Source organism: Podarcis raffonei, chromosome 9 (assembly GCF_027172205.1).
Source record: "Podarcis raffonei isolate rPodRaf1 chromosome 9, rPodRaf1.pri, whole genome shotgun sequence".
Taxonomy (NCBI): domain Eukaryota; kingdom Metazoa; phylum Chordata; class Lepidosauria; order Squamata; family Lacertidae; genus Podarcis; species Podarcis raffonei.
The window spans coordinates 3,854,459-3,998,637 of NC_070610.1; the positions used below are offsets into that span (position 1 = coordinate 3,854,459).

At 42.6% G+C, this 144,179-nt stretch overlaps 1 protein-coding gene and 1 long non-coding RNA gene across 8 annotated transcripts; one reads left to right on the forward strand and one right to left on the reverse strand.

Annotated features, from left to right (window-relative positions):
* Positions 1 to 42,772: 42,772 nt before the first annotated feature.
* On the reverse strand, positions 42,773 to 119,999 carry RAB28 (RAB28, member RAS oncogene family). Of its 7 annotated transcripts, none has more exons than XM_053402346.1 (8): positions 119,594 to 119,953; positions 109,854 to 109,950; positions 103,244 to 103,332; positions 99,054 to 99,183; positions 74,755 to 74,858; positions 69,372 to 69,449; positions 43,752 to 43,851; positions 42,773 to 42,890 (listed from the first exon to the last, which is right to left on the reverse strand). In XM_053402346.1, the coding sequence occupies exons 1-7, from the start codon at positions 119,666 to 119,668 to the stop codon at positions 43,798 to 43,800; spliced, it is 627 nt and encodes a 208-aa protein (XP_053258321.1). In that variant the 5' UTR covers positions 119,669 to 119,953; the 3' UTR covers positions 42,773 to 42,890; positions 43,752 to 43,797. The 7 variants fall into 7 exon arrangements, with proteins under 7 accessions (XP_053258321.1, XP_053258318.1, XP_053258317.1 ...); XM_053402343.1 differs by lacking the exons at positions 42,773 to 42,890; positions 43,752 to 43,851 and adding exons at positions 60,698 to 60,736; positions 60,843 to 60,923 and having other exon boundaries at positions 119,594 to 119,957; XM_053402344.1 differs by lacking the exons at positions 42,773 to 42,890; positions 43,752 to 43,851 and adding exons at positions 64,537 to 64,642; positions 66,149 to 66,249.
* LOC128420654 (uncharacterized) lies at positions 66,218 to 73,935 on the forward strand. The gene is made up of 2 exons (XR_008332073.1): positions 66,218 to 66,736; positions 72,355 to 73,935. It is a non-coding gene; the product is annotated as an uncharacterized LOC128420654 (long non-coding RNA).
* Positions 120,000 to 144,179: the final 24,180 nt, after the last annotated feature.

The following is a 144,179-nucleotide window of genomic DNA, read 5'->3' on the forward strand; positions in this document are numbered from 1 at the left end:
TCAATAATCAATCTTGACCTTTCCTCAGGGGAACCATTATACCATTTTCTTTGTGGTTAAATTCTAGTGGTCCATCTTATTCAACACACAAATGGCTCTTAGAAAGGGAACTTTATAGAGCAGTGTTCTGGTGTTAAATATCTGGGGAGCCACTTTCATTAACTCATTTCTTTGAAATCTGTCTACCCTTAGAGTGTCATTCTCAAGACACCCTGAAAGAGACTCTATGTTTTTATAGATCCATGGGGTGGCAGCAGTGTTTAAAATCTAGGTGGCCAAAGCCATATCCTAAGCAGTTTATGGTAGAAGTTGAAGTGTGCTATGGAAATTCTCTAGAATCTGATTCTGAGATAGTTGCAACAGTGCAACCCTCTTAGGGCAGGGAATGGCCTGTGCTGTGTTAAGACTAGAATTTGTAAGGCCAAATTTAGAAAAATGTCGCCTCCCTATGCTGCAGTATCAGACGTCGGAACAGGTGGCAGAAGTTGCAAGCGCTACTGTAGCATTGTGCATTTAAAGGGGATCAGAAGCAGGTGGAAGCAGCAGGCTTGGCATAACTGATTTGCAATCACATATATATATATATGCATGCAGGTTTGATGATGTTGTGGCTGCAGCCATTGCAATACGGCTGGGTTGATGCTTCTGCTGTGTTTTTTCTGGAATGGTGTTTTTATTGGGTTGTGTTGCTTGCTGCCCTGAACAATAAGAAGCAGGGTAGGGTACAAATATTTAAAATACAAGAGACTCACGACTTATGCTGGCCTTACATTCCAGGGATAGCCAAAATTGGGTAGAGTCCAAACACATTGGGTTCTATGGTGGGCGCAATTGCCAAAGTTTTCCCTCTGAATTCCCACTCAACCCCTGCCCCCCCCCAAAAAAAATTAAGGTTAGATTGTGTCAAGATAAATTATAGAACAAAAATTGAGAAAGTTGGAAAGGATTTGCTGAAATAGCTAATTGAACTAGAATACAAAAAAGGGAGGTGTGAGGAGGTCGATGAAACAAGTAAATGAAAGATAAAGATATGGAAATATTGGATGTGCTTTTAATTGTTTTTGTTCTTCTTTTTGTTTTGCTGTATTGTTTTTTGTTTTTGTGTGTGTGTTTTTCTATGTATTGTAAGATATTGATTTGTTTTGTTTAATTTTTCATTTTTTCTCTCTTCTTTTTTCTGTAACCTTTAAACCTTTAATAAATATTATTTTAAAAAAAGAAAAAGAAAACTGACTCCTTTTTGGAAATAAATCATGGTCAAGGCCCATAAGTTTAATTAAAACTTTACTTGCAGAACTTTCTTCAAAACAAAACAAAAACATCAAACGATACATCCAGACAGCTGCATAAGACATGTGCCAGTACAAGGCATAGGCTCAGCATCTTACAAAAAATGAAATAATCCAAATCGACCTATAAGCAAAGGTCTGCCTCTCCTCACAGCCTTGCATTCAAGTCTGCATCCTGCCTTAGGCCGTTTACCTGGAGAGCTTCATTTACACAATCCTTACAATACTAGTCAACTCACTTCAAAATGGTGATTTGCAATTCAATACATCACATGTGATCAAATGTTAAACACTCACATTACTTCGCAGTAAACAACAATAGTTAATTATCAACTCAGTTATATCTCAGAGAGCCCTTTTTGCTCTTAATTTAGCTTCAATGGAAACTTCAAGTTAAACCCTTTCACCAATACACATCGCCATTGCCACGTCAACGTCAATTAAACCCATTATACTCATCAAGCTGTGGTTTCTTTCTATCTTTCTTTTGCAGCAGTTCTCTCACTGATTTGGCCTGCTGGCAGCAGGCAACGTTAAAAAATAAAAAAATAAAAAATCCAGTTCATTTTCTCAGTAGTTTTGCTATTGGGGCAAACCACTCGGAAAGTATGAGGTTTTATTCTTATTTTGTTTATTTTTACTGAGCAATTAAGGAAAAGACTGAGTGTCTACTTTTCCTTTATTGGTGTATTAAAATAGTAAAAGTAAATAATCATAAGGAGGAGGAGGAGAATTTTTAGAATGAAATCAAATCACTTTCCTATCCCTATACCCCATCCCCAGTGGCCTATGATAACTCGTCTCAAATATCAAGAAGCACACTGACCTGAGAGTAAACTCAGTTGAGCACAAGTGGGATTTATGCATCTAAAACATGCAGTAATCACGCCAGATTAAGACTGGTTGAAGCCTTGTGCTGTACTTATGGTGGGAGGTGGGGCAGCCCAGTGGGGGGGGTGGCCCTACACCATACAAGGATGAATCATTCTTATGAAAGAAACCACATTTTGAAACCTATGAATAATATAAGCACTAAGTCCCCTTTTGCGACCATTTCATATCTTCTACAACATATTCACAACAGCCATGTGAGGTAAGTTAAGATGAGAGTTGTTGGCTGCCACAAGGCAGGAAGTGAGCAAAAACCATGATGAGTCAAGTGAGTTTGAAATGTGAAACTTCATATTCTCATACTATTTTTTTGTAGTCTGCAAACCCTAATGCTACAATAAACTTCTAAGTATTTAAGGCAGCAACACATTTGTTTAATAGTACCTTATTTCCTGTGTCCTTTTTGGGAGAATGGGGGCCCTATTTTGGAAAATGCACCAGGACCTCCAGTCACCTTAACATGGTCTTACTCAAAGAAAGCCAATGTGAAGCTTTAGCTCACTCAACTCCCAAGGAACTGGACACTTTTCTCAGAGCCAATTGCTGCCAAGAGGCTTTGTCACTGCTGCTACCAGCTCTGCAAAAAGAAAATAATGATAATGATAATAATAATAATAATAATAATAATAATAATAATAAATTTTATTTATATCCCGCCCTCCCCAGCCGAAGCCGGGCTCAGGGCGGCTAACAACAATAAAACAGTACAAAAGTACAACACAAACAACACTCTAAAATCATTCATTATAAAATGAAAAATGAAAAATCCTTTAGCAAATAAAATAGAAAAATGATGGTGATGAAAACAATACGACTCAACCAGTGGCTTGTGTCTCCATATTTCAGGCAGAGTTGGGGTTTTTTTCTTTTGTTAAAATGCTACTTAATTTCCCCATTACATAAGTCACTTTTACTTGCTGTTTCAAAGACTAAATTCAAAACAGATGGAAAACAGGGACTGTAATACAAATTACTTTTGCAGAATTCAATAATGATTTTCACTGGAGACAACAGGCATCTAAAACAAATGGAGTCCCTACTTAATCTGTATCAACTATGGACCTGCCGAGTCTCTGCTTCTTGAGAGTTCTTTTTTTTTGTTTCCCAGGTGCCTAATAGATTTGTCTAACAAGTCCACAGACCTTTTCAGGACAAAATCCCCATATCTTTCAATGGAAAATATTGAATGCACATGCAAGGGCAGCATGTTTAATGGGAAACAAGCAAGCTGTTTTGTTTTGTTTTTTACAGAAAAGGTAAGAAAACTTTTGTCATTTCTAATAGGTTGTTAAATATATCCTTCACAGGTATGTCATAAGCCCATGTGTGGCTGCATAAATATCAGTCTGTAAACTATCCGTTGGGCATCCCTTGATCTTAAGCAGAAGGCATGTTGGCCTTTTTACTCTAGGCCAGGAGCAGCCAAAAACATACCCTCCAACTTTCCCCATGAAGCCAGGGACATGGTGGTGCCCATCAGATGCTGCTGAACTTTAATCATCCCTGATCATCAACCAAGCAGACCATTGCTGGTGGCAAGTGTCTCCCAATACCATCTGGAGTGGCTATCCCTGGTCTAGGCTGCCCTGAGCTATAACTGAGTTGATAATTAACTATTGTTGTTTTCTGCTAGCTTACATGTGAGTGTTTAACATTAGATCACATGTGATGTATTGAACTGCAAGTCACTTGTCTCCCCACTCCTATATGTAAGAAGTCTAAGCACAGAAGATCCATCCTTCTTTGAAAGATTTACTGCTTAATGGAAATGTTTGGTAATTCATTCCTTGAATAAAGTGTGTTTGATTATACACAATATTTTAGAATAGCAGAAAACTGATTATGACACATTTGACAGAGTCCAATGCTGATCTACATATGTATTTCTCACTACTCGGTTGCTCTGCACTTAACAACTGGCAGCCAAATATGTGAATCCATACATGGGGAAAACACCATGTTTGAGATGACATGGGCTGATGATACGCAAAGTATTAATTTAAACCATGGGCTGGCCCAATAGATTTTGCAGCCTGAAGCACAGGACAAGGTGCTCTTCCCTCCCCTTTCCATGAACAGAAGTCAAGAGAAGTGGAACCTTATTTAAACACTGGTGATGGGATAGCATTCTCCACAACACCCGATGCAGCTGGCTAGTTTGGGGACCCCATTGCATGTAGCATATATTGGAGGTCAGTGCTGACCTCCAGTAGCAGGAAATGTTTGGACAATAGAGGAGATAACCAATAGATTGCCACCATTGCCCCCAGCATCTCCTGCCCCACTTTGCCTAATGGCAGGATCTTTATTGGCTCAGTCACATACAGGGAGTTTAACAGTTCAGCCATTGGCTGCCTAGTTAGTCTGTATTTTATTGCTATGTTTTATTGTCACTGTTGTATATTGGTTTTAACCTGTTTTATTTTGGTCTCTCCCATGGATTCAATCAGTTGACAGCTTCGTTTACTTGTGAATAAAAAAGTAGGCATAAACATTAACCAAACATTGAAAAATAACAGCCTAATGATCCTAGGTATTCTATTCAAAGGCCTATCAAACACTTCTTCCATTTTGGTCATGTTTCACTTCTCTGGTTTTCTTGGCTATCTGAAATCCTTCTTAACCAAAATGTTTAAAGGAGCTGAGGAGCAATGCTTTCCAATTTCTCTGAGGGTCTCTTTGTCTTTTGTTTGGAAAAAAGGACTCTGGTACAATGCAGATAGCAGGAGTATGATGTCATTGGGGAAGCATATGCTTATTTTTAAAGATTCTGCAGGGATTCCTTGGCATATGTAGAACCGCTCAGACTGAAGCTCACGTCCTACTCAGCTGAGTCCTTGTGAGCCATAAAACAGGTTTCACTTGTCTCTCGTGTTATTAGTAAGTCTATGTATCAGTGAGATCAGAAAACTCTTATGCATTCTCTTTTTAAACATGTCCCAATAAGAAGTCTGTTATATTTCTGCTAGTGGGAGCATATTAGGTTACCTTTCAAGTTATTGCCAGTTGGGAGTGCCTTCACTGAAAGGGGAACTGAGGTTTTGCTTCAGGCTAGAACTTAGCCATAATCATGTTGTTTTAAGAATCTCATTTAGACTTTCTGTAAATCCAAAGTGTTGAGTTAGCCACGCTCTGTTTATTTGTAGAATATTTTCTGACACCTTGTTACACAATTAATCTACAACCTCCTTGACGACCTTGCTCCTAAGAATGGAGGCCAGCCGTGCACGGCCCATGCCGCCACCTGTAGAATAATGCATTTCTTTCACTTAGGTCCTCCTTCCTCTTCACTGTATTGTGTTTGCTGGTTTTTGTCCTAGACTCAGTGAATAAAAGGAACAATGGCAATCGAAAAGTCCAAAGACACTCTGATGTCTTTGAAAATATTTGAACAGGGCCAACACACCCTTCCTTCACCTTTGTTACACTAAAGATGCTTGGCTTCTTTGTCTCTTCTCCCTATGAGTTCCCTTCCAGACCCTTTCACACTTTCATAGGAATCCTATGACCCTCATCTAACTTGTCAACATCCTGTCAGGAGTGGCCTGAAGGTATGGGTGGCCAGACCAGAAACTAGAGAGGGCGGATTCCAATCAAGTCACTCTATAGTCTGGAACGCAAGGAGGGTTCTGCTCCATTAACCTGGCAAGAACAGAAACCCACGACCTTTTATTTATACCAGCTCTGTCAAATCCAATTGTGTCATACTACCTGGCAATTACAGAGGCCGGGGTGGATGTCTGTGGCCCTGACCCTGCATGCAGCTGTATGCCAGATTTCACATGGCCCTTGCCCTAATTTTATATTGGTCACAAGGAGGAGAAAATGGCGTAGCCAAAAGAGAGAAGGAAAGGAAGTAGCCTCACCCACCTTTGGTTCTGGAACCACCAACGGTTGGCTCTTCCCCTATTCTCTTTTGACTCAAGCACATTGCACTCCCACTATGCCCAAAAGGATACATAGCCCTCACAGGGAAAAAAGCTTGCCCAACCCTCACATAGACTGATGTTGTCAAGTCAAGCAGAGCCCATAAATTTCCTATGGATTGAACGCAGGGCTTTCGATGAGAACTTGCAGTGATGAAAGTTATCAGGGCCAGCCTGCTCATAAGGCGAGGGGAGGCAGCTGCCTCAGGTGGCAGATTTGGCCTCTAAGGAGCACAGTGCCACCTCCAAGCCTGCCTGCCACTGCTGTGTCAGCCAGCCACAGCCTCCTCCATGGCCCACCACTGCCCAGCTCCAGAGGGACTGCAGCAGAAGAGGCAGTGGTAGAGGAGGATTTGGGGGGCAGCATTCTGTATTGCCCTGAAGCAGAATGTCCTGGGTCGACCCTGAGGTTATACTATATTATAGCTTCCAGAAAGATGGAAACAATGCTTCTGTTGCTATATATAAAATGACATTGTTTTTGTTTTCTTTGGAAGAAAACAGAATTATGAAGTTTTATGTGTTTCTGGACGAGGTAGCTGCAAAACTTGATTTGAGTAAATAAGCTCATTTTGTAACACTAACACTGCAGCTACCATTTTCCAAACTGGTGAGCATGCATTTGTAGATATGTGGTAACACTTGAGCAAGAGAAGGTGGAAAGCGCCTTTTGTGGCGAAACACTTTTACTTTTTTACATACTTAAATGAGAATGAAAATCAGAAGTAGGAATGGAGGGGAAGTCAGATTCAGTATGCATTTAGAGCTAAATCTATTAAATTTGCAATTTCCAAAACACTTTGCAAAATGAAGCACAGCTATCCTCTGAAATTTTCACATTTTGGGGTTTTTTCAATGCAGTTCTCCAACTGAACAATGTTTATAAAAATACTTATATTTGGGGAAATAATTTGCAACAATGTGCACGTTGATCAAAGCTGCACATTAAAAATGTGTTCGTGTACTATCCACACTCTGACCAGATGCTTTCAGCATTTTCAATGTATCATTTCATAGGTCGTTTGTGCCTCTCCGAATTGTACCAGGAAATACTCCAGCCCTGCCATTTGTGATTGGTTCCAGTCTTGCCCATAGCATCATTTCCAGTGAAAATGTATGTCATTTTCTGCTTAAATGTTTCACAATTCAGGTCCAAGCTTGATTGAAAGGTGATGAAAAGAAATAAAGTGTATTTTTATCCCAAGTCCATGTTAAACCCACAGCTCAGTTAGGCTTTTGATGCTGACCATTGGCATGAACTTTGGCAGCGCTGCTATATCTGTATCATTGTAATATGCTGGACACCACCATGCTGAGGTTACGAGTCGTCTCAGCCCTGCTACAGAACCCTTGAACTTCCTGTTTATCACCACTTCTGTACATTGCTCCAGCAACAAGCTCATTGACTATATACCACTTGCCATCACTTGGCAAGTCAACCCAAAGTGATTCAGCACCTAATTAGTTTGGGGCTAGTTGTTGTCAGTTCAGTTTATGAGTTGAAGATGTCTGGAACTCAACCATTTGGGTAGGAATAAATGTTTCAAGATTTATATATTTCAATTCAATGTACCAGTGTTGGATGCTTTGTGACGCATCTCAGATTTCTTGACTTAAAGTTCTAAGCAGCTGCCAAAGACAATGTGCATATCTTGTGAGGGGGACACTGATTACTGCTTGACCAACATTTTTTTTAAGAGCTCATATGCAACATTATAATTTGAGATACCGTTTTCTAAATTAAAGTATTTTAGATGTTGATCAGTCAGTGGAGGCTGGTCCACTAGGGATCCTGGTGCACAGCTCTCCCAAGGAGAACATCAAGCAATTTTGAGAAATCCTCTCCCCCAAACTCAAAGACAACAGACATTGTATACTTCTATTAACTCAGAGACTTTGGAGGTGTTTCTGTCAAAGCGTCTCCTCCTCCCAGAAGGTAGGTGTTGTGAGCGGGAACCATTCCCGCGTCGGCAGGGGGGCGAATTTGGCCCCCTGCATCATCTCCTGGCTGCTGCGCCGCCCCCAGCTGACCAGCCAATAGGGTTGGCCTGGGGGCGGGGGACTGAGCAATGGGAGCTCACCCCGTCGCAGGGATTTGAACCGCCGACCTTCTGATCAGCAAGTCCTAGACTCTGTGGTTTAACCCACAGCGCCACCCGTGTCCCGAGGGGTAGGTTTTTCGCCTACCTTGTAGCAAATCATCAAAACTTTTCTGGTATTGGTGGTTAGGCATTGGAATATGTGTTGTGTGTTGGTGGGCGGGGTGTGGCCATCACCTACCCATGTTGGGTATTCAGTTAAAGGAGTCTGGGGGTTGTGGATCCTGTCCGATGCCCTGCTGGTGGCTAGGGCCATGGCACGACCCCTGGTGATGTCATGGGGGAGCTTCCAGTTGTATTTGCATCAACAAGCTCCTCCCACTGGTTGTTAACATTCAAATGACCCCCTGTTGCACAGGGTGGGGTCATATATAGGTTGTTTGATCCAATGCCTAAGCCAATACCACTCACATGCTATAACCAATGACGTTGTGGCCTTTTTTAGCCCATTAGCCTAAAATACATGTGTCCTTGTGTCTTATTCACCACTACACGGGTTCGGGTCCTCGACTCACAATATTCTGTTCTCTGGCTAAGCAGGTTTCTGCATTACTCAGACAGTCCAAATCCAAAAGTATACCTATGGCAGAGAGCTCCTTGCCATGTCTCTCTGGGCAGAAAAACCATGTGAAAATAGAGTACTAGGGCTGCCAGTTTTTCAGCCCCTGGTATGAAGGTTTGATCTCAGCCAGGCAATCCTCTCCTTGATCTTGTTCCAAGCATACTGATTTAAAACTTGAAAATTCAATGTGTGAAAGGACATATTTTTAAAATATATTAAAATCTAAAAATTCAGTGTGTGGTGGCCTGAACACTGTGATTGATAGCTCACTTGTAATCCCTGAATTGACAATGCAGTTTGGGCCTACATACATTCCATTTGTTTGTGTGTACACAGACCCTAGTCATATAGGTCCTAGGGTGTTGGGGGCTGGAAGCACAATCCTGCTCCCTCAACTCTTGTAGGGAGAAGATTGGGGACTATCTTATGTAACCCTGGTGTCTCTCTTCCACAGCCTAAACAGAAGTAGTAAAGGGGTTGAATAAAATAAAACTAGAAGATAGCACAGATGGCGGCAGCTATGATTTCACATCAGAGTCTCAAGGACAGCCACAGCAGAGCAATGTTGATTATAATGACTTTGCAGTGTACTTTTAAAATAGCTTAAGTTATGTTTGTGCTCTGGCATTGTAAGCATAGAACTGGTTCCTTCCCTGACAATCTGGACTGGGTTTTCCCTTTTTTGCTGTCTCTCCTCACTTCCACCCCACTGACTCCCCCCCCCCCTCGCCCACCGCCTAGACCAGGCGCAAGGGCTTCTCTGAACAGTAGAAAAGCTTTTCTTTTCCTGTCTGGTCTCCTTGAGGCCCTCCCTTTAACCTGCTGGGTTCATACAGGAAACATAAAAGTTACTGAGGCCTCACTGACCTTGTCAAGGCCACGTGTGGGAAATTTTTTTTTATAAAAAAAGGTTCAAGTTGCTTAAAATTATAGCAATTACCCCCCCCCAAAAAAAGAAAGTGTATCAGAAAAGAAAAAAACATTTCTACCACCTGTCAAGTTTTCCCAATTGTTGTGTTCATCTGCCAGCCTAAAAAAGTCTTTTAGAAAAATAAAAAGGGTCTCCTTGGTGATGCCTGGACTCCAGATGTTGTTTGGCTTGTTGTGGCACTTGGTATAATTAACTCAGGCCTAATATGCATCAGTCAGGAGCCATTGACCTTTGCAGATGATGGTGAGGAGGGGAAACTTTGATACTCTAGGATTTTTGAAGAGAAAATGTCAAAGGTTTGAGTGTTCTGACAGGAAATTAGCTCTTGTGTGTCTAATTGCCAGCGTTTTTTAGCTTATCTAAGTAAATAATGAAATTGCAATACTTCAGCTGCGATGTCTAATCCTTGGCTCACATTTCAAGTTTTCCCAGCGCGTGCATTGTGAAAGGTTTGATAGTTTCTAAAGGGGCAACTGTCAAAAGTCAAAAAGCTCAATTCACTTGCCAGCCAATGTCGGAATGGATTGCGAAAAAGGGGGAAATAAGCAATGAAGGAATATTTGCTAAAACGTAATACTGATGGGGATGCTCTCTGTGTGTGCTGTTGCTGAAACTCAGGGTGGAAAGCCCTTAAATGTAAATAGAAGAAACATTAACAAACCGTGGAACCTGAATATCTGCTGAAATGTTTTTTTGAAGGGGGAATAGACAAAATTATCAAAATATAGTGTGATTGAGCAGCTGGGCTGCAAGAACTCAGGGTATGCAAAGCATAACTCCAGTGCTTTCTGCAGGCCTTGCCACATTGTAGGAACCAAATAAATTACTACAAATAGCAGTTTCAGCTTTGAAATAATTTCTTACAATAGGTCTGTCCTAAAATAAGAAGAATAAGGTTTTCTTGGCAATTAGTTTTACAGATCATGGACTAAGTAGTCAAGGCAAAAGATAAAAGATAAAATATAAAGGGACTCAAGACACTACTTTTAAAAATACACATTTCAGCAATGGTTTTAATTGTTATCATGTTACCTTTGTGGATGCTTTATTCTTACTTTCTTCAAAAGCATCTGCTTTGGCAATTGTTACAGCATGAACTGGATTTGCTGGTGTACAGAAATCACACGGTGTTTTCACTATGCCCTTTGAAGAGGCAGAGCTATTGTTTCCCTTCAAGCACACCAGATATTCACCTAGATTCGCGATGAGATCTTGGGCATCAAAGCTATGGAAAAGCTATGACAAACAAACAGTTTGGAAAATGAAGGAGGATAATCTTACACTGGTTCATCTGCCGTGTTCTCTACCAGCAAAGGAAGATCAAATGGGTTTAAAGAGAAATAATGGAAATAAATATCCTTCTGTGCCAAAGCTTAAAGATTTCCAGCTTTTTTAAAAGTTTCAAAGGGTGCTTTCAGAAGTGTGTTTATTGTGGAATTGGTGCTTTTCATGCCTGCAAATGTTTTGTAGTGTCTGTTCCCCTTCCCAACTGCCTTTTAATCCAAATTTACCCTTTCTAGGGCAAATCCTATAAGTGACAAGTGATCAGGTCTAAACCACTGAGCCTCTTGGGCTTGCCGATTGGAAGGTTGGCAGTTCGAATCTGCCACATGACCCAGAAAGCTGCCTGTGGACAAACACCGGCTCCCTTGGCCTGAAAGCAAGATGAGCGCCACAACCCCATAGTCACCTTTGACTGGACTTAACCATCCAGGGATCCTTTACCCTTTATTTTACCCTATAAGTGAAAACAAAAACCCTTTTAATGAACTGTTTGCAAATTAAGCCACTATATAGAAACATCTAAAAAAGAAATGATGACTGTATCCACTAAGCAAGCAGCATTGAATGAATGCAAACTTTCATGATATTTCATTTGGCTCTTGGTATGCTTGGGTAAATCATGAGAATGCAAAACCTGCAGTGTCCAGAATGTCATTCACATTAGATTCAGATTCAGTTTCCTTGTTTCTAGTCATTGAATCATTACAAAACTAAATTTAACAATGCAAATGTTATTACAAGGTAGCAGAAACAGAAATTAACTTGGGCACAACTACAGTGATCAAACATAGAATGCTGAATTTTCTTGGCAAACTACTCCTTGCCCCCCAAAATGGCAGATTATTACTCTTGGTATTAAAATGGCTAAAAATAAATAAAATCTAAGCTATGCAAATCTAAATAAAATTATGTAAAACCAGAATAAACTTAAAATTCTGAGTTTCCCTGGCAAGACACAGCATTCTCTTTTGCCTTCTTTTCTGCATGAAACACATCTGTGTTTAGCATAAACAGCTATTTCCCTGGTATAAAAATTAGTACCATGTTGAACAATGAACATTTACATAATTTTACATGGGGGGGGGGTATAAAATTATGGACTGTAATCCTATAACCATTTACTTTGCCATAAATCCCCTTGAACTCAATGTAGCTTACTTCTGAGTAGATATGTATAGGATTTTGCAATTTGAAGCAATGATTAAAAAATATATGCAGAGTATAATTGAAGGCAGAGTATTAATTTTTATTCCTTCACTTTAGCAACATTATGCTCCCTGCAGAAAACTTTTACAGCTTATATAGGGTATTAATTGCAGCCAGTCCTATAAGTATGCTAGCCTGCTTCTGCTATCAATAACAACTCCTAAAGGGGAATCATGGCTGGTTTTTAGATTTTGTTATTGAAACACAGTGAGCAATATTTGCCATGGTGAATTTTCCACCCCTGACTGTTAATGTCTATTACAGTATACACTGTAATAGCTGTAAAAATTTACCACCCTCTGTGTTATAAACCACCAGAACATGGAGCCTAATGTAATTTCCTATGGTAATTTCCTGTGGTTTGATTCATCAAAAGGATAAGATAGATGTGTGCCTTTTTCCAGTTAGAAGATTAATAAGCAGCATTCAACTGCAACATTTTAGGCTAGCTGCTTAAGTTCTATTTACTGATTACACAGAGTTCTAAATAAATATCACTCTAAACATCACATTGCATTATAAATCTGCTGTGTGTATGAGCTCATCATTAACATCGCTCCATTTATAAGAGCATAGGACTGTTTTTCTTCACATTGCCAGTTTAATTCATAGAACCCAGACAAGGGATCATTTTAGAGATAATTGGCAGTCAGGACTAATACTGACCACCATTTAGCCACGTTGCGTCAGAGTAGTAGCTAAGATCAGTTAGCAGATGCAGGATATATCTTTGGATAAAGGGAGCACTGCTTACCATGGGTGCCTTGGAAAAGCTAAGCAGAAGGGTGGTATATTTCTTCCACGAAGGCACAAAAAAGTACATCAGGAAACAGAAAATGCAGAATTCAACATCTAGAGAATCTCAGCTTTCATTTTATGAGAAAACAAGTTTCTAGCCTTTATGGCTGCAGAAATGCCTTGAAAGTGTGTGTGGCGAATACATTCTAAAATCTTAGGTGCCATACAGATGGTTGAATAAGATTTCCAGCTTGGGGAGGTGGGGTTCCTCATCCCACCCAATATTCACAAAACTAGAATATTGTGGGAAATGAAAACAATTTGCAAATGCAGAACAAGAGCTATAACCTTAAGGTCTGCAGATTGCATAATTTCATTTTACTTGTTGCAGACCTTGACTTTCCCAAGCACAGAATTTTAATTTAGTGGACATAGCCTGTTGATAGCTCCTTCTTTCTCACTTTTTTTGCTACATGGAAGGATGAGGCATCCAGAAGAATTAAACAGAATCGCACGGGGCAAATGGGAAGAAAGAAGAATTAACAGCTGCAGTGATGCCTGGAACGTACAAGTGAATCTGCCCACAGCCCAGCGGTCAGGATGGCCTTGTGAATATTCAGATGCTCAGATTGGGTTCATACATGGACTTCAGCATGTATGGTGAAGAATGAATACAAAACAGGGCAAACTCCTTTAAGATATAAAGAGTTCCTAGATGACTTTTTCTTTTTCGCATGTGCAAGTTTCTTTGATGGAGAATTGTTTTTTATGTGCACATTCATTTTGAACACTCAACACTTTGTCAGTTTGCTGCACAAGTAATCCTTTAAAAGGGCAAGAATATCATGAAGCTGGGGAAAGATTCAGCTGCCTGCTGAGAAACATACAGGGGGGAGAGGGAAGGTCATAAGGACTGAGGCTATAAATCTCGGAAAGTTATTGTTGAACCAATGTAGAATTTCTCTGTGTTTTGCGTTAAGTTTAACATGGCAGACAGTTCTTGTGTGGCGGCAGGACCTAAACCAAAGTTTGCTTTTCTTCTCAATCTTCCTTGAAATCACAGAGGTTCAGGCAGAACTGCCTGCTTCCTTCAGGTATAAGGGGGATTTCTTAATGCTGCTTTGTGATATAAACATCCCTTACTAATGCCAGGCATTATTGTCCATAAGATTTGCATGAAAGTGCACAGGCATCAAACCCAATAGCTCTGAAGAAAAAGAACCTGTCTTCTAGGTCAGGCTGTTCCGAAGAAGTAAGTCCTGTGCTTACCCTGAAGGATGCCTGCAGAGGGGTTTCCAAACCACCTCTGTTTTAGTCTGGGGCATCCCTTCAGCTGTGGAATTCCCTCCCCACAGAAGTGCAACCAGCACACACATTGGATAGATTTTGTCCTATGTTAAATATGCACCCTTTACCCTTGCCCATGGCATCGGAGAGATGTATATTTTAGGACCCACCCTATTGTTCTGATTGTAAATTTTTAAAGTTGATTTTAACATTGCATTTTTACATTCTTGTAACCAGCCCTGGGACCTTATGGTGAAGGATAGGGAATAATAATAGCAGCATGGTTGTCTGTGATATTTTCATAGAATTGTAGAGTTGTAAGGGACCTGAGGTTCATCTAGTCCAACCCCTTTCCAATTCAGAAAAAGGATTACTGGTAAAGAAATATTTGAAATAGTTCACCTCTGTGGCCATGGTTGCGATTATGGTCTTTACATTTTATATGGTTTAAATTTGCTTTAAATGTTGCGAGCAGCCATGAGAAAATATTGTGATTTGAATGGAAGCCAAACAAACAAACAAATAAATAGTTGGTCATGCAGCCTTCTTGGAAGGGCCTGGTATGTTTTCTTGTGTAGTTAGCAAGACACATTTCTCCAAGAGATAAGTTGAGAGCAGGGGAACATAGGAAGCTGCCTTATGCTGTGCCATTAATTCATCTAGATCAGTATTGATTTTCACTATGGCCATGGAAGGAATTCTCCAAGGTTTCATACACAGAACACCCAAACCCTACCTCGAGGTGCTGGGGACTGCGTGTGTGTGTGTGTGTGTGTGTGTGTGTGTGAGAGAGAGAGAGAGAGAGAGAGAGAGAGAGAGAGAGAGATCTCAAACTCCTTCTTGCCATCTTGTTACCCAAACAGAAGTGATCCAAGAGAGAAAAGGAAGGAGCAAAGAGGAAAACTTCTTTAAAATGTGCCTGATTCATTAAAGACCTTGCAAAGACCTCGACACCAAACTGGGAGAGGCAGCTAATGCCACGAAAGAGAGAATGAGGATTCAGTATGACTCTTGGAGTCCCTTTTAACTCTACAGTTCTATTATTCTATTTTTCTAGTAATACATGTGAAAAGGATCTAGGGGTCATAGCAGACCACAAGATGAACATAGGTCAACAGTGTGAGACAGCAGCAAAAATAAGTAATAATATTCTAGGCTGCATCAACAGAAATATGGAGTCCAGATAAAGAGAAGCAATAGTATCACTCTATTCTGCCTTGGTCAAACAATACCCGGAATACTGCGTCCAGTTCTGCGCACCACAATTTAAGAGATATATGACAAGCTGGAACACGTGCAGAGGAGGGCAACCAGGATGATCAAAGGTCTGGAAACCAAGCCTCATGGGGAATGGTTGATGGAGCGGAGTATGTTTAGCCTTGAAAAGAGGAGACTGAGAGGAGACATGACAGCCATCTTCAAATAGTATCTAAAGGGCTGTTATGTGGAAGATGGAGAAAGCTTGTTTTCTACTGCTCCCGGGACTAGGATTCATACTAATCGTTTCAAGTTACAAGACAGGAGATTCCGACTAACCATCTTACTTCTGATAGTAAGAGCTGTTTGACAGTGGGATAGACTCCCTTGGGAGGCTGTGGACGCTCCTTCCTTGGAGGTTTTTAAGCAGAGGTTGGGTGGCCATCTGTCATGGGTGCTTTAGCTGAGAGTCCTGCATTGCCGGGGTGTGTGGATTAGATTACCCTTGGGGTCCCTTCCAACACTATGATTCTATGGGATGTTTAATTGATTAAGCATTGCAGTTCTACTTTCTTTATTGAACTTTGTATTGTTTTTATCTGCTTCAAGAATTCTAGCGCAAGTGGGATGAAATGTTTCTCCCCTGCAGTCCACCACACAAACCCAAAATCAGTTCCATAGGGTTGAGGGACCCTCTTGAGAAGATTTTGGAGGCAGAGTAGTAGGTGCAGGGGGAAGAGAAGAAACAAAAGTGCTGATTGACCAGAAGATCTCCACTGGTGCTGTTTTGGATGCAACCCTTCGTCTGGGAAGCTGGGTATAGATTTAATAAATGGAACATGCACACAATCCCATCCCCTCAACAGGTAAGAGTTACTTACTCGTTGCATGGATATGCACTGAAGATTAATGATGCACTTGTGGCAGTGAAAGATGGCTTTTCTTTCACATCTGGTTCAAATAATTTCTCCACCTTGAAGCATTCGACCTGTGCAGCATCACAGCTGGTGGAGAGCCCAAGTCTGCGGAGTAACAAATTTGCAGCCTCTAAGAAGATACGATTACATCTCAGTCATTTGACATGATGAAGGATTTAAGTCCTCATGTGGGAATTCCTTTTTTTTTTAAAAGAGACGCTATAAACATTAAGGAAATATTAAAGATGTTATCCATGGGCAATAAAGCCATGTGCCAAGCCTAGAAAGGATAAACCAAACCTTCAGCTGGGCTAAAGTAGTAGCAACTCTATGCATGTTTATTCTGACGTGTTCCTCCGTGGGATCAGTTGAGTTTCTTCCAAGTAAGCAGGTTTAGGATTGCAGCCTTAATTTCTCATCAAAGTTTGTTCCAATGCCTCTAGACAGGTTAACAGTATGTGATTAAAAATTTAAACCACATATAAAAGGCTTAACTGTTATATAAAGTAAATTAGAGTAGCTTAATCCTGGTTGCTCAATGCCAAAGACTGGTTTTTAACTGGGAGGGTAGTTAGCTATGCAAGTGGCCTTTTCTGTTCTCATGCTTTATGTGGGCTAGGTAGGATTTTCCCCTGAAATATATTTCCAAATGAGTATTTTAGTTTTTGTTTATTGCTTTTTATATAACTGTTCTTAACGGCTTTCTTATTTCCATATATATTGTGTTAGTACTTTGAGACACCATAGTGGAAAATTGTGGGTAATATTAAAAGCAATAATAATGTTTGAAATTAAAACAATTTCCCACTCCTGAAATATATCCAGACTTTGACAAACCTTATTGGATAACATACCATCATCAATGTACATGGCATTTTACACAATAATATTAAAACAGGTGAGATCCCTTCAAAAATATAAACTTTTCATTTAGATATAGGGGGATTCCAGGCGGAGGGGGAGATTACGGTAAGGGTGGTTGAATCTTAAAATTTTGGTTTCAGTTTCTCATCCCCCTCCCCCACCCACATTCAGTTCTCCACATTTCCACATCAGTATGTGACATTTTAAAAGTCCTCATGAAAATTCATCACCATTTCAGTGGCAATTTCTCCTCATATACACATATGTGCAGGCAATTTTTGTCTAATATACACAATTTTGCAAAACAGTTTTCCCTGATATAGTACATTTTTTGTATACTGTTTTTGCTAATATATGCATTTCCCTGTACAATTTACTCTAGGACATACATCTTTGGACACATTACTTGATCAAAGAACAACACTGCAAAATTCAGAGAAATGTGAATTTCAAAGGATGGCTGTCGTTTGGTTCTTGTTCTTGTGCATCTTTGGAAAGTGCAGATTGGGTAGGTTTGCCTTTACATGTGAACTGTATCAAATTTCTCCCCCATGCCTAAAAGAATAATAGGGAAGAATATCACAGTTATACCACATTAAATTAAAATAATAATAGCAGCAGAGACAGAACAGAAACAAAGGCATCTTAGGATCACAGAATTGTAGAGTTGGAATGGTCTGCCAGAATCATCTGGTCCCTGCAATGCAGGAATCTTTTGCCCAATCTTTTACTTGAACCCACAGCCCTGAGATTAAGGATCTCATGCTCTGCAAACTGAGCTCTCCTTGAACTTAAGAGAAAGAAGACAATATTTCAATTGATCTTTCTGCCAAAGGCATGTCTACAACAAAAAGTCTTCTCTATATGTGGAAGCTCCAACCACAATTTAGAATCCTGGTCACCTACATGTGTCAAGAAGGCTCCCTGCTGCAGACGTCATTGTCAACATGACATCAGTTGGAGGAGGGGCAGAGCTAAAGACACAGCCCCCAAAGCTCTGGTTTCAACACATTTGCCTTCTGCACATGAGGAACACATGAAGAGGTGTTAGATGTGAAAAGGAAGCAGGCTCAGCAAGCCTCCTAAGAGTACCACAGTCTGGGCGTTTCAGCAGAGGAGGTCCAACTTGTGTACCCCACCAATTGCACCTCTTTGGGGGGTGAAATATGGAGCAAAATATACCTTTTGCCTGTCTTCCATGCTGCCACTATTGTGGGAGGGGATTTATTGGCTACCCTACCTCCTACCCACTCCCCATTATGATGGGCTGGGAGTGGGAAAGAGCTCACCCTTATTTTAAATGGTTGCCCTGGGATGTTAGAATGAATAATAATAATAATAATAATAATAATAATAATAATAATAATACATTTATTCAGTCTATTTTCTTCTACAGGTGTGATGAATCCCAGATGGGAGCAATGGCTTTTTATGTACCCCATGTAATAGGAGCACGTTAAATCCCTGTTTCTTGGTCATATTAGGGTATGGCCAGAAGCCGTGTGTGTGTGTGTGTATTCAGAAGTTTTCAATTATCCTGTAATATCTCAGAAATGTCTGGAAGTAAAATTCCAACTAGCATGTCAAGAATTGGAAGCCTCAGTTGGCACTTCTGAAATTATTCATAGTGAAATTTTGAATACATCCAAACTCCACCAGTTCACAGTAGAGTTGAGACATTATGCCAAAGTCTGGCAGAGTGTGAAGAGCTCAGCAAACATATGGCTGCACTGGAGGAAGTCTAAGCAGTAATGACCAGAGTGATGTGGTTCAACAAGGTCACACACTCAACCAGCATAGACGGCTGTTTTTCTAATCTCAGAGAGGTTACAAATTCCAACCAACGCAGCTGATGTTATGGGAAGTGTAAGTGTGAAATTAAAATGGTTTCCATGTTGCCTCCTTTTCAGAATGGCCCTGCTCAGCGTGAGGGGATTCTACAGCTACAGATCACATCATTAGGTCTCTGTGAACAAGAACACCAAGTTTTCACAAATTAGTCTTGCTCGTCTCACAATTGTGGTCCAAAAAAATTGCATATTTTTCAGAGGCAGACCTGGGTGTGACTCTGCTTTTTGCAACTAGTGGCGATAAAATACTGGCAGCGTTTCTCTCTTAGGGCTAGCAGATGAGACTGATCTGTGAGCCAGTTTTGCCTCTGTCTTCAGATCACTAGGGGGGCTTAGGCAAATCACTATCTCTCAGCCTCAGGCCGGAATCTGTAACTCTAATAATAGTGACCTACCTTCTGGGTTGTTACAGAGATTACGGGGATAATGCTTTGAACACTCCAAGGTATTATTAGAACAAACATTTCTGTAAGTGGTTTCCATCCCCAGAAAAAAACATGTCACAATTATTTACTGAATAATTGCAGCATGAATTGTTTTGTTAATGATTATATTTTGCTGTTCTTAATCCTGAACTTCTGGGCACTTCAGTTTGGATTGGTCTACTTGGGGGATAGTTGGAGTAGGAGGCAAAATTCTTTCCTACATATTCTTGTTTTAGCTTCTCAATAAATTAAATTGGTGGTTTTGAAGTTTTTTCTGCCTACTTGCTACTCTATGTCTCTAAACAGAGCTTCCATGGTCTTTTCTGATACAACCCATCTTAGTGTTTATAAGGTGGTAGAAGTCGTGGAACTTATCAGCCAGCTTGCCAAGGTCAGCGTATGAGTATAGCCCCGCTTTATTAGACTTTGGAAGAGTTCCCATTTGGAGGTACGTTTTCAAATGCATAAACCTCATTTGGTAAAATACCACAACCTTCTAGCAACTTCTAAAGCAAAAAAAGGGGGGGCCCTGCCTTCACCTCATTCATCAACATAAATCTAACTTGGATCACCATTTATGCCTCCTCCCTCGGCAGTTGAGCCGACACTCAGAGGTAATTGCTAAATTTCTTGTCTCAGGGGAGCCCTTCACAGGGACGGCTACTGTACCAGCTCAGTGAGAGGCATTCCTATCTTATTGGGCATTTGCCAGTAAAAAAAGAGACTCTCTCTATAAAAGCCACAGAGTTTTAAAAATAATGACGACAATAAATAATTCCAAGGAGCCCCTCAGCTTCCTTTTTTACTCTCAGTCTGGAGAAGAAAGTTTGACCACAGCCAACACAAGCCACATTTTGACAAAGGGATGATGACACAGTCGTGCCTCTCAGCAGGATGTCACGCTTGTACCTCAGATGGGTGGGATGCGATTTGGTGGTGTTGTTTTAGAATACAGAATCTTAAAAAAAAAACACAACCCACCTTTTCCATGAAGCTTTTGCTTTTTCACAAACACATGCACACTGGTCTTCATTCCCAACTGAAAAGGACCCTAAGGCTGCAATCCTGTTTACCCTGCTTACTTGGGAGAACAAGCCGCTTGGAACTCCATGGTGTTTGTTTCAGATTAAAGTTAAACATGTGTAGGTTTGCATTGTCTGTAAGTATATATAACTGCAGCCACTCACATTTATACTTTTTTACCATTCAGTAGACCCTGATGTTGGGAAAGATGGAGGGCACAAGGAGAAGGGGACGGCAGAGGACGAGATGGTGGGAAAGTATTCTCGAAGCTGCGAACATGAGTCTGACCAAACTGCGGGAGGCAGTGGAAGACAGGAGTGCCTGGCGTGCTCTGGTTCATGGGGTCACGAAGAGTCGGACATGACTAAACAACAACTATTTCTCTTTTTTTAAAAAAAAATAATTTTTATTAAGTTTCATATTACCAAATTAAACACATCAAACCAATTAATCCAAATTATAACAATACATATCATATAATCCAATTGTTGTCCAAATTGTAAATTCTTTTTGTGGGGGGTACCCATGCTTCTCGATCGGCAGGAGTCCAATCCTCAACTGTTTTCTGCTGCTTTCATATTAAGAATGATATTTCCAGTCCCCTCTACTCAATCCTTGTCGTTACACATTTTCCTTTTCCTTCACCTCCGAATTGCTCCGCAAGAAGGTTGAAAAAAAAACAGTCTTATTTGTAGTTCTGTGTGGATGGATCCAAACTACAAGAAAGAAGATTCCACCTAAACATTAGGAAGAACTTCCTGACAGTAAGAGCTGTTTGACAGTGGACTTTGCTGCCAAGGAGTGTGGTGGAGTCTCCTTCTTTGGAAGTCTTTAAGCAGAGGCTTGACAACCATATGTCAGGAGTGCTCTGATGGTGTTTCCTGCTTGGCAGGGGGTTGGACTCGATGGCCCTTGTGGTCTCTTCCAACTCTATGATTCTATGATTCTAAGACCAAACCTCCTGAAACACAGGTCTCGTATCCAATCTCCATTCTAACTGCGTCACAAAGAGAGCCCTTCTTCATCCAAATCCTTTACAGAGTAAAACCTTTAAAATTTTTATAATTCCCACACAGTTCATTTTTAGTCCCATTTGCCAATTAGTTGCTGTGACAGATCTTCTGGAGGGGGGGTTATTAGTTAATCACATAAAGGTAAAGGTAAAGGTACCCCTGCCCGTACGGGCCAGTCTTGCCAGACTCTAGGGTTGTGCGCTCATCTCACTCTATAGGCCGGGAGCCAGCGCTGTCCGCAGACACTTCCGGGTCACGTGGCCAGCGTGACAAGCTGCATCTGGCAAGCCAGCGCAGCACACGGAACGCCGTTTACCTTCCCGCTGGTAAGCGGTCCCTATTTATCTACTTGCACCCGAAGGTGCTTTCGAACTGCTAGGTTGGCAGGCGCTGGGACCGAACAACGGGAGCGCACCCCGCCGCGGGGATTCGAACCGCCGACCTTTCGATCGGCAAGTCCTAGGCACTGAGGCTTTAACCCACAGCGCCACTCGCGTCCCAGTTAATCACATAGAGCAAAAAAAAAAAGATAAAAAGTCATTCCCCCCCCTTTCAGTTCCGTTGCACTCCATTCCACATACCAGCTTGTCTGTAGTTTGATGTAGTCTTCCGTCTCAGTCTTCTTCATTTCAGTGGTAAAATTGTTAGCAGATAAAAGCCTCCTGCCTCTCTTGAAGCATGTGCATTATCTTTCGCCAATTTTTTCTTTTAAGTAACACAACTAGTTTCGCTCCTGGAAGTAGCTTCGGAGGAGTTCCGAGACCCGCCGAGGGTTGTGCACCCAGTGCCTCACCCCCTCCTTCTTCCGAACTTGGGGGTGATTTATGGCAACAGAGGGTGAAAACTGCATCTCTCCCGGTTGCATTACTACCAGGTCTATGAAATGTTTAAAAAAGATTGTAAAATGTGCGGATACGGAGAAAAAGAATCAAAATTTCAATTTGAGGTATTGAATAATGAGTATAAAAAAATGTCAAAAATGTACAAAATGTTGCTGGAGTGGTATACAAAAGATGAAGAGGTTAAATCGGTGATGATACATTGGGCCAGAGATTTTGGCTATAATATACAATATGATGATTGGTCAAAATTATGGAATGAAAGACTAAAATTTACGGCATGTACTGCGTTAAAGGAAAATGTAATGAAAATGGTATATAGATGATCTATAACGCCAGTAAAACTAGCTAAAATGTATAAAACATGTAACAAGTGTTGGAAATGTAAAGAAAAAGAAGGGACATTCTACCATATGTGGTGGGAGTGCAAAAAGGTGAAAGGCTTCTGGGAAATAATATATAATGAATTGAAAAAGATGTTGAAATATACATTTATTAAGAAACCGGAGGCCTTTCTATTGGGATTGGTAGGAAATGAAATAAATAAGAAAGACTGTAAACTTTTCCAATACGCAGTAACAGCAGCGAGAATACTTTTGGCCCAGAAGTGGAAACAGGAAGAAATACCAAAGGTGGAAGAATGGAGAATGAAATTGACTGATTACGCAGAATTGGACAAACTAACAGGGAAGATCCGATACCAACGAGACCAAAAGTTCATCGAGGACTGGGGAAGATTCACAGATTATCTGAAAAGCATATGTGACGAACAGATAACACTTGTTGGTTTTCAAGAGACTCTGTAAAGAATTGAGGAATATTGTTAAAAAGAGAGTAAGAAGAGGGAAGGAGATATTTAAAGGCAATACTAAGTTAAGAAATGCGTTAATAATATAAATGTTAACGAAAGATTGGCAGAGGAACTGAGGGAAGTCAAAAAATAGATGAATATGTGATAAAATGTGAGTTGATTTCTTGACTTTAAGAAAGCCAACTTCATAAAACTTAGGGAAGTGCTGGGTGAGATCCCATGGACAGTAATACTAAAAGGAAAGGGAGTTCATGATGGCTGGGAGTTTGTTAAGAGGGAGATAGTAAAAGCACAACTTCAGGCAATACCAATGAGACGGAAACATGGAAGGTGCCTAAAGAAGCCAGGGTGGCTATCTAAAGAACTTTTAACTGAGTTAAGATTAAAAAAGGATGTGTACAAAAAATGGAAAAGGGGGGAAACCACCAAAGAGGAATTCAAACAAATAGCCAGCACGTGTAGACACAAAGTCAGAAAAGCTAAAGCACAGAATGAACTCAGGCTTGCTAGAGAGGTTAAAAGCAACAAAAAAGGCTTTTATGGGTATGTTCGTAGCAAAAGGAAGAACAAAGAAGCAGTGGGGTCACTCAGAGGAGAAGATGGTGAAATGCAAACAGGGGACACAGAAAGGGCTGAACTCCTCAATGCCTTCTTTGCCTCAGTCTTCTCCGATAAAGAAAACAATGCCCGACCTGAAGAATTTGGAGCAAATGATTCAGCAGAGGAAACACAGCCCAGAATAACTAAGGAGATAGTACAAGAATATTTGGCTAGTTTAGATGTATTCAAGTCTCCAGGGCCAGATGAACTGCATCCAAGAGTATTAAAAGAACTGGCAGGTGTGATCTCAGAACCACTGGCAGTCATCTTTGAGAATTCCTGGAGAACAGGCGAAGTCCCGGCAGACTGGAGGAGGGCAAATGTTGTCCCTATTTTCAAAAAGGGGAAAAGAGAGGACCCAAATAATTACCGCCCAGTCAGTCTGACATCAATACCAGGGAAGATTCTGGAGCAGATCATTAAGCAAACAGTCTGTGAGCACCTAGAAAGGAATGCTGTGATCACCAATAGTCAGCATGGATTTCTGAAAAATAAGTCATGTCAGACTAACCTGATCTCGTTTTTTGACAGAATTACAAGCCTGGTAGATGAAGGAAACGCAGTGGATGTAGCCTACCTTAATTTCAGCAAGGCATTTGACAAGGTGCCCCATGATATTCTTGTAAAGAAGCTGGTAAAATGCGGTCTTGACTATGCTACAACTCAGTGGATTTGTAACTGGCTGACTGACCAAACCCAAAGGGTGCTCATCAATGGTTCCTCTTCATCCTGGAGAAGAGTGACTAGCGGGGTGCCACAGGGTTCTGTCTTGGGCCCGGTCTTATTCAACATCTTTATCAACGACTTGGATGATGGACTCAAGGGCATCCTGATCAAATTTGCAGATGACACCAAACTGGGAGGGGTGGCTAACACCCCAGAGGACAGGAACACACTTCAAAATGACCTTGACAGATTAGAGAACTGGGCCAAAACAAATAAGATGAATTTTAACAGGGAGAAATGTAAAGTATTGCACTTGGGCAAAAAAAATGAGAGGCACAAATACAAGATGGGTGACACCTGGCTTGAGAGCAGTACATGTGAAAAGGATCTAGGAGTCTTGGTTGACCACAAACTTGACATGAGCCAACAGTGTGACGCGGCAGCTAAAAAAGCCAATGCAATTCTAGGCTGCATCAATAGGAGTATAGCATCTAGATCAAGGGAAGTAATAGTGCCACTGTATTCTGCTCTGGTCAGACCTCACCTGGAGTACTGTGTCCAGTTCTGGGCACCACAGTTCAAGAAGGACACTGACAAACTGGAACGTGTCCAGAGGAGGGCAACCAAAATGGTCAAAGGCCTGGAAACGATGCCTTATGAGGAACGGCTAAGGGAGCTGGGCATGTTTAGCCTGGAGAAAAGGAGGTTAAGGGGTGATATGATAGCCATGTTCAAATATATAAAAAGATGTCACATAGAGGAGGGAGAAAGGTTGTTTTCTGCTGCTCCAGAGAAGCAGACACGGAGCAATGGATCCAAACTGCAGGAAAGAAGATTCCACCTAAACATTAGGAAGAACTTCCTGACAGTAAGAGCTGTTCGACAGTGGAATTTGCTGCCAAGGAGTGTGGTGGAGTCTCCTTCTTTGGAGGTCTTTAAGCAGAGGCTTGACAACCATATGTCAGGAGTGCTCTGATGGTGTTTCCTGCTTGGCAGGGGGTTGGACTCGATGGCCCTTCTGGTCTCTTCCAACTCTATGATTCTATGATTGTATGATTGTATGATTGTATAAAAATTGATTTTGGAAAATGAATAAAAAATATTTTTAAAAAAAGAAAAGAAAACTGCATCTCTCCCCCCTGGAGAGATGTTAGGGAGACTGATTTACTCCCCATAATCAGCCTCTAATTACCTCGTGTGAGCTGGATAGATGTTAATATCCGCCATCTTCCAAGGCGCCCCTAGCGGCCCCCTCTATTTCTCTTGTCTTTCTAGTCTTCCCCCCTCCCATTGTCAAACCCAAGGTTGCCAGCATCTTGGGGGTTTTTTTGCCTAAGCTGTAAAGTATTCTAATGGAAAGTACCAAGTGAAGAGTCGACCATCTTGATCACTTGATAATCAGCACTGATAATTGACCAGTGTTCCCAGAGCTTTCTAGGGAAACTTCCTCAGCTGGTACAAATGAAGCCCTAATGCTGATCCGGGTTAACCAGGTTAACCATACTTTTTAAATTATTATTGAAACTTTTTGACATAAGATACAATCAATTTTGACCATTCTTGTTTCTACACATGACTAACCTTGTTTGCTCCTCAGTTATTGTAGCACACGTGATATACCAACCACATTCACATCATTTGATTCCCATGAAAACTAGATGCAGCTGAACTAAAATGTTAATTTCACAAGTGTTGCCTCTTAGGGCTAGTTCACACAAGCTTGTGCACTGCTTTAAATCTCAGCGAGCACTAAGCAAACACTACCTCTCAAATTTGCTGCCCCATTTGAAGGTGGGAAATGATGGGGAGCTTTCTGTTGTTTTTCGGGGACAGCAAATAATTTAAGGAGTCTTGGCGGGAGCCTGCCACTGGTGGCCAGCAGTGTCTCTTCATTTCAATTAATGCTTTTGCCACCGCAGTTGGCTGCTGCATTTTCAAATTCTCCAGCATAGCATCATTCCAGTGCATTCTGCACAGGGGATGTCAAGGAGATTAAGAACTGCAGAACTTTTAGAAGACATCTGAAGGTAGCCCTGTATCAGGAAGTTTTTTATGTTTGACATTATTTTTTATATTTTGCTGGAGGCTGCCCATAGTAGCTGGGGATAAGTAATAAAAATATTATTATTACTTATTTAACTAAGAGAAAAGTTATAAACTAAGCGCACAAACAAGATGTAGCGTGTGCACCATCTTTCATGTTTTACTGGAAAACTTTAGGTCACTGTTAACTAGTAGGCAGGGCCTTGGGGGGAAATTCCCCCTTGAGTCTGACTTATTTCAGCACTGCCACTACAGAGTGACTGTGTCATCATAATTTCACCATGGCAACCAGCTGCTTCATTTCCACTTATTTGAAAGGCAGGTCATTGAGTTATTTATTTATTTATTTATTTATATGATATTTATTAAGTTTTCCATTTTAATAATCCAATAAGAACCACATTAAAACATTCCAAATTACAATACAATAAAAAAGCCAAATATAAATGCCAAATTATATATCTTTGGGTGGCTTCCCATGGTCTGAATTTCATGGAGTGCTAATCATCTAATATCACATTGCATTTATTAATTAGTCAATAAACCATTCTGATGTTAATCCTTCACTTAATTTTCATTTATGTTTACAACCACTGGTCTGTTCAAACTTTTGTCTTCATAGTTCTTGTGAAATATTTTCCCCTATTGTCCACATTCAGCAATTCCATTTTTGATTTCTGCCAACAGGAGCCATAATATGCCACAGTCCCAGACAAAAAGACACCATTAGCTCCGGGCAGCCATCCAGCATTCCCCTCCGTAGTCTCAGACCATCTCCCAACATGCTGGTACCTCTGCAAAAACAAAGTAGCTCCAGTCCAGAATTTTTTCCTTCCTTCCACAGAGGAGATAGCAGCAGTGTTCTTTTAAACCCACTTGCATATTTCAAACCGTTGCCTTTTGGGGGAGGTATACCAGTTAAAACTGCAAAAACATATGTATGAAAAGGAAAAAGGCTCACCTCCCCCTGGGGCTATACAATTAATCCATCAATTAATTCAACGAGTGGGTCAGTCCTTTGTACTGTTGTTTCTGCTCCTTGGCAATCTTTAGTTTCGTTTTCTATGCATGGAGATATTTTAACTGTGTCACAGCCCACCATTAATCCCAGGCAGATATCCAGAACTCTGTCTTGGTCTCCTTCCAGCTGTTAATGAGATGATGCCTCCACACCAAAACAATAGCTACATCAGGACTTCTTTTCATCTTTCCCCTAATTGCCAGAATCATAGTCAAAATTTCATGCAGTCCATTACGTAATTAAGATAGCGTCCACTTACATATTTCAAGCCTTTGTGTTTTGATCCCAACAAAAGTCTTTCCCCAGATCAAATCCTTCTCAGTGGCTGATTAAATTAGCAAGTTATTTTATCTCTGCTGGTTCAGAGCATGCCTGTTAGTTAAGTCCGAATTTTTATCTTAAAAATCAGGTGTCCTTTGCTCATGGTGCTGGCTTTGGAGAGTTACCACAACCATGCGGCTTACACCCAGCACCCCCTGCCCCCTTCTGGATGGGCAGCAGGTATCAGATGATCTGCAGGTGGAGTGCTCCCCCCAACCCTGGGGGGGTTCGGAGGATAATTATTCCCATATTATCCTCAATTACCAGCACGGAAGGGCTCCAGTGTAATTGGCTTTTGTTTTCCTTTAGGTCTCAGTTATTTGAGAGCTATAGATCACAAAATGGTGAAAGAACATTTTGTGAAAGCCAGTAATAATAATAATAATAATAATAATAATAATAATAATAATAATAATTTATTCTTTATATCCCACCCATCTGAAGTGCTCAGTTTTAGGTTTTTATTTCTGTGGATTCAAGCAAGGCTTAATTCTTCTCTGGACTGCATTGAAAGCTTTTGGAGAGGAGAGTGAAGCATAATAGAATGCACCCAAGAGTCATCTAGTCCAACCCCAAATGCTGTGATCACACAGCCCAGGCCTTCCAAAGCTGAAGCTTATTATTCCTCCCACCAAATGGCCATTATTATTATTATTATTATTATTATTATTATTATTACTATTAGCCCATTTTCCGTAGATCTCAGGGATGGGGCTGATGGGAGTTGGAGTCCCAACAATCTCTGCTGGGCACCAGGCTCCCCATCCCTGGCCTATAGGATAACCAGCATCATAACCCTAGTTCAGTATTTTGTACCATACCTTGTCCTGGTCATTGGGTCCCAGCTTGTTCCAAGGCTCTGGGTTGCTCTTTTTGTCCCAGCCAGGCAGAGAAACCTGACAAGCGGCAGGCAGCAACATCTTTGTAAGAAGAAAAACATACAGCATAAAGCGTAACGCTCTAGCCAACTGTTGCACATGGTTCTCACCAAATTTAACGATCATGGCCTCCTCAGTCCCACCAGAAGAGCACACTTCTTTTATAATGTGGGATGTAAAAAAAGTCCACCGTACCACAAGTATTTGTAAAAGCCCTTTAAAGCCAGTGAGTGCATAGTTACATAAATGCAAGGGCAGCTTCTCACTGCCTTGCACCAGAGACAGCGGCACGTTTGTGAGGCAGTGCTGGACAGAACCCGATGCTGGCAACCCAATCCTACACTTTCTCCATGACAGGATCCTGCTAGACTTTGTGCTTTCCGCACACACAGTTCATTGGCTTTACTCTCTTCCCACATACCCTTTTAGCTATGCTGTACCGCTCATTGCAATGACTCGGATACAACTTGGCTGAGGAATAGCAATGCTTATATGGTTGGTTTTCTTACTCTAAAGCTAAAAAGCTGATGCTCATGTTTTCCTGTGGTTTTATAATTTGTTGGAAGCTGCCCAGAGTGGCTGGGGCAATCTAGTCAGATTGGAGGCATTTATTATTATTATTATTATTATTATTATTATTATTATTATTATTATTATTCTACCTCTGCAGCACAGCAGGCCGTATTTTATTCAGGTGGTGCTTTAGGATGGCAACATTTAAGAAATGGTGAAAGCTCTGCCCCCAAGGAGCTTGGAAGGGTGCTCACCAGCCTGGCCCAGCCAGGCCACCAATCCCTGCCACTGGGTCCCCAGACGCTCTTCAGTGGCAGCGTCGCTTGTGAAAAGAAGCCAAGCTCACTGCCATCCTCTCAGGCCACGGATCCCTGTGGTTAATTCTGAGTTGTGTAAAGTGGTGGGCAGCTGCCACGGATGGGAGTCCAGCTGAGGTCCCTTTCAAAAGCTCTGCCTCACATCCATCAGTGAAGGACACCCAGGGGCCACTGGGAGGCGGTGAGCACGTGACGTGGTTTTGTGGGGATGGCAATTGTCAGCACCATGCCAAGGGCTGATCCCTGCCCTGAGGGGTGGCACTTACCTGACATCAGGGTTGAGAAGAGCAAGGCACATGGTGACAGGCCTGCACCAGTCCTTCCGATTCCAATAAAGACAAAGAGAGGAATCAGCTGTGATAAACAGAATGTTTCAAGATCAAAAGCTGAAGTTGAAAACCAGAATAAGTTGCCACTGCATGTTTGAACCGAAAGGGAATTTGCCAGACCCCAAAGTGGGTAACCTGACATCCTTAAATGAAAGGATGAGGATATGAAAGGGAAGGAAAAGGAGAGAGTGATGTGCAATGGGAAAAAGTTGTCACTGGTAGGGGCACATATTCAAAACCACCTCCATCCATGTTTTTTGCCCAAAATACGGTGGTACCTAGAATCATAGAATCATAGAGTTGGAAGAGACCACAAGGGCCATCGAGTCCAACCCCCTGCCAAGCAGGAAACACCATCAGAGCACCTCAGGTTACATACGCTTCAGGTTACATACGCTTCAGGTTACAGACTCTGCTAACCCAGAAATAGTACCTCGGGTTAAGAACTTTGCTTCAGGATGAGAAAAGAAATAATGCTCCGGTGGCGCAGCGGCAGCAGGAGGCCCCATTAGCTAAAGTGGTGCTTCAGATTAAGAACAGTTTCAGGTTAAGAACGGACCTCCAGAATGAATTAAGTACTTAACCCGAGGTACCACTGTACTGTGGCCCCATCAGGATGACCTCCTATGACACAGTGTGGATGGGAGAGGTCAACTACGAATGACACCTTCACACAAATAAGCAACTTCCTTGGGCAGACAACCTGCCTCTTCCGTCTGCTCCCAGGTTGCAAACTAATGCTTTTCAAGTCTCCCACTGCAATTTTTATTTATGAGAGAATTTCTAACCTGCCTTTCTTCTGCTCCTTTCCCTGCAAGGGTTCAGGTGAGTGCAAAATGCCTTGGGGCGCAGAAGGCTTTTGGGGTGGAGAGGATGCAATGCCCGTGGGTCCAGGTTTTCTGTGAGGATTGTGTGCACTGAATTCTTTAAAATCTTTGTATCTGTACCATAGAGATAGCAAACTGCGATGGCTTTTAACCTTTACTCTTTTTTAATCTATTCCAATTAGCCTTTTCAAGGCCCTGCTGTTATAGTTGGGAGTTCTTCTTTATAAAGTATTCCAGGAGGCAATCTCGCAACACAGCTTGATAGCCCCTTCTGACCTTGGATTATATGAATCTGTGTTTATGTTTATACTTTGCAGAAAACTCAAGAACAGGTCTCTCCTCCCTAGCCAGTGTGGCATGGAGTAATGACTGTGAGAGCGATAAGAGGAAATGATGAATGATAAGCAAGATGAGTAGGTGATGGGGTAAGTGGCGAGTGTTTGTCTTTCTTGTATAATGTATAGCCCAACACTAAGTGACCATGCAGCTGCCATGCTGAGAAAATTTTGCATGGACCTGCAGTTACATCGGGAGGAAAGAGACGGAATGGAAAGCATAAGCAAGCAAGTAGTTTGAGACGCTGGACTTAATGATCTTTAGTAAGGGTGGCAACAATTTTCACAATAACTGAGCTTGCACCAGAGCTGAGCCTTGTTCACTTCCTTTGCAAGCCTTTGTGCAAGTGTCCGTGGTAATTAGCAGCACAAAGTTAGCAGCGGCTTATGGAACCAGATCGTTATGACAGTGCAACCCATTTCAATGTTGCATTGCTGAAATGTATATTCCCTTGAACTCTGCTGAACTGAGGTGATGACAGGAGCCATTGTTATCCTTCCAGCGATCACTATTAATTAGTCATCTTGTCTCTCATGCATAATTCATCAGACATGAATATCACGTTCTTCACTTATTTTTCATCCATAAGAAGGAGCAAATTTCTCCATCAAGCAGAAGCTGGACATTCAAAGGAGAGACACCGTTTATGTCTTTACATAAAATGTAAATCTTGTGTTTCAGAAAATACTTTTGAGGTTTCTTTTGTGCAATTAGATTTGTTTAAAGAGAAAACGGAATTCTTCATAAAGGTCAAGAGTTACTGTATCATATGTTCTTAGAAATGCCTACTTTAATTGCAGTTTAATGGTTTTCGTTTCTCTCTTATGTCTTTTGGGGAGGGTCTGGCAGTGACTAACAGTTGGCATTTTCATCTGTTCTTAAAAATCCCTGGCAGTAGTTGGTTTTTTGGTTGGGACAGGTGAGTGGAGAACACAGAGAGAGCAGTCAGTGTCGTGTAGCCTTCTGTACCAAATACATCAGCAAAAGAAATGAATCCAGGTATCTCTTACCTTGAAAGATGGAGAGCTGCTGCCAGTCAGTGTGGAGTGTAAAGCTAAGTAGACTAAGGGTCTAATTCAGTATAAAGCAGCTTCCTTGATTCCTGGGAAAGGTGCAGAGCTGGTGAAGAGTTGAGCAGCAGTACAAACACACACACCGTTCAATCATTCAACATCCACCCAAGCACCCAAATCTCTCTCTCTCTGTGTGTGTGTGTGTGTGTGTGTGTGTGTGTGTATTTCTCACTCTCTCTCACACACACAAACATGCACACACAGTACAATGTATGGATTTATGAATATAAACCATACCCAGTCCCATTGGTCACCATTCTCTCTTTCTTTTGAGAAAGTCATATATACAGACAAACACAGACACAGCTCACCATGCGGTACAATATGCTATTGCCAGAATGTTTTCGCTGTTAATAAAACAAATATCATTTATGTACGTTATTGGGGTAGCCACAAATCCATTCATAACCATATCTGCTCAGCAATAGGTCCTATTCAGAAGTTTTCAGTTTCTATTCAGCCTCCTTCATGCTTAAAACAAGAGTAGATGTGGAAATTAAATAGACTGAATTGAATCAGGGAAATTTATCTTATTTAAATAGGAAATGCGTTTTGCTACTGATGCTACCAAATGAAAGGTCTTTTGTGAGGTGGGCTGGAAAGAGCCTACATTTTGTCCTATCCGGTAGAAGAAATATTCAGCTTTTAAGTCTGCCCATCAATTAGCACAAGCATTCTGAAAATAGATGGGATGGTGGCAATTAGTCTCTTGGTGGATGTTCACTTCATGGAAAACTTGTGTGTTTGAAAATAATCCAAGCTAGTTAGATGATCTAAATATATCTAAATTTCCAAGGCTTCTACTATTGGAGAGTCACAAATGTGTGACTTAATATACACTGAATTTAATTTTATTGTAAAATAACAACAACAACTACAACAACTACAACTTATTATTATTTATACCCCCGCCCATCCAGCTGGGTTTCCCTAGTGACTCAGAATTATGCAACAAACAAATACTACTAGCAGAAATAAGATAATTATTTTCAGTTCACCAAAGCTTAGGAAATTATGAATATTTTCCGAGAGCAAATAAGAGCAGGGTAATAAGCAAAGTTATTGTTTATTAACTGGGCTCACGAAGAGTTGGACACGCCTAAATGACTAAACAACAACAATTGTTGACTTAGTCCACATTGCTTAACAATTTTGGGTCTAGTAGACCTTACCTGAGTTACATTGATTGATATTTTTGTTGCATATATTTCAACAATCCCAAAGTTTGAGAGTCAGTGGCACAGACATCGTAAAAGTGTGGTAATCTGTTGTGGAACCACCCCACTGAAGATCATAACAGTGGTTACCCGGACCTCGTTGGTGGCTGTGAAGGGGCCCCCATGACAGTTCAAGCTTCAGGACTCAAAAATGTAGGTCTGCCACTGTCCAGGGGTGATGTCCATTCACTGCATTGGCAGCACTAGTGACCTCTCCGAGGCACAGGCCTGGGCAGTGTGTGTGGAGGTCCTGCGCTGCACAGGCAACAACACCTCTCTCTCAGCCTCAATTTATGGTCCAAAGGAAAGCAGGCTTCTGGAGTTGCCAGAAGGAAGCATAAAGATGCCATCCAACCATTTTAGGGACTGGATTTGCGTAGGGTTTACTCCTGAGCCTTTTCTTCTCCGAAGATATCCTGCAAGGCAGTGTAGGTTTAGGACCAGAGTCTTTTAATTCCTGTATGGGCTCCCTTTCCAAGTTGAGAAGCCTCATCTGCACCTAAATCCATCACTAATGCACGATTACTGTGTCCAGAACACGTTGCAGAATACAGTCACATTAAAACACCAGTCTGGAGAAGCCCTTAAAATGCATTCCTAATCATTCTTTGGGAACTGGCTTTGGCGTCTCTTACATTTGAAAAGCCTTACTGGGATTGGTTTCACTCAAGAACTCCCACATTGGAGCTCCCTAGTGAACCAAATGACGTCAGTGCAGGTCAGGTGATCGGCAGTGATTTTCAAACCTGCTTGGATTGCCTAAGCTCCAGTTTCCAACTAAGAGTCCAGTGTAGTAAGCAATCCCTGCTGAAGACAGTGCTATAAGGGGGGGGGTCACCTGATGTCGTGGTGATGTTTGACAGGTGATCAGCCCCATCCATCTTTCAAAGTGGTGCACCAGGATGCGTGACCTCAGGATCCAGACCCCTGCTTTGCCCTACTTCAGTCCCCCCTCCAATATTCACTTAAATGATAGGATGGCTCTTACCTTATAGTTAAGTGTTAGTCTCATGTAGACTGAATAACGTAAGGAGATGTTATATAATTTTAGGGTGCAGTCATGGAGAGAGGCCATAGAGTGGCAACAGGATCCCTTGCAGCTGCCACTGCTGCTGCCACCGCTCAGGACAAGTGCCAGATCATCCACCTGCCCAAGCTTGCCATCGGCAGCACAGATAGGGGAAAGAGGGACCTTCTGGGATCAACTCAGAAACCAGGATGGCTTTCGTAATTCCGTGACTGTCCCAGGAAAATCAGAACACTTGGAGGGTATGATCTACTCACAAGTAATCCCAATAAATTCAATGAGACTTACTCCTGGATATATGGGTACAGAATTGTAGCATGAATGATCTAAACACACCTGACTCAGGGATAAAGGGGACTTATTCTACTCCAGTGAAAGGCAGCTGAAAGGAGGCGAGAAAAAATGGATCCTGTGGAGAGGCAGCAGGCAGCCTCCTTCCTCTGCAGAGAGATCCTTTGGGCCTATGTAGCCTTTAATTGTTTCATTTTGCAGTTCTTTCATAGCACAATGTTTAGAAATTACTCCTCTAATCTCACCTCATTTCCTGCACCACATTAATGGCCAAGGCCTAACTCAAAAAGTCAAAGAAAGGGTCAACAAGATTACCCTTATATTTTCACACTGGCCTCTCCTCTCCTGTCTGTTACTGATCGACTTCGTTTGGCACAGCCTGGGCTTCACAGAGCTCTGCTGGCAATGGCTCACTAGGCTCCTCTGTTCCATCTGTCTGCAAATAAACAGAAGTCAATCTATGGGGTCTATTTTGAAGAGATAATTCTCTCAGGACCAGTTCTCCTCAGACGGCGGTCAGTGAAGCCAGCCTGAATTTCAAAATTGTTCATGCAGTACTTATAGCTAGCTAAGCTGCTGTGAAAGAACCAGTCATAGGTTTGGAGGACTCCAGGGACAGGTTATTAGAAGACAGGGGGCATCATGAGCTGCATGATAATTAGAAGAGTTTGCAAAGTACTAATGGTTTTATGATGGAACAGTGAAAAGGAGGGGAAAGCAGAGGAAATCTTTTAACAGAATATAGACTTCTGCTTCTTCTGCCAGCCAATGGAAGGTTTACAGTGTTGGAGAAGGAAATAACGTTTGAGTTAAATGAGCAATGAGACCAATCCCGCTTGCAACCCTGGCCTCACTACATACAAAGTGAGCAAGCCCTCTTTGTGGTAAGATTTCTGGGGATGTTCATAGGAGTTGGATGAATTCTGAATCCTGAGCTGAAGTGGGGTGCGTGGGAAATTGTTTTGACTTGTCACAAGCAAAGCAGGTTGTGCATGAGGTAGCACAAGTCTAAGTGGGGAGCCCTAAAGTGCATTGACCCAGACTTCCCAAAAATGCTACGCACCTTCTGAAAGTAATGGCTTTAAGCTTACCTCACAAACCACATGGAATAACACCAAGATGGGAGACAGTGAACACTAGACTGGGAAGAGACTGGAGGAGGAGTTCTGTTGTGACTAACAGATCAAACTTTTAATTAGAGGGAATGAATTTACTCCCAAAGTGAATCCCTTTTAGTTCTTCCCATACCGATATAAACTATAAAGATGCCTAGCATAAAAGCCTCTGGATTTAATTGTCTTTAGCTCAATGTTTTTTCCCAGGGGCACCAATTTTCAGACCAATTACTCACAAAATGCTAGATTGGGATAGGTAAAAACAGAACCAAGCTGTAATGGCTGACATTGTATCAAAACCACAGCAGCCATCCTTCTGAAATTTGGCCAGATTCATGCCCTCAAGAAAGGGTGAAGTTACGGATGTTTCCTTGGGGGGTGGGAATAAAAATGTAAAGGTACTCAACGCAAAATCCTCTGGACTTATTTGCCTGTAGTTCAGTTGGCTTTATCCACTCTGGAAAGGCTGGGATGTCTGCAAATTCCATTCACTTCTTCCCAAATAACAAAATTAAACAAAATCCGAAATAGTGAATGAGGGGAATGAAACTGATGCAGATGAACCTTGAGGCAAATCAACCAGCCTACATACTGCCTTGGACCAAATGGGTAGCCTGGCTCATGCATCCCAGATGCCTCCAGTCCTGCTCTCTGGTGTTTCCCATACTGTTACTGATTAATTATAACCTTACTCGGAGTGTATATTTATTACTTTTTACTATGGGTTATTCATAATTAAGGATATTGATGGTAATGTATGTTTGATTTAATAATAATGCTCCATGTCCCCCTGGTGTTCTAGGTGGCAATGAGGGCAGGGCTTTCTCAGTCAACGTGCCTGAGATGAGGTTGAGCTTGCCTACTTGCTTGCTTTCTGAACCTTTAGTATTTCCAAAAACTCTAGGTGGTAGCATATCTCGCTTGGTTATTCACTTGTGAGTGGAACTAAGGTTCCTCCCTGCCTGAAAACACTCACATAATGCCAATGCAGTTAGTGATTTGATATAGATGATCAGTGAAGCAGGGTGGAGATGGCCCTGAATATTGAGCTGGTAGATGATGAGTTGCTGCACTGGTGTGAGAAAAATGCAAAAGTGAGCTGAAGCCGTGCACACTGTGAAGATGAATACAGGTATATGATACATATGGTTCACTACAGTCCCAGACACTTCAATATTCGCCAGCCCAACACAGAAGGCACTCAGATATAGATATAGGCCTCTTCAGAGGCCTAGGAATGATACAGACAAACCAGGGATGAAATGCAGATTTTATCTACAGATATAAGGTACATTTCAATACATTGATCTCCAGCGCAACCGAATTCAACATTGAACATAAGTGCAAGATGAAAATTGATTCTGCTTCCAAGGTGCCAATGAAGATGCCTTCCTTATTCCTATATATATATATATATATATATATTGTCAGGGAACTGCCATCTGAGACGCAGGAGGTGAAAGGGCTCACGGAGGGTGAGAGAGACCATTCAGCTGAGGAGGGGACCAGCAGGGGGAGAAGTGGAGTTCCAAGGGAAAGTGAGTCGGAGGGAGGGCTCAGAGACACTTCAAGCGAAAACAGTGGGGAGGTTTCAGGACCTCCTGTAGGGACACCCACTCCTCGCCGGAAACTGTCACGCCGAGAGTCCAGAAGACGCGTTTCCGTTAAGGAGCTTTTATGCTGGAAGAAGTTCCGTAAACACCCACTGTCCGATTCAACGAGCGACTGATGGAGCCATGCTTAAGGAGCTCCGTCAGAGACAGAGGTTTGTGGACTTAGCCAAACTCTGAGGGACTAGGATTTTACGCACAAGCAGCTCACCATCCCATCACAGCAATCGGACAGTCCCTGAAAGCAGCTTGTGCAAAGAGGCATCATGAGCAACCCAGCCGGAGCCGGGGGAGCAGGAGGAGCTGGAGAGGGTCCAAGCCTGGAAGAAAGGTACAGGGTGTTGGAGCTCCAGCTAGCGCTGCAAACGGCGAGGCTAGAGGAAAGGAGGGCGCAGGATGCAGATAAGACAAAAGGCGCCCCACTAGCAAGAAAGATGCCAGGATTGGTGCAGAAGTTTGGGGGGGACCCCAGGAACTATCAAGCCTTTAGGACAGAGATGCAGTATGCTCTCGAGCTGCAGTTTAACGACTTTCCCGACGAGGCTTCGCGAGTGGCGTTTGTGATTGGCCATCTCGAAGGAGGGGCGAGAGACTGGGTTAGACCCCTGATGGCAGGGAATAGTGAAATGCTGAAGGACACAAGGAAGTTTTTTCGCGCCATGGATTTGATGTTTTCCAGCGAGATTGAACAGGGACTGGTGCGCAGACAATTGATGGCTTGCAAACAGGGGAGCCGATCGGTTCGTGAGTACTGGACTGAGTTTACAATGTTGATACATAAATTGGGATGGGACCTATCGGCGGAACCCATTCAAATGCTCTTTGAAGAAGGGCTTTCTTCGGCGGTGAAAGACGAACTTTCCCGGGCGCCCAGGGCGGAGTCTATGGACCAGCTGACCAAATCAGCGCTGACCATTGGAGCGCGCCAGGAGGCAAGAGCCTTGGAGAAGCGGGAGGGGAAAGGAGAGCGTTGGAGGGATTTCCGCATTCCAGAGATTCCAGAGCCAAGTTTCCCGCCAGGAGAGCCGATGGAAGTTGGAACAGCGCGCGCGCGCGCAGTTTCAAATCCCAGTGAAGGGAGGAAGAAGGAGGGAAAGAGCGCCAAGAAATGTTATCTCTGCCAGCAGCCAGGTCACTTTGCCAGAGTCTGCCCGCAAAGAAAGGAATGGCAAGGGATGGCGGGAGCTGTTGGGGGGAAGGAGGAGGGAGTCCAGGAGCCAGTAAAAGCCAACGCCTGGCTGCCACCATCGGGGCACTGCAGCCAGGCCAAGGAGCAGTAAAAGTGCCCACTCCGGAACCTCCAAGACCAGCCCTAGTAATAGAGGTGTTGCTAGAGCTGGCAAACGGATACCCACTAAAGACAAAGGCGCTGTTGGACTCAGGCAGCTCCTGTAATTTTATGAGCAAGGAGTTTGCAGCTGAACACCAGATACAGACACTCCCTTTAAGCAACCCCCTGCAGGTGACCACGATCGATGGGAGGGAGCTGTTGGGAGGAGAAGTTAGTCTACAGACCGTCCCAATGGTTATGAGGGTGGCCAGGCACACCGAAAGGATAGCGTTCAATGTGGCCACCCTGGGAGGGGCTCCCGTCATTTTGGGAATGAGCTGGCTAGCGTTGCATGACCCGCTAGTGGGCTGGCATCAGAGAGTGGTCTCCTTTGGGTCAGCACATTGCCTGGAACATTGCAGAGAGGGAAAGGTGCCGGAAGGGGCAAAAGCCTTTCTAGCAGGGACGGAAGTGGCAGACAAAGGGAAGGTGCCCAAACAATACGCTGATCTGAGCAAGGTCTTCAGCGAAAGGGAAGCAGATAAACTACCACCGCATAGAGACTTTGACTGCCAAATTAACCTGGTCCCTGGGGCCCAGCTCCCCGTGGGCAAGCTGTACGCCATGTCAGACAGGGAAATGCAGGAGTTAAGGGAGTTTATTGATAAAAACCTGAAGAGGGGCTTCATCAGAGAGTCCAGAGCGGTGGGGGGGAGCCCAGTGTTTTTTGTGGACAAAAAAAAACACGGATAAACCCAGGCTTGTAGTGGATTACAGGCGGTTAAATGCCGTGTCAGAACCAGTGACTTTCCCCATGCCCAGGATTGATGACATTTTGACCAGGGTGAGGAAGGGAAAGATATTCACGAAATTGGACCTGAGAGGGGCATACAACCTGATACGAATAAAGAAAGGGGATGAATGGAAAACCACCATGTTCACCCCTTTGGGGGCTTTTGAATATCTCATTATGCCATTCGGATTACAATCAGGCTCCGCCTGTTTTCAATCGCTCATGAACCATGTCCTGGGACCTTTGCTCTACAAGAATTGCGTGGCCTTCCTCGATGACGTGCTGATATATTCAGAGAATGAGGAGCAGCATGTAAAGGATGTCAGGGAAGTGCTGAGCCAGCTGCAAGCAAACCAGCTGTGGGTGAAATTGGAGAAGTGTCAGTTTCACACCAAGGAGGTGGAATTCCTGGGGTACCGCTTATCAGACAAGGGATTAGCCATGGATCCAGGCAAGGTCCAGGCGGTGCTGGAATGGAAGACACCGAAAACGAAAAAGGATGTGCAAAGGTTCTTAGGGTTTGGGAACTTTTACCGTAAATTCATCAAGAACTTTGCCCACTTAACGGCACCCATCACGGACTGTCTAAGCAGCAAGAAGAAATTCGTTTGGACGGCGGAGGCGGAGCAAGCATTTGAGGAATTGAAAAGGGCATTCGCTTCGGAAGAACAGCTCCTGCATGTGGATTTACAAAAACCCATGAGAGTGGAAACTGATGCCTCAGACCGGGCGGTGGGGGCGGTGCTGCTTCAGCCAGGGAGCAATAAGTCGGAATGGAGACCGTGTGCCTTCTTTTCGCGTAAGCTGAACAAATCCGAGAGGAACTACACCGTATATGACCGAGAACTACTCGCCATTCACGAAGCGTTCCGGAGATGGAGACACTTACTAATTGGTGCACAGCATAAGGTGCAAGTGTGTACGGACCACAAGAATTTGGAGTATTGGAGAACGGCACGAGTGCTCAACCAACGACAAGTGAGATGGGCCCAGGAGTTCTCCAAATTCCATTTTGAAATCTGCTATGTGCCAGGTCCAGAAAACATCAGAGCGGACGCTCTCTCTCGCAAACCTGAATATTTGGAGGGGGAGGGAGCGCCTGAAGAGAGACATATTATCCCAGAGGACCACTGGGAGTGTGGGGTGGCCTGGGTGGGGCAAAGAGAACTGGTAGAGGGAACGGTAAATGATGAATACGCCCAGGATAAGCTCAGAGGTTTAAGGAGAGAGGGAGAAGACCCCGGAGGTTTTGAAGAAAGAAACGGGGCATTGTATTACAAAGGGGCTCTATATATACCCGAAGGGGAATTGAGGGGGAGAGTACTCAAACAGCTGCACGACAATCCCACAGCGGGGCATTTTGGGCAACACAAGACCATGTGGTTGGTGACCAGGGAGTTTTGGTGGCCCAAGGTGAGGGAGGATGTACGGGAGTATGTGAGAAGGTGTGACCAATGCCAGAGAGCCAAAGGAGAAAGGCGGGCACCAGCGGGGTTATTAGAACCGTTACCCACACCAGAACGACCGTGGGAGGCGGTATCGATAGATTTTATGACTGATCTGCCTAAATCCCAGGGGAAAACCGCCATACTAGTCGTAGTAGACCTGTTAACTAAGATGGGTCACTTTGTAGCTTGCTCACATGCAGTCACGGCGGAAGAGACAGCGAAATTGTTTGTAGAACATATTTTTAGGCTGCATGGCGCCCCCTTGAGGGTGGTCTCCGACAGAGGGAAACAGTTCACGTCCAGATTCTGGAGGAAACTTATGAGCTTGTTGCACGTAGAGGTCAACTTTTCGACTGCCAGGCACCCTGAGACCAATGGGCAGGCGGAGAGAGCAAACGGTATCCTCCAACAATACCTGAGGTGTTATGTCAATGACAGAGAGAACGATTGGGTCGAAAAGTTGGCGCTAGCGGAATTTGCTTACAATAATGCAGAGAATGTGTCCACCGGGATGAGCCCCTTTTTGGCTAATTATGGGTACCACCCCAGGGCGTTTCCAGGGGGAGGAGGGGAGAGATGGAGTGTCCCGGCCGCTGAACATTTTGTAGAAGAAATGGAAGCGATCCATCGTCAACTCCAACTCAACTTAGAAAGGGCCAAAGAAGAATATAAGAGGCAGGCAGACAAGAGCAGAAGGGAAGGTGAAACCATTAGGGTGGGGAGTCAGGTCTGGCTATCAACCCAAGGGTTGCCGTTCAAGGGGGGTTGCAAGAAATTGAGACCCAAAAGATTGGGACCATTTGAGGTCATCCAACAGGTCAACCCAGTGGCGTTCAGACTCCGGTTACCGAACCACATGAAACTGCACCCAGTATTCCACAGGTCATTACTGTCACCATATAGGGGGGAAGGTGAAGGGGTATCCACACGGGGGCCAGCCATAGAAGAAAGGGAAAGCAGCAACCATGTGGCGGAAATCATCGACTCCAGGTGGAAGGGTAATCAGGTGGAGTATTTGGTCGCGTGGGAAGGGGAACCGGAGTCGGAAAACACCTGGGTGACGGCAGAGGAGGTCCGTGACGAGATCTTGATCGAAACGTTCCACCAAAGGTTCCCCAGGAAACCTCAGCCAATAGCGAGGTTCCGGAGGGAGTACTTTGGCACCACCGACGATGAGGAGGAACTGGAAGGATTCAGGGAATCGGAGTTGGAAGGAGGAACAGACTCCGATGAGGAGGAGTACTTGGAAACCGGTAACAGCAAGAGGTGGAGGGAAGTGTTCGAAACTTCAGAAGATGAGGGAGGTTCATTCAGGGGTTTTGTTCCCTCGCCTCCCGCAGAGGAGGGGAGGGAAGGGGGTGAAGGGGGCCCTGGAGGGGAGGTGGATGTCAGGGAACTGCCATCTGAGACGCAGGAGGTGAAAGGGCTCACGGAGGGTGAGAGAGACCATTCAGCTGAGGAGGGGACCAGCAGGGGGAGAAGTGGAGTTCCAAGGGAAAGTGAGTCGGAGGGAGGGCTCAGAGACACTTCGAGCGAAAATAGTGGGGAGGTTTCAGGACCTCCTGTAGGGACACCCACTCCTCGCCGGAAACTGTCACGCCGAGAGTCCAGAAGACGCGTTTCCGTTAAGGAGCTTTTATGCTGGAAGAAGTTCCGTAAACGCCCACTGTCCGATTCAACGAGCGACTGATGGAGCCATGCTTAAGGAGCTCCGTCAGAGACAGAGGTTTGTGGACTTAGCCAAACTCTGAGGGACTAGGATTTTACGCACAAGCAGCTCACCATCCCATCACATATATATATATATATATATATATATATATATATATATATATATATATATTTCACAACAGCCTTCCCCAGAATTGTTGAGCCCACCATAATGCTGTTGGTCACCACACCGTGATGTAGTGCAGCTCCTTCTCATCCTCACAAAAGCCACTTGGGAAGGAACTGGTTGGTGTCCAAGATCACCATCTCTTTGGTACAAAGCCAGGTTGATAATTGCTTGTTTCTGGATTTCCAATGGTGTTTTTTGAGTAACTGAGAGTTCAGAAAGGGGAGTCATTGTCATGTCATCTGAACCCAACCATTGCACTAACATCGTTCAAAGCCAGAAATGTACCTTTTACCTAATAGTTTAAACTCTCTCTCACTCTCACACACACATGAAAAGTTTAGTTTTTTCAGGAAAGTGTACGCACCATGAATACAGATCTGTTCACTAGTAATTCTCTTCATGAAGATTTAATGGATGAATCTAATTCAAATTCCCCTAATGGACATACAGAAGCACAGAATTTTTCATTCCCAACCTGCATACATTAAATTTTCAAACAATGGCAATAGCCCTTGAAACAAAGATGACAGATTTTACATTAAACAAGCTCTTCTCTCACCTCCGCCTTCACTTCCCCCGCTCCTTCTCCCTCCTCCTCCTCCTTCTCCTTCTCCTTCTCCTCCTCTCTCTATCTTTTGTTTATTCAGCGTTTGAACTCCAGGAAACCAATTCCTAACCTGCAATATCTCAATTCCAAAAATGACTAAACCGGGGAAATGATTAAACAGAGAAAGTATTTGCGGGATTGTTTAAAAATTAAGTTTTACCTCAACTGAAAACATCCCATCATAAAATTAAAATAATCAGAGCAACATCCGCCAGAAGTGGATATTGTCAAAAGTAAAATAGTTGTCTCTAAGTGAAGTCTAGTAAGTTCAAAGCCTGGCTGCAAATCTATCCCTTCGACAACACTGTACAAACACATTATTTAGATTACATTCTGCACCTGATTAATGACAGCAGGAGATCAAATGTTAATAGCTTAAGAATCTCCTCTGCTCTCTGCACATAAGGAGTACTTTAAAGTGCACCATAATTTCACAGTAATAAATAAGAGCTCTCACCTAAATTATACAAGCATTGTCCTTTGGTTGCTGCAGAAGTCTCTATTCAATGTGGAGTTTTTATTGCTGGTTTGTTCGGTAGAAGATTCCCATATATGGTCTATGAGACAACCAGAAGGGGAAATGATGTGCATTGCAGAAACATTTAATTCACATTCCTGTTCTGCTTTCTGTATAGCTTTTGAGCTTATGACAGCTGTATTCTACAGGCTATATGTTTTGTATTATCAAATGCTGCAAAACGCCTACTTGAAATGTCAGGTAAGACTGTGCAGTAGAGCAATGAAACTATATATTACGTTTTATAAAGCATGATTATAGAAATAAGGAGGAGTCATTATGAGCCAGAGGACAAAAGGACAAAATCTGACGAATAATGTTATCTGAAATTAAAATCAGATGAAGCAAAATTTTGCATTAGTGATGGTGCAGAATTTTGTGATTACTGACTTCAAGATACACACAAGGTACACACCTTATAATACTCAACTATATTATGAAGTGAGTAGAATTTCTCCCAGAAGTTCTTTCATGTCCTGCTTAGAAGGTTCCACATACACACAGCTCCTTCATAGGGACAAATGCAGAAGTGTTTTAAATTTAACTTCCTACTCTTGATGAAAGGGATGCGGGTGGTGCTTGCCGATCAGAAGGTTGGCAGTTCGAATCCCCATGACGGGGTGAGCTCCCGTTGTTCGGTCCCTGCTCTTGCCAACCTAGCAGTTCAAAAGCACAAAGTGCAAGTAGATAAATAGGTACCGCTCCAGCGGGAAGGTAAACGGCATTTCCATGCGCGGCTCTGATTTGCCAGAAGTGGCTTAGTCATGCTGGCCACATGACCCAGAAAAACTGTCTGCGGAAAACATTGGCTCCCTCGACCAGTAAAGCGAGATGAGCACCGCAACCCCAGATTCGTTCACGACTGGACCTAATGGTCAGGGGTCCCTTTACCTTTACTCTTGATGACATTATTAGTAAACTAGGTATAAACTATGTGACACTTTATCTTCTGAGGAAATAGCTGACATTTCAGGTCAATGATAGATTTCTTGCAAATATCACATATGTCCAGCTCTAGAACCCTTTCTTGTTCTTCTGTTCATTGAAGCAGAGACAGCTGGATTTCCAAGCTGTCAGTCATCATGAATGGTACTGTGCGTTGAATGCAGTGTAATGGACACCCCAGTGGATAAGTGTGTATGTGTGCGTCAGTGCACAAACTGAGGGAGACAGATAAGGTTTCTCCATACATTCAGCAAGAAAGCTTCTAAATACTGACTTGACTCTAAATTGAGACAAGGGGATCAGTTTAGCTCTACCTTCAAAAGACGCTGCATTACTTTCCAATTTCTTTTCAGATATACATATGGATTATTTCCAGGGTAGAGAGAGAGGTTGGAAAATAGTCATAATACCTATGGGTAAGTCAACAGGCCATCCAATCCTTGGTTTTCCAACAAGCAGGCTAGTCATAGGTTAATTTATGTTACACATTTTTTAATTTGTCAAAATAGGTAAAGGTAAAGGTACCCCTGCCCGTACAGGCCAGTCTTGCCAGACTCTTTTTTTTTTTAAAAAAAAAAGAAAGATATTTATTAAAATTTTCCATTAAAAAATCAAAAAAGAAGAAACAAAAAAGTTTAAAAACACATAGAATTCAGAATCCTTATTTTCAATAAAATATTCCCCTGACTTCCCCACACCTCCCCCTCTTGTATTCCAATTCAAATTGTTGGTTCAACAAGTTCTTGTCCCTAATTTTTAACCTTTATATACTTTATATTTTATATTTAGTTCATTTTGAGAAACCAATTTTGCCTTGTAGACATCAATGATTATACATCAGTGCTTATTCTTAAAGCCTTTTTCTAAAGTCGGCCTAAATTCCCTTCCATGATTTCCTCAATTCTCATACAAATAACAAAACAAGAAAAAAGCAAAACAGATTATAATTATACACCCTTTGGATTCCCAAACTCCACCCCCCCTTTCCCGGTTCCAATCCCCAATAAACGTCCATCAATCAATCTACTATCAGCCTGGAGACCTCACATCCGAGGCTCTTAATTCTCTCTCAATTCCTCTCTGCCGGTTTTTTTGATAGTCCTTGGTATTAAACACCAAATCTCGGAGAAGCTCTAGTCCAATAGAGTCCATGTTTCTTCCAGCCAGACCTCCATACTTAAAAGTGGAGCTTGAATCTTGTTTCTTACTCCTTTCAAATCCAAATGTCTCCAAAGCTCCAACTTCCACCTTGATCAAATTTGTAATCCTTGGGTCTTCAGATCTCCACATAAGGAGATCTCTCCATTCTTCGGTCTCCAATTCAGACCAAATTTTCACCATCAAGTTCTTATTTTCCTTTGTAGCCATCATGTCAGGCCTCTGGCTCTCCTTTATCATCTGTACAATTACAGCTCCTCCTTCCTTTTCCTCAGGAACAACATATATCTCTTTCTTCACACTCTCAAAGCTCTCAAGTTTCTCTTCTTGTCCAGCTGCATGGGCTTCCTGAGTCAATTCCTTATCAGATTCAATGAGTTTGTTTGCTGTTAAGTCCAGAGTTGCAACATTTGTAGCCAAAACATCAATTTGGCCTTGTAGCTTTCCCAAGAGAACAAAAACTCTGTCCAATTCAGCTTGAATTTCCCCTCCTTCAGCCATTCTTGTAATGTCCCAAAACCCCCTCTAGAGGGATTTTGGTTACTTAGTATTCTTTCCAGTTCAAATCCAAAAATCAAATTAGTTTGTATCAGTTCTTCCTTGTTTTCAACAAAGTATAGTCAAATTGTAACAAATATAGCCAGCAGAAGCAGCAGAAACAAAGTTCTCTTTTTCCGTCTTGACAGCTAATTTGACAGCTGTCAAACTCTTCAATACCTTCAACAGGCTCTCTCGCGGATCACTCCCGGGTCCGGGGGGGTGGCACTTCAGCTCCCAAAATTAGCTCTTATCCTCCAGTAAGGTTTCTTCTAGTGCCAAATCGTGAAATTAATGTCTTTTGCCCAATAATAAAAGAAAAAATTCTCTCGACCTTAGTTTGCAGGTCCTTGCTTTAGATTGTTTACAGGACGAGGAGGCGGTCTTCCTGTTTGCGCCTTCCCCGATCGTACCTAATTCACACAAAAAAAATTCTTTAAACATCCAATTTCCGTACTACTCATGGGTTGTTATTTTGAAGTCCAAATCACAAGAAGAAGTCAGCGCTCTCCGGCCATGGCAGCGCGGCTTCACTCCACAGGAGAAGCAGTCAACTCTCAGCACTGCGCCGCTCACCCCATCCCCCGTTCCGAAGCCTTTAAAAAGGCTCCTTCGCAGGTTGGGGGGCGCAAATGGTGCCCGCCGAGTCACCAGGTTCACAGGCTTCACTGCCTGTGATTTTTAAGGGTCCCCGCGTCGCCGCAGCGGTAAGACCCTAATCCTGTGGAGCCGATTCCCTCCGGAGCTCGGAGGGAATCCGCCATTAGCCGATGGCGCTAACCCGGAAGTCTCAGTCTTGCCAGACTCTAGGGTTGTGCGCTCATCTCACTCTATAGGCCGGGACCCAGCGCTGTCCGAAGACACTTCTGGGTCACGTGGCCAGCGTGACAAGCTGCATCTGGCGAGCCAGCGCAGCACACGGAACGCCGTTTACCTTCCCGCTGGTAAGTGGTCCCTATTTATCTACTTGCACCCAGGGGTGCTTTCGAACTGCTAAGTTGGCAGGCGCTGGGACTGAACGACGGGAGCACACCCCGCCGCGGGGATTCGAACCGCCGACCATACGATCGGCAAGCCCTAGGCGCTGAGGCTTTTACCCACAGCGCCACCCGCGTCCCCAATTTGTCAAAATAGAGTCGTGCAATTAGAGCTCCAGGCTCCCCTTCCTTTCCCCATAGTCATCCTGTATAACTCATATGTGTCATGGTTGTTGTTTTTTTGAACATGGCCTGAGCAGCAGCTGTTGTGCGACTAGCGTGTAGAACATCCCATCATGCCTGGGCCATACACCTTTAGGGGCAATAAATTAGAGATTCATTATATAGTAAGTCCGAACGCTGCAGATTCCTAAATTCAAAGTGCCAATTTTCAACCAGATACAGCATCTGTATCGAGTCTCTTGCCAAGCCAAGCAACCTTTTGATCACGTTGAAAAGGAAACCCCCAGAGTTCTGTCATGTGTAGCCTTTGCAATCGAGTCCTCCTGAAACATCCTTCTAGAGTGAATCTGTCAAACAGTGATCTCATCTGGAGTGTGACCTTTCTTTTCAGCACCTCCATGAGTTTCCATGCTTGCAAATGTTTAAATTTCTCACTGTTTCCTCTGTGCAAATGAACATTTTCCCATGTTTTCCTAAGACTTCAGCCTGGAGGCAGCTCTCAAGGAAGCGGAGCAGGGCAACCCTATTGCAGCAAAATGGCAGTGACTGGCCTAGTTCTCACTTTGTCGGGGCTGCACCACTTTGGTCTGTAGGAGGGTTCTGTTCTTGACAAAACAATTCCCTAAACAAAGAGAATTGGTTGTCATGACACCACATGATTGACATGGAGATTATGCTGCCCACCCCTCAGACTCTTGGGAACCTGCAATGGCTTCAAAGCCCTTTTGCTCTTTGCCAAAGGCTTTTGGACAGCCCACACCTTCCCATGTGGCCTCTGAAGCCTCTCTGGAGTAGTGCCACCCTCCATTTCAATATCGGTCAAACAATGTTTAAAGCAGGGTGGAAGGCTGCTTGAACCACTTTGAAAAACTGATGTTTGAAGCAGCCTTCCCTCCTCCTTTAAACATTTCCCAGTTGTTTAAAGATTGGGAGGAGGTTGCTTCAAACAGTGTTTCTGCAAAGCGCTTAAAGAAAGTCCCTGTACTCCTGTGTGAGCCTGTGGGGATCCTCTTAAGGCACACAGCTACTGCTTCTTCTAACCATTGAAAGGAGCAGCCAATGGGTGTAAGTAACAGCTCCTCCTAAGCTGCTCTAGTCATCCAGTAGCCCAGCTGACAGGTAGAAGGAGCAAGAGTGGACCGGAGATGTTTCAGGGTATGACAAAGTCAGAATTTAAACCATGAGCTAAAAGGTAAAATAAAGGGTATCTACTTGGGACCATAATAAGTCTCTGTTCGTTAACTACCCATTTGCTCAGTAAGATGAAATCCTTCTCATGCCGTATGATGTTCTGGCCCATGAGTACAAATGTATTGGGATTCACTCTCAAGCACTGGGCTGTGCTTCTGCAAAGGTGTGGCTGGAGAGGATAGCAAGTGCATCAGGAAGAGTCAAGGAGAATCAGCGAAGCATTTAAATATTTCAGTGTGTTATAGTATAGTATTAGTATATACAAAAAGAATGGGATCTACAACCAGAAACTGTATCCACACCTCTCTTCAAGAGCACTGGCTATTCTTCTAAAATTATCGTTGTGAACAGGAATTTTCAACTCTGACAAATATGAAAGATCAGAAAAGAGAAAAGCTTACGGTATTTATGTAGATGAGGAGATGAGAGTTTCTTTGTGTCAAATTAGACCTAATATGAGATTATCAGGCAAAAGCAAGCTCATACCCCTCATTGAGTTTTTATTCATACATATGCAAGAGGCCCATTCATCATTACATTTTGGGAATGATTCATGTTCTTAGGTTTTATACTTTCTGGATGTCCCATGATCATATTATAAAGTACTTGTGTTCTGTGTCATAAATCAAGCACTGCTATGAGTGGTTTCTTCTTGATTTCCAATGTGTTTCTTATCGCACACAAAAATTGGCCCAGAGAACCATTGCACTAGGATATATATATATATATATATATATATATATACACATATATATAGTAACATCCTATATATATGATGTTAAAATGCAGCAAACCTGACTTTTCGTCTGGGATTCCCCTCCTCCTCCAACATACTTTCTACTCACCACAAAATGTATTGCTGCAGGTCCTGCATTCCCTGTTTTAAAGGCTCCTGCATCTTACGCACAAGAGAGACCTAGACACCTTCTGGCTGCTTGGGAGCATAGCATCATCAAATCTGCAGTCCGGTCAGCTTTACTTCCAAGCTGTTGTGTAAATAGTCAGCGTTACTGAAAGAGAGTCTCTTTTTCATCTTCTAGAAGTTGCTGCGAATTCTTTGGAGCTGCCAGTTACACACATTAGTGTGGAACTAGAGGAATTAGGAATCAAGGTTCTGGTTTTATGAATCAGAATTAGAACAAACTTTAGTAACTGCCTGATCTCTCACATTCTGACTGTTTCTTAGAAATCATTTTGGGAGTGGGAAGGGGGCCTTCTTAGGGGCCTTCACTGTTGCAGACAGGTGTCTTTGCCCCCCTGAATATTTGCTGTAATGGGGCCAGGCCCCCTCAATATCGAGGGGGCCCGGCGCACAGTGCATGGTGCAGAGCACTCCTTTAGACAATGCAACAACATGCACAATATGCCTAACATCACATGTGTGCAATGCACAACACGTGTGTGATGTCACACACACGTGATGTGCACCGGGGGCAACCTGGCGCGTCTGGTAAAGTAAAACACTGATAGGATTAAACAGGCTAATTTCTCACAAAAATTGAGAAAAATTGTGTCTATACATGTTGCCTCATATCACAGGTCCTAGAAGTGCTAGAAAGTTGCTTTTTTAAAATGACAGCTAGGAATCTGAGGGTGGCGGTTCACCCTGGGTGTACCAAAGGCAGCCTTAGCGGATGCTATGGCACCCACGGGTGCTGGTTTGGCAACCCCTGCCTTATCTTGTATACTCCTGTGCAGTCACTTCAATCCTCAGGAGACACCGTCTTCAGAGTGCTGGGGGCTCCCAGGGTTAGTGTAGCAGCACATGCCATTTGGAAAGCACTTCCAAATGTTAACATCATGGGCTTTGAAGAGACTCGAACTCAGGACGCAAGGGAGAAACGTGCTAAGAGGAAGGCACGCTTGGCAAATCCACACCGCGATCAACTCCTGCCCGGAAACCAATGTCCCCACTATGGAAGGATGTGTGGATCCAGAATTGGCCTCCACAGTCACTTACGGACCATTGTTAAAAGACAATCTTACTCGGCTATGAGTGATCGCCAAAGAAGAAGAAAGCCTACTTAAAACTCATCTGTAGACCCAGGCTTTCCCTGGGGGTAATCCAGCTCAGTGGCGTAGCGTGGGTTGTCAGCACCCGGGGCAAGGCTAGTAATTTACGCCCCCTAACCTGTGGATTTGCGCCCCCTAACCCCCAGATGTTGCGCCCAGTGCGGCCGGGCCCCCCAGCACCCCCCTACGCTATGCCACTGATCCAGCTTGTTGATATAATAACCCAATTGAGCAATCTATGTTGTATTTTCTCTTTGTTTTATGAATGCAATTTTATTGTTGATTTTATGTTGTTCACCACCATGAACTTTGTTCTTGAATATAGGAATATTTGCACGTAAATAAAATATGCTGAGGAAGCAAGTGCCTAATTCATGTCATAATTCTGAAATAGCCAGGTTGCATTTAGCATGTTTACTGTGTTGAGTGGTTGGCACCTGCGCTTGGCTCACAAAATAGTTCCTGGGGATATGCTGATGTCGCCTCGTGCATGTTGAATTGCATGTTAGTGTTAAGGCAAATCCTCACTCCCAGTACTTCTAGTAACCTAACTGAGAGATAGCAACTGATAATGACTTTATTTTACTTAATAGGGAAAACCGGCTCATAGCATGTTACTAAGATTTGAGTGACGGTTGACAGATGACTTTGACAGAGAATGAGGGAAGTCAGAGCTGTGGCAATAGAGACAGGAAAACTCTAAACCTACACACAGCCTGAACTTTTGGTAAAAGCTGGGAAACCATTGGTCATAACTGCCTAGGGTGGTATCACTCTAATGTTTGTCATTTCTTTAGTAATACCCATATACTTATTGCATTGGAAGTGAGAATGGAGAAGCAGCTCAGTTTTAAACCACGAGTGACCATCCTAGTCTTTTTCTGTCTCTGTGGCTGAGTGGCTAGGTCACACCTGCATAATCTAGTAAGGTAAAGGTAAAGGTACCTTTACCGTTAGGTCCAGTTGCGGACAACTCTGTGGTTGTGCGCTCATCTTGCTCTATCGGCCGAGGGAGCTGGCGTTTGTCCGCAGACAGCTTCTAGGTCATGTGGTCAGCATGACTAAGCCATTTCTGGCGAAACCTTCTGTAGCTTTGTCTTTTTAGGTCAGCCTGAGGACAGGAGCCGCATCTCTGCCAAAGGAGACACTTTAGAAATTACTATAATTATTATTGCTCAACAACTCTGGGCAACTTTTCCCTTCCCACTCTTATTTCAAAGCTATTTTTGTCTTTGTATCAGAAAGGCACCTGGCCAATGGCGTTGCCAATAAATATTGCTGCAAACGTTTCTGAGATCATGGTATTTCCAACAAGTGGCTCGTGTTCATGTTTGTTAACAGTCTTACTTTAAATGTTGTGAGGATCCTATGCCCTTTTAAAATGTGTTTTCTGGGGGTGGGGGTTATTGGGTTGTTGCTTTTATTTTGATTATGTATTTTGTGGTTTTATATTTTGATTTTATTCTGTGAACTGCCCTGAGACCTCCAGGTATAGGGTGGTATATAAATTCAGTTATTAACAACAACAACATCTCAGGTGTTTATAGTAAGCCAGAAACTTTCCTGAACAACTGTTGCTGCACTTTACCTAAGGATAACTGAAATCTTTAAAAATGCCTGAGAAATATGATCTGGAAGCCAAGTGAAAATATCCTTATCACAGATCATTAATTTGCCATGTCATCAAAATGTGACATCATCTAAAGTGATATTTCTAATTGTATGGTCATACATTTATTAATCATTCATCTGGTTAGTATTCCTTTCCTTGAGCAGCTTTAATCAGGGCAATGATCTGTTTGACAGCTAGACAGGCAGTTAGACAAGGAAAGACCCTTTAACAAGATGTACCTTCTGTGAACCAATTAATCTTTCTGTAAATTTGTGTATTCTAACAGATGGATGAAACTCAAAGCAAGCATTTGACCAAAAGCATAAATCAGCTTTTGACATTGTTTTCTTTCAAGCAGTAGCCAGAGGCATTAATATCATTTTTTACAAGTCATCCAAAACAATGAAAAACTCAGAACTGTGACTGTACTAAGTGATATTTAAATTAAGAATATTACCCATGCACATGTATTATCCCAAAAGCATTATCCTTTATTTAAAAGGTGATGGATTTAAGAGCCATTAAAAACTGATGAAGCCTTACCACTGTGTGCAAGTAGCCACATGGCAGCTGGTGCTATTATGGAATGTCCTCAAACATTACCAGTTTGCTTGGTGGGTGGGGGGAGCCTATCAGCAAGCTTATACACACACACACACACACACACAGAGAGAGAGAGAGAGAGAGAGAGAGAGAGAGAGAGAGAGAGAGAGGTTCCAAATTAATTGGTTGCCTTTTGCACAAGCAAAGTTATTAACATCACAGTTTGTGATTTCTGTGTGACTTTTACACATGAAAAAAAAAACTTCTACAATAAATTTAGCACAGGTTTTTTGTTTTTGTTTTTTACCCCAGCCAGCTGAATAAATGTTCTACAAAGCTCTTGGGATTTTGTGTGCTTAGATGTGAACTAAACCAAAAGCCGGTTATTTTGTTGTCAACAGCACAGTAAAAAGATAAAGTCAGATTTTGTTTTGGATAGGAGAGAGAGAGAGAAATGATCACACGTCCTCCTTGGTCGTTCAAGCTGTGTATGGCCTTGTCTGCCTATGTTTTTTTCAGAATAACTGAGGATTTTAACTCCTTGGCTACAAATGAAGGAGTAATACAACATGTCACAAACCATGCACTCCCCCCACTTCTGGACAATCAGAGCTGCTTTCAGCCCACAGTTAAGCTCCACAGCAAGTACCTGAAAGTGGGAACACCTGCGGGAACCGACATGGTCCAAGAGCCTATGCAAATATCTTGATCTCATAAGTAGAGGAAGGCTTGGCTGTTACATAAGTTTTGAAATCACCCAAACTGCCTGCATCTTGTGAGCAACTGATGGGGCAGCTCATAAAGAACACTGATGAAACTAGTGCCTGTTTGTAGATACCACCTTCCTATAGCATCAACAGGTTGCATCAACAGAACATAGTGTCCAAATCAAGTGAAATAATAGTACCGCTCTATTCTGCCTTGGTCAGACCACACCTGGAATCCTGTGTCCAGTTCTGGGTGCCACAATTTAAGGAGGATGTTGACATGCTGGAATGTGTGCAGAGGAGGGCGACCAAGATGACCAAGGGTCTGGAAACCAAGCCTTATGAGGAATCTTTGAGGGAATTGGGCGTGTTTAGCCTGGAAAAGAGGGGAGTGAGAGGAGATATGATAGCTGCCTTCAAATATCTTAGGGGCTGTCATGTGAAAGATGGAGCAAGCTTTTCTTCTGCTTTGGAGGGTAGGACTCGAACCAATGGCTTCAAGTTACGAGAAAGGAGATTCCAATTAAACATATGGGTTTATACCAGGGGTCTGCAACCCGCGGCTCTGGAGCCGCATGTGGCTCTTTTACACCTTTGCCGCTGCTCCGGGGCAGATACTAGCGAGGGGAGGAGGTGCATTGTGCGCCCCGACACTCCCCACTGTGGCGGACACTGTACTGGCTGTGACGTCGCATGGGGGCGGTGCGTGCGTTAGTCACGCACTGTCCCGATGTCACCTTCTCGCCCGCTGTCAGAGCAGACATTAAGGTAAGAAACAATATATGCAGTGTTATATTTGTCTTAAATGTCGCAATGGTTTTGCGGCTCCCAGTTTTTTTTTCTTCGGAAACGGGTCCAAGTGGCTCTTTTTGTCTTAAAGGTTGCAGACCCCTGGTTTATACTAAATATAGCGGGTGGCTCAGTGGTTTAGACCACTCTTGGGCTTGTTGATCAGAAGGTCGGTGGTTCGAATCCCTGCAACGGGGTGAGCTCCCATTGCTCATTCCCAGCTCTTGCCAACCTAGCAGTTCGAAAGCACGTCAAAGTACAAGTAGATAAATAGGTAACACTCTGGCGGGAAGGAAAACGGCATTTCCGTGCGCTGCTCTGATTTCAGTGTTCCGTTGCGCCAGAAGCGGCTTAGTCATGCTGCCCACATGACCCGGAAAAACACTGGCTCCCTTGGCCTGTAAAGCGAGATGAGCGCCACAACCCCAAAGCCATCTGTGACTGGACTTAACTGTCAGGGGTCCTTTACCTTTTTTTTAACCTGGAAAAGAGGGGAGTGAGAGGAGATATGATAGCTATCTTCAAATATCTTTAGGGCTGTCATGGGGAAGATGGAGCAAGCTTTTCTTCTGCTTTGGAGGGTAGGACTCAAACCAATGAGAAAGGTGATTCCGACTAAACATACAGGAAAACTTTCTGACAGTAAGAGCTCTTCAGCAGTGAAAAAGACTCCCTTGGAAGGTGCTGGACTCTCCTTACTTGGAAGTTTTTAAACAGAGGTTGGGCAGCCATCTGTCATGGATGCTTTAGCTGAGAGTCCTGCATTGCAGGGGGCTGGACTAGACAATCCTTCAGGGGTCCCTTCCAACTCTCTGATTCTGTGATCAGGGGCATTGCATCCCCGTTAGCCTCTTGAGGCAAAACAGGAATGTGCCACTACCCCACGCTGCCCCACTCCCTGGCCGTTGTTCGCTGTGTTGTGCACAAGCGCCATCAGCATTGCAAGCGCCATCAGCATTGCTTGAGTCAGTGGCCTCAACTAGTCTCACTGTCCATCTCTCCACTGTCAGGTGAATAATGGCAGAGGTCAGATCTGTTTGTCCTATTATTTTCTGCTCACTTGAATGTGATTTGATTACATATTATGTGTGTGTGTGTACTGCGTGTGTGTATTAGAGTTGATAAAGAGAAATGCAAAACCTAATCACAAATGTCTTTTTTGTCCAATGTTAATCAAAGTAAGATAAAAACATGGCAAAAAAGAAAGAAAAGAGAGGTATAAAAATAAGAAAAAATAGATAGAAAAGAGCTTTCATGAGGAAATGGAGAAGATAAAGTTCAGAGATTATAGAACTTCCAATTCTTCTTCTGTCCGCTGTATAAAAACAATAATCACTTCGTCCACTCCAATATAACTCAACAAAAGCACTTTCTCTAAACAAACTATCTTTAATCCTCAAATCCAAATGTCATTATTTCTTTTTCACACAAAAAGTCTATGAGAAGTTTCCAAACTTTAACAACGACTTTTCTCTGAATAAACAGGTCACTTCTGCCATCTCAGCTAAGTCTGTTAATTTTAACAACCATTCTTCCATTGCTGGTGATGATGAGTCTTTCTGGCTTTGTGCATATAAAAGTCTTGCCGTTGTAATCATATATTGAAGCAAAGGTTTTTTTTGTAACTGTATGTCTGTAAGTTCCAGCAGGAAGGGTTGTGGTTTCAATTGAAGGTTAACTTTCAAAATACTCCGTTTTAGTGTATGTATTTGTATCCAATATTTTTGGGCTTTTTTACACGTCCACCAAGCACAATAAAAACATCCCTTCATGTTCTTTACATTTCTAACAGATATACAGAATAGTTTTGTACGTTCTAAATAATTTCTCAGGAGTTAAGTACCAGTGGTACATCATTTAATTTAAAAATTCATTTAAGTCATAACACAGCTTATATTTTAACCCTTTAGTTCACATATATTATATTATATCCACTGTATATTATATCCAAAATTTCTCACCTATTTATTCATATATTCTTTAACTTGTTCTTCTTGCATTTCCAATTTCAACAATAATTTATACATTTTTTGCAATAACATGTTCATCATCTGTATATATCTGCATTTCAAAATTTGTCTTTTTTGTTCTATACCAAACGTCTTTTTATCCCACTTAAATCTATCAGCTGGTTATCGATGTGCAAACCATTGGAGAATGTAGCCTTCTCTTGTTAGTTATTCCCTTGTTTGAATTTTACAGTCTCCTTTACTCCACTCTAATAATTATTGGTAGGTTAATCATTTCTCTTTACCTGTCGCCTCTTTTCCATGAAACACTTTTTTGCGTTGAAATCCATAGAGGTATCTTCGTATATAACCTAGGTGTATTTCTATTCCAGACTCCCAATATAGTACATCTAAAAAAAATTTTAAACTCCACATGAACTTTGATCTTGTCATACCACAGATATCCATGCCATCCAACCCTTAAATTGTGACCTTCTAAATCCAAAATTTTCTTATTTCTCAAGGTCACCCACTCCTTCATCCAAGCAGGCTGCAAAGTGCAATTTCAAATCAGGCAGTCCCAGTCCTCCCCTCTCCTTCGCATTTTGCAGTATTTTCATTTTAAGTTAACCGGTGATTTTTTTACCTTTCCATACAAACTTAGATAAATGTTTTTGCCATTCTTTAAACGGTAAGTCATTATTCACAATAGGTATTGTTTGAAATAAAAACATCATTCTAGGCAAAACATTTTTATCACTGAAATTCTACCTCGTAATGACAGTTTTAACTTCTCCCATCTTAATATATCTTTTTAAAGCTCTACGCGGGGCTGCCCTTGAAGCTGTCCCAGAAACTCCAGCGGGTGCAGAATGCTGCAGCGAGGCTCCTCACGGGGTCTCTGCCATGGGAGCATATTCACCCAGTGCTTTTCAAGCTGCACTGGCTCCCGGTGGAGTACAGGGTCAGATTTAAGGTACTGCTTTTGACCTTTAAAGCCCTTCACGGCCTAGGACCCTCGTACCTACGGGACCGCCTCTCCCGGTATGCCCCACGGAGAGCCTCAAGGTCCATAAACACCCTAGTGGTCCCAGGCCCTAAGGAAGTTAGATTAGCCTCAACTAGAACCAGGGCCTTTTCAACACTGGTTTCATCCACGTCACTTATGAAGCTCTGCCTGAGCAACAAGAGTCTTTCTGGCTCTGATATGTTCCAGAGTTATTTGGCAGAATCTTGGTTTCATCTATCAGCTGTGACTTCCTGTCCCAAGCACAATTCTTGGTCAACTCCTGCCTCTGCTATGATGCTGCTGACGACTCTATCCTGCCCATCCAACTCAGTTCACAGTGAGCGAGCGTTTTCTCCGTCACGCACACGCACCCACTGCTAAAATGTTCGCCAAAAAACCTGAGCAGTTTCAGCTCCAGTATGAGTTAGGGGCCCAATAAATCAGCTGGAGATAAACTCATGCCAAATAGCCATGTTCCTCCCTGCAACCCTGCTTGTTTTTCATTGTACTTGTGGGGGGAAAGATGCTGGAAAAATGAAGCACACTGATTATCTGACCGCTATACAACACCCTACAAGCAATGAGCAACATTTAAACTCAGAATTTATTAAAATTAGCAGCCCAAAATAGCTTTGAGCCAGGGGCGTGGGGCTGAAGGGGGCTGTGGCCCCGGGCGCATTTTTCTAAGAGGGTGCAACCAGGCGCCCACACAACAGGCTCCCTTATTGGAGCCTGGCTTTGGCACATGAGGGAACTGCAGAGACAGGCATCTTCCTTGTGCCCAATGCTACCATCCACAACTCCATTCCCGGGTCAATCCTGCGACGCGCACACCCCGGGTGTGCTTTTCAAGGTGAGCTGTGGTGGGCTCCCCTCCCTCCTTGCCCCTTCCCTCTTGGGGGTGTGCTCTGCACACCTGCCCCAGGTGGCATGAGCTTATGCACCGCCACTGCTTTGACAATCACTGCCTCTCTATGGGCCTTTTAACTGTCTCTCCTAAATGGCATTTCATTTCTTGTCTTTCAGATTTTATCAGTTCTGTTCAGTTTCTGTATTGTTTCAACTCTGGCTGTCCATCTCCATCTCCTTCTCCTGAATTTCTTTTGGTGGTGAGGTGCCACCAGAAAACTGACACGCTGGGAGAGGGTCCTTCCTCCTGGAAATCCACAGAGGAATGTTCTTTTGTGGATCAACAATTGCTATTCCAATTCCAGCCCTCATCTCAGGTCTATCTACATGCTTAGCAGTCAACAACCTTGCAGAGAAAAAGAATGACTGCCATGCTTAATAAGCCTAGAAGCAAAAGTTAAACAATAAAACTGGACACACAATAAGGTAAAGGTAAAGGGCCCCCTGACCATTAGGTCCAATCGTGACTGACTCTGGGGTTAGGGGCTCATCTCACTTTACTGGCCGAGGGAGCCGGCGTACAGCTTCCGGGTCATGTGGCCAGCATGACTAAGCCGCTTCTGGAGAACCAGAGGAGCGCATGGAAATGCTGTTTACCATCCTGCTGGAGTGGTACCTATTTATCTACTTGCACTTTGACGTGCTTTCGAACTGCTAGGTTGGCAGGACACACAATACTAAACAGCAACTAGCACTGCTATTGTATGAAAATGAAAACGGGACACATTCTTAAAGCGCACACACACACACACACACACACACACACACATCTAGGCCATTTTCTACATAGTAGATTGCCATCATTGGATGTGCTGGTTGGAACTAATGGCAGAAGCATCTTCACTGGACAACCTAGCTTAAATTATACAGTTGGCAACAGACCTGAGCATATTCCTTTGGAAAGATTACAGTATGGGCAGAATTTTGTAGGAGAGAAGCAAATGCAAATTCATATTTTTGAGTTCAAATCAGCTAATTATGTTTTCAAAGCTTTCAGAAACTGTGCCAGTTCTGCAGAATCCATTTTGAGATAGGACAGCCAGAAGAGTACTACATAAATGGTCACACCATAGCTTTTTATAATGGCACGGACCCTTAATGGATCATCCATCCATTTCCTGCTAATCCCAGTGCAACTATTGTACACTGAATCAGAATTTTTCACATGGCAAGAGCAGTATGAAAGTCTGAAGCACACTGTATATGGATGGCAATTAACAAACTGCTAAGGCTCATATGTATTTTATTTAAAACATTTCTACCCCAGCCAGCCATTTCAGGATATTGTTTCATTTTCCCTCCTCCTTATTTTTCCCTTGCCTCCTTCAACAGACATGTACTGCTCATTGGAGTGCTTCAGATTTATTGGCCCCATTAAATTTTCTTCTAAAGAGCCCCCCCTCCTCCAAAACTTGGGGTGCCCTGCTGATACCTCCCTCGTTTTTCTCAATAGCCTCATTTTGGCCGCACAGACAGCGTGCATCAGCACATGAGTTCACTATTAGTATATGCACTTAAATAATGGACGTGTGCAGTGTAGATACCAACTTGAACCTTAAACACTACAAATCTTAAACACCACAGCCATTTTCTTCTGCTGCTTCTTTTATAATGCCAGGGAAGAAATGTACTAAGAGTTATGAATATGGTGCTGGGTGGTGCTGGGAAATCTGTTTGTTTTGAGAATTACTTTCCAATGCTTTGCCAAGCATTGTATGTTTTGTGAGCTGTCTAAATAGACATGTTTTTGTAACTTAAATTGTGCTTCCCCAAAGATGAATTAACTAACTAGCTGTAAGGCCAGAGTCATCTCAACATGGAAGCAAAATAATGATCTGCTCCATTTCAGTTAACGAGCAAAGTCTTGGTGGTAACCCTTTCATTTTACTGAGGCTTTGCTTCAGCTCTGAAAATGGGAGTCTTTACCATTGTAAACAATTTCAAAGCATAAATACAGAATACGACCTGCAAAATGCAGATTCAGCACATGAATTATATGGCAATAAATCTTTTCTTCTTTTCTATTTGATTTCTTTGCCATTCAACATCCCCTGCTGGCAAAGGCAAACTTAGATGGCATAGTTGTGGTTTTCTCCAAAACCATAATCAAATACTGATCAGACTAATAGCTTCATTTTCTTCTGTCTTACTGTGATGAGGAACATGTACATCTACAGTCTTTGATATTTCAGTATCAAGAAATTTATCAATATGGGTACCAAAGGAGAGTTGGTTGTTTAAAACCCACACCATTCGTGTAATAAATTATTAGATGAATAACATTAATCTGACAGCAATTCTCAAAGATGTATCAATGCAGCCAGTGGAGTATTTTCTTTTTAATCTAGTGAAGAGGTTGTGTGGTTAATCTGGAGGTGTTCAAGACCCCTGAGCATCAAATGGCTGAAACACAAGCATTAAGAGGAACATGAATGCAAAAGCTTGCTAGTCTAACATGTAAAGTTACAGCCAGTGATATTTTTCCAGAAAATGAGGTGTAGGAACTCACCGTGAACACCTCCCTTGTTCTCTTATAATGGCAATGGCACCCACCTGAGAGGCGCCGGAACTCAGTTCTGACAAGTTCTTGCTGAAAGAAAAAGCCCTGGTTATAACCTAAGGAAAAAGTGATGGAGATGGATTGAGGATGAAATCTGTAAATTTAAATTTAAACCTCCTGTCCCACATGTGTGGGAGAAATATTAATGTAAACAGGCTGTGTTATTGGAAGCTAGGAATCAGGCAATTACACATTTTATTCCTGTTTATTTATGATATGCTGACCTTTCCCCTCTTTGTCTCTGTTGCTAAGAATGAACCATATGCTTTAGTAAAAAAAAAAAAGGTTTACTTCCATTTCAGTGTGGGCAGCAAGTGCATCAAGTAATATGCAGGTGAAAAATGCGTCTTAGTTACAAAACACAAAATTAGTTTCCAAAATAGAGTCTGGGCTCTCAGCAGTGCTGGGCTTGAAAGAAAGAGGGAGCACTCAGGCAGGAAGTAAGCACATAAGATTATCTCCTTTGTTAGAAATTCTCACCAAAGCATTTAGGAAGTGGTCTCATGTTGATTCAGGAACTCTATATGAGTGTCAGCCCCTCATAAGCCTGTGTGGCAATCATGCATTTGTGATTTTGATTGCAAAACCAACAAAAGGAGGGTCTCCATTCCCTTCCTCCAGTGATGTAACTAACCAATCATACTGGGAGATAAGTTTTCATAACCTGACTTAATAGCATGGGTTGGTACCAGATACCAGTAAGTATCATGGAACCTAGTTGGATCCTACTTAAATTACTTGGTTTTGGAAACTTGGTACGGGAACCATTTCCTGATGTCATACAGACCTTGTCCATTATCTTATTGGTCCCAGACGGCTAGGCAAAGTTTCTGCTGGGCTGCTCCATCTCTGTGTGAGAATGGAATTCTACTTCCCAAGACGACTCCTTGGTAGAATAAGGGCTGTGTGCAGGTCCTATCTACTGCAAGCCAACTATTGGGCTACAGTATGCATCCCTTGTTGCAGGAGCGCTGCACACAAACAGGTGTTGCATATACAGTTCCACCACTAAAAAGCTCATTCAACTAGCTGGCGTGGGAGATGCTTAACTATTTTGGGGAAACAATAAAAGACCTGCCAGTTTAGGGCATCATTGGTGTGCCAGGGAGGGGCAGCACCATCTGTCTACCTCCACCTCCCTTCAAGATGAAAGCAGACCGCCAAGTCAGTCAGGTCTAGGTATCTGGGAAATTTCTGGAAAGCTTCCTAGACGTTGTGTAATATTGAGGAAGTCTCCCAGTGGCCAGGTTTTCCCAGTTATTGCAAGATTTGAGGCTGATGAGCTTCTTCCCACTTTGTTTGGCTTCCCTGGCAGGCAACATGCTGCACAGCCCACCCACAGCACCACAGGCTTTATCTGGTTGCTGTCTTTGTTTTTTTAAATCGCATGTACGGTGTGGAAACACTACCCCAGCTCCTGTACCTCCCCACAGATAAAGTTACCATGCGCTGAGACCACACAGCTATATAGGCCAATCCTGTCTATTCTAACTGGCGTAGGACTGTCCCAGCTGCAGTACCCCAAATCCCTTTAAAAGGAGATGCCAGAGATTGAGCTTTGTACCTTTTATGTGCAAAAATATGAGTTCTGCCGTTGATTAAAAGGCTTCCCCATAAATTTTACAAACAAGATATGCAGGCAAATTACATTACATTAAAGGCACAGGGTTGTCATTAACGTAACACTATGGTGAACATTCTGTCAGCAAAAGGATTTCTCCTTGTGCAACAGAACATTTCCCCCCTCTCCTTCCTTGAGCAGATTTGGGGACAGTATGGGGCACACATGGGGGAAGGAGAGGGGGATCCCCCTGCGCAAGTCGTTAGTTGAATACCGGCCATAGTGCTCAAAAATGGAGCTGAAATTAACGTTTGTGAATCTAGCAAGAAATTTTATCTGCCCCTTTGTCACCTATTGATGGAAATCACTGCTAAGTGACAACTGTAACCCATTTTGCTAATGTTGGTTCACACTCTGCTCTTTTTCTCAAGCCAATAGAGAGACTGAAAGGGAGAAAGACAGAGAGAAAAGCAAGTGGGTTGGCTTGGGGGCTATCAACATTTCCCTTGAATGTTTCCATTAAGTATCTTAAAACATTGCCTCATCTTTAACAAACACAAGAATATATCCAGAAATCTCACTTCATTTTTTCCTACATGGAGATCAAATACCTCTCAAAATCCCACGGAGATGACAGAGCTCATGTTTATACTCCGTGTCAGAGCTCTGATCCAGACAATACAAAGGAAGACTTATATACGTTTTACTTCATCTGGTATTCCACTCTCGACACAACTTAGCTTACACCCATTGTTAAATCCAAGAACACAGGCATCCAGTGATTTTTAAAAGCCCAACTCTACAAGGACAAAAATGAATAACGCTTCTCTTCACTAGTAGGCATGCTAACTTTAGCCTCTCTTAAGACAATACCAGGATTCCATGCCAAAAATAAAGCCAAAGCCAATTAAGAATCCAGAGCTTTAAATGTGGTAAGTCTTCACCCATTTCAACCAAGATGTAGAATTCAAACCTGAGTTGGTAACTCCTTAGGATTTTGGGTTCTGGCAAGTCGTTGAAACCAAATAGTTTTGAGTCAACAGTTTATTTCAACACTTCTCACGACACTTTCCACCCCTAGAAAATGCATGTACAAGACAAACAAAACCAACTGACCAGCTGGAAACACCCATTTTAAAATCCAATCAGTGTCAAACTGAGTGAAGTTGAAGTGGGGTAGGAAACCCACATGGGCTGAAAAGGCTGCATTCTACAGGGAGCTAAAAGCAGAAGATAGGAATGGAAACTTTACTTTTACTATCTCCTATTTAAGGAAAATTCCAATTTGTAAATATCTGGGAAGCAGTTTATATGAAATGCTTTGAATGGTTTAAGTATTGGAACGGGGCGGAAACTACTTATATATCCGAGTGGCATGTTAAGCTGGAATCCAGATTGGTTTCATAAAGAAATGTTCTCGTCCTCTGGGTCAATTATGGTGCAAACACAAAAATTGTTAGTCTAAAATCTTAAAAACTGATTCAGTCCTCAGAAGAAGAAAGATCCTTTTGACCATCTGTTGTACTAACAAAAGCACAAGGGCCGTCTAGTTTGAAGAAGACCTGAAACACCTTGTGATGTAGCAATGAATATGGATTATTCTAAATGACATGGCAATGTGTTGCTCACAATGGTAAAATGAGGGATCTCTCCCGCTCTGCTTCTAACAAAAGGACGGACAAAATGAGAAACAATCATGTCTGTAAGCAGAGATTTATTTTCAACTCCACAGCTGTATTTCAAGCATCACTGATTATCCTGTATCATTTATACATTTTTAATTTCCCTGTCCCACAAAGTGACAATATATGTAAAGGGCGTCTGTATACATAGTTGTATTCCTTTATTGAAATATAATTCACAAGATTATAGATATATAGATATATATATCTCATAATTTTTCAAAGTGTGTGGTCCCAACATTTGAATCTTGACTAGCCAAAAACACTGCCTGCTGCTTTTCAACACACAAAAGGGTAGTAAGTTCTTGAAACTTCTAAACGCTCTACAGAAATGTTCCCTGTTAAAACAACATTCCGGGCAACGTCTTTGCAAAGGTAGTATGGCTGCCAAAGGAGATCAATACAAAAAAAGTTCACTGAATTGTACACATTGAGCTTCTAGGAGAGTTAACTGTTCTTGTCACGGGCTCCTGGCTATAGTTTACAATATCCGCCTTCACTACACTCTGTGGGGAGGAGAGAGAGAAAAGAAAAACAGAAGAGGTTATAGCAAGCGAATCCGAAGGAAACACTGTTCCAAAGTGCTAGTAAAACATTTCACATGTTAATGACTGGACTATGAAATATGGAACATTTAAAAAGAACAAGAAAGAGAAAAGGTATGCTGTGGTCTGCTGTTCTCAGAAATCATTCATGTTTTGGTATAACACATAGTGCATATTTAAGTATTTTTAATAAATATTAAAGGGTTATGATAAGCAAGTACTGATTCCAGTTCTAAATACTGGTCCCTTTGTTCCAAATGAGGGGGGAAAGGGCTCTAGCTTGTTACGTTTTTCTGTCACTTACTCTGCAGCGATATATTTACTAGTCCTGACCTGAAATTTTGTAAAGTTTGAATTTAGACACCGAAAAAGGGTTTTTTTTCAGCTGTGTGGGATTCCCCTTAAAAGTGATTTACACACAGACAGACAGACAGACACACAAACACACTCTTCAGAGTTCTGTTTTGAAGCTGCAATAAACCAAGCCTATAATTATCACTATTACTGCTATTATTGATTCATTAATCACATTCTAAAACACCATCTCAAGACAATTTACACACAAGAGAATTAAAAATAGTCAAAAACAAAAAAAAACCACTGAAAACAAAAGCCCTGTAAAATTAGGAGAGAATGACGTCACTTAGTGTGGATATCTCACTCTGAAGGAGTTCCCATGGCTCAGGTGATGCTGGCAGCTTCATCACCAATCAGGGCCACATGGCAAAACTTTCATCCCAAGCTAGCTCTATGTGCATATATGCTTTCAGGTGCACATCCTCAGCCACACTCACCCCCAGCTAGTCAAAAATGCATGATTCAGTTGGGAAGGGAATGGTGACTCAGTTGCCTCACACACTCCCTTATCTCCATAGCATTTGCCTTCTTGCAAGTAATTCCAGATATTTTTAATAAGGAATATGAAAGCAGGTGGGTGGGGGTGACATGTTTCGTACAGGGCAAAAATATTAACTGCATGTGCTAACATCCACCTTCTTCTCCTTTTTAAAAAAGGAGAATACAGTACATAATTCCACCATTATTATAATTTTTCTTTTTTCCTAAGACTTGATAGTGAACAACAGTATCTGTGACTGCTTTAGTCCCATTCGTGCATTTCCCCTTTTGAGCTTCTCCTTCCAAAAGTGATCCCCTATGTCACCTGTAAAGTCGTCCCTGAAACTCGGGCAAAAAGCAGTTTCCAGTCTAGCACAGAGGTTATAAGAGGTTGCTATAGTTGCTATAGGAGGTTGCAACTGTTGGTCCCAAAGTTTGTCCCACCCAAATCCAATTGAAATCGGAAGGTGAATTCCTTGGGGCTTAGTGCACCTAATATTCTCTCGTTTGGGAGCCTAAATATTAGCTATTGCAAATACACAAATCAGAAGGAAACACAATATCAAGGTTAGTATTTCAAGCAAATGAAATAGTAACATTTGTTAAAACACTGTCTTTCTACTACACTACCTGAACTATTGCACTGAACAGACTTTACTCTGACAGCTGGCAGTGCTCTGCTGTTGATTATCTTCTTCAGGATACTTCACTAGTTCTGCCCTGACAACATGCTGCAGCCACATGTCAAGCAGTAGACAGAACAAGGAGGCGAGTGAAAAAACAGAGAGACACAGATCAACTATTAGAAAGGAAGACAAGACCGACACAAATGAACAGCAGCAACAAACAAAAGCCATCGCATTCCAGACACCATGCAGCATGATCAGTGCGCCCACTTGCCAGCTTTGTGTGCTGTTGGGAAGAGTCTCTGAAGCAATATCTCTCCCCGCACACTCCTTTCAGAGCAAAAGGTTTATTGGGAAGACCTCACCAACGACAGTCCTGAACTGATCCCCATCCTCCAACATGGAGCACCAGGAATGCCTGGAATCATCACAGCACTTGCACCTTTGAGTGTCCATGCATGAGTACAAGAACGTGCATTGGGGCTGCAAAACATGCACTGCAAAGTCTTCATGCTGATCTGTCTAAAGGAAAAGCTTGACTCACAAAGCCCAGGCCCATCAAAGCAATCAATGAAGTTTAATCTCAGCAGAGGTAAGAAAAGTTTATTGAGTGGAGAGGGATCAGAAAATTAAGAGGAGGGGAAATGTGAGGATTAGCTTCTCCCCCCGCCCCCCATTTCTACCTGCAGCCCTTTCTGTACATGGGGCCAGATTCAGCTGAATGGCATATGAGTGGAAGCCAGAGCAATGAGCCCCACTAGTGCAGTGGAGCTTCCCCTGCTCCCCTAAGCCCCCTCCCCGCCTGCAAATTGTCTCGGGGGGGGGGGTCCTGGAGAATGCAAAAATGCTTGCACTGAAAAATGAATATAATAGCATGACTCTGAATTCCTCCCATAGGTCACAAACAACTGTTTTGTGTCCAAGCGATACTTGGAAATTGTTTTAAATTTCAGAAGTGAGATACATACATACATACATACATACATACATACATACATATTGTAACAAAACAAAAAAAGTCAGAAAATGAGCCTCTGCCTAAGAGGTGATTGGATTTCATGCAGCCATGGAGTTTTCACCTACATACTGCAATGTTTTGTATATTCCTTGCTGCAGGTAATAGATTTCAATAGTATTTAGTATAACATAATTTTGAAAAGATCTTGTAAGTATAGTAAGCCTGCAATTTACATGCATTTAACTTGAGTGCATTCAGCTTTATAAGCCTAGCAAAAAAGGGGGGGGAGTGAAACAGGTGGGCATTTGGGCAATCCCACCCACCATTGAACTCAATGTGTTTTGACTATACACAATTTTGACTATACACAATCCCCAGAATGTGACCCCTGCATAAATTGTGGGCTTACTGTATTTAATAACAAAACAATATTCAAAAAGGAAACATAAAATAGATTTCTTCTAGAGTAACCTTTTCAGAATCACACCATTTTCTCTTCAACAGGACCTTCTCTGTAGTGGTGCTTTTCCTATGGAATGTCTTCCTCCCGTCCCAGTACCAAGAGTTTTGAGCTCTTGCTTCTGAGTCGGTTGTTATGCTGGCTTATGTTGCATTGATTTGGTTTTATGTTTTATGGCTGTTGCTTATGTGGCTTAAATTATTTGTTTTATTGTACCCGTGACCTAGGATTGTTTTGTGATGAACAGTGGGTTAAAAATATGTCTAAATAAATAAAATAATTTCTCTTTTCTCAGAGAAGTCACAAAGTTTCCCTGAGTTACTTGTTTTCTTAATTTTTTTGTAAGCTGGCTTTTTTTCACAGCTGTTCCAGAAATTTCAATAAGACCGTTAAGAATAACTCTATTTAGGACTGCAGCCCAAGCATATTTTTACATATTTTAAAAGTATAGATTACCTAATTGCATAAATATTTCTTTTTTAAGATAACTTCTCTCTAAATAAGAAATGGTAACAGATACAGGTGACAAAGGTTCTGAATTTATGATCTAATTATGTGCTCTGCCTGACTTCTGACTGATCATCATCATATTATCTAATCAGGTAGACAAGAGTTATGATTCACTGGACTCCAGGACTCACAGTATTATGAGAAGAATTCAATTTCATGAAGATGTTAACAAAAGAGCAATGTTATCTGCACTTAAACAGTGTTATCTGACCTCACAGGACTTAATTTCTATGCAGCATGCTTCCTGCTGCAGTTGAGAGAGAATTCTAAGACTCACTGAGCAATCAATTGTTGCTCAAAAAGCTGGGTTAAATCCTATGCTGTTTACAATATCTAGGCTAGTGACCTATGTTTAAGCCACTACATGGCATTAGATTAAAACAATTTGGACTTTTAAAAGAATTTCAGCTCAATTAACAAAGAAATAACATTACCCTTTTGGTACACTGTGTATACCCATCTCCAGATCTGAACTAATATGTCTTCCAAAGGTCCAGGTTCTGTAACTTATCAGATTCTCGGATTGGCAGATTTGATAGACAAGTCTATTTCATTGTATACCAAATGTTGTTAGTCTGGGAGATTCATTATTTTATTTAACTGCATGTTAACAACAATATATATTCACTAGCAAAAACAAAAAACATAACACCTCCACGGTTTCATCATTGTTTTATGTCATATACTGCTCTGAAATACAAACTGGATGAACGATGATATAGAAATGATTTAGAGAATTACTAAATAAATAAAGTGCAGAACTGAGTCCTAAATCTATCCAAATGTCAAGGGATGCCATGGGGGAGCAAGGACATCTCTTATGCTGCACAAATCTTAATGTCACATCATCAACTTACTGGCTTACAATTTTTAAACAGGGCCAGGATACTATTCTACTAAGGAAATGCAAACGTTTGGGCTCAACACTCTACTTACAACTTCATCCTGCTCCCCAGTATGTGAGGTAGCCTTACAAAAACTTTAACTGCAGCTTAAGAAAAAAATTCTGTGAGAACTCCATAATGAGCCTTAAGTAGCTCTCTGGGTAATGAGAAAAAATTGGAGAGGTATGGGTATCTCTGGATATGCAAGAAAACAATGGTGTTGAACTCTAAAGCTTTGACACCATGTTCAGAGGAAGGTTTTAGAAAACAATTTATGAGCGGAAGAGTGTAAGAGTTTGTCCAGAAAAGCAAAGAAACAAATCTGCCATACCTCAGAGTAAGATATATCATTAATTCACACATTTAAAAGAAAATGCACATCGGCTAGTCAAAGCAATATGCTCAAAAACATCACCTGTGATAGCTCTATTTCCGCTTTGTTTAATTTGACGTCAAGGAGGTCAGCAGCAATTTTTTGAAAACACAGGAAGACCTATTTAAAAAGGAAAGGCGTAAGTGATTAGAAACAGACTTCCTAGAGTTACTACAAATATGGCAAAAAAATCCTGAACTATAAACAATGAAATATAAAAAATACAACCTGTGCAAGATATCCCAAGAGCTTTCCTTTTGTAAATTTCATGCCAGCAACTGCAGCAATATTTTCATACAAACTAGTTTCATTTGTTTTACAACAAACACTACGCTGATTTTTCTCCACTGACAGTTCCTTCAGTTGGTCAAAAATAAGCTCTTCCACAGAATGTCTAGTCTAAAACGATGCCTGGACTAATTTGACAAATGCATTAACAATACTTTAAAAAAAAAGTTTTTACCAAACATCCAACAGAGTCAGGTTTCAGCACGACAGCACAATACCTATCAGGTTTAGAACACCAGCAGATCACTCCCTAAAGCACTGATGATGGACCACTTTACTATAATTTAAATCCTGCTAGCAGTTGAAACCGTCTGCTATGCTATTTGAATTAATGTTGAAAGAAAATAATTTGTGACCAGGGGCCTTCACCAAAATATTCATACAAAGAACATATGTCTTTGGTGTTGTTGTTCCCCATAAAGAATGGGACTATGAAGTCTACCAGGCAGCCTCTCTGCAGAGAAGTGGGGAGGCATGCCAGAAGTTGAGAAGGAGAAGGCACAAAAGGGCCCTTTGCAAGAGTTTGGGGCTTTGAACTGGATACCATTATAGGCACCTTGGATACCACTCATTGTTAAGAATATTGAAAAAAATATGTTGATCTCTGCAGAGTGGCTCCATTGACTGGGACTATGTTTTTTTATCTCCTTGTTTTGAATTTTACATTCTGTGAAGGTAAGAAAATAGTTCACTTATTTTTGTGTATGAGTTGCAGACCACTTTTTCCTTCTTTTTATTTGGGTTTTAATCTTTTGTTGATGTGATAATATATGTGTGTGTGTGTGTGTGTGCGTGCGCGCGCGTGCTTATTTGTGTTTAACCCTGTAGAATAAATCATAATTTGCTTCAATTACAAATATTCTTTAGATTTCAATTATTCATCTATTTTTTTAAATGAACCCAAAGAAAACTGATGTATTATGTATGAACTAATGAATTACTGGTAGCTTTTTATTTGGGAATTTGCTGTTACAGTGGACCCTCTGGATATGAATTTAATTCGTTCCAGGGGTCCGTGCGCAACCCTGAAAATTTTGTAAGAAGAGGTGCCGCTCCTGCACACACGCATGGCGCAATAGAGCACTTCTGCACATGTGTGTGATGCAATAGAGCACTTCTGCACATGTGCATGCGGTGAAACACGGAAGGATACACTTCTGGGTTTGCCGTGTTCGCAACCCGAAAGTTTCATTACCCGAAGGTAATGTAACCTGAGGGTCCACTGTATTGGAGAGCAGCAGCTAAATTAATGGAATTAATTAACTGTATTAGCGGAACTGGAAAAAATAAAAACTGAATAACTATGAATTATTTAGATCAGGTGTTGGGAACTCCCCCCCCCCCCCGGTTGCATGGCCATTGGCAGAGGATGATGGAAGTTGTAGTTCAGTAACATCTGGAGAGCCAAAGGTTCCCCAAACCCAAATTAGACACTAATCAACCTAATAAATAAAACTGTTGATATCATAATGCCATTATACAAATATGTGGTATGACAGCATTTGGAATACTGTGTAGAGTTGGGGTCACCTCACCTCAAAAAGGATAGTGCCGAGCTGGGAAAGGTTTAGAAAAGGCCAACCAAAATGATTAAGGGGATGAAGAAAGAGTGCAGCATTTGGGACATTTTAGTTTAGAGAAAAGTCAAGTAAGAGGTGACATTATAGATGTTTATAAAATTGTGCGTGGCATGGAGAGCATGGATAGAGAAAAGTTCTCCCTCATGAGAACCCAGGGACATCCAATGAAACTGAAGATTCAGTACAGATAAAAGACAGTACTTATTTGCACAGTGCATAGTTAAACTATGGAACCCCCAGGAGGCAGAGATGGCCACCAACCTTGATGCCTTTGAAAGCGTAATTAGACCAGTTTGTGGAGGAGATCAATCACTACCAGCCAGGATGGATATGCCCTGCCTCATGGTCAGAGGCATCAATGCCTCTGAATATTAGTTGCTGGAAAGCCCAGGAGAAGAGGGCTCTGGGGCTCAGGTCCTGCTTGCAGGCTTCTCACAGGCATCTGGTGGGCCACTGTGAGAACAGGATGCTGGACTAGATGGTCCATTGGCCCAATCTAGCAAGCTCTTCTTACCTTCTTAAACTATTTTGTACAGTTCATACAGAAACATTTAGAATTTAAAGAGCTTTTGAAGATTTAGGAAACTTACAATGCAAACCTATGCTTGGCTAAATTAAAATCAAAGGGACATCATCCTAAGTAAATATGCAGAGAACTGCAGTTAAAGAAAAATATTAGAATGCTCTGAGGGTTAAACGTTGGGCAGGGGGCATTTGAAGAAATGGCAGGAAAGAAAAAAGTAAACTAGATGCACAAGATAACAGTTTGGAAAGCAGAATAAAATGATGGAAATTTTGAAATTAAATGAAGAGAAACATTGCACTTTAGAAAAATTCGTAACATTAATAGCTGAAAGGGAAGCAAATCAGAAAAGATGTGGTGACAGATTATGGAAAAATAAAAAATCAAAAGCTAAAGCTAAAGCGTGACATGAACTGAAGAAAAAGCCTGAAGTAGCTGGTAGATCTGAAATGGAAAAATAAGTATAAAATTGAGGGGTGTTTAATCATGGCCCCTGTTTCTTTCTCAGTGGCATTTTAAAACGTCCTCTTTATTTCGGATCTACCAAGAAGCAAGCCTGGTTGAGTTTTTCTGTTGCTTTTACTGCTTCTATGAATCATTTCATCTGCTTTCACCTGTGTTTCCATCTCTGCAGGGGCCTTTACCATTCATTTGCCATTGACCTCCTCTTGGCAAGTGCCTACTGTAGCAGAATGCATTTGTGGCTGGAGCCACAAATCATCATCTCCCTTCTTTTATCTTCTGGAGACTTACTAAAAAAACTGGTTTGTGAAGGATGGTGCTTCTGCAGGGAAGGAAGAAAAATCTATCGCAGGGTTCTGCCATGGAGGGAAAGATCATATGTACTTGCCTAGTTAGCTCTGGCGTTAAAAAACAGATGCTTGCTGGACTATGGTCTGGAACAAATGAAGATTTCTGTTAGGATGAGTGTCAAAAACAGAGAACTTGCCTAAGGCAAGGGACATAGAGAGTTGAAGAAACGGGAAGATTTAACTGTGTGCAACTGATAGACAGGAGCTGGGGGGGTGGACCTAGGAGTGGAGTTTTATGTACAGTGGTTTTCCCAGGGAAGCGCAGCAGTGTTTAATTTCCAGAAATACACATGCAGAGACTTTGGCTTATGGGGAGCAGTGTCATCTGCCATATTAGACAGGTTGTTCTTGCTTTTGCAGAACATTCAAAGGCACTGGCTGGCAGAAATAACGGATTTGCCACTAGGTCCAGCCATAATTCATGATTTCGGTTCTTTGCACAATGTTGAAATAAACCCAAGCTTCATATTTAAATGACTGAATCCCCAAGAGGAAGATGAAATAATGCTATATTTTTTGGATGGAACAAAATTCGTAAAAGGGCAGGAGATCTGAATGTTGGAAAGGCTAAATCCTAATTTCTTAGCTCAAAGAAGAGAAAATGTCTTAGTTATTTGAGTTTAAGGGAGCCATACCTTTTAGGTTTCTTAAAAACAGATTGTTATAAAGATGACCAAAAGAACACCAACTACATTTGCATTTGATAGTTCACACAATGGTCAGAGCTTCACCAGCTAAGACAGAGGTGGGGCACTGCCAGCTCAGAGGCTGCAGCTAGCCCACAGACCCTTTCCATTCATGGCCCTAATCCAACCTGCTCCTATGCGCCATTTGTTGTCCTGTTTTGTTACATCTAAATTTAGCTTCAAACGAAGTCCTGCTTCGTTACATCTAAATTTAGCTTCAAAAGCAAATTGTGAAGACTCTCAGGGTGAATAGGGAAGTGGTGGCTTACTAGAAGGGAAGGAGCCTGGCAAGAGAGATGTAAACTGCTTTGTTTTTTCTGGTAGGAAGAGCCTGGCTGGATAGTTTTCTGACCATCATATGGTTTCTAATGTGCTTGGGGGGGTTCTAACATTTGGAGGTTATTGGTTTCTAGTGCAGGGTGACTTTCTGGGTTACTATTGCTAAAGGATGGCTATGTAAATGCATAAAATAAATAAAATAATATCTCAAAAACAAACAGGAAACAAGAAAATGAGGCTTAATCTAGGACTACAAATCAGTTTCAGATGGAAAAGACTAATGGAAATAAAAATTAATTGATACCCTTCCCTTCAATGACACACATAATTAACAACAAAATAATGCAAGCCAGCAGATAAAAATACAACGGCAAACAGAAAGATAAAAGCAACAATTTAAAAAGTTACACCACAGAATTTGGTGGTTGTTGTTTGTTTTTTTAAAAAATGGATTGTTCAACCTTTGGATTTGATTGCTGAAAAACGAGAAATAACAGCCCACAGACTACAGTTAGTTAATAGCCTGGTTGGGTATGAAAGAGAGGCTGCCCTTGAAGACTACATTTACTCCAAACATGTTCCAAAGTGCTGGAGGTTTCCATGAGTAAGACCTTGTTGGACTGATATTCTGAGGGTGTTTTATTTCATGACAGGATGCAGATTGATGTCCTAGAATTACTGATTTTTGGCTGTATTCGGACAACTCTTATCTAATGTATAATCTGTTCACTAAAGCCTTGTATTGCTGGAAAATATTCAGTAGTTCCTTAGATTAAAACTTGGTTAGAGAATTTGGGATGTAGCTGGGGGGGGGTTTTGGGGGGGATAATATTAGAATATTGGTGGAGACCAAACAAATGTATTTCAGAAAAGATAATGTATTAAATTTTAGAAATTACATGAATGGCTATATGATTCTGAAACTGCAAAAGAAGAAATGATTACTTAAAATGTAATCAGCAATGTAAAATGTATATTCAGTATTAACAACCACAGAAACATGCAAACTTTAATATGCTGTGCATGTTTTTGGAAATTAATGTATCCTTAGTAGAAGAAATCTGATCAAACCAAAAAATACAAAATACGGAACAAAGGAAGAGTTTCAAAATAAAAACCTGAATTATATTTTTAATGTTTCTCCTTTAAAAAGCATTCTTAAATAACTCAGTTCACAAAAGTTATGGAGAATGGAAAAAACACCTTTGAATAACGTACCTGTAATAAGTACTTAACAATAATCATCATATTACTTACGGAATCACCTGTCTTGGCTGACACAAAATGACTGCTAGAATGATTTTCCTGGCAAAATCGAAGATGCTTATCAACTTTTACTGTCCGCAGATGCTCCAGATCAACTATATAAGGAAAGGAAAGTGTGGTATTAATGTAATAGCACATATTTGAATACATTCTAAAACTCTTAACTTTTACCATGGTGCCTTTAATAGTGAAACACACTCGGACCTAAGGTAAGTCACATCAGAGACATCACCTCCCTGTTCTCTTCTCTTTGGAAAAAAAGAAAGGGGAGAGGGGAAAGTAGGGGAAAATGCAAGAGGAAAAGAGACTCACAAAGTCAGGTGCAGAAGAAAGCAGTATCCCTGTAAGCAGTATGAAATTCAGAACCCAAAGTGGGAGCTGGGCTGCACGAGCCAGCCTTGTCCCCAACATTTACTTCTGAGGCTGACTCCATCCCTTACCTTCCTATTGAGTGGGAAGATCTGAAGGTGAGACTCAAAGCATATTCAACTCAAAATGCTTAGAAGCCTCCCCACATTCAAGAACCCTGTGCAATCTGAAAGTGACTCAAACCTTTAATAATGGTACAGAAACAGAAGTTTCAGCGGGCCTTGCTTTTTTCACCTTACAAGCTGACCGTGCCAACATTCGCTCATCATACCACCATTAAAGGCACAAGAACACTGTCCTGTTTCACCTTTTGAGTCCCAGACAGAGAAGCAAACAGGCATGCATATATGGTGTGTTGCACCTTTATGTAAGTTGAATCCTAGGTGTGAAAAAGCTGGAGGCTATACTATTAATGCATAACAATCAGGATGAACAGGTTCCAAAGGTGACACAAGCAGTTCCATTAGCCTTCGTATAGTATACATCATTCTGATGGACTGTCTGCTTGATTCTTTTTCTGAAGAAAAATGACATCTGGCATACCTCTTGACAAAAATACAAAAATAAATAAATGTTTTTAACCTTTTGTCAAAATGAGATGTATCCTAGGATGAATTGCTTCCTTTGGCCAGTTAAAAGTTTTAGTCTGCAATCCTACAAATTAAGTATTTGAGAGTAAATGAGAATAATTCCCATTAGACAAAGTGGAACTTTTTTTCTGAATAAACATTTATAGGATTGTGCTGCTCACACTAATATTAAAAATATTATATAGAATGTTGTCTCAATTATCCATGTAATTAGACAAGTTGTGTGTGGTACAAATATATGAAATGAGTAGAAAGATAAAATTTCCAGGAATTTTGAAACCACCGGCGGGGGAGGAGCTCTCCCCACCAAAAGAACCAAAACACCCGGTTTGGGGAGAATTGAAAACAATGCAATACTTGTGGTTTTAATAAGTACCGTATTTTTCGCTCTATAACACGCATCAGACCATAACACGCACGTAGTTTTTAGAGGAGGAAAACAAGAAAAAAAATATTCTAAACGAAATAGTGGATATATGATTTTTGTGGTTCATGCTGTGGCCACAGACATGTGATCTGACAGTGAGTTTGGAGTAGCCCAATGCAAAAATCCTGAGGATCCATGTGGATCCATGCTTTGTAACCACGGAGGAGGGAAGGAAGGGGAACCATGGATCCTCTGCTCACGACTGCAGCATATCCCCCCGCCACCCGCAGGCATTTGCTCCATAACACGCACAGACATTTCCCCTTACTTTCTAGGAGGAAAAAAGTGAGTGTTATGGTGCAAAAAATACGGTACTTGAGGGGGGGGAGAGAGGGGGGGCTGGCATCCTAAAAACAGTGCCTATTTCAATTGATACTAGGAAGTCTGTCTCTGCCAAAGATGTAAAATTATCCTTGAAGAAAAAGCATATTACCTCTGAAACCAACTTATTACCTCTGAAACCAACTTATTTGAATCTGACAATTCATTAAAACTTTCAGATATCACCATTACAAATGCAAGACCACATATTTTGATTTTATGAGATTTCATGCATTTCCATTTTTTAAATTTTGTACAATTATAGGTCCACTGTGGGTATAGAAAAATTTTCAAATGCCACCCCAATTCACATAAAATTGAACTCAAATCCTGCATGGATTTTATTGTACATATTCCAGTCTCTTCGAATCTAATCCTAATGTAACTGGAAGCTATATTGCACAGCTTCTCTTTTTATTGCACCAAAGTCCCCATAAGGGTGTTGATTCAATGCTGTCAAATTATAAGGCAAGTACATTCACAAGGATTTAAGGACAACTAAGTTCTTTATGTCAACACAGAGGGGGAAACCTTCAAGTGATTTCCTGAGGAAGGGACCCAGCTGACTTGTGAAAACTTGTAAATTTGTAAATCTAGTAAGTCTGAATAATAGGGTCATTTGATTATCAACTGGGAAAAAATGCAACATAAAATGCTTTATTTAAAAATGATACTGGAGGTCTTTAATTTGCACACTCTGGAAAGTTAGTCGGAGAGAGGTTTTGGCCTAACAGGATTCCTACAGTTCATTTATATGGCATACCTTGGTTACTTCGCGGGGTTTAGCCAGTTTTGACTTTAAATAACAGGGGTAGGCATAGAAGCAATGTGCAAAAATTATACCAGAGCTATTCTTGTCTGATTCATGTTTTATTGGTCCCATAACATGGGAAAATGAAATCATTTTACCATGGGGTATGATTTTCAGATGGCACCTCTGCTTCAAAATGGTGGCTAAAAACATTCCCCTAACCATTTCAGAGGTTGATATCATAAAGGTACGTTTTGGAAGGATTTTTAATTCACCAATATTCTTATTGCTGGGAACATGAGAGGATGAGGGACGGCAGGAGCTTCTTGAATTACTCTTTTTCTGCCCCACTCTTCATAGAACTGCTAGGCACAAGGTAGGAGCAGGGTGGTTTTTTCAGCCAGAACGCTCTGGAACAGAGTTCTGGCACCTCTTAGGAGAGACCTAGGCAAAACTCTGCTGCTCCTCTGGCTCATGAGGAGACCCTTAGTAGAGCCTGAAATGGACATCCTCTACAGCAGGGGTCGGCAAACGAAGGCCTGGGGGCCGGATCAGGCCCAATTGCCTTCAGTATCCGGCCTGGGGACTGTTGGGTGGATCAGCGTGGGGATTCTGTTCGTTCGGGCTGCACCATTCCATTTCCCTCCCCCCCACACACACACTGTGGCAGCGGCGCCTCCTCCCTCCCTCCCTCCTCCTGGCTTCTCCCCGCCCTGCCTAGAGGAGGAAGGGGGCTGGCTGATCAACATTTTAAGCCAGCCCTTTTGCGCTGCTCATCTTCCCTCTGCTACTGCCGCCCTGGTGCTCCTGTGGGCCAGAGAGCGGAGCAGACGAGCTCCCTCTGCCTACTCAAGAGAAGTGGCAGTGGCGGCAGCCCCTGGGAAGGTAAGTGCAGTGGCTGGGGATGGGGAGGAGGACTACCTGCCCCCCGTGCCTCTTCTTCCAGCCCCCCCCCCCGCCCCCCAGTGCTGCTTCTCCGGCCCGCCACAAGGTCTGAGGGACAGTGGACCAGCCCGTGGCTAAAAAAAATTGCCGACCCCTGCTCTACAGCTCTGGATTGAGTCAACTTGCAAGCCATAGGTACACTGGAGCTTTGCTGAGGCTCTCTCGACTAACAGCTGATGTGCAAAAAGAAACCTCCCTGCATGTCAGCTCTGCAAGTCACCCTGTCTCTCCTGGTTGCTCCTTTCTAATATATACAGTCTAAGATGCTCTATCAGTTGTGGAAGAGATGTGTAAGATTTATTTATCAGTTTATGCAATGGCTATTGCCCCTGATCATCTTGACCACCCTTTCAAGATCTGGAAAAGGAATCTTGGACCACTAAGAAACTACTGCCTGAGCGTCCTCTGAAACCCAACTGATGAAAATGGAGATGGCCCTGTGTGTAGGAAAGACAAAGCATGAAGAAAGAAGAAGAAAAGCAAACCCAGGGATCCATTTTTAACATTAGTAAAGGTAAAGGGACCACTGACCATTAGGTCCAGTCGTGGATGACTCTGGGGTTGCAGCGCTCATTTCGCTTTATTGGCCAGGGGAGCCAGCGTACAGCTTCTGGGTGTGGCCAGCATGACTAAGCCGCTTCTGGCGAACCAGAGCAGCACACAGAAACGCCATTTACCTTCCCGCTGGAGCAGTACCTATTTATCTACTTGCACTTTGACGTGCTTTCGAACTGCTAGGTTGGCAGGAGCAGAGACCGAGCAACGGGAGCTCACCCCATCACAGAGATCTGAACCACCGACCTTCTGATCAGCAAGCCCTAGGCTCTGTGGTTTAGACCCCAGCGCCACCAGCGTCCCATTTTTTACATTACATTTTAACATTACATTGTTGCTTTTATAATGAATTGGAGCAGTTCATTTTTAGAGAAGACGAGCCAAATGGCAGCTGGTTCTCTGCAGAATCAATGGGCTCAATTTCCCATGTCGCGCTCTGCTGCAGCCAGGTACTGTTTAATTGATTAGATCAAAAGTTTATTTTAATTAACTATGAAGATGCCTGGATTATCAGGCAGATTACACACATGCACATACACTTTCTCTTTCAAGTTGCATATAGCAAGAACCATCTCAGAAGATGCATTCTCTATTTTTGTTCAACTAGGAAGAAATACCTTTAAGGCAGTACCTGTTGCAACACAGGCACCATAAAAAAATAAATGTAGCATATTCTTTCCTTCCCATATGCATAGAATCATAGAATTGTGGAGTTGGAAGGGGCCATGAGGGTCATCTAGTCCAAAGCCCTACAATGCAGGATTCTTTTGCCCAACGGGTCTTTCACCCACGACCCTGAGATGAAGAGTCTCATGCCCAAGAGACTGAGCTGGCAGATATTACATCAACTTTCTCTAATCAGGTAATACCTCTTGCATTATCATTTAAATTGGTGAAAAGTTTCATATTTAAATGCAGTCCTGAGTATTGTTTGCATACTTGGATAATCTATATAGCACAAAGTATATTAATTTCTAAAACATTGTGAAAAACTAAAAATAATCTATCTGCAAAGCATTTGCAGCTGTTCATACAAGTTATAAAGTTACATAATGCTTAAATAATGAGCTATTGAGATTAGGCCACACCAATCTGACAAGTAAAACCTTCTTGTGATTTATTAATTTACATGTGCTTAATTATATACATATTAGTGTTCTAAAAATACACTCAGGCCATAATAAAAGCATATAACAATGTTTCTTTTAACTTGTTGGTCTACTATGGCATTAAAGGAAACTTTAGTGCAACCAGTTTGCCAAATGTAACCCACGAAGCCGAACATAACCAGCTAGCCATGCATGACCCCCCCCCCCATGCACAATCATCCTGTTTATGCTGCCTGCCTAAACTACAAAAATGAGAAGGAAGGGCCAAGCACTTGGCAGACCATAATATGCATCCAAACAGTTGCATTCATCTTGATATAGGTCACAGCTTGTGCTGGTGTGGCCTAAGGAAAACCAATTTAGAAACTAGCAAAATTAAAGCACACACAAGTATGATTTTTATGAGGAAACAACTGTTATTTGACAAGAAAAGCATGGCAAACTTTTATTTTTATTTTGCTTATCAAAGAAATATAGGTAAACAGAAACGATATGCTTCAGAGGTGACCGATGTCTGAGGAAAAATTAACTCCAACAGGATCAATTACCTCTCCTCTTTACCCAGCCATGGTGAGAAAGAATAAAAAATAATTATTGCCTCTAAACAACCAGAACATTATCTTGCTAGAACACTGCATGGCTTTATTAATAAAGATTAGAGTTTATTTCAAAGTAAGTGTTCAGGATCACATAATTTACAGGCATCCATTATGGTATGAATCTACCATGGTGTCGTCCTCTGTTTTGCCGAAGCCTGCCTTGCAATCAGCTTGACAAAGACCAACATCTTGGGTCAGGACATTGCTAGCACTCCACACATCATCACTAGTGATCACAAGCTTGAGGTGGCAGACAATTTTGTCTACCTGGGTTTCTCCATAATCAGCAACCTCTCCATTGAGCTGAGCTGGACAAGTGTATTGGCAAGGCTGCTATGACAATGGCTCGCCTCTCCAAAAGGGTAGGGGAGAATGTGATGCTAACATTCAATGCCAAGATTGAACCGTCTACCAGGCTTGTGTGTTGAGCATGCTGCTTCATGGAAGTGAGTCGTGGACAACTTACAACTGTCAGGAGCAACACCGCAATGCCTTCCACATGTGCTACATCAGGAGGATGTGGAGTATCACATGGCAGCACAGAATTCCAAACAAAGATGTGTTCTCCCAAACCCACATCCCCAGCATGTTCACACTGTGTGATGTCTAGGCTAGCTTGGTCATGCCCCCGGAATGGAAAATGGCAGGATCCCCAAGGACATGCTCTACAGGGAATTGGCTTCAGGCACCAGACTCATTGGCAGACCAACTCTGTGCTCCAAAGATGTCCGTGAATGTGCCATGAAGGCTGGCAACATCAACCTTGTTGTGTGGGAACCTCTTGCAGACAACTACAGTGCCTGGAGATAAACTGTCAGGTCATGTACCCATAGCAGTGACCAGAGAAGGAATGACCACTGAGAGTAGCAGAGAGAGAAGAAATGCCATGGTGCATCTACATCAGCACAACTGGATGTCTTCATCTGTACCAGCTGCAACAAAATATGTCTCTCACATATCAGTCTCTAAAGCCACAGCAGGTGTTGCAACCTTCCAGCTGTTGACTCAAAGGCACCCTCCTCCATTGTCTCCCAAGACAGATGGCTTACAACACAGTCCTCATCTACAAGATGTCTTTATGAAGAGGTTGCTATTTTGTCTATTTAATGTATTGAACCTTCAGGATTTTTAAAGTATCCATATCCATACTGATTTAACATTTTAACTTCTGACTCACTTTGGCTTAAACTGGGGTGAGTGCTAACCTGTGGCCCTCCAAATGTTGCTGGATGCTAATCAACAGCAGCCTGAATAGTCTAGTGAGCTGTAGGCCATCAACATCAGAGGAACTAGCCACCCCTTCCTAAAACATTTAGCTTGCTCCCCATACCCCAGCAACTAGGCAAGGGGCAGATCTGACAAAGACACAGAAGTGCCTTTGCAAGCACTCTTTTACTGCATTTGCAACTTCAAATAATTATAGTATATTATCTCTCAAACAAGAAAAAATGCAAATAATGGAAGGTCTTTTGTACTATATTTGCAAACCTCTTTACTTACTGAAATCCCATGCTTTCAGTGATCCCCTACTGAAAAACAAACATATTGCTAGTTTGATGTAATGAGCTAATAATCTGAAATAAACAAAGTTCTGGGATAGATTTATGCAATAATTTAGGTTATCAGGAAAGCTTCTAAAGCACTCTGCTTATGCTCTTGCCAGCCAAACTATGTGTCATATTAACAACCTCCAGAAAGTTATTTCAAATACATAATAAACAGTTTATGCCCCACTCAGATAATTAGGCGATGGAAGAAAAAATAATTTGATTGCAAGCATGCTTTAGGTTTCTCTCATGCACTAATGTTTGCACTGCCCTATAGACTGATGCTGGAATAATTCTAAACTTAAGCTTTTCATACACTAAATGAAAAAACCATAAAGAACAGTAAGCTATAAAGATCAATCCCAAGTGGAATAGAAAGGGCAGGACTAATGGTTCGATATTCTCTGTTCAACGCCTGCCTTGGCCCTGGGCCCCAATGTAGGACTCTTGCAAGGAAAGCAAAAAGGTAAGCTGCATAGCGCTATTGTTGTTTTGAATAGTTTGTACTGGAGAAATGCAGCTGAATTAAAGTTTTTTTTCAGTTTCTCAATAGTTTCAACAGGTATCCCTGTGCACAACTGCCTTTCAATAGATCCATAAAAAGTCTGTTCTGACCTATGGAGCTTTTTTCAACTGCTCTCAATTATGTACTTTCAAGAGTGCCAACACAACTTGGTTCCACAGACATTCCAAGCTTATTCATTCACCATCTCCAGCAGAGGTAATAAAGATTTGGGTAGCTTAGATTTTTCCTCCTCTGTACCTCTGCACCAAACAAATTACTCTCCTAAGACATAACAACATTTTACAAATCTCAAGCCAAACTAGTATTATTGCTATTATAAATGTCTAGCATTAAGTCATTTCAAACATAATCTGCATTCTTGTTCCAAACCTTTCATAGCATACAAACAAGACTGGCGCAGGAGTAGAAGCCATTACTCAATGTTACTATGCAATTTACTGCTGCTTTTCTGTATCATAGCTATCCAATTCTACTTTTATGACTCAGCACTGTAATTTGGCACTCATCTGTGGCAGTGTCTCTCTCCTAACAGCCAGATCAAGTGGCAAAAGAGAGTGTGGAAGAGAGCAAAGACTAATTTAGCCTGGCTATAGGGGGCTGTAGAGGATACAGGAGAAAGGGGAAGAAAGAAAGATATGAATGGAACATGGCAGATGCAGAGACTTAATGTCAAGTATAGATTGGTCCCAAGATAAAGTACCTTTTTCCCTATAGTAAGTGAACAAGCAGCTGTTTAAAGTACCAATAACATACTAAGTGTTTATTTTTTAAATATTGAACAGCAATTATTTTTAAAACATAGTGTCTGGGAATTTTAAAAAACCTGAGACCAATCAAGTGGCACCACAGTTCAAGAAGGACACTGACAAACTGGAACGTGTCCAGAGGAGGGCAACCAAAATGGTCAAAGGCCTGGAAACGATGCCTTATGAGGAACGGCTAAGGGAGCTGGGCATGTTTAGCCTGGAGAAGAGGAGGTTAAGGGGTGATATGATAGCCATGTTCAAATATATAAAAGGATGTCACATAGAGGAGGGAGAAAGGTTGTTTTCTGCTGCTCCAGAGAAGCGGACACGGAGCAATGGATCCAAACTACAAGAAAGAAGATTCCACCTAAACATTAGGAAGAACTTCCTGACAGTAAGAGCTGTTCAGCAGTGGAATTTGCTGCCAAGGAGTGTGGTGGAGTCTCCTTCTTTGGAGGTCTTTAAGCAGAGGCTTGACAACCATATGTCAGGAGTGCTCTGATGGTGTTTCCTGCTTGGCAGGGGGTTGGACTCGATGGCCCTTGTGGTCTCTTCCAACTCTATGATTCTATGATTCTATGATTCTAAGTGTAGAAAAATGTATTGGCAATATTCAGAATAACTGCAGCACTTTTTAAATTCTAAGCTGAATTTCAAATGCAAATCAATACTTACAAACGCTTTGTTTTACTGATAAATTTGTCAGTACAGTACTTTAGAGTATCTTGACCAGCTGCCAAACTGTTGGAGAAATCCATCCTAATCCAGCAGCTGACTGGAAATGGAGTTTAAAAGAGTAAGATGCCTTTAAAATAGTAAGATTTTCAACAACATAATATAAATACTTGTGTTACCCACTTAGGATTGGGCTATTCTATAAGAGTACAATGCAGCCCCATAATCATCTATCTGCTTTAGCAATGTACTTTGGTGGAATATAAAATGCAGCTTAGAGAGACTGACTAGATAGACCTATGTTCATATCACAATAGTCACAACAAGGACCAGAAAAAAGTAAAAGTAAATTCAATACAAGTTTGAACAGATGAATACATTTCAGAACTCTTCAAGGAAATAAAAATCCAATTGTATTTTAATATTTTGTTGGAAGCCACCCAGAGTGGCTGGGGAAACCCAGCCAGATGGGTGGGGTATAAATAAATTATTATTATTATTATTATTATTATTATTATTATTATTACTACTACTACTACTACTACTATAAAGTATATGGACTGTTCTTTTATCATTCAAGTGTCTAGTATATAATATACAGCCAAGTGCCTATTGCGCAACAGTTTGAGAGAGCTGGTCTTACCTTTTTCAACATAGAAAATTGTTAAGAAATTGAAATTCCTTCTTCTCCTGTGTCAACTGGGTGCCTACTCTTCCAAACTACAAGAAAGAAGATTCCACCTAAACATTAGGAAGAACTTCCTGACAGTAAGAGCTGTTTGACAGTGGAATTTGCTGCCAAGGAGTGTGGTGGAGTCTCCTTCTTTGGAGGTCTTTAAGCAGAGGCTTGACAACCATATGTCAGGAGTGCTCTGATGGTGTTTCCTGCTTGGCAGGGGGTTGGACTCAATGGCCCTTGTGGTCTCTTCCAACTCTATGATTCTATGATTCTATGATTCTACTCAATAGCAGTGGTGATAGTGGGTAAAGGGGAGAGGCATTCACCATGTTGGTGCAATGCCAATGCACTGGCATAGCCGATCTGGTGCTCCTGCTCTGGTGCATTTGCGCTGCACCAACCTGGTTGCTGCCTCTCCCCTTCCCCTTGGCCTCCTGGTAAGCAGCAACAAAGCAGCTGACTGAGGTCAGGCGAGTGCTACTGCCCTGCCTCTACTGGGGCTACTCTTATTGCATTACCATGCAATCTTAAACACGTTTACTCAAAAGTAAGTCCCACTGAACTCCCTCCCCTTACATATAAGGCATGCATCCTATCTATTGCCTTTTCAGCACTTACTGAAGGCCTTCCTTTTTCAACAAACCTTTTAAGTTGGAAGTTTTCATCTCACTCAGTACAGGCAACGACCATTTTATGCTTGTTCAGTGCATGCTGACCTGGAAAAGCGGGCAGGGCGTAGCTGGGTGCAGCAAGCTTACACATGCTCTGCCAATGCAAGCAGGGACCAGGAACACAAACTGGGGGTGGGGGTGGAAACTGGGGGTGGGGGTGGCCTGTATTGAAGTTGAAACTGCTGGTTCAAGGTAAAATAGATAAGAATTCCCTGGATGTCAAGATCTAAGTTTGAGGCAAGTACTCTTTGGGCGAGAGAACCTCAGTAGAGATTTAAAATCACAAATATGCACCAAAGCAAATAGAGGCTGTTAGGCCTTTAAAATGTCCTTTAAAGTGAGTTTCAGAATTTCCCTCTTTCCCTGGTATAGAAAAAGACCACATTTTTGATAATTTTTAAACGGTTTTATGTGCTTTTCCATACAGCATTCAGAAAAAGTTGCACAGGCACCTTGGCTTAGTTACGAAGTGGTGAAAGACCCTATATTATTGGTATAAGAATTCAAGGGTGTCTGAATTGGAACAACCAGCTGAAACCTCTTTGCATGCTAAGCTGCTCAGGTAGAGTGCCGGTGAAAACAATAGGCTTGAGTACCCATTTCCTCCCAAGGTAAGGGGAAGTGACCTCGCTACACTGGTCAGGACAGCTTACTCTCTGGTATTAACCTCTTCATGCATTAATTAGACTTAAGCATGTTGATTATATAGGGCTGCCATACGTCCGGAATTTTCCGGAGATAGCTGGGATTCGACAGTCGGAAACAGTATCTGGGCGGAAATCACTGAAATGTCCAGGAAAATCCAGGCAACCCATGTCAGAAGTACAAATTTTGGTGAATTTCCTTTTAAAAAGCTCAAGAAACAGTTTGGTTCTTTCTTGTTCATCATTTCAAGATGTTTTCATGAAAAGAGATTCCTAATTTAAACTAACAAATTCAATGGGGCTTACTCTCAAGCAGATAAATTCTGTTAGGATTGCATCCTTAATCACAAAACCAGTAACAACAGCAGCAAGGGTCTTGTTATTGCTATTACATGAATGCTTGTTTCTTCTTGCATAAAAAAATGGTGAGGGTGGAAGTTATGCAGCTAACTCAAACTAAAGAAGTTTGGATAGGTGAAATCTAAGTGGAAATTTTACTTTTAAAAACTCTTTTTCTTTTCTTTTTACAAGCAACTTTTGCTTATTGCTCTTAAACAGCTGTTCAGCTACCTCTGGGCTAGATGTGAAGTTTTTATTTTCCCAAATCTAAGCTAGAAGCTTTAAAAAAGGAATTTGATTTAAAGTTTCTTAATTAAAAATAGAGGTTAAAGGGGGGATGGAATGGGCGATGCAGCTGTGCTGATGCCAGTGGAGAGAAATCCAGAGAAAGAAGTGAGGTAAAAACACATAAAATAGTTCCACAAAAATTAAGTGGGTGCCTTAAACAGCTGTTTTAGTTTAATTAATGGAAAGTTAACCTTGTGTAAATATTCCTATTTCAAAAGCAATGTTCTCTTTAGACTTTTCTAAATCTGAGCCTGGATAGTACATTGATTTACCACTATAAGAATAAGTAACATGAAAATATGATACTGAAGCCTTGGCCCTAGATTTGGCAATCCCCCTAGCTTCAGAGATTTCAGATAGCACTGTCCATATAAGGTCAAGCCTACCTTCAGATCCATACAGTGCATTTATTTTTATTTATTTTTAAGGAAAGCGTATATTCCTATGAAGGTAGAATTATTCACCTTGTAAGCGCTTCTATGAAAATGCAGCAACATACACAGCTCTATCAATGTTCAATCTCTAGCATTATTTTAGCACTGAAATAATTTTGAACTCACAATGAAAAATTATTCAAAGCTTGTGAACTACTCAGAATATCGTATTTTTGAAATAAATAAATGGAAACATGCCACCCCCTTTACACTGCTCCACGGCTCTGATGCTGTGACAGCACTTGCTTTTTGGCAAATAACAGAGTAATTACTTTAACAAGTGTGTAAAGACGATGGAAAGCCACTCATGTAAGGTCAAACAAGAGGTTTATGAACTGCAGAAAAGCACAATTAATGCAAGAGGGCAAAAGGAGAGAAACATGTTTCACACTTTTATTGTGAAGAGCATGAGTTTTGCACAGGAACTGCCAGAACAGATGTTCATAAATTTGGGCCTTAATCTAGAACACTTCCCGGTTTTACTTTTAAATTATATCTGCTGGTGTGTAGAAATTACACCTTACTTTTTAATATAATTCTTCTGATTAGATTTTTTAATAAATACATTTATTACCTTAGTAGTGGTGCCAGCTGGTCAGTTGTGATTTACTGTCCAGGCCTGCTTTAATATAAAGTGGCTTTTGTGGCTTACCCATACAGATTACATTTTAAGCTTCAAGATATCACCATAAAGCAGCTGGAAAAAGTACTGGCTGTGCTCAGAAACCTGTATTATTGCCCAAGTGATCAACTTCCTGAGCATGCAGCTACTCAAACTCTCTGAAAATCTTTGGCTTGGCTTTGTTCTTATACTGGAAGTTAGTTATAAACACCAAAGGAAGTCCACTGAGTCTGCAGTTATGCTTTCTATCAGGAAGACAGCTTAAGAAAATTATTAGTTTTCTAATGAGAAAACTACCTGGTCATTTAAAATTTCCGTTTACATCAAATATATTTTTTTATCACATCTGATTCCTTAAAATAAAATAAAATCTCTTTAGTTTTCTACCCAGGATGCCATTTCCAACAGTTGCCAGGCCCCAAAATTGATACTCCTTTTGGTATCATACCCAAGTTTCAAAATTCCTATAGGAATTGCAAAATATACATGGAGACAAGGGGAAGGGCTTGTGCTGTAACTCTGCAAGGGCATAGAAAAGACGCTGAATGTTGTCCTTTGCCGTCCCTGTTGTCAGCTTTTGAAGGAACAGGGAAAATAAGTAAATACCCAGGTAACTTATTCAAAAACAAATCACCACTGACTTTTCATAAGTTCAATGATGGAACATTTCCCTAATAATTTCGTATTTACTTTGCCATTGTGCAGTTTCAGGCTTTACATCTAAAGAGGTTATATGGGAGAAAACCACACAAATATTAAGACATTTACATACATACACACCATGGAAAATAGGGTGTGCTAATCTATTGAGCGCAGAACCCTAACAAAATCTACACTTCACTCACAACTCCACCAAACTTTTATCGGAACAAAAATGTTTTCTTCACACAAGTATACAAACTCTCAGTATGGCTTTGAAAATTACACCGTGGCTGAAAATCATGTCTGAAACAGAGGGATGGAGACCAGTGTTCATTCAAGGCACCCCAGGGTGCCATGGCACCCACTGGCAGAGGAACGGGGGGGACGCACCGCCCCCAGCACCATTGGGGAGGGGGGTACCATCACGGCCGGGGGTCCTCCGGACATGCACCGCCCCGCACCACACCCCCGCAGGTGGTGCACCACGCCCCTGGGATGCGCGCCAGCCATGCCCCCGCATGCTCTCTGCCCCCAGTGCCGGAGCATGCAGCTTCACCACTGATGGCACCCTGGTTGAAAACCACTGCTCTTAAGTATTGTTTCACAGCAAAAATATTAATACTCCTCCTTTCCCTTCTGCTACTGTCTTCTTTCTGTCTGAATTTAGCCTATAAACCTATGGCAGGGACGTCTCTTACTGCAGACACAGCAGGCACTGTGATTCTCCAGCAATTTGACTTCTCCTCCCCCCCCCCCCGAGGTGCACTCCATTGTCTCACGAGACAGACAAATGCCAAACCAACTCAATTCAGTCTTTGAATGCTTAAACAGGGCTAATAGGAATGTATACAAAACCATAAATAATCCAGTTCTTTATTCTTCTGGTGTGTGAACTTCTTGGGGCATTTTAACTCCACCAAAAGATCCTAAACCTCTTAGTGTGCTGGACACAAATATAGGTTCAGACACACCCTAAGGGGTGTGTTCTTTAGCTTATAATGGTTTTTTCTCACCTCACTACCGCAGCTCATGGTAGCCCACTGCCTCCCTTCATGTTCCTTATTTCCTTTCTCCCAAGACTGCAGGTCAGTTTGTATCAGAGTTGGCAAAGATTATTCAAGCACTAATTTGCAGCTAATTTGTGAGGGGTCAGTTAGTATCAGAATTCAAGAAATGGGCTAACTTTGTTCCTTGACGAGCAGAAAGGCAGTACCACTTTGCATGCTAGAAACAAGGAATGCAGAGTTCTCCATGAAAATTTAGCTAATGTTCTGAAAATATTACACAACAGATTTTACTTATTACTGATTAATTGTAATACGTTTCCCTGCTCTGTGTGTAAATTTTAATATGACCAAGTGATGAACAATATATTTGTAGGTGCTTAATTATATTTATTTTTATTGTAACTCAGTAACTGGTCAACTTATGTCTTACAAGGATGAGTGAATTGAGAAGAAAACTGGCAAGGTATGAGACACTGTAATATGAAATTAATAAATGATGATGCTTAATTACAAAAACTCAGTATGTACAGAAGAAAGTACTAACCAAAATCAGCTTTTCATATATTAACATATCAAGCTATGAGGTGCTCCCCTAAACACCATGTAGAAAAAGAACTAATGCTAGCTAGAAACAAGCACACTTCTGTAGAAAAATGAATATATCAAATTATTTAACTGGGGCCAGGACAAATTATGCTCAAGTCACCAGATTCTTAAACACCTTCCCCAGAGTTCTTTTGCCTCTTTTTGAACCTACATCAGCTTGTCATTCAAGAGAAGTAATGTTATGTCCAATACTGTCTTCTGTTTGTAACCATTAGGTTATTAGAAATGGAACAGAAGAACATTTAAATGATACAGTATAAGTATATGAATTCACTGATGAAACAGCTAAGTCCAGAACTACATGTTCAGCAACATACACAGGGATTCCAAACCCTGTATTTGCCCTTTTTACATAAAGTGATGGTAGTGAGCATTTTGCAGAGGAAAATGGTGGACAGGAGGCAGTGCTTAACCATTTTCTCAGCCGCCAGTCATTTTACCCACTTGAGTGGCAAGCACATTTCAAGATCTTGGCTGAGAGAAAAGACGGGAGCAGGGGTGGTGGATGAATCAAGAGAAAAAGCAGTATGTAGGAAAGCTCTTGCATACACACCCTCCACTGTGAAGTATTTCTTCCCCACATGCTGGTTTGTCAGTAACCTCTATGTTAACATTACTGTTAAAGTTGCATTCTGCTTATAAGCGTTGTGAATAGCGTATCAAATAGTTAAGCTAGAACATAAACAATTGTAAAAGGAGCATTAGAATATCCTTTTGTGAGGATTTGCTTTTCAGTATGTATTTTTTTTGTCCAAAGTAACAACACTGGGAAGTGTTATTAGTACACTCTCCTGAGTAGATGGTCATCTCTCTCCTCTGTCTTGCTCCCCACCCAACACACACACGGCCATACCACCGGATCAGTAAACAAACATTATATTTAGTGAGTGTACAGATTAGATGAATTTGCAGCATAAGCAACAACACCATACACTGGCTGCAAAGTTTTATTACAGTTCCAAATTTGACTCACTTTTTAGTGAAAATAACAATTATAAAAAAAAAAATACTTAAAGGCATGTAGAAGTTTTGCAGAAATTCTTAAAGATATCTGTACTCTCCTTTTCAAACCCTGTGCAAAATGCCCTGTATTAATATCCTTCTTACAATCGAACATTAGTAACCCTCTATCATCAGCTTCCTTTGGTGAGGATATATTTCCACAGTAGCTAATGGAGACATTCCTACAAATCAATGTGCTGCAGTGATACAGAAATAAAAGCTCATTTCACTGTAATGATGCTTCCAGACTTCCCTCAAGTCAGGTGGTTACTTGCAGTTAATGATCTGTGACATGCCACACAAGTAGTCCTAAAAAGACTTATTATCCACTGCATGTGCAACAATATTTGCTTTATGGATGGCTAAATGAATGAAGACATTCAATGTAACTGTAAAAGTAAAAATCAAAAGAAAACTTACAAGTAACATGTTTTCTTTGAGTAAAAGAGCTGTGAACATTTTCCATTAATACTTAACCTTTTGCTGAAGCAGTGCAACCACATATAATGCTTGAATCCATAAAGCCAAATCACTGTGCAGGGTTAATGCCAATTATCCAAAACCGTGCTAAATGTGTCTTGCAAAAATGTAATTTTATGTCCAAGCTCAGCTGATAATAATTATAACGCTTATTTATGCCCTTCTTATAGGCAACAACTTTATAAAAAGGACTATAGAATATTTTCTATTAATTGATGGATAACAATGAACCATTCTGTTTTAAAGCCAAGAATCATTAACCTAGCTAGTGGAGAAACTAACATTTTTTTTCTTAAAGTAGTTGGTGCAGTTAGGCAACACAATATTATTCACAGTTGACTACCGAATGAGACATTCACGTGTTTTCTGATTTATTTCCTTTTCTATATTCCACTTCTGTCCACAGTAGATTAACGGCTTTCCATGGTACAAGCTCTTCATTTGTTGTAACATTACCAAATATGAACAATGCTGCCAGAAAACAGTTCTACTTAAACACAAAGGTAGAATCACCTATCTATTTTATTTATAAAAATATTAATATACTGCCGTATCAAAAATATATCACAGCGGTTTACAATATAAAAACATAAAGCCATACAGTAAAATAATAAAAAATAAAGACAAGTTAAAAGCAAAAGAATCAAAAACAAACAACAGTAGACCATTGTGGAGGATGTACTCTTACTTGCCTGCATAGGCCTGGTGAAATAAGAAAGTTTTCAACAGGCATTTAAAAACTGGCAGAGAAGGCACCAGCTGAATCTCAATTGTTAGGGTATTTCTCAGGACTGGGAATATCTGGGAATATCATCCCAAACTCTGAAGCAAATTTGTTTCTTAGACTTATTGTTGCTGTTAAAAGCACAATGGGTTGCCTCCAACTAATTTATATTCAATAGACCCATTGAAATAAGTGGACCTAAGTTAGCCATGGGTCTAGTGTGAGGAAGGCTCATATTGGAAACAGTCCAATCTACTGAGTAATTTTCCTGTACAAGCCCCATTAAAGTGAATGGGAACTGTACAAGAGATATTCAGTGGAGCTTGCAAAGGAGAACTTTCTGTTGGACTGCGTCCTTCATAAACATACCAACACCACTATATGAATCTGATCATTCTATGAACATCATAATGCTTCATAACATGCTTTCTAAGGTTAGATCAATTTCAATCTGTTACCACCAAGGATGTGGACAGGCTGCTTGGACGAGTGAAACCAACCACCTGTCTTCTTGATCCTTGTCTATCCTGGCTGATAAAAACAAGCTGGGAAGGGCTGGGCGGTGGGGTGGTGAATGCTTCCCTCTGCGAGGGAGCCTTCCCAGACCTGCTGAAAGAGGCGGTCATTAAACCGCGTCTTAAAAAAAAATCTTTAGACCTGGCCAATATGGCCAACTATCGCCCAGTCTCAAATCTTCCATTCTTGGGCAAGGTGATTGAGCGGGTGGTTGCTGAACAACTCTAAGCACGTCTGGAGGATGCGGACCATTTGGATCCCTTCCAATCGGGATTCAGGCCTCACCATGGGAATGAAACTGCCTTGGTTGCGCTGGTCGATGATCTCCGGTGGGTTAGGGTTCTCAACAAAGCCAATCTGTGACCCCGGATTCCAGCCAGTATAGTGATGTTAAATTGCAAACTGGGAATTTGCGCTGGGACTTTAATTTGTGGAATGGAGCAGAAAATCAATCAGATATCAGTTTTAAAGAACTCATTTGCAGATATCCAAAACATTATTGTATGATACATTTACACAGAAGTGTTATAGTTTTCTTCTTTTATAAAACAAGGGAGTCTAAGCTGTATTTGAGGATATCCTAACCTATTGTAATCCAGTGTAGTGCTGTCTTATCCCACAGTGTAAAAATTCATTAGCACAAACAAAAAATAGCATTTACAAGCCAGTTTACAGTGGTACCTCTGGTTACATACTTAATTCGTTCCGGAGGTCTGTTCCTAACCTGAAACTGTTCTTAACCTGAAGCACCACTTTAGCTAATGGGGCCTCCTGCTGCCGCCACGCCGCTGGAGCATGATTTCTGTTCTCATCCTGAAGCAAAGTTCTTAACCCGAGCTATAATTTCTAGGTTAGCGGAGTCTGTAACCTGAAGCGTATGTAACCTGAAGCATATGTAACCCGAGGTACCACTGTACTTGAAAACTCCTAAGCTTATTTGTGCAGAAATTAGTAAATTTTTACTGAGTACCTAGAATTAACTAAACTCTCCAGTTTTAAGAGCAATTAAGTTATCCCAATAGAACGGGCAGCTCAATGCAGTAACCTTATGAGTTACATTAAAATGTAACCTTTAAACTTCACACTACAACAGTGCAACATTTCCTGCTCAGAGAAAGCACTCCAGCATCAATTAATCATCACTCAGTCGAATATACCATCAACATTTTTAATTAGCACTGATGCACTCTCTTTTCAGGCCCATCCATCACAATGGCTGTTTAAAAACCTGACTTATTGGACTCTGCTTAGGAAAGGATCTGGATAATATCTGTGAGAAAAGGTATCATTCTTCCATCCACCCTACAATGCTGGCCGATAATTCCTACCCCTTCTACAAGTTGCTGATAACAACTGCCCTCAGGCTAACCGGCCAGCTGTAAATCAAGTAACAGCAGCTCCTATGCAGTCTGGGTTAATTCTAGGTCACAATTTATCCAGCAGGAATGTTGACTTGACACTTGCATGTTTTGCTTATAAATGTGATAAAGGGAGGAAACACTGATTGAGTTTGTCAGGATCAAGGAACCAATAGGGGAAAATCTTATGTAACAAAAATATTCTGCCATAGTAGTCAATGGTATTAAATAGAAATAGATTTCAAGCTGAAATTAGTATAACTTGTTCTTTTATTTTCTGAACTTGGGTGGGATGGGGAGCCTGTATTGGAAGAAAGGAAAGTCCTTAAGATCAGTTCTAGGTACACTGGATAATGATGAGCAAGCTGCTACATCATCTTCTAAGTGCCATGGCAACATAATGATTGACTGCAATGCAATTAAAATATTTATGGGATTGATTCATTAGAGCAACTTTCTGCAGCATTTCTAAGCACCATTTTTTCCCACAATAATGGCCCACCACTTCGTATCAAGCAGTTGACTTCCAACAAGTGGATAGTGAAAAGAAAACCTTCAGAGCATAACGGAAGCTCAGTGGTCCAGTCAAATCAATTTTCTATCTGACAGCATAGTAAGGAAACAGCAACTTTTGAGGAAGTTCATTTCTTGCAAAGGGAATGAATACAGCTAGTAGCGAATGCTATTAGCATGCCTTTTGGAAGCACACAAAAGGAGATGGGAACAAAATTCCAGTGACATGTAAAAAATATAAGTACAGTCGTACCTCGGGTTACATACGCTTCAGAACAGAAATCATGCTCCAGCAGTGCTGCAGCAGCAGGAGGCCCCATTAGCAAAAGTGGTGCTTCAGGTTAAGAACAGTTTCAGTTAAGAACGGACCTCCAGAACGAATTAAGTACTTAACCCAAGGTACCACTGTACTGTCCTTCTCATGGTTTTAATACTGTTGTTGCATTTTTATTTAGTACTGTATGCCACCCTAGTAATTTATTTCAAGACTGAAATATAAAATAATCACATACCAGAGGACATTTTGGGGGGGGGTCTTTAGCAGGTATTTTGGGAAACTTACAGTGCAATTTACAGTGAAATCTATCGTATTTTTCGCTCCATAAGGCGCACCTGACCATAAGGTGCACCTAGTTTTTAGAGGGGGAATTCAAGAAAAAAAATATTATTTAAAGGGAGCGCTGAGCAGAACCTGTATGCATCCCAGGCTCTGCTCAGCACTCCCTTTCACAAGCTGCGCAGAGTGTTTGTGTGGCTCTTGGGGGCTTTTCCCCGAGGAGTGACGAGCTGCCCTTCTCCCTCTTTGGGGAAAAGCCCCCAAGAGCCACACATACCCACTCCGCGTGGCTCTTTAAAGGGAGCGCGGCTCTTGGGGGCTTTTGCGGGAGGTGGGGGAAGCGCTCTCTCTAGCTGTTCTGGCTTCTGGGGTAGCCTTCATGCCGCTGCCCTGAGGAGGCTTCGCGGGCTACCCCAGAGCTGCTTTAAAGAGCGTGCGGCTCCTGCGGGCTTTTCTACGAGGAGGGAGAAGGGACTGACTGGGACTGACAGAAGACAACACAAAAGCAAAGGAAGAGAAGTTTATCTTTGTTCTGAAGGAACCATTTCATTTAAGCCTTAAAATGCTGTGTTCATACAAAATCAGAAAATGATAAAATTGTAGAGTTGGAAGGGATCTTGAGGGATCTAGTCCAACCCTTTCAGTGCAGGAATCTCTACTAAAGTATGCATGACAGATGACTATCCAACCTCTTCCTAAAAACCTCCAATGAAGGAGAGTCTATTCCAAGAGAGCCCGTTCCACTGCTGAACAGCTCTTACAGTCACGATGTTCTTCCTGATGTTTACTCAGAATCTTCTTATTGTAACTTGAAACCATTGGTTTGAGTCTAACCCTTCAGAGGTTTCTCCAGCAGGAGAAAACAAGCTTGCTCCATCTTCCATGTGACAACCCTTTAGATATATGAAGATGGCTCTGATATTTCCTCCCAGTCTCATCCAGGCTAAACATATTAACATGACTAAATGCCATATCAAGCATGAGCCTCAAGCTTTTACATTACTGTGGTACCTTGGGTAACAGACGCTTCAGGTTACAAACTCCACTAACCCAGAAATAGTACCTCGGGTTAAGAACTTTGCTTCAGGATGAGAACAGAAATTGCACAGCAAAATGGAAGCAAGACCTTCCCAATTCCTCTTCGCAGTAGCACCAGATGAGCACAGGGTAGTACAGGTAGTACAGAGCAGAAGAACCCCAGGTTCATATAGCTTGAACTTCATAATTTTAAATCATTACTTAATTTGTTAAGGAAATAATGCAACTCCTGTGCTGCTTCATGTTTCCTCCCTTATAGTCGCTTTCAACCACTTGTCTTTTGTCTCTGCGACCATAATAAAGTTTGATGACGATGATGTTAAGCAAATTTAATATTGCCAAGTTGTTATTTACATCCCTTCTAAAGCTACTCTATATCCTAAGGTCAGAAATTGAAATAATACCCTACTGGGGTTTTAGGTGTATTCCCATTTTTACAGTTCAATTATGTCAGAATCACAGCTATCCACAAAAGTTGCAAGAACTGAAAGTCCACAACAAGATTGGTATAAATACTTTCCGCCCCCTTAAACAATTAAAATCATGACAGGCCATCAAGTATGTACTGTGTCTGTACAGAACAGTTACCCGTTACTCTTGAGATTTATGTGCATTTTAAAATGGCACCCAGAGCTATGTTAGGTCTTATTTCCAGGACAGTGGACTACTTGGTTTTGATACTAAGATTATATAAGCAGAAAAGAAGAAACAGATTCTAATTAAAGAAAACACACAGTCACCACTCTATACACCACAAGGAAAAGTGTTATCATTGAGTGATGTGTAAAATTAACAGAACAAACTCTACATAGTGAAAATCACATTCATGCAAATTTGTATGAAGCTTTTTCAAGTGCTTTGATAACAGTAGGAAACAAAAGGCACGAAGTATAGCATTTGAAAGCCCTTGATGAAGACTTCACACAGGGAACAGAACTATAAACATATTAATAATATTCACTTATTTCAAATAACTAAGTTAGGAAAATCAAAAGCTGCCTTTATACATTTGCACCATGCAGCAGTTAGGAGGGACTGTGATGGCTGGGCATTCTGCCTTTTCTGTAGCCTCACTCCAATCGTTTGTGGAATTTGGAGGGGAAAGAAAACCTAAACAAACATTACTTTCTAAAAAGTTTCCAGTGATAAATGCAGACAGTGCGCATCTTCCAGTCTGTAAATGTAACGATTTGTTAGCGTTGGCATTTCAGTCAACTTACAAATGAAATACTATAAAATTGACCACTTATTATTTGACTGTAATCAAACATTGCCAAGTATTCTATGAAAGCAAGAATGTCACTGTGTCCGTGACAGCTTACTTTTGTATTGCGCTATGGTGTCAAGGGCAGGAACGATGGAGGGCTGCTTGCTCCTCAGCACTGAGGCTGTCAAGAAGGAAACTTAACAGCAAAGCAAAGCTTCTCTTACTGGCTACCTGCTACAACTACAGGAATCTTCAAAGAGGTACAGGAATACAAGTGGTCAATGGCAAAGGTCATGGCTCAGAATTCCTTCTTGTACATGATCTAACCATCTGCTCTGTAAGGCTCCTGTGAAGGGCTGGACTGCAATCTAGAAAACAGCCACTGAAATAACTGAAGGTACTGAATTAAGCATCAGTGTTGCTTTCATTTCATTTCATTATCCACACTTTATTTATTTATACTGCATTTGTATTTATTGAGCCTAGAGTTTCAGGATAAAAACCAAACAGATTTTTTCCCCATGAATGATTCACATTTGTTATGCCGTTATAGTAAGTTACATAACACTTATTGTGCTTTTTACTTGGCTGCTCTTCAATCTGCTAAATTATTCTGTTGCAGGTGGCCTGTTACTGAATATTTTTTCTACTGTGTTGAGCAGTACTCTATAGAATCTACTGTAATTAACAGTGACATAGAAAGTTTTACAATATATAGTAGTACCTTGGTTTTTGAACTTAATTCATTCTGGAAGTCCGTTCGACACCCAGAACCATTTGAAAACCAAGGCTTCCTTGAGCTTCCTGCACTCAATCGGAAGACGTGGAAGACATGCTGGACATTCAGCTTCCGAAAAACCTTCGCAAACCAGAACACTCACTTCCAGGTTTGCGGCGTTTGGGAGCTGATTTGTTCAGGAGCCAAGCTGTTCGACAACCAAGGTACTACTGTATATTGTGACACATGAAATTACTTTGTTTCTGCAATGAGCCAATTGTCATATCTGTAGAGTAAAAAAAACGTTTTTCTGTTGTTCTCATAAAATTGTTACTTTAAAATATATGACCAATAGTTGACTAGTCAATTGACCAAACCTTGTTTGATAAGGGCAATACCAAACCTTAGGATTTGCTAAAATGATTGAGGGGAAATTAGGCACCTGACAGTGTTCTTGTGACTTAACACATAGCTCTTGCCCCATCATTCTATCCTTGCCCCCGTGACACTAAATTGCCTCTATGTTGTTAAGCTCCTCATGGTAGTGTCTTGTTTGTTTGTTTTCCTTATTATTATTATTATAGTCATCTCTCAAAAGATTATTATTTTTATTATTAGGAATTAAGGCAAAAAAGTCCTTATTAGGAATTAAGGCTATGTTTTGTTTATTGAGCACAGTTTAAGAAAAAGAAGATGAATAATGCAACCATTTTGTATAAGAAAAATAAGGAAAACATACTGGCAACATTTCCCAAGTTTTATGGGTAATGTCATGCTGCTAATCACTGAAGCAGGTTATTTCCATGAAGTGATAACCCCCAGCAGACTAAACATTGTGATTGCTGTCACAACATAGCACCCCCATTTGGTCTAATGCATGAAATATTACATTCTACTGGCCAGAGCCTGCCAAAATCAATGAACAATGGTGCCAGTAAAATAGAAGGGACCACACATGTACCAATGTCTGCAATGCTGAGGCTCACATAGTTGTACTGCAGATCTGTGCATATGGATTATACTGCTGACCTGCATCTTAGCTCGATCACCAAAACATTCCAGCTAAACAACAGTTCAACAACTTACTTTTATTGCCTACGAGAGCCACATGTGGCTGAGTTTCTGACTCTTCGTTGACCTTCTTTACAACATTATACCAATCTTCTACATTTTCAAAGCTCTGTTGGTTAGTGATATCATACACCAGGAGGACAGCCTGAGAAGCAAAATATATATATAAAGCACAGTATGTTAAGATGTCTAAATTTATATTTTTAAAAATCCATCTTTATGAGAACTTAGAAATGAGACAGACTGAACACTTATTCAATGTTAATTCATACAAGCTCCCCACCACCAGCATTAAAATGACACATGCACAGAAAATGTTCTAAAATGCAATGTTCTAGATAAGAGACAGCTCTTGAAAAAATAAGAGTTTCCTTTATTTTAAGGGTTATGTTGCACTCCTAATCATACTAGCTGAAACTGCACTGAAGCAAAGTAATTGACAAACGGGGAAGAATAAACTGAGGTGTCTACACTGAGATCCTCATTTGGGAGGCAAGTCTACTCTGGTGGTTGCTGAAATTCATAGCCAGCCACTTTGGACAATGCATGGCTCATCATTCCATGGCTAGGGAGTTCTAGTGTTTCAAAGCACCTCATGTCAAATCCTGTGGAATAAACATGCCATGCAAGCCTACAAGGTTGTCACAACCTCTACCCATATCCACAGGGTCTTGGAAATTTTTGTCTATGGATTTCAGTGTAGATTTGCCACCCTGTAAGTATCACACTACCACTTTAGTAATATGGACCTCTTCAGCAAGATGGCTCACTTTTTGCCACATCCAGGGCTTCCAGCAGCCAAGCAGGATGCCCAGCTGCTTGTGCAACACATATTATGCCTCCATGGGCTCCATGTAGGGAATATATTGGAGAGGCGACCTTAATTCACAGCCCATTTATAGCAAGCCCTTTTGCAACTTTTGGGTATCAAGCTCAAGTAGCCTTCCTCCCATCATCCACAGATGACGGTCAGACAGAACGGACCCAACGCAATACTGAAATATCTGCACTGCTGTATAAATTTTCAACAAGACGACTGGATCACAATGCTTCCCCTTCCTCCACCCAGCAGTCCCCTTTCCCCCATCAACTATGGAAACCATCCACAAGCCTCTGACTGACCCTGCCCCCCTCTCTGATCTCCACCACAAAATACTTTGTCCAAGACCTTCCAACTATGCATCAACTCCTTCAAGAGCACCTGGGCTGGGCTAAAACTGCATCCAAAGAAATTGCAAGTAAACATTGCCCAGAGGACACCAAACTCAAAGTGCAACTATTCACTCATCATCTTCCCTCAAAATGGATGCTCATCATCTAGGACCTTTCCAAATTGAAGCACAGATCAACACCATGGCATTTCAGGATCATTTCCTGTCTATGTGGATGCCCCCAGCGTTCACTCCTTATCCCCCTCTGCAGCCAAGCATCCTTGGGTGGCATCTTGGAGATGCCCCCTGAGCTGGTAATGGTGGAAGAAGAGGAATATGAAATGACTCAGATTTTAGACTCTCATCACCATGTTAGTCTGCTGCAGTGTCTGATAGACTGGAAGGGCTATGGACTAAACGAACACTCCTGGAAGGGTGTCATAGATGTACCCACCTCTGAGCTGGTACACCACTTTCACAGGCACTACCCCATGAAGCCAGATCCAAAGACCAAGAAAGGGGGGGGCATCATCGGAGGGGAGATGATGTAACAAGTCCTGAGGTCACCATGTGCAGTGGCAGGCTGAGATGAAGGAGGATGGAGAACAGGAGGGTGACATTGGGAGACAGGGCTGAGACTAAGCAACAGAGGTTGAAGCAGACAAATTCACCCCCCTCCCAGGATGTGGCTGTCTTGGCTGAGGAAGCAGTCCTGCCATTCCACCACACACACACACACACCCCAACCGGGAAAGGAGTACAGCAATGGAATCCAGTGAGGGTGTTAGTCCACCACTAGGTGTTAAAAAACCAGGGTCAGAAGGGGAAGGCACAGCCTGTTTGCCCAGGGCCTGGAAGTGCTCCCAACACTGGGAACAGGCGCATCCTCCTTGATGCAATGAGCATCTGCACACTTGGCAGTCTCATGAGTCTCATGAGTAAGCATGCCTTGCCCTATATTTGGAAACTTGGCAGATGAGCTTGCCAACCTGCTAGGGCAACTCCGTTGCTTCTGTGCTGTTCTGAACTCCTTGCCCTGACCTTGGACTTCTTAAATTTGGATTGCTACTCCCAGCCCATGTAGCCTCATCTTTCCTGTCATTTAGCCTGAGTGTAGTGGCTACTGTGACTCATTACTTGCTGCTGAGCATATAAGTTCTTCTTCTTCTTCACTGTCATCGGCAGGACAGCACCTAGTTCCCATCACCCTCAAGTTTGCAGAGTCTTAATTATGAATCTCTAACCTTGAAATTATGATAGAGTGAAATTGACAATATAAAAGTCCAGACAATGGTTTATTTGTTCTAGCAACAGACTGAATCAGTCATGCCCAATAAAACAGATACATGGAAGATGTCAGAGGGCTATGATAAAAATTTTCTGGGCTAAGGCATAAAAAATAAAGTCTAAATAAAGTTTACAGTCTTATTTAAACTTAACCTAGAATATGGATGTCCACAAAGTTACCAGCACTCTGGGTATCAAATTTATTTCCACAGCTATATTTTTGTAATTCAAGTGCAACTTCTGCTGTAGAGCACAGCATTGAAATTTAATGAAGCAAATCTGAAATCAAAAGAAATTGAGGAAGAAAAGAGGTTATCTGATAAGTTAAAATGGTAATAGAATTAGTGTAGTGCCTAAATATGAATAAGGATGTCTAAGGCTCAAATTGTGCCTATTATAGTTAATTCAGCAGATGGTCTCATGCAAGCTATTGCTTTTTAGCCTCAGTCTCTCATCTGCAATAGGGAGATACTAAATAATGACCTATCTGACCAGATTGCTCTAAGGGATACTAAAATAATTTATATTAGGTGGTTTGAACACTCAAAATACTTCATATATCAAAGCTAACTATATACATTTATTTGGAAGAAATACCTCGAGAACAGATGGGCACTATTTCCATGGACTGGCTGCATGGGAAACATATTTTCTAGTATTTCACATCCCCAATTGCTTTTAATTTTGTGTATATAATTTGCAGCCATATAGTGAAGTTACCATATTATTGAGAGTTTAAATTTAATCTCATTTTATAGTGCTTCCTCGCCTTATGTAGGAAAGCATGATGTGGCTCAAGAGATGCAACAAGGTTGACTCAGGTTTGGGTAAGCTGCAATAAACATCTGTTAACTTCATTTCTGAAAATGACTAGCTTTAAAATTTAACAAGTTGGCCCATTTTTCTTCTACTAATGTGCAATTTCCAGTCTCTTCAATTAACAATTCCTCCTCTATATTTACACATTGCCACACACCCCATTTCATCTGGGCCTCAACCACCTATTTTTCTCTTTATTCGGGGAGAAAACAAAACAAAAATAGGTTCATCACAAATAAAAATGGGCTGTGGGTTTGAGTAAGTTTTATTGTACATATTTATAAATCAAGCTGTCCAAAAAGCAGTACTATAAAAAAATCAAGTGTTCTTTTGTAGTTTACTAACAACAGAGGGTGCACTGTCTCAAATGCTTCTTATTCTAAACAGAAAAGAATGTATGTAGCATTACTGATAATTTAAAAATTTGCCTACTTGTAAAGCACAGTTCATTTTCACTGCTCTGCAAAAACATTTAGCTACCTAGTTGCCTTCTTTTGTTTGCCCTCCTAGAACCTCAGCTGGCTGAATGAATTTAATAGCATAGGATTGCTCTTAATTTCCTCCTTCTACCTTTGCTCCCCAGGAAGCATCTGCACTCAAAACAGCCACTATGCCTATTTAGATATCCATGGGGATATCTAAATAACCTTGACGAAAACTGCTATTTTCAACTTAAGCCACAATGCAGGGCCATGAACATCTGTTTCGGAAAGCTGTTAGGGATATACAAACTAGCACCTTTCGTTCATAAAAGGAAATACTGTTCAAGCAATCCTGTGCTAAAAAAATTCAGTCTACAAAACCAATGTTCAAAACAGTTTCACTTAAGCAGATGTTTACATTTTACTAGCCTCTTAAAATTCTACTGCAAACTATCATTTTTACAGTAAGGTCCTAGAGAAGGCAACAATAAGTAACCACAGTAACTTATAATTTTTTAAGCCATACCTGTGCGCCATAGACATATTTATCCAACATCTTGCCTCCTATTGTTTGGCCTCCTATATCCCATACTTGAAGAGTAACATTTACATTTCCTGCAAGAAGGGGAGAAAAATAACTGATGTATTTGACATAGCTGGTTTACAGAAATCAGATATAAATAAACTTTACAACAGAATATTGAAGCAGCAACACCATGTGTTCCACCTTTGTCAGATGTGCTGTTGCTGATGTATCTGTCTTGTATAAAAGAAATGAACAGTAGGCTTTGCCACTGCCTACACCAAACCATGCCCTGCATTTGACCAGGATCCAGAGCGCAATGCAACATCTAAAGGAGCTTTAATCATGTTTTTCCCAAACTGCACCACCACCACCCATATCACATCGGCAAATAGTTTTAAAAAAACAAAAAACAAACAAACAAACTGAACAGTCATGTCAAATGTTGATTCTTCTCTTGATTTTTTCCTTAATAATACTTTTCTGGATGCTTTATGAAAACCATTATTGGTTTGCTTATTTACATCATTTTAACTAATGCAAGTCTGTTAAAGTGGCAATATGATAAGACATGGTCTGCTGTGCACAAAAAACAAATTCAAGGATCACACGGGACCCAGACAGCATATGTGCGCGTGTGTGTGTGTGTGTCCATGATAAACACAAAGCATGATTAGGATCCAAGAGCCCAATGCCCAATGAGGCAATGCCCAATGGCTTGCACAAACCCACTGGGGATTTCTGACAGCAACTCTATCTCACTACCACGCCTCCATTGCAAACAGCTCCGCCCCCCAATTTACTTGCTATGTTACCAGGAGGGGCTGGTGTTCAAGGAATGCAAAATTAAAACCTCACTTTGGTGCATAAAATTAGGTAATAATAATTATTTTATTATTTATACCTCACCCATCTGGCTGTGTTTCCCCAACCACTCTGGGAGGCTTACAGCATACAGTATATCAAAACATAATAAAACATCCAACATTAAAAACATCCCAATACAAGGATGCCTTCAGATGTCTTCTAAAAGTTATGTAGTTCTTTATCTCCTTGACATCTGAAGGGAGGGTGTTCCACAGGGAGGGCGCCACCACCAAAAAGGCCCTCTGCCTTCTCGGTCCTGGCAACAAGTTGAGCACAACGAAATTTTGTGCACATTATTTTCCAAACAGTTTGTACCTGTCAACGTCACATCACTCATTATTTGTGAGTGCTCAGTAGCAGCTGTTTTCCACTTATTTGTACTAATAATCTGACACAAATTTTCTTGTGGGCAATTTTCGCCCTAATTCAGCTGAGAATACATGAATGGTGTGCAAAGCTATATTTTCAGTTTTCTCTGTTGCACTTCCCACAGTAACAGCCATGTCATTTTTAAAATTGCAGAGCAGCTCTTCTGTTTGGAAGAGCAAATAACTGCAGAGAAATTGAAAGTAAAGCTTTGGCTGACCTTGCTCACAAATGAATAGTTATACAGTGGATCCTGGTTATCTCCTTGATAGCACAGCTAGAAAGACAGACTCAAAATACTTAACGATTGCACTTTTCAGCAATAGTAACTGGACTTGATTTTAAATATTGTGTCTAGATATTCCAATAGTCCTTAGCTCCTCACAGTGTATATGTGTCAGCATACTCAATATATTGTGGATGCTAAACCAGCACTATATTCCATTAATAAATATTCCAAAAGCAAAACACCTTCAATGTGAATTCAAATCTCATGAATTGAGCAGTGTTTTTTAATTTTTCTCTAGCAGAAATCCAAATTATTCTAATATCAAGCTTTTATAATACTTCATATAATATAAGCATGATCCAGCCAATTTGAAACATTTCCCAGTCTCACTGATCTCACTAAATAAAAGCTTAAATCTCACCCACAGGAATTCATTTGTTTGCATCACACCCCCAAAAAATGTAATGATAAAGAAAGAAAGATGTAACAGCTAAGAACCATAGCTGTCAACTTTTCCCTTTTCTTACGAGGAATCCTATTCAGAATAAGGGAATTTCCCTTTAAAAAGGGGAAACGTTGACAGCTAGGCTAAGAACCAGCTACTGCTGGAATCAGTTCATGTCAGATAAGTAGTATGTCCACTTTTGCACACACTTTAAAAGTACTTTAAAGTACTTACATCTAACAAAATACTGAACACAAGAGTGTAACAAATTGCAATCATGCCTCTTCCATTTAAAAGAAATGTGTACGTGTAGAAACAACTCACATAAATTATTCCCTATGCCAACTTTTATAACCAGTGTTAACATTACCCCAGCAAAATATACTGCCTACATACATCACATTTTAGAACATAGTTCCATGAACTGTTCAAACAGTACAGCTTGCATAATACAAAATAGTGATTTTGTGCTCAAAATCTAAGCAGCCAATGCATTTTTTCTCCCGAACAAAAATATCAAAGGAATGCTTTAGGTCACAATTCCAGCATCATAGTATGCTACTTTTTATGGACAGAAGCTCTGTGCCATAGTAACAATGAGCAGACTAGTGAAAATTCAATAGGTGCATTTTTTTCTCAAAACTGCATTTTCTCTGTCACACGGCTGTTAGCAGAGCAGTTGGTCAAGACAAGAAGGTGGCAAAATCCTAAACAGTCCACATATTCAAGAGCAATATATATTCTTAGATTCCCATGTTACAGATGTCAACCTGAGGAAATGGAAGGTGTATTCTTGTGTGTGTGTGTGTGTGTGTGTGTGTGTGTAAGTAATGAAGAAAGAAAGGACATCAGTTTGAATTTTGTATGTTATATTGCAGATAAAAGTTTAATACACCCAAGTAACAGTTATGAAAATCCTTCATATCAGTTATAAAAATATCAATTTCTTTAAAACAAAAGTAATTCTATAAAACAAAAAGATTTAATTTCACTTACTCAATATTATTAAAGATAAAATTGATGACCCTTATGTTGATTACTCCTAATTAAATCAATGTAAATGACTTACAGTACTATGGTTTCAATCATGCACCCATTCATGTATATTTAGAGCGCAAACTTGCACGTCTATTTTTTTATTTTATTTCACAACACCTATGTATTGCTTGAATGTAATAAAACTTCAAATTGGTTTATAAAAGTGGCTACTCAGAACTAAGCTCCACAACAAAATCAATAAGACTTACACCTAGGTAAGCATATACAGGATTTTAGTCTTAGTCCCACTGCATTTAACATAAAAAGTATTGATCTTTTACAATATACAACTAACATAAATATAAGGTTTCCTGTCTGAACACCTTTTAAAATTCTTCCCATAACATTGCTGCATAGTCAGATAAATAAATGATCAGGAAAAACAGCATGCAAACTTGAGAAAGTTAGCCAGTTTTGATAGTGTTTTGCCTGTGTTAAAGAGATACATGTAGAAACTATATTCAGATCTGGAACCTTCTTTCTATATAATAAAGCTAGTGTGAATAATGGTTTTAACAACTTTTCTGTGTAAATATATTCCTGAAGGGCATTTGACGTGTCAAGCTACTCTCAAATGAATGGAAGCTCTCATCCATTCTAATGAACCTTGCACAGGAGAACTTCCCTTGGATTGCACCTGAAGGCACCCAATTAGCAGGGTGGTTGAGATTTAAGACTAATGTGCATCAAAGCTATGAGCAACATATTACATTGAAAAATATCTTATTATGATTACAACGTTCAAAAACACAGGGTTCTTCCCTCTTCAAAATATGTTGATAGCTGTATTTTCCTGGAATCCTGGTCTTAAGCCCACTTATTTGGCAGCACTTTTTACTGAAATAAATAAGACTAAGATATGTATTTTTCAAATGAGGCCAGAATTATTCAGTTAGGTTCAATTTCCATGTATATTTAAAACTGGAGAGAATACAGACTATCCATGTAGATGTTGAACAGTGGTAAATATTTCAAGTAACTATACACAAATATGTTTTACACAATTGCATGATGTATATTTTTGGTCCTATAGCAAAAAAAACCCTTTAAAGTTTTCATATGTATTGAATATTAAAAATTCTTAAGAAATTTTGTTTTAACTTCAATTTTTTTTGTACTTTACAGGAAATAATGTTCAATTGAAAGTGAAGCTGAGTTTATTAGGAACACAGGGCAGATAGCCAAACTCATTTGGTCTGAATTGATGCCACTAGCAGGATTCAACAGCAGCCTTCTAAAAGTATACTTGGGGCACTGGTTAACCTTACTTAAAGTTCTACACAGTAAAGATGGAACTGAAAACACGTCTGTCCTCCTTTTTTACTGAGGCCTTTTAAAAGCCTTTTCACAGTGAAACCCTGTTTACTGGCTTATACCCACAACCTTCCTGAAAGTATTTTGACTGTGACTCTTAAGGAGCTCTATCTGCAAAACTTCTGACTAACAGATGCACTATTTTAAGCATTGAAATCTGCACAGTGGTTACATCTAAATGACACACTAAACTGGATCATAAAATATAATGAACCAGGCCACTATTTGGAACATAATTCCCTCAAAGAGAATTGAATCAGTTTTAATTTTAAAAATATATCATTTTACAGTTAAACTATTCAACAATATTTGTGCTGGAAGATATGTACCACAAATCCAAAAACATTTGTCCCAGTGCAGAGACCCTTGCATACAGCAGTAGACTGAGTACGAGAAGGACCTTCCATACAAAACAGTTGGCTGACACCATCAGCTGTGGTAGCACTGGAATTGGGAGGGAAAAGAGGTCCCTAGAATCAGACCTTCTTCCCTCCAAACCCAAAATAAATGCCTGTCAAAGCTAACAAGAATAAAGGTACCAAATATGAGCTGAAATCAATATTCAGCCTTGAACAATTACCAAAGGTTCATGAAAAAGGAAGCAGAATAAGCATTTTTATTTTAAATACTTTTACTTTAAAGGGTCATCTTCAAAAATATTAACCCAAAAATATTAATCCCACAGCTCTCAAGAAACTGCAATTTTGTTACCTGGCCCCTAATGAGTTCAATCACAGTTACTGTTTCTTTCTGAAATTGCTATTCTAGTTATTGCACTTTAAAAATAACAATGTTGCTATTCAAATAACAATTGCATTCATCTTTAAAAATGGATTTCTGTGGCATAAACATTTTGAGCACAAGAAGACTTATTATGGCTCTCCAACAAACGTTACCACCGATAACTAAAAAGTTATGCCATCATGTACAAAGAGGAGCTTGTGAAAAAATCTGGGAAAATAACAATTTTATGTACTCCACCAAAAAGCAACTGAAATGTTCTTACAAACACAAATACAAGAAATATGCAGATGTTATAAAGAAAGTGGGTAATATTTTATTATAATTGGCGAGAAAAATTATTGTAGGAAAAGAAATTTCCCCAAGCATTCAATCCCCATTTAGAATTCAATAATGATTTAATATGTTACACAAGCTTAGCAGCTATTATTGGGCGTGGTGAGGGGGAGATAAGAAGAAATGTATTTCTGGCCCACATTCTGCTATTGAAAATATGATACATATTGTATGTACATCTAGAGAACCAAGTGGGTAATACAGGATTATTCTCTACATTCCTAAAAAATAAGCACCCATATTTGAGATTTAATATCACATCCAACATATCAATGTAGTTTGAATGTTAGTAAATCTGGAAAAGTCCTGACAACTTTCCCAAATTTCTGCTGAAGTCTAGATTCTGAATTATTTTTCAGGACCTCTAAGATTGACACTTATTTAACAGAATTTTCAGAAAAGTTCATCTGAGGTTTAGCACACACAAAAATCCTGCTCACTGTTCAATTCAACTATGCTTCATATGTATTTTCCTGAAACATCCCAGAAATAATAAAAGTTCACCCTTGCAGCAACATTATCAATTCTCCCTGCAGTTTCATAGTGAAAATGCTCTCTCCAGCTTTGGTTTGTTAAGCACACCAGGGGAAAATGCCTTTAATGGAATATTTTTATGCTTGCAAATTGAATTACATTAAAATGATCAACTCATTTTAGACCCCCCAATTGTTTAGAAACAAACTTTAAGATTCTGTCATTCTTTTTTAATTACTTCTTTACGTTTTCCATGCAGTGTACTACAACTGGCATCTAAATAGTTTCTTTGCATCACGAAGTGAAACATCTTGAATGCTCAAACTGTATTTTTATGAGTGCCTGGGGACCCTGAATTTTAGTGGTCTATTAAATGCCAGCAATTTCATGCTGCCTTGCATAAGACAGCATTCACATATCACAGCCTAGCAATTCCATAGTTATAGTATATATGTATCCCCTCAACCTAAGTAAAAGTAGGGGATATTTTATCTAAAAACCATATTCATTTCAAAATAAGCATTTTTCCATTTCCATTTTGCACATGGTGTATCTACTTTAAATCCTAGATTCAAGAACCTCATACAAACACATTCTTGGGAATCTAAATATTCACACACAACAAAAATGATGTAAATATAAAAAAACAATCCTTCATCAGTAAGTATCCTGTATTAGCAACTGAAGCTGGTTCATACTTTTAGAACTCCAGAACTTTTTATGTGCTTAAGAGTACAGTCCTTTTCTCAACACTTTACTGTTGGTCACACTTTTTCGTATTATGCATGTTAATCTCCTCTTACCTGGGAGTGTTATTCTTTTCAAAAAGAAGTCAAGTCCTATGGTTTGTTTGTACTGCTTCCCAAAAGCTTCTTGAGCAAAACGTGTAGCTAAGGATGTCTAAAAACAGAATCATATTAAGTTCACTTGATATCTCAGAAGACACAACTGAAGTAAAACATAATAAAATGAAAACTAGGCAAGTTTTAAATCAGAGCTTCCCAACTGTTGTGTTTTTTGGGGGGGGTTCCTGTTAACAGATAGGATACCAATTCTAAAACTATAGAAGAGAAATTTCTAACACAAAACTGATGTCTAAAGTGAGAGAGCACGATAGAATAAAAGTGTACATCCTATTCTACACACACGGAGTCTGGGCTGCTCTAGCAAAGAGCACAAGAATTTATCTTTCCATCATAGGATCATAGGATGCTGCCTTATATCAAATCACACAATTTCTCCATCAAGCTCAGTATTATCTACAACGACTGGAAGTAGCTCTCCAAGGTTTCAAACAGGGATTGTTCCCAGCCTTCCTGTAGATGCAGAGTTGAACCAGAGATCTTCTAAAAGTAAAGCATATGCTCTGCCACACTCCAGGTCCTGCCTTAATTACTTAGCACTGTAACAAGCAAAGCACTTCAGAACGTTGTTTGTCTTCACAACAACACTGTCCAGGATTCAAAGACCACACAAATAGTTCATGTGCCCAAGGGGGCTTTGGACCTGTGTTTCCTTCCCTACATGGATGACTTTTGATGTTGATAGGCGTTGCAAAAACAGCTTGTCAAATGCCCAAAAGGTATACAGTTCAAGTAAAAATGTTTTAAGAACATCTCACCATATTAGCACAGGCCCAGAAGAGAACCAAGGCAAAGAGAAGGCAACTTGACTAAGACCACAGAACGAGTCCATGAAAGAACTGGGATGTGTAGCTAGAATTCCTAAAAGCAAGTTTGAAATTCTATCCACTGGACTACTTTGCCTCTCACTTTCTGAGTACTAATCTACTTCTGCAGATGTTAATGTATGAGAGGCTATAGAGATATTCAAGTTATGAATAAATGCAAGAGTTTAGAGGATATGCCTAGAAAATAAGAAGCAATTTTCTTATTAATATGTGGGCCTCCAATTCATATTACTAACAATAAAACAATGTAAGTTTAGTGGAATAGAATCCATTTCCTAAAAGATATGCTTACTTATAATTGTGTTGCTGCTAAATTAAGCCCAATACATTTTCTAGAAAAAAGGGGGGAGGGAAAGGATTTTAGACTATAAGCTGCGGACTGACTGAGAACAATAACCTACCTTACAGAGGGGTCATAATTCATTTCAATGTTTATATATTTATTAATTAAAAATTATATTCACAATAAATTTATTTTGACATTTTGATTTGAAAAATATCTTCCAAACAATATGAAAATATTTCAATATTTCAAAATTGCATTTTAAAACTTTATAGAAAGTATATAAATTGTATGACATCAGAGAAAACTACAAAAATGAGAATGTCAGACATAATAAATAAATGGAAGAAATCAGCAAAACTACCCTCATTTTGCAAACATATTCCTACCTTAAAATATTCCTGTATTTTGATAAGAAATTGTATCGGAATATTTAATTTTTTCCAATTCAGAAAGGTTACATACAGTATCCTCCCATCCTTGATTTATGGGATACTGTAAATATTGACTTTATCACTGTGTGACTCTCAATATTCCCGAAGAGGTTTCTAGAGGCATTAATGAACACACTCTTTGCGTTTACATCTGCCAATAAGTGCAAGAAGTTTTCAACAACTCAGCGAAGTTTTCTAGGACAACTTTCATGATCTCCACTTAATGCAAAAGAATTTAGAGCAGAAAAATTGGGAGATGGATGCCTTATTACTTTGCAATTGATAAATGTAAAGTGCCCTATACCAACAGCTCAGGGGGTTTTGGGGAGAGAAAGAGAGATCAACATGTAACATAGCCACGTTTTAAAAAACAAAAAAACAAAACACTGAGGAATAAAAAATGAATCCATTATATCTGATTTACGATCTTTGGTAATTTGCTTTCACTGGAATCTAAGTACTACAAATAAAGCCTCAAGAAGTACTCATAAACAAATAAACAAATCTCATCTTGGCCTCAGGAGCCAAAATAATAAACCCTAAGGCCCCATTCTAGGCTCAGGTGGTTAAGAAACATTGCTTATATGTCGAAACACCCAGAATAGTACCCAGAAAGCGAAGGGCTATAAGAGCTCTGGCGCGAAGTGCTGCTAGTAATCTGTATTCAGCAGAAACAGCCAAGTTATTGGGTCTTCAGCGCAGTTGTCAAACATGGGGGCCTTTTACAGTTTAAGATTCCCAAAGTAGCCCTCGGCATTCCTAGCTGATTTGCTGAAACTGAGGATTCTAAGTCTCAGAAGAAGAGAAGAAAGAGAGAGAACAACATACAACTGTTAAAATTCCTTCCATGTGAACTTCAGGTACATCTGTCTTAATCCTACAGCCTGTTCATTCCATTAGCTGTTATTAAAGGGGGTGATTAATCATCCTCTAACTAACCACTCTTTTGCTATATCATGTATTTATACTCTCCAAACTTAACTTCCAGTAAATACTTTTCTTTAGTCTTTTCCTTGTGGTTTTCTTTGCATTCCACAGCAGCACTTCCTTCTCGTCTCCACAAGCCTAGTCTGGCTGACAAATCTACTAGCACCCTATATTCCATTTCCCTTCCTGCTAGAGTGGGTTCACCGGTCAAATGTTTTCAATTAAGGCTGCACTGAATTTTTGCCCTCTAATTTTTCAGAAGAAAATGAGAATTTACAGAAAGAAAAGTTTCTCACAAAAACATTTCTGCAAAATAACTTCTTCCTTTGTGCACTATTTGCTGGTGGGGCATAGCTGCTTCTTTCCACAGTTTGCCACTTCAGTGCCATTTTTTCAAACTATTGTTTCTCATTACAGCAAATCAGAATTGGAAATCATGATTTGAACAAGCATTCTGACTATCATGCATGTAAACCAAATTTAGTAACCTTCATTAACTACAGCCTAACCTGAATTGAGAAAGAGGTCCAGTTCAGACACAATAGAGTCACTCAGCTAGACATGATTTGAGTGGGCACGCACCTAAGCATTCCACTACTACCCTGATTTGCAATCCTAAATTGTAGGTGGTCCTTAAACTACAATTTCAGACATCAGGGAAACTCTGGTCTAAAAAAACCAGGAAGTCTCATTTGCAGCCGGTCACACAAGAGGAAAGGGAAGCACTCAAGTTTCTTCAAACCAAAGTTTGGTGAGAAGTCCAGTTACATTTGAACCAGGCCACACTGACACATGCACATGAATCACAACTCTTGTCAGAATTGCAGAAAGGGTGTTGGGTGTGAATCTCAATCAATTTCAAATCCCTTATCAACATGGGAGTTGCTAATGCTACCTACATTTCTTAAAAGCTAGGGTATGGTCACTTTCCATATAGGGATATCATCAGGATGAAAAAAACAAGCTGTAAAGTAATTTACACACTTTAAAATGCTTTTTAAAAATGTAAAATAATAAAGGCTTCCTTCAAAAGTAAGCGTCTCTAGTCCATAATTAGGGATAAAAGCTTAGAAGAGTATAATTCTAAGCATACAGCGTACAATATTATAGTCAAGTGTATCAGGTCATAAAAGGCACTCATAACCATTATATGGTAATTCTCAATACAATGGGAACAGACATGGTCAGAAACTGTAAAAACTCTACAAGCAACTGTGCCACACAATCCAAGAAACATACTTCAGTGCTCCCAAAAACCAGTAATGAACCCCCAACCCGCTGTATCTTCTGCTTGTTATTGCTCCATTGATATCAAGCTGAGTGCTCCTGTTTCTGGACAGAGGGCATGGCTCTTCTCCACTAGAGTTGAAGGCTGGGGTAAATGTGGCCTTCTAGATGATGGTGGACTACAACTCCTATCATTCCTGGCCGCTCACCATGAGGCTGTTCATATCTGAAAAGCCACAGGTTTCCCACACTAATACAGTTCATTGCTTCACATGTGTATGGTCCCAGATTCAGTTACCAGCATTTTCAGTTAAAGGATATGAGGTATCAGAAAGGCCTGTGGAGAACTACCACCAACGGGGATAAACAGGCAGTTGCTCTAATTCTGTACAATATAACTAAGGGATGAGGCAGGGAGTGGCCAGGATTAGTCTTTTCAGTTGTGGCACCCCATCTTTGAAACACTCTCCCTATGTAAGCTTGCCTAAGAAACTTTTGAAATCTCGGTGTCAAGCGTGAAGACCTTTTCAATATCTGCAGGTAGCTCCAGTTTTGTAAACTTTGCAGCTTTGGTTTTAATGTTGTGATAGGTTTTCCCTACTGCTGATTTACCATTAAGCTTTTGTTTGGGGTTTTTTGATCTACTATAAGTTACCCTGGGAGATCTTCAGAACTGAAGGGAGAGGTACTAAATATGTAAAATAAATACATTCTTTAGATTCAAGAAGCATTCAGCCAGTCACTGTTGGAAACAAAATACTGGACTAGGCGGATAGTCTGATCCAGCAAAGCAATTCTTCTCAACAACAACATCATCATCATCATATTTATTACCCACCCTTCACATTAAGATCCCAGGGCAGGTTACAGCTAGAAAAAATAATACAATATAATGAAAACAAATCCACCCCCAAATACCATACAATACATATAAACTAAAACAGATTATATAGGAGGGGCACTAATAACAACAGTTCAATTATCAAAGACCAAGAAGAAGAGGTGTGTCCTTGGCAAAGTGACTCTTGGCGCACCTCCACCTATATCAGTTCATCCCCTGAGCAGCAAGTTGCTATTTAACTTCCCACAATGTCCCAGAATAATGCTGCACCAGAAGCACTGTGGGAAATTAAAATGGAAGGTGCCCAGACCAAACTGCCTAGCACTAATCAGAACCCGGGGTAAGAGACAGGGCCATGGCCTTAGGATGGTATGTCATGAAGCTGGACCTAAATGTAAAGGTAAAGGGACCCCTGACCATTAGGTCCAGTCGTGACTGACTCTGGGGTTGCGGCACTCATCTCACTTTACTGGCCAAGGGAGCCAGCGTACAGCTTCCAGGTCATGTGGCCAGCATGACTAAGCCACTTCTGGCGAACCAGAGCAGCGCACAGAAACACCATTTACCTTCCCGCTGGAGCGGTACCTATTTATCTACTTGCACCATGACGTGCTTTCGAACTGCCAGGTTGGCAGGAGCACGGAACGAGCAATGGGAGCTCACCCCGTCCAGGGATTCGAACTGCCAACCTTCTGATCAGCAAGCCCTAGGATCTGTGGTTTAACCCACAGCGCCACCCGTGTCCCATGGACCTGAATGTACATGCTTCTAAATGTACACTCTTGAACACTAAAACATGATACAAGTAGTGCCTGCTATTTCTAGCACTACAGCCACACATTTTGAACTATTTTGGCTGTCTGTAAACGTGAAAGAGCAGCCAGAGACTTTTAGAAAACAATCTTAACTATCCTTATAATTACTCTATGATTTTTTTATGATGGCTTGGATGGTACATACTTCAGAGCTACATGAAGAGGCCAGAAACAATTTTAAACCAGGCTTGTAATACAAGTTACAGAGGGCAAGCTGGCAGTTTATAACAGGAATAAGCTGAAACTGCAGCACTGCACTAGAGCAAGGTACATAAGAGACTATCTTGGCTGTGAGGCCAGGAAGACCTGATCCTTGCCTTGCTGGCCTTTTTCCACCTGGCTGGGGAGGGCAGGACTGGACTGACTCCAGATGCAAAAGCTGTGACTGCTGAACAGATTCTTGGGTTGGAGTGTTGTTGAGGGGATTTTGTGGAGGGTGGGGTTGTTGCTGTTATTGATATTAATTTTTTGCATCTTTATTTAGACCTTATTCTGATTTATATGGAAATTGTTCAATTTGGTTGTGTACTTTTTGGTGTTTAATTTATTGTTAATGACTATTTTTGCCATGTTTGTAATATGTAATTTTATATTTTCATAGAATCATAAAGTTGGAAGAGACCACAAGGGCCATCGAGTCCAACCCCCTGCCAAGCAGGAAACTAATATAATTTTGTAAAATTATATTCTGTAATTTCTATACGGTTTTAACTTTAGAAAGGTGATTGATTGATTTAAGTTGCTCTCTGTGAATCTGACACAGTATCAGCAAATTTACATTCTGCTATAGAGTCCGATTCCTCCACTATGCTCAGGGCTGGCCCAAGACATTTTGAAACCTGAGGCAAACCACAAAATGCCACCACCACCACCACCACAACAGGGAAGGACGGGTGCATGAAGATCTACAACAGGAAGAAACAGGGTGGTGGAATCAAATCAACCTTACCTGATGGTTGACATGGGAATCAAAGGCTGTTGTGGTGAGGAAAAGGGGCTCACTCTGAAACATGCTGGGTGGCTGCAGAGCCCAGGAGACCCCAACATTTCCCCCCAAGGGGTGGGAGGAGACCAGCAGCACGTCCTATTCACCAAGAGGCAGAACTTGGGGGTGGGATGACAGCTCCAGGTCGCAGATCCAGTTTCCAAGCAGAAGGTCTAGCCATTGCTGTAGGCCAGATCTGCTGCCCCTGTGGAGCCTGCCACCTAAGGCAGTTGCCTCACCTTGCCTCAAGGGTGGGCCAGACCTGACGATGCTCTACTTGCATATATGACTCCACTGTTCTCTTATCCTAAGAGCAACTAAACCCTTTCCCCTCATCACTCATCAGTGGGCACGGGGCACACTCCTTATGCTACGCTATATCATTTTTATTAGAACAGAACTTTATTCCTCCTCATCTTAAATGAATGCTACTGAAAAGTAAATGGATGCAATATTGGTAATCGACCTAGTTCTCAATGATGTGCCTGGGCTATTCCACATAAGACTGCAGGTGCGGAGACCTGCATTGCTGGATGCTCTTGCATAGTACAGGGGGATCCCTTTACCCTACACTACTCACCATGATTTCCCACTCAAGTCCAGTTCAAAATGCATTCTAGTGCCCTTGGAAGGCTACCTAGGCTCATTTTTACTTTTAACCAAGTTAGGGACTTAAAAAAAACATTAATCTCCATTTCGGGACCTTTTGTGAATTTAACAGCTTTAAAAAGACTGCTATACAAATGCATTTGACTTTGTTGGCCCCTTCCCAGCTTTACTATAATAAAGCTTTATTGAAAACACTCAAGGGGAGCAGCAGAGGCCAACACACCAGCTCCAATACCACCACCACCCAAATTGTGCTCGTCAGCTTGTGGGGGCGGGGACGCCTCCTCACCAGTTTCAGAATCCTGAAATACCAGGGTTATTTGGAGAGCCAGTGTGGCATAATAGTTAGGACTATGACCTGGGAGACCATGGTGTGAATCCCCACTCAGCCATGAAGCTCACTGGATGATCTTGGGCCAGTCACCATCTCTTAGTCCAGTGGTTCTCAAAGGGTATGGCAGGAGAGGATGGCGTGTGGCGGGAAGATTCAAGGACAAAGAAACATTTAAACATTTTCATGTAGTACAGTACAGTTAAGTACACTGGGGGGGGGGGGAATGGATATATTTTTTAAAATGAGAGGAGGATCAAGTGATACCGAGAACTATCTCATCCTATAACTGAGATTACCTTGCAAAAGCAAGCTCATACATCTCGTTGAGGCTGTATACATACTTAAGGTACATATTTATACTTAAGGCTTGTTTATAATTCTATTGTGGAAATAATTCATGTTCTTATGTAGCTGTATTGCTTTATAATTTCTGGATGTCCCATGATAATATTATAAAGTAGTTGTGTACAAGCAGTGCTAGTTGCTGTTTCTTCTGTTTTCCAATGTTTTTCTCATCTATAAAAAAATTTGGTGTGGCACAAGCAATTTTTTTCTGCAAGTGTGGCCTCCGAGAAAAAGAACTGAGAACCACTGTCTCTTGTGAGGATGAAATAGGGGGAAATGATGTAACCCTCCTTGGAAGACAAAGCTGTTCTATAATTTTAATAAATAAACCCTAGAAAGTTTTGATGTCTTTTTTTCTAACAATCTAAAACCCATAATCATCATGTGACAGCCCAATCCTATTTTTGAAATGACCCTATTTTTAAATAGTAATAATAATAATAATAATTCCCACTGTGTTCTGTGGAGTGTTCGTCTTCCAAACAGAGGAGCCCTGAGTTGCAAATGACAAAAGTGAATACAGTGGTACCTCGGGTTAAGAACTTAATTCGTTCTGGAGGTCCGTTCTTAACCTGAAACTATTCTTAACCTGAGGCACCACTTTAGGTAATGGGGCCTCCCGCTGCTGCTGAGCTGCCACCACACAATTTCTGTTCTTATCCTGAAGCAAAGTTCTTAATCCGAGGTACTATTTCTGGGTTAGCGGAGTCTGTAACCTGAAGCATCTGTAACCAGAGGTACCACTGTACTCTCACAGGAAGGGCCGGATTTAGGTTTGATGAGGCCCTCAGCTACCGAAGATAATGGGGCCCTTTATATGTCCAGCTGTCTTTTGTAAATAACAAATTGTTGCTGTTTTTTATGTTGAATATATGCTATATGGTAATTTATGGACCTAATAGGTATCTAAAGCCATTTGCACCTAACAAAATATGTATTTTATCAAAGTAATTGTTGAACTGAAATACAATTAAGAAGCATATTAATAGTGAAACACTGTTGCTGTATGTAGGTTTTATTTGTTTTTTATCTTATATTTTGGAAATGTACATCCAGGGTTTTTTCCTTTAAGTTTTTTGGGGGGCCCAAGAGAGTGAGGCCTAAGCTATAGCTTGTTTAGCTTATACATAAATCCAGCACTGCTCACAGGGATTTTTTTTGCAAGGAGGTGCTTCTTTAGTCACATCTGCCCCTATCATGGAAAGGATCCTTGTGTGGGGAGGGGTGTTCTTATTTATTTACTTTATTCTTTACACAGGCAAGATTAAGTGTTCTCCTGTTAGCATTTTGGATGGGCCGACATAAATGAATTCCTAAGAAAGATATTGAGTCTGTGGTTGCAACTTGGTGTCAATAGAAGATACAACTCATGTGCTCCTGGAATGCCTTTTCTATAATGATCTTAGAAACAATTATATTCACCCGCTGTTAAGAGTGCAGAAGGGAAGGATATCCCTTGCAATGACATGTTTGTTTTTGCTGTCTGATCCAGAGAAGTACATATCTTTCAGAACATCCCAATTCTTTGTTAAGGCTCTACAGATCCGTGCTACAAAACTTAAGGAAGGTATGGGAAATTTTTAAAAGGTTAAGGAGTAGAAATGCAAGTCACTATTATTGTTATAATTACCATCGTTTTAATGTGCATATTGGCTGTTTGCTAAAATAAAACTATTTGCTTTCTTAATTACATTGGGGGGGGGCGGTAGCATCACTCCCCCGCCCAACACAGACGATGTAACTAAATAAATAAATAAGATATAAATAAATAAATAAGAAAACACCTCCTGGTGCTTTAAAGCATTTCAGGACCCCCCTCCCCCCCCTTGTGCGTTTGGTCCCTGTCATCTCTCTACAACCCCCCTGCGAGGTAGGCCGGCGCTTTTAAAGGGCGAGGGCGAAGGGCCGCCCGGAGAGGGGCTGGCAAGGATCCCTCGCGAGACCCCAGACCCACAAGCCCGGGTCTCCCGGGGCGGGAGGCGCTTGGGAGCGCGGTCCTCCCGCCCGCAATGACGGTCGACGGCGAGTCTCGCTCCCTCGGGGGCTGACTAACCTTGCCGGAGGTGCCGTCGCCCAGCACCACGAACTTGAGCTGCCGCTCAGGGCACTCCTCCTCCGAGTCCGACATGGCAGGGCGCCTTCAGTCGCTGAGGGGCCAAGCCGCCGCCGCCGCCATCTTCGGCCCCCTCAGCGCTTTCCGTTAACGCCGACGCTGGGCGAGACCACCTGGCAGGAGAAGGGGGGGAGCCGGCGACGGACACGGCCGCCGAGAGGCCCCCGCGCGGGAGAAGACGCAGAAACGGGAGTTAAGCGGCGCCGAGGGACGCAGAGAAGAGGGAACCGCGAGCCGCCGCCGCCGCCTGAGAGCACGGACTGGAGAGCCTCCCCCCCCCCCAAGGAATGGTTCGCTCCGGAGCCCTGGACTGGGCAGCCGCGGCGTCTGGGGCTTCGTAACAAGGCCGGCGCGGTAACTAAGGGCCGCGGAGGGTGAAAGGTGACAGGAGGGCGGGGGAAGAGGAAGGCGGAGTCCCGGTACCTGAGGGAGTGGGCGGGGCGTCGGAAGCGTCCGCCAATAGCAGGGGAGCACGAGGGAGGGAGATTTGGGCATGCGCGTTGCTTTGCCTGCACTTTCCAAAATTGAAAAACCATGGTTTGACGCACACATACCCGGCTTATAAAAACCATGGTTTGACACCCTCCGGCTTATAAAATGATGCATGACATGGAGAAAGTGGGCAGAGAAAGATTTTCTCTCATTCCCATGACACCGAGAATGGAAGCTGGAAGATTCAGGACAAGGCAAAAGAAAGCACTTCATGCAGCACACGGTTAGCCTGTGGAACTCACTCCCACAGGAGGCAGTAACAGCTGCCAACCTGGACGACTTTGAAAGAGGGTTGGACAAATCCATGAAGGAGATGGCAATGGAAGACTGTGCTCTGCTGCTACAGTTGGGAGGCAGCAATGCTTGCAAATGCCAGTTGCTGGGAACTGTGGAAAGTGCTCTTGTGCTCAAGTTCTGCTCCCTGGTTTCCCTTAAGGAGGATCTGACTAACCACTCTGAAAACAGGGTGCGGGACTAGATGGGCTCAACAACCCCCTTCCCCTCACACATACAAACCACACGGCAACCAACCAGTCTCCGGTCTCTTGTAATACCAACAAAAATAAATATATAAATAAAGGATTGACACACGTGATGCTGTCACAAAAATCCTGCACAAACACTAAGCAATAGAAAGAAATATAATTATCCCCCCATCTCAAAATCCATATGACAAAAGTGTCTCATACCAAATGTATACAAACTGCGAAAAAGAGTGAATTGAAAGTGGAGACACTATATGTACTTTTCGTTGTGTATTTGTTTGTTACACAATAAAACCTTTAATAAAAACTAAATTGAAAACAGAATTGCTCAGTATTGCTTAATATAGATTGGCTGTTCTTATATACATGTGAGCACAAACCTAAGCAGTTTTATTCAACCATAAGACACCTCTCCATGCTACAAGTTCAATGCAACATGCAGTAAAACCCTAAATATGTTTACTTAGAGGTCCCATTGTGTTCAGTAGGGTGTTGCTCCGTAGTAAGGGTGCTTAGAGTTGCAGCCTAATGCTTAACTTTCATCTCAAACACATTATTTCAGTACTCATTGACATACATCACTATTTTTCTCTTTCGCATCTGTTCACTCTATAGAAATATGATACTGCTGAGTTTTGCACATGCCTCTGAAAGGACAATTCATAAGACACAAAGAAGCCTGGAGAAATAGGGAAGACAGGTACATGAGTGACCATGACCTCGATTTTTATTGTGACACAAATTATTTTAGTGAATTGAGATAATGGGGTTTAGAACACATTGCATTCTTGCTAAGAATTCTGGCTCCCAAGAGGAAAACCTCAGGCTTTATGAGCATTTCGTTTACTGTGTGGAAAGGAAATTATATCTGTAGGCAGTGCCTTGCAGATCAAAAGAACAGAAAGTCTCCACCATCATATCTCAGTTTAGTATCTGAAGACAGATTTTCCAAATAATTCAGCTCCAACAGCTGAAGCTGGATTTTCATAGGAACCATCCCTTTACATTTTCCTTTTTCCAAGTTCTAACACTAGGGATGTGGGTGGTGCTGTGGGTTAAACCACAGAGCCTAGGACTTGCCGATCAGAAGGTCAGCAGTGCGACGGGGTGAGCTCCCGTTGCTCGGTCCCTGCTCCTGTCAACCTAGCAGTTCGAAAGCACGTCAGAAGTGCAAGTAGATAAACAAGTCCCGCTCCAGTGGGAAGGTAAACGGCGTTTCTGTGTGCTGCTCTGGTTCGCCAGAAGTGGCTTAGTCATGCTGGCCACATGACCCGGAAGCTGTACGCCGACTCCCTCAGCCAATAAAGCGAGATGAGCGCCGCAACCCCAGAGTCGGCCACAACTGGACCTAATGGTCAGGGTCCCTTTACCTTTAACACTAGGATGACCCCTGAGTTTTGATTTTGGATAGAACTTTAGCTGACCCTGTTACCAAGGCAGAGAGAACATCACAGATTATGAGGGAAAGTTCCACACACAAGATCATACAGCAAGTATTTAATTCCCAGCAAGCTTTCAAGCTGTGTGCTAACTCTCTAAAGGAATGGTTCCCAATTGGTGGTCCAGGGACATAACAAAAACTACCACAGAGGTATCAAATTTTTCAATTTTTCATGGCATGGCTTTTGAAAAATGGGGGGGGGGGGTGCACAGTACTTTGCTAATTGAGAACCACTGCTCCAAAGTAATTCAAGATGAACTGGTCTCTTGCTGAGAACTTTACCTCTTCCTTCCATTGCTCCATCAATTCTGCTTCCTCCTGCCTCATTCCCACCCCCTGGCCCTATGCCTCTCCCTCTGGGTTCCTCCCACCCACATGAAATTGAACAAAGACCACAGGTCCTCACCCCTGTCCTAAATCTTGTACCCACTTTTCACACTAAAGGGATGTACGAGCATCCAGTATGTGTGGTTTAAGAGAGAACAGTCCTAAACTAGACTAGTTATATGATTGCTTTAAATTTTTGTTTCATTATCTAGCCCTCTAGGGCCAAGGGAGCCAAGTTTTATGTATGGCCTGCCATATTTTTTTAAGAGGTATGAAATGCAAGGCTGTCTGTCATCTCCGTGTGTGATATGAGACATGGATATCTGGATCTTGCAAAGGATATTACATGAGTGAGTGTAAATAATGAGGCTTTTAAAAGCCCCAGCTTAAGAATGCTGCCTGGTTCTGGCCCTGTGCTTGTACAAGCTATAATTTAAAAGGTTCAAGCCTTTTATTCAGAGTGACAGAAACCTACAAATTTTTATTGCTGTGCATTTAATAAAATTTACATTTACAAGCTGTCAGTTTGTAATGCTGAATAACTGCTAGCTTAGATGCTGAACAGCAGGCTGGGGTGTGATCCAGGTTCATTACTACCCTGCTTCTGATGTTTCTTCAGATACATGGAATAATCCTTCAATCCAGGGAGCCGTTTTTTTGTTATCTCTGTTAATTCAACACTGGCACAAACACATCCATTGACGTTGCAGAGAGGCCAGGAAAATGAATTTATCATGCTCCCATAAAACAAGGCATAATTAAGAACTCCCCTTCTGCTTGTTTAATGTGCTAATATGAGAACATTAGGGCCAATGTCCCACCTAGGGCTCAGTTTCTGCAGCTGTCTGGTTGTTTGTTAATTTACAGACTCAATTATGTGGAGTCCCTTAAATCCACAGCAGTGGTGGGTGGTAAGCTAGATGGCTAATGAAGAAACACAAGGTAGAAAGCCACTTTAATGCCTGTTTTATATGCACCTTGGGTACCAATTTCTTGAGAACAAAGATCAAAGATTGTAACTTTAGGAATTCTCTAGGCGGGAATAAATCTGCATGGTATTAAGGCACACCTAAAAATTACAAGATGGCCAATATCCTTCGGAATCTGCAGTTTATTTTGAAGCAAAATGTTAAACCAAGTATTTGACTTTAAATCATAAAAATGTGGGTCATCATCTAGCACAGATTATTAACACATTTAAGTTCCATTTATTTCAATAGAAAACTTGGGCACATTTAAAACTCTTCTGCTGGGAAAAAAATGAGGAAAAAATAGCCTTAATTTTGACTGGGTCATGTTGGTTATATCTAATGGTTTCAATAGGAAATATGAGAAAGACTGTTCAGGAGGGCTTCTTAATAAGGGGTGAAATGGGCAGAAAGTTAGCCACTTTTAAAATCCCATTGATTTCACAGAGATTCAACAGATGCAAGAATGTGTGTGACTTCCCTACTCTGTTAGGAAATTAGAGTGGTTTTAATTAGGGTGCTTTGTGAAATTTCAAAGGACCAGTGTTTAAGAAACCTCAAGATTATAATATCTCAAGGCAGGAGATGTACAATCCACATTGGTTCAACATCTTTGTCTCACACATGCTTATACTTTCTGGCATTTATTGAGTAAAAAGTAATTTTATTTCTTTTTTTAAAAGAGTGCTTGCAAGTTGCATCTAATCTTTGTCATTAAACAACACCCATGACATTTTAAGAAAATATACTGAACTGGGCACTGTGCCCCTGTTCACTTCATTCACCAATCCCCTCACCAAAGCTGCCCCTCCCCCCACTCCTAGGGGCAGCACATCCTGTTTTGCCACCTGTTTTGCCTCCCCATCCTGCCTCCCTTACCTGGGTTGTGCAGTGGGCGAAGCGGCAGTGGCTGTCAGCGAGTTCCAGTGGGATCTCATGAGATATGGCAGAGTGTATGATATCTCACAAAATTTCAGCAAGATCTCACTGGAAGCCGTCACCACCACTGCTTTTTCTCACCAGCAGAGGAGGTGGCAGGGCGAGTGGGGTGCCCTGCCCCACCCCTTACTCCTCACCAAATCCACCCCTCCCACAAGCACTCCTTGGCAAAGCCACCCTCTTCCCACAGAGCTCACCCAAACAACACCCTCCCTTCTCTTCTTAGACCTTGCCAAACCTCTACAGCTCACAGACTAACATAATCCAGGCAAGGGCAAAAATAATGCATCTCCCAAACTAAGTCTTGACCCCAGCAACAACCCTTAAGCAATATCCCATCCTGATAACTAGAGCAGTGGAAAGGAAATGGGTCACACAGAGAGCAGCAGGGACCAGTAAACCGCAGAGAAATTTAGCAGGGAAACCAGAAGGTGCAACCCCCCATGGTGTCTGATATCTACATAGTAAAGCACAGAGTATGGGAAAGAAACAGGAAGAACCTGAGATTCTAATGTTGGAATGATGTGATATACATTGAGAATTGGTGGCAGAAGCCTCATGACTGGAATATAGCAACTGAAAGTTAGATCTTATTCAAAAGGAATAGATCCAACAGAAAAAGAGGGGCAGTGACATTCCACATCAAGAACATGTTACACGTGCATGGAAACCTGTGAATCTGAGAGTAGAAGTAATATTGAAAAGATCCAGGTTAGGATAGCCTAGAGCATGGGTAGGCAAACTAAGGCCCGGGGGCCGGATGCGGCCCAATCGCATTCTCAATCCGGCCCCCGACAAGGGAATCAGCTTGTTTTTACATGAGTAGAATGTGTGCTTTTATTTAAAATGCATCTCTGGTTTATTTGTGGGGCACAGGAATTCGTTCATATTTTTCCCCCAAAATATAGTCCGGCCCCTCACAAGGTCTGAGGGACAGTGGACCGGCCCCCTGCTGAAAAAGTTTGCTGACCCCTGGCCTAGAGAAACAAAAGTGATATTGGTGTGACAGTATGCTACAGACCATCCAGGTAGCCAGAAGACATGAGTGGTGCTTTTCTGAGACAGATTGTTTTCACATACGAGAGTCATATATTTATAGTGAAGGAGTTCAACTCTCTTCACATTTGAAAGTCTGACTCTGTTCAGAGTTAAATGTCCAATGGAACTTCATCTCTCAGAAGTTGATGGAAGGAAGGAAGGAAGAAGTGAGCTTAGATTTCATTCAAAAGTGCTGCTGCCTGTCCACCGCTGAAATGTGTCTGTGGGTGAACACTGACGTCTGCCACTGGCAAAGCAGCATTGGCAGCAGAGAAAGTTTGTAGGTGCTATTTCATGGCTGCCACAAATGGGAGGCCGGGCAGGCAAGCGTCACACTGGCCTTTCTTGCGCTTGCTGTGTGCAAGGCCTGCCTGGAAGCTGAATGCCCAGTGCTGAAGGGGAGCCTTTCTGCCATGCAGGCCCAGCAGCGCCTATGCTGCCTCCCAAGGTAAGCTGCTGGCCTCAGGTTCACCTTTGGCCAGTCTCCATTGGGTCACCAAGACTGGGGGCATCCTCTTCCCTGGCCCCTGTGGGGCGGCATGAGGAGGCACCTCTTTTGGGGGGGGCAGCTAAGTCACCAGGGTGGGCAGCAGCAGCTGCCCAGAGGACTCCTAAGGAGAGGGAAGAAGAGAGGAGGCTGAGGGAACACTCCATAAGGGAGGGTGTACAAAAAGGGGTGAGAGGCTGCCAGCTCTGCAGGCAAGGGGTGACATAACTGGGCTCCTGAGACCCATAAGGGTGCCACAGAAAGAATGTAGTTCAGGGGTCACCAAACTATGGCCCAGGGGCCGGATAAGGCCCAAGGGACTCGTATATCCAGCCCGCGGCACCCCCCGCCACTGCCAGCCACTGCCGCCCACTCTTGCTGGCACAGCACAGCGCGGGGACCCACTTCCGGGTCGGAGGAGCACCAGAAATAGCTTGTGCACATGCGCACAGGCCTACTCCGACCTGGAAGTGCGCCCAAAATAGTGTGGGGGCACGTGCTTCCCCCACCCTCTGGCCCGCCACACGATCGTCGCTCAAGACGAAGCAAGGAAAAGCTTGGAGACCCCTGATGTAGTTCATCAAAGGAGCCATGGACTCAAAAAGGTTGAAAACCTCTCAACTAGATGTCCACCAGAGTCTCTTCCAATTACAGTGGTACCTTGGGTTACAGACGCTTCAGGTTACAGACACTTCAGTTTACAGACTCCGTTAACCCAGAAATATTACCTCGGGTTAAGAACTTTGCTTCAGGATGAGAACAGAAATCATGCTCCGGCGGCATGACAGCAGCAGGAGGCCCCATTAGCTAAAGTGGTGCTTCAGGTTAAGAACAGTTTCAGGTTAAGAACAGACCTCCAGAATGAATTAAGTTCTTAACCAGACGTACCACTGTATCTGGTTATATGGCTTGACCCTGCATATCTATTGAGAATGTTTTTCTTTACAGCACTGGCCTCAAGCAGTTCAGCTGTGCATGGAATGGGCCCAGCCAGCAAGTTAAGTAGTTTTTGGTCTTGTTGATTCCGATGGAAGCATGTGCTTATTATCTTCTCCCATTCTCTCTTCTAAAAGCCCATTTCAAGGATGGCCGAAATCATGAGTATATAACTCATGGACACCATTCATAAAAATACATATGCCAGAGAAACAGCAGGTGTGGTCATTTCCACGTGTCTCTTGTGATATCCAGAGTGGAATGCTTTCATAAACTTCACCAAAATAAATCTTTTCTGCTGGGGGAGGACTGTCCCCTAATAACACCAGCTTCCCCTTGTGGGATATTTACAATGCAGTCAAACCAATAATGCATGTTGACTAGATAGGTGCTTGATAGGAGTTGAAGCTGAGAGTCCTGTAAGTTTCCTAGAGAGGACTCTGAGAGACACTCGCATGGTGCCCTGCAGGGGGGTGTAGCCACACAAAATCTCCTTACCTGCCAGGTAACTTCCTCTTCCTCTTTGCTCTTTCACCTCATTCCCACAATGTGAGAACCATCTTAAGATAGACTAAGGTATGCCTTCATAACTGGATTACCATTTTAAGCTGTATCTGTTACTCTTCAACAAGTATTCTGAGTGAGTAAATGTTATTTTTACCTTTTACAAGATTGTCTGTGTGATTATTGTTTTAAGGGGGAAATACAAGGAGAATCCAGTCTGCCTCAAAGTATCCTGGATTACTTAAAACTAAAAGGATAAAACTAGCCTATCTAAGTTTCCCTTTTAAGCTGCAAAGAAAAGCACTCTGCTGAGCTCAAACAGGTGAAGAAGGAATAATATTATCTAATAAATATATCCTCTCCTGGCATCTATAAACACTCATACGCCACTGAGGCCAGAGCAGCGTGATTCCTGAGGAATAAGACCCACAGGACTTTTACCCAAGTAAAATGGGAGAGCTTCTGTTTGAGAACTGTATTAAAATACATAACAAATGTACTAACTTAGATTACTTGTCTCTGCGATAAGAATTCTGCTTATGAGAAGCAAGCCTTAGCTTCTGTTAGATCAGCCATCTAAACACTCACCCTCTGCTCTCCAGACAACGCCCTTTTCTATTGTTTTGTTCGCTTTTGCAATCCCCAGCAAGCAAACATACTAGGAAAGAGTTAGCCCCATTGAGCAAAGCAGGTCTTAGCGCTGCTGGCCTTCTGCAAAACAAAAATGCCCTTAGGATCGCGCTGCGCCTCTGCTCCAGCTGCATCCCCACCTGGGCCATTCTGCTGGAAAGCCTTTCCGCGCTGGCGCAGCCTCTACGAGACCCTGGGCACCTCTAAAGCCAGGAATGCGCCTCACGTGACGGGAAAGAATGTGAAAACACAGCGAAGGAGAAGGAGAAACAAACGATAAATCCCGTTTGTCAGCAGGTCAGAGCTGGCACACTCCGGGCTACCGGGAGACGGCCGGTCGCTGTTTGGGGGGGGGCAGGGGAACAAGGCACTTCTCTTTCGCCGCTCCTGATCGAAAGGAAACTGTTGCAAAGAAAAGGGGCCGCTGCTGCGGGGGGGCCTGAGGCACACCCCAAAATGAGATCCCCTCCCTGCCGGGGAAGAAGGAGGGAGGGAAGATCTGCAGTAGGAACAGAGAGGGAGGAAAGCTGGGCCTTGGGATCTGCTGCCCCGGTGGATCCTGCCGCCCGAGGCAACTGCCTCATCTGGTCTCCTGGGTGGTCCGGCCTTGCTGGGGCTCTGCTCCATTTTCTGCCACATAGATTTCTCCGCACCACCACCTTCCTCCGAAAAGACCTCCATCTAAACACACTTGCTCAGGAGTCAGTCCCCTTATTGCAACAGAGGACATGCATAGGATCGCCCTGTGAGCGGATTTATTTCAGAGCTCGCTCCCTCCCTCTCCGTGTCAGCAAACGTTTCTGACTCCCCGTTGATGAAGCGGAGCAGCAGCCCCAGGCTCACACACCCGCACCAAAAAGAGAGAGAAGAAACCTAGGCTGGGGAACTGAAGGAAACATTGTGGGCAGTCTTGGCCACCTAGCGCGGGTTTGTGCGCGTGGAAGGGCTGAGAACTCCGTCCTGGCGCCGAGCACCAAGGAGGAGCCTGGGCTCCCTTCAGAGGCGCCCCGGCAGGAAGTGCAGACCCGCTCCCCCCCCCGTATTGTTTGGCTCCTGCTTCAGTCGGCGGTCCTCGCCGGGGCGTCTATGAAAACAAGAAGGGAAGAGGCGGCGGCGGCGGCAGGCCGCTGTCCTTTGCAGCGGCAGCCTTTTTCTTTCTTCGTCCCGGAGGGCCTTGGGAGTCCCCACTCCGGTTATCCGCCTAAGCCTGACTTAGCCACGTTTCAACGGTGTGCAATTGGGGGGAGGGTATTGCTACCATGTGGTGTTTGTTTGTGTTTTTATATTGCAAGCCGTACTAGCCAGATAGGAGGGCCTGGGTTTGCAGCGAGGACAGGGTTGCGGGGAGCCAAGTCCCACCCGAGTTCAGTTGAACTTGGGACTCAGTTTCCCCGACGGCTGCCTTCCGCTCTAAGCGCACCATGGAAGCATGCGCCTTTTTCCTCCTTCAAATATGCACAGTCTGCCTCGGGGATGGTTTGAAGCACTTGCAAACTCCAGGCGAGAAAACAATCGTCCTACTGTCAGACTCCAATACACTCCTTCCTTCCTTCCCTCCCTCCCTCCCTGGTAATCGCTGCGCGGGGAACGTGGTGGACCTGGCCGCGGTGACTGCGCGCAGCGGCTGCGCGGAAGGGACGTGCGCGCCAGCACGCACCTTGGAGACGCGCGGGGTCCAGACGGAAACATTCCGAGGTTATTTCTATTGATATGGCACGGCGACTGCAGTGAACCACTAGCATTGTAAATATCACCATGTTTTACAGGAGGCACTTTTAAAAAAATTATAGACTCCATAAGAAACACTATTGACACTACGGGGTATGTATTAAACTGGCCTTCCCATTCTTGATTTGGCTGCTTATCGTGACCCGCCTCGGCTTCTCTTTTGAAAAAGAAAAAGCGGTATACAAATGTGAAAATAAACACGCGAGTTTCCTGCATCTCTCTCCAAGGGCGTGACAACCGAGTCTGCCTCTGTTTTCTCCGACGGAAATTGCGTTGAGTTCAGTTCCTAGTAAGCCGTTTTGGACAGGAGCCTTAGTGCGCAGCAAGCAGGCATAAGGGCGATAAACTGCCATTGTGTCGCATCTTAAATGATTTATTTCTAAATGCTAATTTTGTTTTTGCAGAAAAAGCAAAAACAGAAAAACAGGTTCGGGACGGGACCTCCAGGTTTCGCAACGGATGTTTACATTTGTGTCAGGAACAAAGACCACCAGTTTCTACCGCGTCCGTCGTAAAACTGCTTGTTATCCTAACGCAATTTAAATGGAATATTATTGCACGGAGGGGTCTAGGAAAGAGAGAGGGACGCGGGTCACAATCGTCCCACCATCGCCAGATTAGCCAACGGGATTGCAGCTTCATTAAGAATCAGTTTGGATCAGTTATTTACAGGTTCTCAGATGTCTTTAAAATAAAATTTAAAAAATCCAAGCGTACATATGATTGGATTAAAGAAATTTCAGCAATATTAAATGAGATAGTTTAGAACGTTATAACTGACCCATTAAAAATGCAGGTGTAAAAATTTACATGGAAAGTAGGCGATATTCATCATGCCTTGAGCACCTAACACGCACTAATACCGCCCCCCGAAGCAAAAACCTGCTGGGGGCCCTTATTGCAGCTGGAACCCATATTTCTATTCTTAAATAAGTCCCATCCACAAGCTTGCAATAGTAAACACGTGTGCAGCGCCTACTCTATTTGAGCGCAGCCTCAGCATGGGTGACGTCTATTGAAGACAATGGGGCTTGTTTCCGATTAAACATGCAAAGATCGGACTACCCGATATGGAAGGAGGCACCGGGGACTTTGAACTCGGATTTCTCTATATGGGTGCAAACCCACAGAGAGAGCCACGAGTCTTATGATGGGTCTGGGATCTGAGCGGTATGGAGACTTATCTTCGTGTGAAGGTGATGAATACAGCAGTGCCTTTCTTCCGCTTTCAATTCTGATAGGACTCACATCTGAACGTTTAAACCAGGTCCACGGAGAAAAAGCTGTATTTGAGCTGGTGCGGAAGCTCTAGGTGTGGTTTCTGACTAGCGAAGAAGGTCCATTCACACGTGCAAGTTGCGCTTGATGTAGCAAGCTTCACGAAAAGAGCCCTGTTTCATGGGATGATTTAAGGTAAAAGTAAAAGGTAAAGGACCCCTGGACGGTTAGGTCCAGTCAAACTTGACTATGGGGTTGCGGAGCTCATCTCGCTTTCAGGCCGAGGGAGCCGAAGTTTGTCCACAGACAGCTTTCTGGGTCGTGTGGCCAGCATGACTAAGCCGCTTCTGGCGCAGCAAAACACCTTGACGGAAACCATTTACGGTACCTTCCTGCCTCAGCGGTACCTATTTATCTACTTGCACTGGTATGCTTTCCAACTGCTAGATTGGCAGAAGCTGGGACAGAACAACTGGAACTCACCCCCTTGCGCTGATTCATGAGCTGATTTATGTGCCCCTTGTCTCTAGATAGGTGGGGCAGGTGTCCTTTACAATGGATATTTGGGGTCCTAGTCCTACTATCATCCTGAAAGTCTATGAGGTTCGGTGGGTTGACCTTTCAAAGACACGGAGGATTGCACCAGAGTAAATCGGTTAGGCAGAATCTGGCTCTTAAATATACTACATATGCTTGAAGGGGAAATGCCGCTTATTTAGGTGAGGTTTACCCGCAAGTAAATTGATTTCGGATCGCGATAGGCTTGCGTGCTCATGCAGTTCAATGCCCAAGTGCCCCTGAAATTTTTGGGTGGTGTCACCATAACTGGACCCGCTTCGTTGCTGGGCAATAAGCAATTTATTTGCCATGCCCAGGAAGTCTCTCTGCTGCGTGTTGTGTTGGAATCCCGTGTGGAAACAGATTAAAGAGATCAGCATAATCTTTCTTCATTTAGACACCGTTTCTTGTGGTCGAAATGCAATCGGATCTGATTACAGAATGCGGCTGACTGCCCACCTTTACCGGGGAATGGGGAGGCATTATTTGACTCCCTTGCACAGCGCAACCCGCACGCGGGAGTATTCTTAAGGAACCCAACGGGACTACTCCGGAGCATGCGGTCCGCGGATCGCAATCTTTTGGAGTTCCGAGGGCGCCCTGCGGATGCTGTTGCCATTTTCCTCCAGCTGTTTCATCGCAATTTGCTGGATTAGCGAGGCGAGGTCTGGCTTGCTTCTTCCATCTGAAGACCTCGAAGGCCTCGAAAGGAAACCGAAAAACACAGGCCCTTCTGAAGCTTTAAAGCTCTTCCCGAATTTGTTTTTTATTTATTTATCTTAAAATCGTACTAATAGCGAGACGAGTTTATGGTCGGACGCTGACGCATCCAATTGGAGGGAAATGCTTAGGTGGCTAAGTGTCCACCGCTTGGAGAAAAGGGAGCCGCATCCCTGACCCCCTTTTTGCCTTCCTCTCGTAAGGAGGGACTTGTTAGGGTCCTTGATCCGCAGGAACAGCAGTAATTCCAGCGACGCCCAATGCCCTCTCGAAAGCTCAGGGCGCTCGGAAAACTTATTGCGTAAAAGGAGTCCTGGTGGCTGCGGTGGAAACGCCACGGGACAATCGGAACATCCCGTTTGCAGCCCAGTAGGCAGGCGCAAAATCATTGCTGTAATAGTGAATTCTGTCATGCCGTTGCAAGTCAGGATTAATATTATTCCAGATCGCTAGCTATTTGTCTTTCTTACACAGCTTTGAAGGGCATATTAACGCCAATTATAGACGCAGAATAAAGGCAGAGAAACCTTATCGGTAAGGCGATGTTTCAAGGTTATTAGACCAACAGGGGTAAAAAGGGCTGGTCAACTGAATTTATGATTTTTGCAATGGAAACAGTCAGAAAGGCTATAGTTGTAACTGGAAAGCGAAGGAGCCCTTCTGGGGGTACCCTTTCTCCTTCTCTTCTCTCAAGAGGGACCTCCAAATTATTTCCAAATCTTCTCGGGAGCCTGATTCGGAGTCAACAGAAGTAGGTTGTTAGGATAGGTCTCGAGTCTGCCGCCCCTTCCCTGCGCCCTTTCTTCACTCTCGCATTAATCGAGCCAAGGATTAAAAGCTGCAACGGGCAAGGGAAATGTGGATCACAACGTGTGGATGCTCCACAAGGGGACATCTCGGAGAAAAGCAGGGTAAAACGAGAAGAGGAGGAGATGTCACTAGGTGGAATCCACTCCACAATCCTGGCAGCTTCCCTGCTCGGAGAGCGTTTGAGTCGGTGTGGATTTCCTTCCACCCACCGACCTGGCCCAACCTACAGGTCCCCGGAAGGTGAAGGGGCCCAAGGGAACTCAAGTCCCGTTCATCTCACAGCCTTCTTCGCGTCCGAGAGCAAATCCGATCCCCAAACCAGTCCAAAGCGTGGATTGAGGCGGGGTGGTCTCTCCCGCTCCCTGCAAAGTCTACATTTTGATTGCATGGTTTGCGGGGCAAGGACTTTTCCTTGGCTTGCGTTTTTTCTGCAAAGCGACGTGTACAGTTAAGCGAATCCTGGCTTCAAAGCGGGTGGCGGGAGAGAACCAGCAGTTCCCACCCTTTGCCCCGGAGCCGTTTTAAAGTCCCTGCCCTTCCTTTATCGCTCAGATCTGAGCCAAAGAAAACCGCACCAAGCTCTCCGGAGGGAGCAGCTGAAGAGAGCAGAAAGGGTCACCCAACGGACGGGGCGACCCCAGTAGGGCAAAGAGGGGGACGCACTTCCACCCACACGCTGGGCCGACAGGGTGCTGAATGAGACCCAGGCCCATTTGGTCCAGCATTCCAGGTGACCTTCCTCGGGCCCCTCCCTGGCCTGGGATTTACCTAAGCCAGAGGCAGTCAACGCGGCGCCCGCCAGACGCTGCGCGACTCCAGCTCCCAGCAGTTCCTACCATTGCCTAGGCTGGCTGCCACTGCTGGGGAGTGGGGACTGGAATCCAGCTGTACCTGGAGCCTGGAGGGCACCGCGTTGGCAAGCCAATCTGCCGGTCGTCGTCATCACCAGCGGCGGAGGGGGGCACACGGCAAATCCTTCCGCACCTGGAGGTCTCTCCTCCGCAGCTGCTGATGGATGTGCGTAGTGTGAGGGAAGTGGATGACTTTAAAAAAAACAAAAAAACCCAACCATTTACTGCTGGAGGAAGATACTCTGCAGACGCTCAGAGGCACCGTGAGTGCCAGCAGCAGCACGCTGGCCTCGCCTCCGAGGCAGGGCCAGGATTCAGCCCCACCCGCGTGCGCTGCAGCTGCTGGAGGAATCGCTTGGCCTGCGTCCTTTTCCCTGGCCAAGCGCGCACATATGGCTTTAGGTGTCAACGGGCGGCGGCGGCGGCGTCGAATTAGAGCTGGTAATTGTCCGTCATTAAGGGCCTGAAACGCGATCTGTCACAACAACTGGAACATGTCTGGGCGGCCGGCGAAAATAATCGGAATGATTAGTGCTCATTATGGATGTCAAGCCGAGTCGGTGATGGTGGAGGCGCAAATTAGCCTTGACGTGCGAAATCAGACGTCAAAGAAAAAGACGGGCGCTCTGCCGGGCGGGGGGAGAGACAGAGGAAAGAAACAGGCCCGGGAAAGGGACCCCCAAGAGCTTCCACCAAGAGATGAAGGGGGCCAAAGCCCCCTGGAAGACACGTCGCGGGACCTGCTGAGAGGAGGGCATTCTGCGAAGGCTCAGAGGCACTCAGCGCTTGAACGTCTGAACTGCCACCAGTATTAATTGCTGCGGATTCTGGACATAGGCAAACAACGTTTTCACCCGGAGCAGCCGTCCTCCGACACTGAAGTTTCTCTGTTTATGTTCGGAGGCATGAATGACTCAGAACTATTGCATCAATATTATCACCGTCATCTCATATGTTCCAGAGCTCTGAGCCCCTGTGCATGTGCAGAATACCCTTCAACAAGTACAACCACTACCGTTATCCCCATACAGTTAGTGTGAAAAGAGGCTCTCTTGCAGTTTTATCTAAAGATTTAGGGCAGGGAGTTATCATCATATTAATCGCCTAGCATTAACTAGTAGTTGCTATGCGCTGTTTTATTTATTTACAGGACTTCTTCTTTTAATCCCACCCCTTCCTCCAAGGAGCCCCTTCTTCGGGGCGGCTTGCAATTTTTCCTCTCCGCCCATTCCATGGTCACACCAATCCTGTGCTCCATCTTGTTTGGAGAGAGAGTGCCTGGCCCAAAGTCGAAAGCTGGGTGAGGATTGGATCTGCTATTTTCTCAGGTTTAGTCGACAACTGAAAGAACACCTCCCATACTAACCTGTCCCTGCATTAATGTCTACAGAGGAGACTCAATTTGATGTGTGCCCCCCCACCCGCGTGGAAGGCCTTCTTGGTCGTGGCACCAGCTCTATGGAAGACCCTCCCCTCTGAGTTCATCGGAGCTCTTAGCGCAGGCATCTGGGAAGGGATGAAGCGCCTTGTAGATGGAGGCTGCTGCGTCGTGCGGCCAGATGACCGCGTTGACTGAGTTAAGGAACATGTGATGATCTTCGTTTCCACTTTTGTTACATGGGTGGTCTTAAAGTTTTTGCGTTCGTCAGGCATTCATTGATTAATTAAGGCTGCACCAGTCTGGCCCTGGCGTTGTTCTGCTGCGCTGTTTCTGCTGCATCTGCTGCTCTCGCGGGCTTACTGGATGGGATCTCTGAGGACCCGGGGGCGAGGAGATTGGCGGTGGCTCATATGCAAGCTTGCTTGCTCGCTCTCCTTCAACATCTTCGATTACTTACATATAATTTAACTAAAGCGTTGGCATTTGTTTAAGTGAAATGTGTGCAAGGCCTCTTGTGGGGGCCCACGTGTAGGGGGAGGGGCGGGGGAAGTAATCTCCGGTATTTTGTTTCTCACAGCTGGGATTACAAACCCAAAGCACATCCCAGCCCAAGTGCAGCACTTTTAAAAATCCTTTTGATTTAAATCAAGTTTGATTGAATCTCTTGCATTTGGGGACGACAATTCAATCCCGCGGTGGCCGGCTTGTAGGCTCCGTCACCCCTGACTATTGGCAGCGCTGAGCGGACTGGGGCCCAGGGCGTAGTCAGAATTTTTGTTAGGGGGGCAGGATTTTTGTTGGGGGGGAGGGCAGAACCTAGCTACCTGTGACGCGATTGGTCAGTTAAGTATTTTTATTTATTTACTTTATGGGGAGGGCAGCTGTCCCCCCTGCGGCTACGTCCATGTCTGGGGCCCATCGACATCTAAAGGGCTCTGAGTTCCTCATCCTTAATTTTTGTTTATTAAAAAGAGTCCTAGGATTGAGACATCTGATGCTGCAGTCCTAACCTCACTCACCTGGGAGTAAACCCTGTCAGTAGAACAAACCCCATCCTCAATATACATCTAAAGCAGTTTCATACCCCTCTTGTTTGTCCCCACTTCAAAAAATCATGGGAGCTATATTATTAAGGGTAATAAGAGTTGTCAGGAGATCCCTATTCTGCTCACAGAACTACAGTTCCCAGAATTCCCTGGGAAGAGGGATTGACTGTTACAACCACGAGATTGGTAACTCTCTGAGGGACTTTCCTCTATAATCAATCTTTGTCTGATTAAACAACCAATTGTCTTTGAAATGTGTTTGTAAGAGGTGGGTTACTGGTTCTTCTGTTTGTTTTTGTTGTGCTTTTTATGTTTTTATTTTGTATTTCTATGCTGTAAACCGCCCTGTGATCTGTGAATGAAGTGTGTTATATAAAGTTAATAAATAAGTAAGAAAACAAACAAACAAACCCTTGGCACCCTAGCAAACTACAGTTCCCAGGACTCTTTGGGAAAGCCATGACTGTTTAGGGTGGTATGATACTGTCAAAAACCTGTTAGGGCAGATAGGGCCATGGTTAGGATTGCGCGGTGACCTCGGTTTCATGGACCTGGTACCCAGTGGGTTCCGAAGAGAGGTGTGTAGGATTCAATGTAGGGATTTATAAACCGCCTTTCCAGGCAGATCTCACCAAGCGACTTGACATAAGATTATGACGACCATACGCAACGGTTTAAATGGTGAAAAAATGGGAAAGGTAACCGTTCGGCGCCTGTTTCTTCTCCGCTGCCCTCAGGACAACAACCGGTGCTAAAGACACCAGCTGCGATCCTAAGCCCTCCAGCGTCAGTAGCTACGACGTCCATATGCCTGCACGTTTCGCTAGCAAATCTGTTTGACTTCCGCCGAACAGGGTTAGGATCGGGCTGAACGCCTTTCCTTTGAAATGGGTGGTGGTTCCAAGCAGGGGCTACAAATGAGGAATGGCGGCTCCTTTGGGAAATTAAGGCTGACTTGAGAAGAAGCCCCCCGTGGACTACAGCACGAGGGACTTCCAGGTAGACCTGCGCAGGATTCGGCTGTTAACGCCCACTTCACCGGGAAGTAAGCTCCAGTGAACAGAGGAAGGATTTACTTTGGCGTAAAAGCGCAAAAGCGTTGCGTAAAAAGGAAACGAAGCAAAACACCTCCACGTTGGCTTCGATGGGAAAATTACAGACGCGCAACCAACAGGACTAAAAATCGTGTTCTGTTTTGGCTGGTTCTGTCCCGCCCCCGCCCCCAAATCAGCATCCTTGGAGATGGGGTGTGTAGGGCAGGGCCCCATCCCTCCCGCGGAGGAGAAGCGAGAGGCAGAGATCAGATATCTCCTTTGAGAATCAATTTAACAAAAAGAACGGCAGAGTTTTCTGTCGTAAAGAATCTCGACGTGGCCCTCAGCTTTGATTTAAGTCGGGTATAAAAGCTGCGGTGGGAGGAAAGCCATCTCGATCAACGTTAGCCCTGGAGGCCAGCAGCAGGAACCAACGCGGATTTGCTCAGGAGTGTCGTTGGTTTCGTTGAAATTTACTCTCTAGCAGCGCTGTTTGTGGCTGTAATCCTGATTATAGCGTGTCCAAATGAATTTCTAGAAGTTGTAGCAAAAAGGAGCCAATCCGACTTAACTCTAAGAACGGTCACCGGTTTTTTAGATAGCGCTTTGGAATGTTCCAAGCATTTCATTTTCGTTACATCCCTAAAGTGTAGACTAGCGTTATGGTTTCCACATTTTATATTGCTACGCGAAGGAAAAAGGGAGACTAGCGCACCTGAGGCCAGTTGATGGCGCAGGCAGGAAGGCAAGGCGGCACCTCATAGTTTATAGCTCAGTATTTTAACCTTTATGCTACGAAATAACAACAGTGAGTGAACAATTCTAATAAAACTCGACGTCGCCGCCCCTTTGTGTCTGAGAAAAGCAAATCAAATGTCACATTGTGCGTGCCTTCTCCTTTACCTATAGATATGTATGGGTTTGTTTCTTAATATTCAGATCCTAACCCACGCCTGCCAATCCTTTCCAAAGGTCTTGCAGAAATATTTCCCGCCAAACAAACAAACAAACGGAAGCTTTCTTGTAATAAAGTAAAATAACAGCGCAATTATAACCATGTCTACTCAGAGGTAAGTCCTACTAAAATCAATGAAATTTCTTCCCCCACCGCCAGAAAAATGGAGTTCGCATTACTTGCGAACAAGGAGATCCACAATGCACCGGAAAGACCTGGCAACAGAGAGATCCCCAGAGGGGGTGTCCCCGGTGGGCGTCGAGTTGAGCTAAGCCTAAGTGTGCGTTGGATCGGGTTGTAAATCTGCGAGCCGTCTTCTCCATTGGAAGTAACTCTCTGACCTCCCTGCAGTACCTTATCTGAAGCTTTCAGCCTTTCTGTTTGGAAATGTTTTTTAAAAAGAAAAAGAATAGGTGGGGACGGAGTGGGGGCCAAGGGAAGAATGAATGAATAAATCCAGGGGGACCAAAGGACTTGGGTGCATCCCATTTCTCTGCTCGCTGCTCTGCGCTCGCTGCGCAGCCGCTTGTCCGCAGGGGCCAGTCGGAGACAACTACTTTCGAGTTGTTTTGGGGTCATGGGCGTAGCCAAGCCTGGAGGGGGCAGATGCTTTAAATCAAGTAAATAAAGAAAAATACTTAACTCACTGACCAATTGCATCGCAGATAGCTAGGTTCTGCCGCCGCCCCCCATAAAGCCTGACACCTCCCCCCCCCAAATCCTGGCTATGCCCATGTCTGGGGTCCTTATTTTCATGTCGGTTTCGCCCTGGCGCCCAACCATCTCCCACGGGCATGGAAGGTGCTTGTGCCCTGCGCTCAACTGTAATCTCGGAAGTGTGGAACTAAGCGCCATCTGAATGAACAGGATTCTGAAGCAAGGTTCTTAGGATCCAGGGCTTAGGGTGGAAGTTTAAGACGTGCTCTCTGGAAGGAACAGAAGGAGGACGCCCTTTTCAAAAGCTGCGTTGACGCGAAATCCCGACGGGGTGTCGTCGCCAGGGAGGGCGCTTGCGAACAGATCTCACTTCTGATCATCCAAGCATTCCCTCTCCTTCGCCACCGGTTTTCTTGGGCGGGGGAGGATGGAATTCTCTTGCATATGCCCCATTGGAATAAATGGTTCTCTTGGAGCTTTCGTTCATTTCAATAGAGCTTGGGCAGGAGAGCTTCGCGGGGCCATCTTTCGGTGGCAGAACCAGCTGTAGTACAGTATTTGCCGGTATGGAGGGGGGGAGCGCAAAATCAACCGTTAGGAGGCCTGGGTACAGGAACCAGAAACCTCCAAAAGCCCTGGAAGGGTCCCATGTAAACTTCTGCTACCTCCTCGCACTTTAATATTCCCAGAAGGCATGAACAATACCTTCCCGTCCCCCACTTCCTGCATAAGGACATAAGAAGAGCCGTCTGGATCAGGCCCACGGTCCTCCTATTCCAGTATCGCGCCCACCCTGAAGGCAACCAAGTCAATGCCTGTTGGAAACCCGCAAGCAGAATCTGAGTCCAAGAGCGCAGTCCTCTCCTGTGGTTTCCTTCTTTGAGTTGGATCAGATTGTTATAAGGTGTATGAGCTTTGTTGTTTCTTCAGCTTGAAAACCGCCTTGTGTATAGTAATAAAAAAAGGCGGTTCACAAACTCAAAGTGACATGAAAATGAAATATCCAGAGAATGGCTAGCAGCCATTCACCCTTCCCTAATAAAATATTTGAGAGGGCCACCACCACCCCAAGTTCACAGGCGTTGTCATTCAAAGACATTGCCGTTGTGATCCATAATGTGAGGAGGGGCTTACCTGATTCCCCCCTCAATATTTTATTGAAGTTGGAACCCACCCCTGACCGTGACGAAGAGTTCTGGCGGGCGCGAAGGCTTGCCCACGATTTTTGTGACATGTTGGTTCTCCTAGTAACAGGTCTTGCCGTATTACAGATTTTCGGGGCGTCATTTGTTTGTTTTCAACTGCACCGCCACCTGACACTTCTTCGTATATGTGTGACAGCCACCGTTCCCGAATGGGCCGTCCTAAGCATCAGCAAACCCTGTGGAAATCAAGCTGGCTGTCACGAAACGCGGGTGGGGAGGTTTGGCCGCTAAGAAGTCACCCTGGAGAGCGTCCGAAGTTTCTTCGCCTGCCTCCCTTCAGAGACCCGATACGCAAACCGTGAAATCCGGAAAATTGGCCCGGAGCCTCCCACGGGCTTTTGGAGAACAAACATCCGGATTCACAACCAGTTTAAAGAAGCCAAAGACTCTGAACGGAAGGTTATGTCTGCCACGGAGGTCGGTCCAACTGGACCTTCCAGCGGATGAGGTGATCTCATCCTTATTCCCTTTTCGCCCATTCCAAATCTCTTCAGTTTGTTCTTCTTGCAGCGGATTTAGCTGCGAGTTCCCCCACAAGGACTTCAAGGGCGCGGGGTCCCGACCCTCAAGGAGGCGTCCCACCAGCCTGCAAGCGCAACTTTTAGGAAGCGGAAGGTGCAGCTCGAAGCAAACTTTCCCGGAACACAGTGGAACTAATTTCTGCAAAGCCCCCTTGAGGAAATACATTTGGCTAGGCGTGGCTGCAAACTGTCAGAGTCCTTGACTGAAAAGAGAGAGAGAAGCGGTACGGGTCAGATTATAGATCTCACCCCTAGATATCAATGAGATGTAGCTATCAATGAGATGTGTAGTATATCTATGCATCGGTATCATCATGCATAGTGTATATATGTGTACACACACACACACACACACACACACACACTATCTATATCGTTCATGGCCTATCATCTGGGGTTTAAGTCACTTAGGGAACGAATCCTTCGGACGCAGCAAATGTTTCTTTGCCTGCTGCCATTTGGCCTTGCATAAGATGTCAGATAAGATAAAATAAAATGTCTGAAACCCAGACATTCACCAAATGCAATCAAGCTACCAATTCACGTTCAGCATACAAAGCATCGCGCGCGCACAGAACTTTCCAAAGGTTTTTTCTGTCTTAGTTCAAATGAGTGAACTGAGATTCTTTTGAAATCTGAATAATTCAGTTTCCTGAAACGTAAAGGAGGCTGCTCGGTTAGATCTTACGCACCGAGGAAGCAGAGACTTTTCCCCGAAGCGCGGGGCTAGCAATGACATCGATGCACGCACAGAGGCTAGATGCGGGCGCGCAGGGCGATCCTGTGGCGCCTTATCTTCCTGCTCGTAGGGAGCGGTGAGGTGGCATTCCTAAACGCCTTCATTTGGAAGTAAGCCCATCGCTACTGGCTCACCGGGCAAGCCCATATGCATCTCCTCAAAAGTAAACCTCATTGGATTCAACGGGTCTTACTCCAAGGCTTTGGTGTCGCCAGAACGTGGGCGATCCCGGTGCAAGTGGAATCAAGAGCCGCTTCTCTTTGACGCTTAACTGAGCTGAATTGCAGCCTAAAAAGTAAACATTGTTGGTTGGGTAGGTGGGTGTGGAGAGGGAATTCGCCCAGGCTGGTTCTCTTTTGTGGGGGCCGAGGGTCTGCAGGGATCGTGTCGAGCGCGCCCCCCTTCACTTGTCTCCAGGGTCGTAGCGCCTCAGATCCCCATTTGGATGTCTGACCAAAACTCCCCCGAAAACCCTCATCCGCCCCACGCGCGCAGTTACGCGCGCGCGCCTTTTCTTGCTGCTCTCTCTGCCTTGCAAGCAACTGTTTTTCTTTGCAGCAGGCGGTGCCGGAGCTGGAGCGCGATAGCCAGCGAGCTCGCAGCTCCGGGATCTCGGGTTGCAGAGGAAGAGGGGCTGGGTGGGTCCTCCATTCTCGCCATTGTCTCGAGTCGAGGGGTCTTTGCTCAGAGTTTCTCTGGGGATCGCTCTCGAGGGTTATAAATGCGCGCCTTGTGCGAAGAAAGGAAGCGCCATCCATCACCTTCGCCCAGCACAGGCAGTCCCCACCTCCCAACCAAACCTGGCGCGAGCGCCGGCGCTGGACGCTCTTATTTTGGGTGCGTTACCAACCTGAGAGAAGGGACAATCTGGTTAAGAGGAAATTTCCATCCCCGACCTCTTGGTTTTGGCTCCTCGCCTCTCCCCCAAGACTCTGCTGCCACCACCGCCAGCATATTCCCCCTTGTTTATCATTCATAGACCTCGCTAAAGGGAAAGAGCCAAAGGATCCCCGTCACAAGCAAAAAACCCCAAACAAACAACGGGGAGGAGGCGACCAGCCGGGCCGGTCCTGCGGCCGAAGGAGACCGGCTTGCTCCTGCGCGCGACTGCAATCTGTTGTAAGCAGCCTCGAAGGGCGCTTCTTCGAAAGGCGGGATAGGGATCTTCTAAGAAGCAAACAAACTCTGAAATAAGAGAGCCTCTGAGTTGCTGGAAATCAATTAATTCGGACGCCCAAGCAGGTTTGTTTGGAAGCGTCACTGACATCAGCGAGTGTGTGTGTGTGTGTGTGTGTGTGTGTGGTGTCTGTCAAGTGAGGCTGCCGCCATAAGCAAACCTATTGCAGAGTCCATCTCGTCGAACTCCGTGGGATTTGCTCGGAAGAAGCGCGCCTGAGACCCAGCCGCAAATGCGTTCACTGTACAGCGGAGTGTCCGGCCGGCGTCCCTCCCGCTGACGTCAATGGGGCTGACAGCCTCATCCACAATCCAAAGTCAAAATATTTGGATATATCTCAGCGGGGAAAGGAGAGGGAGAAAAGGAAGTAGAGGCAATCGCTTGTGTGTTCCTGTATCTTCCTCTTTCTCAGGAGCCCGGAGAAAATATTCAGCCCCACAAGAACCCCGCGACATAAATTAGACCTTGCAAGGGAGGGTAGCTTAGCTGCCGCGGAGGGGTAAACCTGGGAGGCGGGAGATTCACATAATGCTCTCCACACGAAACAACCCCTGCACTTAGAAAACTAGCACGTCAGGGAGAAATTAGGGTTCTGCTTGCCTGACACCTGGCTTCATCCTATGGGCTCCCCAGCTGGTGTCTCAAAGGGACAGCCCAGAGGCAATTTCCCCACCTCAGAAATCAGTGGCTGCTCAGAGGCGACCCGCTGGCGTTTCTAGCAAACACCTTTTAAGGAAAGCGGCGGCAAAAAGGCAGATTCCCAGATAGATGGTCAAACTCTTCAGCCACATTGCTGCGGCTATCCTTCTGACAACTCTATAAAGCAGGAAGGCGATGATTGCTGGGCAGGGGAACTATCCAGGCCGAGGGGAAGGGCTTGCCTAATGCCGCCACTCGAGGCTGGGGCCGGAGTAAACCAGGTGGGGGGTTTCACCCATTCCTTGGTCCCTACGAGATTTCAGAAGACCTGTAGAATCGGGTGCAAAGCAAATATACGAAGGCTGGGAATCTCATGCAGTCAGAAAGAAGAAATCCCTATTCACTGACCTGTTCACTTCCAAGGAAGCATATTTCAGATTAGTTCATGGAATATTTAGGATTGTTCCCTCAGTCCTAAACACTCTTACACATACATGCACGCGCCGATTCAGGATATTCAGGGAAGGTAGCGCTGCATCCCCCTGTTATCGATGAGCAGCTGGATTAAAGAGAGGTATTTCTCTATTTGAAAGTAAAATTATATATAGAATTTAAAAAAGAAAACAGTCGCTGTCCCGGCTTAGTAGTATTGTGGAGAATAAACAAGAACGGTTTTTGTTACCTGTTTAATTAAATCAATGGAGGAGGAAGAGCATTTCCAAGGGCAACAATCCATGTACATTTAACTGGAAGTAAGCCCCACTGAATGCATTCGCGGAACTTAGAAGCAAGTGTTGGGGAGAAAGCAAACAGAGCGAGGGACCTCCACGCGTCCTCGGCTGTCTCCCTGTCCTTCAGAGCTCTAATTTAGCTGGAATAAGAACTCTTTTTCATCGCTTTTAGGAAGGAAGAGTGTTCAGCAGCAAGTATTTCAAGCCAGCTTTCAAGCTGTGTGTGTTAACTCCGTCAGCCAATTCAGCACCTACTTCGGAGTAAATATGCACAGGTTGGGACTCCAGAGCAGCGGGGTTTGTTTGTCT

Coding starts and splice junctions, on each gene's coding strand:
- RAB28 (XM_053402342.1), bottom strand. CDS start 119,668: ATGTCGGACTCGGAGGAGGAGTGCCCTGAGCGGCAGCTCAAGTTCGTG. Junction 99,184..103,243: donor AATATGTCTATGGCGCACAG/GTATGGCTTAAA, acceptor TTTGCTTCTCAG/GCTGTCCTCCTGGTGTATGA. Junction 60,924..69,371: donor CGGAAATAGAGCTATCACAG/GTGATGTTTTTG, acceptor TTTTTCTTTCAG/CAAGAACTTGTCAGAACTGA.